General features: G+C 43.2%; 1 long non-coding RNA gene across 1 annotated transcript; it reads right to left on the bottom strand.

Annotated features, from left to right (window-relative positions):
• Positions 1-54,840: 54,840 nt before the first annotated feature.
• On the bottom strand, positions 54,841-141,691 carry LOC123951457. The gene is made up of 3 exons (XR_006820470.1): positions 141,520-141,691; positions 132,196-132,249; positions 54,841-54,917 (listed from the first exon to the last, which is right to left on the bottom strand). It is a non-coding gene; the product is annotated as an uncharacterized LOC123951457 (long non-coding RNA).
• Positions 141,692-144,179: the final 2,488 nt, after the last annotated feature.

Genomic DNA, 144,179 nt, shown 5'->3' with positions numbered 1-144,179 from the left:
ACACCAACAACAAGACAGAAGAAAGAGAAATTAAGGAGTCAATCCCATTTACAATTGTACCCAAAACTATAAGATACCTAGGAATAAACCTAACCAAAGAGGCTAAGAATCTATACGCAGAAAATTATAAAGTACTCATGAAAGAAATTGAGGAAGACACAAAGAAATGGAAAAATGTTCCATGCTCCTGGATTGGAAGAATAAATATTGTGAAAATGTCCATGCTACCTAAAGCAATCTACACATTTAATGCAATCACTATCAAAACACCGTCCATTTTTTTCAAAGAAATGGAACAAATAATCCTCAAATTTATATGGAACCAGAAAAGACCTCGAATAGCCAAAGGAATATTGAAAAAGAAAGGCAAAGTTGGTGGCATCACAATTCCGGACTTCAAGCTCTAGTACAAAGCTGTCATCATCAAGACAGCATGGTACTGGCACAAAAACAGACACATAGATCAGTGGAACAGAATAGAGAGCCCAGAAATCGACCCTCAACTCTATGGTCAACTAATCTTCGACAAAGCAGGAAAGAATGTCCAATGGAAAAAAGACAGCCTCTTCAATAAATGGTGCTGGGCAAATTGGACAGCCACATGCAGAAAAAATGAAATTGGACCACTTCCTTACACCACACACGAAAATAGACTCCAAATGGATGAAGGACCTCAATGTGAGAAAGGAATCCATCAAAATCCTTGAGGAGAATGCAGGCAGCAACCACTTCGACCTCAGCCACAGCAACATCTTCCTAGGAACAACGGCAAAGGCAAGGAAAGCAAGGGCAAAAATGAACTATTGGGATTTCATCAAGATCAAAAGCTTTTGCACAGCAAAGGAAACAGTTAACAAAACCAAAAGACAACTGACAGAATGGGAGAAGATATTTGCAAACGACATATCAGATAAAGGGCTAGTATCCAAAATCTATAAGGAACTTAGCAAACTCAACACCCAAAGAACAAACAATCCAATCAAGAAATGGGCAGAGGACATGAACAGACATTTCTGCAAAGAAGACATCCAGATGGCCAACAGACACATGAAAAAGTGCTCCACGTCACTCGGCATCAGGGAAATACAAATCAAAACCACAATGAGATATCACCTCACACCAGTCAGAATGGCTAAAATTAACAAGTCAGGAAATGACAGATGCTGGAGAGGATGTGGAGAAAGGGGAACCCTCCTCCACTGTTGGTGGGAATGCAAGCTGGTGCAACCACTCTGGAAAACAGCATGGAGGTTCCTCAAAATGTTGAAAATAGAACTACCCTATGACCCAGCAATTGCACTACTGGGTATTTACCCTAAAGATACAAACATAGTGATCCGAAGGGGCACGTGTACCCGAATGTTTATAGCAGCAATGTCTACAATAGCCAAACTATGGAAAGAACCTAGATGTCCATCAACAGATGAATGGATAAAGAAGATGTGATATATATACACAATGGAATACTATGCAGCCATCAAAAGAAATGAAATCTTGCCACTTGCGACGACGTGGATGGAACTAGAGCGTATCATGCTTAGTGAAATAAGTCAATCAGAGAAAGACAACTATCATATGATCTCCCTGATATGAGGACATGGAGAAGCAACATGGGGGGTTAGGGGGATAGGAGAAGAATAAATGAAACAAGATGGGATTGGGAGGGAGACAAACCATAAATGACTCTTAATCTCACAAAAGAAACTGGGGGTTGCTGGGGGGAGGTGGGATTGGGAGAGGGGGAGGGGGCTATGGACATTGGGGAGGGTATGTGCTATCGTGAGTGCTGTGAAGTGTGTAAACCTGGCGATTCACAGACCTGTACCCCTGGAGATAAAAATACATTATATGTTTATTAAAAAAAAAAAATTTGGAAGGGGAGGCGAACCATAAGAGACTATGAACTCTGGAAAACAACCTGAGGGTTTTGAAGGGTCAGGGGTGGGAGGTTGGGGGAACAGGTGGTGGGTAATGGGGAGGGCACGTTTTGCATGGAGCACTGGGTGTTGTGCAAAAACAATGAATACTGTTACGCTGAAAAAAAAAAAAAAAAAAAAAGAAGATTGCCAAATACCGTTCCAGAAAGTTTCTACCAATTTATACTCATCTCAGAAGCATAAGAGTACATTTCCCATACTCTTGACAACATTGAATATAACCAGTGTGAAAAACAGAGTGAAAAACTAAATTAAAACTAAATTAAAAATTAAACTAAATTAAACTAAACTAAATTAAAATGTTTTATTCACATTTCTGTAATGGCTAATGGAAGTGAAGTTTTTTTCATTTTTTATCAGCATTTGCATTTTTTAAAATAAATTACCTGAGGAGGTAAACTCTATCATAGCAAGGAATTGTGTTTGCTTGTTCATTTATGTTTCCAAACACCCACAATAGTGCCTGGCAAAGAATAAGAGCTCAGTCAATATTTGTTGAATTAAGGAAAGTGCCAAACAATTTGCAAGAGTTCTTTATGGAAGGAAATAATATTTAGGATGGGTTTAAAATATTTTTCTGTTTATCATGTCCCTGTCAGTTTTATTTATTGTGTTCTCTGCTATGTAGAAATATTATTAAAATCAAATTAATCAGGGTTCCTGGGTGGCTCAGTTGTTAAGCTTTTGCCTCAGGTCATAATCCCAGTGTCCTGGGATCAAGCCCCACGTCTCCCTGCTTAGAGGGGAGTCTGCTTCTCCCTCTCCCGCTTACCCTGCTTGTGTTCTCTCTCTATCTCTGTCAAGTAAATAAATGAAACCTTTTAAAAAATAAATGAAAGAAATTAAAAAATAAAATCAAATTAATCAATGTTTTCCCTTTTTGTGTCAGGATATTACATACACCAAGACTGTGTGTGTGTGTGTGTGTGTGTGTGTGTGTGTGGTTGCGTGTTTGTACATACTTTCCTATTTTTTTTCTGTCTTTCCAAGATTTTATTTATTTGAGAGAGAGAGAGAGAGACAGAGAGAGAGCAAGCATGAGCTGGTAGAAGGGCAAAGGGAGAGGGAGAAGCCGACTCCCCACTGAGCCTAATGTGGGGATGGATCCCAGGACTCTGGGATCATGACCTGAGCTGCTTAACTGACTGAGCCATGAAGGTGCCCCATATCTTTTTCTGTTTTTAAATCATGTGGACCTTTTTTTACTCTATAGCATATTTGATTTTTCTTAGTTTTTCCAGATAGGTAATTATCTTCTGCAAAAATTATCTTTTCCTCTCCACCAGTATTTATGCCTCTCATTTAATTTTCTTGTCTTATTGTCTTTCTTTAAATTCCAGAAAAATGTTTAATGGTTATAGTAGGCATCCTCATCTTGTTTCCTGACTTGAACGGAAATACTTCTTATTTTTATGCTATTATTTTCAAGATATTAATTTCAGGATGCTTACTTAAGTTAAAAATTTTTTATTTCCCTTTAAGAGGATTTTTTAAAAATCAGGAATGGATTTTAGGTTTTATCAAATATTTTTGACACCAATATATTTGATATTTTGCTATTTGAGCACTAATATTTTTCTTAGTCCGATAATATGATTAATTATATTATTAAAAATCCTAAGATCATATCCTTCTTATTTTTCTAAAATAAACCCACTAGGACATAGAATATTTTAAAAAAAAAACTCCAGTTTTGATTTCCTAATATTTCATACAGGATTATGACATTTATAGAGTTATACATTTAGTCTATAGTTGTCTCTTTTTGAGGTTCTAATATGTCAACTTTGGCATCAGGGTTACACAAGTTTTCTAAAATAAATTGTGAGGCTTTTATTTCCCTCCTTTTTAATAATTTTAATAGCACAGGAACTATGTGTTCCTTAAAAATATGAATGAGGAGGGCCCAAGTGGCTTGGTCAGTTAAGCATCCAACTCTTGGTTTTGGCTCAGGTCATGACCACAGGGTCCTGGGATCAAGTGGAGCCCCATAGTGGTCTCCCAAGCTCAGGGGGAGGTGTGCTCCTCTCCTTCTCCCTCTCTTTTACCCTCTCACTTTGCTTTTCTCCCTGCTTGAGTGCTGTCTTTCTCTCTAAAATTAAGTAAGTCAAATGCTTTAAAAAAGAGAGAAAATACAAATGCACTTGTCAGTAAGTTTTCCTGAATCCAGTGTTTTAAAGGTAGGTCCTCAACAATGTTTTCTTTCCCTTGCTTTTCTTTCTATGTAGACTCTCAACATTTTTTACACAAACTTGACCATTTGTGTTTTTATTTTTTAAAAATGAATTTAATCAGGATTTTGAAATGTATCAACACAAAGATATAGATTGTATTTTCTTAAAAGTTTCCATAATCTCTTTTGAATCTTTGCCCAAACCCACTGCTTGTTATTGATATTTTATATTGGATTTTTTTTATTTAGGGGTTCTCTTTTTTCAGTTTTTGTTTTGATTATACTTGTGAGGAACTTGACAACATAACTGGTCCTATTGAAAGAATGGATTTTGAATGTAGTATCATTTCTCCATTTTTCTAATTAATTAATTTTGCTTTAAACTTTATGCTACCTTCCTCCTGCTTCCCTTATGTATCTCTCCCTTTCTGGACTGAGCTAAATACTTAGGTTATTTTTGTTGTTGTTTTTAAAAATCAACTACTTCAGTGTGTCTGTATTAGTCAGTTTTTGCTAGGTTATGCTGCAGGAACAAATAATCTCCAAATCTCTTTAAACATCTTAGGGTTTATTCTCTTTCACATTACATTTCATTTACATGCTGGCTACAGCTCTAGGCAAGGACTTCTTCATTCTGAGATGCAAGCTGAAGAAACCTCCCATCTGAGACACTTTCCTCGTGGGTCTCCAGAAGGAGGGCAGTGGCTGAGACACACATGGGCTCTTAAAGTTTCTGCTTGGACAGGACATAGGTTACTCTCATTCACATTCTAAGGGCCTAGCAAAGTCAAGTGATAGTGGTGGGGTGGGTAAGGTATCAAATCCTTATGGCAAAGAAGATAGCAAATAACTGTCCTAGACTTTGAAAGATAATACTCTTTATTTTGAGAGAGAGTTAGAGAGAGGACACATGCCCATGAGTAGGGGTGGAGGGAGCAGAGGCAGAGGGAGCAGGTTCCATGCCCAATGGGGAGCCTGATGCGGGGTTCAATCTCACAACCCTGAGATCATGACCTGAATCAAAATTAAGAATCAGACACTCAACCAACTGAACCACGCAGGCATCCCTGAGAGGTAATATTCTTACTGTTATTTTTCTAAGTAGTATGCAACTATGATTTCTGCTTCTTTTCATATTATCTCATAACGGTTTGCTGAGAAAACAAGTCCAGAGAGTCTTGTGACTGCAGAGAACAAAGACATCTGGCCCAGTTAGAGAAGTTAGAGAGAGCTTTCTGGTGGAATGAATGGTGGCTGCTGGCCTGACAGAGAAGAAACTGGGGAGTTTTAGGATTAAAGGCGGTTGAGGGGTTAGGTCGGGGTGGGGGGAAAACTCCTTCAATTATCTGATCAGATACCAGTCTCACAATTTTTACTGTGAATCCAAACTGTGTCTATGCACACTGTTAAAGTATAAACTTCAAAAAGTTAAAAACACAACTTCTGTGCAAATATAAAAGGAATATGTATCAAAGATCTTTTTTGATTCATTAATGGGAAAATCTATAAGATGTTAAGACTATTTCAGTGGAGAATTTGAAGAACAGAGCTATCTATAGACAGTCAAGAATGTCACATAAAGTTGCTAATAGATGCAAAACTGGTTAACCCCTGAAAGAGCAATAAAATGCAATGTTTGGGGCTATCTTTTCTATAGCCCCTGGATGAAATTCATTTGCTTTGCTGTGAACAAGAATCATTTGCATTATTATCAAGTTTTCCATGTATTAACGGCTACCCCTGTGGTTGGAAAGTAGCCTAATCAATAGAAAGCCAGTGAAAAGTGCACACCTTATAGGGGACCTTAGACAGTGGCCCAGCAAGCCACTGAAAAGACACACAGTAGTCTCTTTTGCTGTTTTTCAGGTCTGAACAATTTTTCCTGATAATACCTTTTGGTTGTGAAGAAAAAATATTGATTTCCAACAAAGTCATTAACTCTATTGAATGGATCAAATGTGTGAGCCCACTGCACCGTCTTCAAACATGTATCCCCACCTCCCTGCCTAGACTCAGGTCTGGCCTATATGCTAATAATCTCTACTGTGTGTCCCGGGAAGGTCATTCGGGTTTACTCTTACTATCAAGGGTAACACATTCAGCAAATTCTTAAGCTCTTGTCATCTCCCCAGCAGCCTTTTGTGGTCCTTTTAACGGTCTGCTGGGCTGAGCAGGAAGAGACAGGTTGCTCTGGGCAGTGTTCAACAGCACAGCTCTTTGTCTCTCGTTGTCAGCCAGCCCTGTCACTACATTGTTCTCCAGGCGGCATGCCTTTGATGGACTATCTACCCCTCATGTCTCAACACTCCGGGCAGCATTTGGAGAAACAGCAGCCCTGGTTGTTCCTTCGGCTACAGAATAATCCCATTATAATATGATGTGCTATCAACTCAGTTTCACATATTTGTTGAGAACACCATGAGGGAGTCCCAAAGATGTAAAGGCATGCTCCTGTTCTCAAAGACTATCCCTCTCCAGAGCAGACAAGCCACATGTAAGAACAAACACAAAGGCTAGCTAGGAGAGTCGGCAGGAAGGGCGCAATAAATCAGTACTCCGCTACGTGCGCAGTCGTGGACAAGGATTTCCCTTTTTTTTAACATCATTACTGAGGTATAATTTATTTACCATTACCCATTGTAAGTAAAGGGCTCAATAAAATTATTTTCAGTGAATTTATAGAGCTGTGCAAACCTCATTTCAGTCTAATCTTAGAATATTTCCATCACCCCCCAGATGTTCCCTTATAACCAATCCTCATTCTCACCCCAGCCCCAGACAACCACCGACCTGTTTTCTATTTCTATAGATTTGCTTTTTCTAGAAATTTTATATACATGGAATCATACAATATCTGTTCATTTGAACATGACTTCTTTGACCTGGCATAATGTGTTTGAGCTCCATTCATGTTGTAGCACATATTAACGTGTATTTATGCTTTCTGATTGCCTAATTGTATTGTTTTCTGGATTTCCAGGTTTTGTTCATCCATTCACCAGCCGATGGATACTTGGATGGGCTTATTATGACTCATACTTTTTTGACCATTCACATATAAATCTTTGTGTAGACACAGGTTTCCATTTCTCTCAGGGAGGTTCCTGGGAGTAGATTTTTGAGATTTAAGTATCTGTTTGACTTTTCAAGAAACTGCCAAACTCATCCAAAGTCATGGTAGCAGTTTACACCCCCACCAACACTGCATGAGAGTTCCAATTTCTTCACATCCCATCAATACCTGTTATTATCTGTCTGTTCAAATCTAGCCCTCCCAGTAGTGGGGGGATAGCATCTCATTGTGGTTTATTTGCATTTTCCTAATGGTTGATGATGTTAAGCATATGTTCATGTGCTGAAAATCAAACACATATCTTCTTGGGCAAAATGTCTCTTCAAATCTGGCCTATTTTTAATTGGGTTATTTATCTTCTTACTGTTGAGTTGTAAGAGATGCTTACATACTCTAGATAAAAATTTCATGTCAGATAGATGATATGCAAGTATTTTCTCCCAGTCTGTGGCATGTCTTCTTATTTTCTTAATGGACAAGTTATTTAAGCTACTGGAATCTAACTTCAATTTTTGCATATATTTGTGGGGATAGTAACTACCTATACTCAGGATTGTTGAAAGGATTAAATGAGGTAAAATACATGAAAGATACTTAGCATGGGCTTTGGGACATATTATATTAGGAGACTTGCTGAATGTTTATTGAATAGTTTGAGTATAAAAAAGTGTGTGAAAAGTACCAAATTGCAGGTAAACAATGAGTGCTTCTCTTGTTTGGGGAGGAAAGAACTCAAGCTAGAGCTGAAGGCTACCCAGCTTCACGGTGGGAATAAAACCTTGAGATACGTTGCAGGATGAAAAAAATCTGGACAGAGGAAAGTAGTCCAGGATAGGGAAAGGGCCAACAGAGGCACAGAGACATGAGTAAGCAAAGCTTGTGAGGATGGCAGAAGGGAGACCAATTTACTACAGACTGTGTTCTTCATACAGAGCCAAATATCATTAAGGCCTGGCATTATCAAGTTAGTATGTAAAGTAGGCATTTTGACCAGTTCTCTAACACTCAAGTTAAAAGACAAAAGTGATTCTTCTATTTTGAAAGGGGGAAATCAAAGATCAAAAATATTTTAGCTAATATGAAAATATGCCACCAATCCTGGAGAATACCACATATACATTACTCAGGGTGGGGACACTGTGGTGCCTGAAAAGGCAGGGCAGTGGACAGGGCTCAAGAGAGAGCACCCAGGCCAGCTCTCCTGGCTGGAGACTCCTGGGGGCATGAGCTACCACACCGGCTTGACAAAAAGACTCCTGGGGGCATGAGCTACCACACACGGCTTAAGATCGTGTTGTTGTGGAGTCGGCCACCAAACGCAGATTGGAGAGCCTGCGTCACTAGCCCAGGAAACCCCAGCTGTCATGAAAAGAGGGTAAACCCAAGACGTCAGGAAACAGTAACAGCTGATACCTGTTTGAGATCACCCCACTGGGGACTGGGTCAAGTTTTTACACAAAGTATCTCATTTAAAGTCCCATTATTGTCCCCACTTTATAGGCAAGAAAACCAAGACTCAATGAGATTAAGATACTTGATGGAGCTGGGGACCTATCTTAGGTGATCTTACCCAGGCCCTTGCTCCTAAGCACAGTCCTTGCTGACTGTGTCCTCAGCAGGGCTCACGTCCATGGCAGGAACTGTTGCCTATTTCTCTCAGTATTGTAAGCCAGCACAGGGTCTGGCATATATGCAAGTCCCCAAGAGGTGTGTATGGCAGGGACCAAAATCAAAGTGACCCTTCACATCACAGAACAAAGCTGACCACTGCACACATGAGGCCCTGATGAAGAACCCTCAGGGAACATATCCACAGGGATTGAGGATCAGGCATGAGATGGGCTGCTGCTCCTGTGTGGCTAATAGGAGCTAAACGTCCTGAAGTTTGCAAGTCATCTATCATCATCTACTTTTAAATAGCAATTAGAGCAGTTCCAGGCTCTTCCCTCTGTCAAAATAACTTCATTCTGTCTCACTTTATTTCACTGAACTTTGTGAAGCCAGTCCCATAATTGGTCCGCTGGGTCTTGTGCACGACCCTGCGTCCATCATAGCTGGGGATTCGACGGAGCACCATCACAGCTGCAGCTGCCGGGGACAGGTGGGAAACTGCTCCCCCAACCTGCATCTCCCCACACAGTATGGTGGTTCGGGGACATACAACGTCAGCGTCTTGCTGGCTGCATCATGGGCATGGGACTTAATCTTTCTGGTTTCAATTTCATCCTCTTTAAAATGTAAATAATAACAGTTTCTACCCAAAGAAAACCCGTAGGGCTGCAGGGACATTTAAATAAAATGCAGCCTTTAAAGTCATAAGCATAGGACTTGACATTTAGAAAAGACTCAAAAAAAAAAAATGTTGGTCTTATCATTTGGCTTTCCCAGGTGCTAGTTCCAAAACCCGTATCAGGTGGGAGTGTCTCTTCCCCAAATGTGTCACATCCTTCCTGTGCAATCCCAGGCTGGATACGCAGGACGCCAATAGGGCCGACTTGCAATTCTTATCCTACACCGAGAAAGAATGGATGAACTCTCTGAAGATAAGGCATCCCTAATTCCCTTCCTTCCTCTGTAATTCTCCACCCCCTCTTTTTTTTTTCCCCCTTTCAGACCAGGAGACAAAGAATGAGTGTCCTGGCGTCTTGCCAGATGTAGCAGGAAGTTATGAATGAGGATTGCACAGGACAGTTGACTCTCTACAGAGATAGGCTCCAAATCAATCCTGAAGGCTGGGCAGTAACCACAGGAAACTTGGAGCCATGAGGCCACCACTTAACACTTACATATCTCTGTCTATCCTGGAGTCTTAGGCAAACAATAGTTTAATCCACTAAAGGACTGGGGGAAGTATTGCTAGTCATGGAGTATCTGAGATCAACCTTTGGGAACATAATCTGGAATCAGGGCCTCGGGTGGAACCAGGGTCCCTCTATGAGTCTTTGAGGAATGTCACAGCAAATTTCCAACAACTGGTTAATGTCTACCAATGCTTAGCAAATTAGGCCTGTGTTGAAGTGTCAATGCTCAAGGGACTGATTTATTGAACTACCCTAATTAGGATCTTGTAACACATCAAAGGGGCATTAAAGAAAAAAGTGCTGGCTTCTGAGACTAAGGAGTACACACAGGCATGGTTTGTCTCTTTGCCAGGCTCAACAAATGCCATTCTGATAGTAGGACAGCAGCTATCAATTAAATTGAAAACATTGACCCACCTGCTGGAGCAACCATATTGCAATCTCTTCCCCACTTTCACTTTTCCTTTGCTAGACTTTCACCTCTTTTAGGACCTTATTTGTATCATGATATGAACAAACTACATACGGTAGGGTATGGGGTGGAGGGAAGGATGGGAAAAATAAGTAGATATCGAAAGATATTAAGGAATTATTGTAATAATTTTTAGAGGTGATAGCATACTATGATTATGTTTGAAAGATAGTTCTCTGTATAACTAAATACTGTAATGTGTATATAATAATATGAAATCTGGGATTTGCTTTAAAATATGCTGGTAGGATAGCAAGTAAGAATATGCCTAAAACAAGATTGGCTAGGTGATGGATATATACGGTTTGCTATACTATTCTTCTGACTAATGCTTATGCTTGAAATTTTCCATAATAAAAAGAGAAAGCGCAGTACCAATTGGGGTACCATGTACAGCCCCATGACAACACATTTGCTATATTACTTGGTCCCATGAACAAAGCTCTGGAATTTTTACCACCAAGGAGGAGGCCCAACATGGACACATTAAGCCAGTTAAGTCATTGCAATCTGGGAACATTTAAAAAATTAAAGTAGATCTGATTAATTATTCCAAACTGTTGGATCCCATACCCATGAGGTCTTCTGTGGTTGACATGTTTAACGGGAATTTAAAATTTGATACTGTTGTTTTCTCTGCAATGGCTTTTTAAAAATCAAGTATCATGGAGACCATCTCTTGATACTGTTCTACCAAAGGGAGAAAAAAATGAATAACTGCTGAGTCTCATCTGTGTGTCAAACACTAGGTTTGCTATATCTCATTTATTAAACAGAAGAGTCTGGTAAGGTAGATATTAATATTTCCATTTCAAGATGGGGAACTGAAGTTCAGAGAAGGGGTGGTACATGGCTGAGCCAGGATTTGAACATTGGCCATCTGAATATACATTGCTTCTTTTTTTCCTAATTTTTATTTAAATTCAATTACTCAACACATCATACATCATTAGTTGCCGATGTACAGTTCAGTAATTCATTGGCAGTTCAGTAATTCATTGGTTGCATATAACACTCAGCGCTCATCCCATTACATATTGTTAATCTCCATTCTATATTTTCTTTAGGGATTCAACCCAGACTGATTTTTAGCCATCATTTAGGAATATGACAAAACTTTCTGATTTTAGGTATCAAATACAACCATTCTTTTCTCTCTCTCTCCCCTTTCTTTTTCTCTCCCCCTTCCTTCCTTCCTTCCTTGTATTTACTCATTCATTCATTCACTCATCTTTCAAAGTCTGTCCATAGTTATATGGCAGTCTGGGTTGCTGAGTAGAGGGCTAGGGATGTATGGGGTGGAAAGTAGGACACTGAGACTGGCCTGAGAAGTAGATTCAGGAGTACACAGAAAGCTGAGTCAATGACCAGAGATCAAATGCAGGCCTCACACCAGACAACCATCCAAACAAGAGGCCTCTCTGAAGAGCTGGGCAGGACCAGGTGTGGGACTGCAGGACAGAGCTGAAGCCATCAGCCAGAAGAAGAGAACCACAAGAATGAGAGTTGAGGAGGACTCGGACCTGGTATCCTGAGCCAATCTGCACAGAATCATAGATGCCTCTGGGCTCCTGACCTGCGGGCTTTGGTGATCTGTCTCAGACAAGCCCTGTTGTTCACGGCATCACCACTCACCTTTCTCCCTCTACATCACAATTTTCCTGAAATACACACCTCTCTCTAGGTCATTTGTTGTTTCATTCTCACAGAACTGGACAGATTTAAGTGTTAGGAGAAGCCTTAGACAGTGTGGAATTCAGAGGTTTTAAACTCTTCTGAGGCATCTAGGCAGACACTTCAAATCAACCCATAGATCACAGGCCCAAAAAAGGTGGTCTTCTCTTTTTTTGCCCATTAATGTAAGCATTACCTAGAAGACCTTTGCCTCTGCATGTGTCAGTAGGCTTTCAATTCCATCCAAGTCAACAGTTATCAAATGTCTACCTATGTTTTAAGCCTCTGAGCCCAGCGTGATTAGAATTTTAGACTGAGTCAGAGGACATGGCTAGAAATATTTGCTTCCCTGTCCCCTAAAACATGGACTTCTGAGAATTTGAATATAAGCTATCTCTGAAAGAATGCCTTATGCATGCTGTCCCAAAAGTTCTAAAAGATGAAAACTGTCAAAGCCAATGTTATACACCATGACTTACCTAATGTATCATTGTCGAGGTTGGATGAACCAGACCTTCTGATTCTACTGGAGCAAATTTGGTAAAACAGTAAGACTCCCAAGTCACTCTATGATAAATACCGTCTGTGATTTATTGCATGCATTTGCTATTTTGGAGGACTTCGTACTCAGTAGGTACGCAACTAGAGTAAATACCTTCAGGTTACCCTGTTTTGTAAAGGATGAAAATAACATAGAGATTTGGGTGTTTCTATCAAAAGTCATCTGGGTAGCAAAGCAACTTCATCCAGGGGTGTGACTGTGGTCTGAGATTCTCTGAGGTCAGTCTGCTAGGAGTCCCAATTAAACCAGTAACCAAGGGGCGCCTGGGTGGCTCAGTGGGTTAAAGCCTCTGCCTCCGACTCAGGTCATGATCCCAGGGTCCTGGGATCGAGTCCCGCATCAGGCTCTCTGCTTAGCAGGGAGTCTGCTTCTCCCTCCCTCTCTGCTTGCGTCTCTGTCCACTTGTGATCTTTGTCAAATATATAAATAAAATCTTTAAAAAAATAAATAAACCAGTCACCAAGGAGGAAATAGTTTGATATACACCCCCTAGTAACTTGAGTCTATGTCTGTAGGTGACCAGGAGCTTCAGGGAAAATTGGGGGACCCCAAAGCAGAGTGGAAGCTCTTAACCAGTAAGACTGAGAAGCTACCAAACCCATCCGGCCTCCTTCCCATTGTTTTCTGTCTTCTCATCCGCACTCCATGTAGACAAAATCTTTATGAGAAACTTACCTTCAGTAGTTGATCTCTTGCAAGTGGAACATCTAGAATATTTGGAAAGTTTAGCAGAACAGCCACTGGTGATCAATGTCTTTCCCTAGGGACTCTCCATAGCCACCATAAGTCACTCTGTGAATCAGCCCTTCTGAAGTCGGCAGGCTCTTTGTGAAGGAGAGAGAGCTCTTCTCAGGCATTCGACCCTATGCTCTCAACACACAGTCAGGACTTGCCTAGACAATAGGATCAAAAAAGTCAAGGCCGGATGCACCTGGGTGGCTCAGTGGGTTAAGCCTCTGCCTTCCACTCAGGGCATGATCTCAGGGTCCTGGGATCGAGCCCCGCATCGGGCTCTCTGCTTAGCAGGAAGCCTGTTTCCCCCCCACCCCCGCCTGCCTCTCTGCCTGCTTGTGATCTCTGTCAAATAAATAAATACAAATCTTAAAAAAAAAAAAAAAAAAAAAGTCAAGGCCGATTTTAGCAACAATGCTGAGATCCTATAACCCCATTCCACAGCTTCAAAATGTCACCATCATGGATGTAGAGCGAGTGGCCAATATGTTAACATTCAGGACCCTAAACTCATTTCTATGGGCTTCCTTCCACCCCCTCAGACCTCCCAGAATCATCCTTTCCTTGCCGCATGACAGCAGAAACACAGAGGACACAGTGTGCAGCTACTGTAGGCAGGGTCTCCACCCAACTAACACGCCATCTCCTCTGTCCCTCATCAGTCCCTGGGAAACAAGCAGCAAGATATTGCTCTTCCCATCTTACAGACAAGGAAACTGAGGCACAAAGAGGTAATATTATTTTGCCCAGATTCCTACAGCTAGTAGTTAATAGAGCTGAACCACCTCCTTGGTCTTCTGACACCTGGACCTTTGTTCTTTCCATTACCCATTAAAGCGACAGAAATGCAGGTCCTCACTATAATGTGTTGTTATTCTGCTTTCGTCTTCTGAAAGGGATGCCTACTAACACATGGCCAAGTAGTGGTAATACAAGGCTGTTCTCCCATCAGAAGGTCATCTGCTAATAATGTCCATTCTTTCCCCCAAGTCCCTCTTCACTCTGCCCCCTCTTTCCTCTACTTCCGATCCATCCATCCCCGCCACCAGCCTTGGGCTGCCTTTCCCTGGCAGATGTGGAGTGCTCGCCATCTGCTAGGGCCCTCAGGAGGGGAGCATCCTGGGGGATTCTCACCTCTGGCACATCTGTCAAAGGGAGAGAAATGGGGAAATCATGAGAAAAGGGAAGGTGTGGGAAGATCAGCTATCTTGTCTCTCCGATCCCTGGAAGAGAGAGTGAGATTTCCAGCTTCTACAAACCACCCGGCTGTGCAAGAAGGCCTCTTCTACATACACTTTGCAGGGATGACTTAAGTAAGTCTTGACGACTCCCTTTCCCTGGAGACTAGACTAAAAGTATTGTTTAGAAATCTAATATATGGTTTATTTACTCAATTTGTGCTGAGCTCCACAGTTCCTTCAGGCCAGCCTCACTAGCCCATTACTCTATTAATGCTCCATTACTGAAATTAGTGCTGTAATTGGAGGGGGAAGGGCCGAGGAAGGGGGCACTCCTTAAAGGCACAGGTCTCATTTAATCACATCACAGGCAGAGGCACAGAACTGCAGCGGGGGCCACCTGAACTCCTGGGCCAAAGTGACGCCTTAGCAGCGAGGTGGCAGGAAACGGCCAGCGGCACCTGATCCCCACCAGTGAGCACAAAGCACCTGCACAAAGCCCAGTGCAGGTGGAGGGAGCTCAGGTCGCAGCCCACCCTGGGGTATCTCTGTCAAACATGATGTTTTAGTCCTCATTTCATCCTCACACCAGCAAGTCCCAAACACACTGCGTTGGCCCCCGATCCCACCCCTGCTCCCCCACTCTTAGCAGGTGTTGTGAAGGCCATTTTTCTTAAGCTTCCTTGGCTTCCCGCCTCTTTACTTCAATATGCCTGTGGCCTCTCACTCCTTTTTGCTTCTCCTTGCCCAAACTGAGCCCCCTCCCAAGCACCTCCCACACACCATCCTCTGTACCTCCAGTCTGGGCTGTGCCCACTTCCTCTAAGAACCATTCCTGAAACCTTCCACTCTTTCTCTCCCTTTCTGTGCCTTCTCCCCTCCATTGCTGACTTACCTGTCTTCCACAAAGTAAAATATAATGAGCCACACCTTAAGTATCTGGCCATCACTTCCTCTCATCGATACGTTTCTTGTGAGGGGAGCCCATCTCCTTGTCTCGCAGTACTCACCTTCCACTCACTTCTCCACACTCTGTGATCTGAGTTGTACCCTCTCCCATCTACTAAGATGGCTTTCTTTAAAGGTCACCAGTCCAATCCAAAAGCCATTCCTCAAGTGTCATCCTCCCTGGGACATCTCTGTAGCATCTGGAATTGCCAAACATCCACTTTCTGGAATGAATTTTCCCTCTGGCACCTGTGAATAATGGTTTCTGCAAATTCTTCTGTTCTGACAGAACATTCTCTTCCCACAGCTGTAATACTTGACATTTTTTTTAAAGAGTCACAGGTTGTTTTGAGATATTAATACACATACACACATACACACCCATTCACAGGTCCATAAAGTCTGGAAATGCCAGGTTAACTACTTCTGCTCCTTACTTTCTTTCTTGGTGATCTTGACAATTCCTGTTTTTAAAATTACATATTTGAACAATTCTCAAACCTAAGCCTCCAACCTCAGTGTCTTTACCAATTCCATACTTACATTTTCAGCTGCCTAATAGATACCCAACAGGGACCTCAAACACATCTTCCCTTCATATCCTGCTTTTCTCTTGCCCATCTCTGTGAGTGGCTGGTGCCTTATGCAGACTGGAAAACTTGGGGTCATCATTTCTCTAGTCTGCCATCCTCTTCCTTGAAGCCAGAATGTGGAGACTGCCTGGGTCACACAGAGAAGGGCAACACCCCAGAGGGTGACAGAGCCCTCAAGCTGGGAACCTGAGTCTGGAAACAACCAACCAGAGCACTACTCCCCTGACCACTCGGACCACTCCCCTCACAACTGTTACATAAGGCACAAGTAAGCTTTTACACCCTTTAAGCCACTGCATTTTGAGGAAACTTAGCCTTGACTCTGAATAAACTTATTGCTTCCCCCTCAAAACCGATATCTCACTCACACGGAACCTCTCACCATGTCCAAATATAGCATGCCTATCTGAATCTGTGTTCCAAGATTCAAGTTGATGTCTCTTCCTGGAAGGTTCTTCCTCACCTTCTCCACCAGGTGAGCTCCACTCGTCCTTTGAGACCCAGCTCAAGGGCCATCTGCTCTGTGCAGCCTCCAGTGTGTTGGCCTCCCACCCCCAAGAATTTAGTAGTATATACCTTGTTAAAGCCCTTCTCTTGTTTTTAATAGGAATGCTTTTGTCTAGTAATAACAAAAAATGTAACTCACTGTGGCTCACACTGAAGGAAGTTTATTTCCTTAATAGACAGTCACATGACAGATGGCCCCAGGTTTTCCTTGGTGGTTCAATGTCATCAAAGACCCAACTCCCAGTGTCTCTACTTCGTCATCCACAGTTGTCCAGAGCTCTTCTCCAAGTCACAGCATGGCTTCTCCAATTTTAAGCAGCACATAATTACACAACAGCATTCCAAGAAATAAGAATGAAGAAACAAACGATTTTAACCTTATAATGGCTTTTGTCAGGGATAAATATACTTTTCAGATGTCCAGAAGACTTCCCCTGAAATCTTACTTGCAAGAACAGTCACATATCCATTCCTAGGGCTGGTCCCTTATGAAAAGGGGATCAGAATTGCTCTGATTGATTCAGACCCATCCTAACTGATACACCCCGTGGCAGAGCAGGTTAAATAGGAATACAACTGGTGTTCCATTCACAAGAAAAAAGGGGAGAATGGCTGTTCATTCATGCATGTAGGCAACTAATTATGGCTGCCATGTTACAGTATTATAATTTACCAGTTTATCTGTCTGACTGGGAGTTCCTTAAAGGAAGAGAGACTGTGTTTTACCTCGGAGCCATCTGTGTCTCTCACAAAAAAGGTGTTTAAAGACGGTTTCAAAGGATACATGAAGAAGCCCCAATCTTCAGATTCTTTTCCTGATTTCCCGGATTTAGCATTCTTGTCAGAGCCAAAAGTTGACTTGATGGCCTCTGTCAGAGAAGGAGAAAGCTGAGATTCATCGTCACTTCAAACTTCATGTGAAACTTAAACAACCAACTAACACTCACCATTCCCAAGAAGCCTAGATTATTTTAAGGGTGTTCTGGGGAAATACTATTAGTGTCTCACGTCCCTCTACCCTTATATGCTGCTGTTGAAGCCAGAGACAAAAGTGCTAAAATATAGCTGAAAAGGCTGGTCTCAGGGCATTTCTGGCCAAGTCAAAGTTGGAAGGATAAGAAATCCCACAAGATTGTTCTTGTAAATCTTGAGGCAATGTCTTGGACAGACTCAAGGTTTATGGGGAAGTGGCTGCCCTTCAGGGTACTCTCTGGGTCAGGGGAGAGCTCTGAGTCACACCTTTTCTGGGCAGAGTGACATCCTCTGCTGCCAGGGAGAAGCTTCTGTTAATGATTTTGCAAGCACAGCACTTCTAAGTGCTCTGTGCTGTTCTCTGGTGGGAGCACAGCTCGTAGGACAGTGGAGGGTAGTCATGAGGACCGAATGGCATAAAGTGTGTCGAAAGTGCTACATAAGGTGAGATTTGCAAAATGAGTACCTAGAACAGGGTTGGCCCTGCAGATGTTAATAAGTTTAAGGACTGACTGCTACAGGATAAATAGTCCTTAATATTAATATATTATTTTAATAATCTGTCAAATCTACTTTGTTAGTATTTAATTCGGGATCTTTATACCTCTTGTCTTAGAGTGGAAGACCCACTTTCAAGGTGAGCTCTAATTGAATATCTGGCTTTGGTTTCCTCTTCTGGGGCTTGTGTAATTCTCAATTTGCTGTAACTCTAAAGGCTCAAGATCTGCCACCCATAACCATTTTCACCTTTTCTTCATTTTCCTCCACGTTAAGGAAGTTTCTCAAGTTGCCCTTCCACATTCCTTGTATCATTTTCTGCAAGATCTTCTCTTTGAACTGGGTTTGAATTCTGATACTACTTTTTTAATTTCCCTGCATCCTTATTCTAGCCAACTATTTTTGGCTGATCCTGTTGCACGGCAAGGAGTTCAGCTCCATGGTTCTCCTCTTCTTCTAAAAGAGCAGTGGTCTCCCATATTTTGCAAAACCTTTGCATAGGCCCCTTAGTGATCTTTTCTATTCATTCATCCCTGAGAGGAGAGATTGCTGTCCAAGCCTGGAGTGTCCACAGCCCCTATCCCTGCACATTCTGATGCTGCAGGTGCCTTCCCAAGGTACAGAGCTAAGAACCAGCCACTAGGTCAGTGCGCCTGTAGGCCTCTGTCTTGGGTAAGGCCGCTAGGCTGGTTAGATCTTCCTTGTGCAATGAGAATGTTCTCTAAATAAGATGTGGAACGTGAAAGAGAACATGCCTTCCTTACCCAGAACTGTGTACAGGCCTCTTCCTGACTCGACCCTACTTCTCATGCTTCTGTCCAGGCATCTAAGTGAGCCATGATGAAACGTGCTTCCTCCAGTTCCCCTGTGCTCTGTGGCAAGCATAGCTTTTGAATGGATGCAGGTAAAGATAATCTGAAGGCAGTGGTGTGAGGGGCAGGGGGGCGCTGGGGGATATCCTGGGGAGAGACAGAGGACTCCTGTGGCACCGCCACCACCGAAGGTGCTGGAGGAGAGAAAGCCTGTTTTTCTAATCCTTGTCCCCATTCCTTGATGACACGGGCATCAGTAGAAAGCTCTGAGGTGGTTCTGTCTTCCGTCTTTGGATGTGGGCTGTTTTAATTGGAGGGGGAGCAGGCACTGTCTGTTGGGCAGCTGAACACAGAGGCCTCACTGCTCCCCCTCCCAAGTCCTCCCTTCTCTGAGATGAACATGCTCATTTCCTCAATCTCACCTGCGATTCCTCGGAACTACTTAGTTGTGTCTGTGGACTCAAAGTATGGGGGGACAGGGGTCTCCATTCCTTTAGTGGGAAGAGGAGAACCATAAGCCCCCAAGGTGAAGGTGCTAGGGAGAGATTACCCATCAACTGGTTTGGGGGCACCATCAGAGGGCAAGACAGGACTCCCCAAAGAAGATGGGCCCAAAGTATTCCTTTGGAGCTGGAGCTGCTGCTGTCAGTAAAATGAGACAGTCACTCACATCAGAACACTAGAGAAGAGGCCAATAAAATGAGTTCCAAAGGTGTAGAACGGGGTTAAAGGGAAACCACCGGGCAGGTGTCATCCCAGGAGCTGGTAGCAGTGGGACCAGTCACCATCCCTGGGACCGAAGGGGGAAGGGGAGAGGGTGGGGACTGTGGGCCACAGCGCAGACTCTATTAGTGGTAAAACTCTTCTATTACTTCAGTTAAAAAACATGAACATCGATAAAAAGTCTATAGCTTTATTTTAACCCCCCACTTGTAGAGATTAGTTGGCATCTATTAAATGGCTAAGAACTGCGTTAGCTTTTAACTGAGCATCGAACGAGGAATGAACCCAGTAATCAGGAGGGCTGAAGGGGGAGCATGAAAAGAAGTGCATTCTGAGACCTATTTTAAAGGAGCCCGTGAGCAAGTGCCAAACCCTTCTGCACACGGGATCTCACTGCCCTCCCCCTGCTCCCAGAGGTGGCGATTATGTATCCCTGTTTGGCACAGGTTTGAAGCGCGCCCTGGCTGGGAGGCAGCTGGCGCTGGCCCAGGCATGAATTCGTGCCTCCCCTTCTGGGCCCCACTTCCAGCAGGTCACCCGGGTCTGTGTTGTCACCTTGAAACATTCGAGAGAGTTGTGAGCTCCAGAAGGTGAGACGTGTGGGGCTGGGGGCAGGGAGGGCCAGCCCTGGAGGGTGGCTGGAGAGCTTTTGACAGCCCAGACCAGAGCCCAGGGTCCTATTCCTGACAACATGAGCCCCCAGGCAGGCGCCGAGTGGATAAGAGTGTAGACAGTGAGGCCGGCTGTGATGCTTGCCAGCACCTGCAGATAGCAGGCGAATAATTGGCACATGTTTAAAAAAAAAATTAAAAAGCTATTGGACGGGAGTATTTTCTAACAGCGTCTGGCGGGAGTGCCCGGGAGGAATTTAATCAGCAAGAGTTGTTTAAACGGGGCTTCGCACACAGGTCCTGGCGAGGCTCGTAATGAACTCCGTATCATGTGCCACTCCTGTCTGCTGGGGACATTCAATTTGTTAATTCTGCAGCTGGTGAGAGAGGTCAGATAGGAAAGTGACGATTGTTTTCTGACGTTCCAGCCCCTGCTCACATCTTTCTAATTAATCCTTTTAGGAGCCACGGGTAGATTAAGAAGGAGAAAAGGTGCGGGAAGCAAGCGTGAGAGAAATTGATGGAAAGACAGCGCTGCCCTTCTCTCCCCAAATGGGATGGGATGTTGGGAGCAGGGGAGGGGAAAGAAACAGCACTGCCTGGACTGCTGCCCGCTGCTCTCTTCTCAGATGCTACAAAGAGACGGAACCCACGGGGCCTTCAGATAGTCTCCTACAGTGACTGTGTGTTTGAAACAAGGGTCACAGAAGGAAGGGCCCTTGGTCTCCGTCACTGGGTCCTGGATGGACCACAGCCAGCAGAGACCTCAAAGATATAAGGCTTCATAAGAAGAGTGGACAGCGATAGAGGGTGGGAGTGTGACCTGCAGCTGAAGGCCCACAGTCACTGGAATGTTCTAAGAATGTTTCCTGGGCACCAGGGGACCCAGTTAGGTGTCTCCACACCCATGTCCAGGTTGTTCTTGCTTGCCTGTGCTGAGAAGCTGCTGATGTGTGCTCCTCTTCTGTCTGTCCTTCCAGATCTATTTCCCCTCCTCTCCACCCTGCTCTCTGCCTCAGAAGCAGAGCTCTTCAGACATATCCATGGAGTCCTGGTCCCTGGGGGAGGAGCATGGAGGCTGCCTCAGGGTGGCTGGGCCAGGCTAGGGAGGCCTATGGCTCTCAGCTCCTCTCCTTACAGGCTCTGCACCCTCTCTCCTACCGCTCACAACTGTGCTGCTCCCAGCCCGGGGTCCTGCACTTCCCCTTCCCCTAATCCATATCTCTGTAAATACACATCCCTCAGATTGTCCTAACAGGGTCCTTCCCGCCTCCCCCCTTCCACGGGACATTGACACTAGAACCTGATGGGTAAGCCAAACTTGGGCTTGCATCGACCTCTTTCTCACGTAAGGACAAGAGAGAGTCCCTTCCCTCTCTAAGCCTGGGTTAACATCTGTAAAATGGGAACAGTGATACCAACACACCACGTTGTGAAACAACTTGAATCAAACACCTAATAACTGCTTTTTCAATGACCGTTTTTTGCTTATAAAAATCTCAAGTTTAGGAGAACCACAAAGCAGCAAAGGGTACGAAATAAAAGAACACAAGGAATCGTGACCAAATCCAAGATTTACATACTTCTGCCAGTGTGCCTGAAGCCAGGGGGTGCAATCTGACACAATTCCTCCGTCCTGGTTGAAGGACAGCCTTGCTCAGAGCTGTCCACTCATAGCAGGCTTTAGGCATGGGGCAGGGATGCCCCCTCTCCATCCCCTGGGCTTCTCAAGTCATCAGGGCTTCCACTCACACTGATATGTGCATTCTGCCAATAATTGCTGGGTCACCCCTTTGCGCCAGGCTCTGTGCTAGGTCCTAGGGAATGAAATGTGAATCAGACACAGCACCAGACCTCAAGATGCTCACAACTGAGTGGTCAACAGGTCCTAAATCGTTAACTTTGATTAAATGCCTTCAAGCACAAAAGTGAAAATGATTAATTCTGCTGTGTGTGTGTATGTGTGAAGGGCCTAAGAAGACTCGTGCAGTCCCTTGAGAGATGAGCTTCCCAGAGAACAGAGAAGAGCTCTGCAGGCAAAGGCAACAGCATGTGCAAAGGCTTGGAGGCAGGAGAGTACAACGGGGATTCTTGTTCCACAGTGGCTGGAGGGCCCTCTCAGTCCCAAGAGTAGAGAGATTGCCCTGGAAATGAAGTTCAGCTTGGAAGCAAGGAGGACCTAAAAACCACTCTGCGAGATCTGGCTTTGATTTAAGAGACAGAGGAGAAGTAGCAAAAATTCTTCTTCCTAAGCATTTTGGAAAGAAAACTCTGGCATGAACTCTGTGCATTTTTTGTAACCAACTGCCTTCAGACAGGAAGGCCCTGTTTTGCTGCATAGGCAAGAGATGGATTCACTACGACCACCACCGAGACTTCCCCTTTCCCTGGCTGCCCCCAGCACGATGTGCTGTGCCCAGACTCTTGTACTAAGACAAATCTCTAGGGGCCCCCACAAGCCATCCCCTTGAAGTCCGTCCACCTCCCCTGTGATGGCCATGGGGTGGGAGAGACTCTCACATCACTTATGCAGCTTGTAGGCCAGAGATCACACCCCGAGCTGGGAGTCAACTGAGAACCACCCCCCATCACCCTCTTCCTGGAGATGCAGACTAATCTGCCAGAAGCGTTTACAAATTACAGGAGGAATCATAGACTTTGAGCAGTTTTTGTTTAGACTGTCCTGCAAAAATTCCCTAAGGCAAGGAAATGATAAGGGCCTGACAACTTGCTTGAAATGTGGGAGAAAGAAAAATCCAGAGAGAGCAAACATAAATGAGTATATCCATGAAATGGGCATTTTGAAAGGCCTTCAACACTCCTTTCTAAGTAGAACATTCCACATTCTCGGGCCATGTGTATTGAAACAATTTTCCAAATAATTTGTTCCCCCAAGCGCTTTCAGCAAAAGCATCCAGATACCAGAGATGGCAGGAATATTCAACTTGAAATTTAGAACACATTCATAATAATCATACCTGAAATAGTCACTAACAGACAGTGAAATTCTTCAGGGCAAACTGCTAACTGGAATGGTATTAAATTTCAGAGTTTGATTTTCTTCTCTGAGTTATAGAACTGTGAGCAAATTATTTTAATCCCTTGAGCCCTTTTTCCCCATCAGTAAAATAGGGCTCGCCTTTCGGCATGGTGAAGACATTGTCCATAACAGGACCTGACAGGGAGTAGGCATTAAATAAGTGCTGATTGGAGGGGTGGATGGATGGAAGGACTTATGGACAGCCTGACAGATGGACACCTAGGCGCTTTGATACACGATTTCAATCATGACACTGTTGGAAACTCTGCATTTTGGAACCACATCTAAGCATTCTGTAGCTCTTAGTTAAGTATAACTTCTAAACTAGGATGTAAACTGGGGTCTCTGTCTTGCCTGTGCAGACTATTGCACATAAAAAGACATGTTGAGGGTGGAGAGAGAGGAGGTGGGGGTCAATTACCTCTTTATCAGGTGTAAGGACAGCACATTCTTCCATTCATTAGCACCCACTTGTGCCTGCCAAGAGAAAGCCAATCAGCTTCCATTTGCCTGGGCACAAATAGAAGAGGTGACCCAGAGACAGAAGACTGGGCGCAGCAGTAGAGAGAGCCAAAGAAGAAAGTCGGGATCTGCCGACTGCCAGGAAGAGGCTAGCTCTCCTGGCCTCAGTGATACAAAGATGGGACCCCCACCGGCCCTTGTAGAGTACTCCAAAGAAGCTGGCAAATCAGTCATGTTCTTACTAATCATCATAAAGTTGCTTTGGAAGGCAATGAAGTACTTCCCTGAAGTGGCAGAGAAGCAAATCTACCCAATGTCCTGGTCGGGCAAGCTGTGTGATTGTTTTAAGCAAGGACTCATCATCTCCAGGGCCTGCGGGTAGATGAGTGAAGCAAGAGAAGTAACACAGGGAGGGAACCACTGGCCTAAACACAGAGGCTTCCAGTCTATCACAATTGCCCTTTTTTCAAATAAGTCTGAAATTTGGGTATATATGTGAAATCTCCCAATTTTAAATGTGGACTATGGACTCAAAATTTATCAAGACACTGTGTAGGTCAAATAAAACATGTCCGAAGGTCTTCAGTGTCCCTCAGACTGACAGGTAGTGTCTCAATTGAATCCCAGATCCAGGCATGAGACAAGGGTGGTTTGAGGGGTCAAAGCCAGAATCAATACCAAGAATCACGGTGGAAGATGGCAGGCACCCGGTAAAAAGAATAGCATGATCAGGAGCCAAGTTTGGAATTAGTGATGCCTATGAGAGAGTGGGTGATGAGGTCTTGAGGGGAGGTTTTGTGGGGGATGACTTAATTCTGGCAGATCCTAGCTGGCAAGAAGCTGTGACCACACTACACGTTTCCATTTCCGGTTACTCTTCAGATTCACTGCACTGAGGGCAATGGTAGTAATTATGTTGCAGTTTTATCATTATAAACAATGTAACAATGATCACTTTTATGTATTTACATTTTAATGTTTTTCTTTTTTCTGAGAACACATATTCAGGAGTGAAATTATTATTGCATTTGACTTTTAATGTAAATTGTTTCCAAAAGGGCAGAATTTACTAAATACTTAACATTTTATGTTTATTCACTTCTCAAGCTTCCTTATGTTTCCAGATCTCTTGATTAGTTTGGGGTCATGTGACTAGTTCTGGCCAATGGGTATTGAGCAGAAATGACACACATCCAAGATACTTAAGGGAGGCTATGTTTTCCACACCTCCTTTTCCATCTGTCAGGTGATACTAAAAACCATATACTGAGCTAGTACTATAGACCCCTGAGTCATCAGATGGAGAAGAGCCACAACAACCAGCCACTGGGCTTTGCAGAAGTGAGAAACAAGCTTTTGTGTTAAGCCACTGAGATTTTCTTTTCTTTCTTTCATCTTCTTCTCTTTTCTTTTTTGGAGAGAGAGAGAGAGTGAGAGAGAGAGAGCACAAGCAGGGGGAGGGGCAGAGGAAGAAGCAGGCTATCTGCTGAGCAAGGAGCCTGACACAGGACTCGATCCCAGGACCCCAGGATCATGACCTGAGCTGAAGGCAGACACTTAACTGACTGAGCCACCCAGGCATCCCAAGCCACTGAGATTTTCAAGTTACTTGTTAGAGCACATGCCCTAATCATCCTGATTAATGCATATCACTTTATAATGCCATCAGTAACCAGTATAAATACCATTTCTACTGTGTCTCTAATATTTGGCATCACCATTAAAAACATTTGTTTTAGCTTATTTAAGAGATGAAGTATTATTTCTCACTTTTGTTTAATTTTGCTTTTCTGAGATCATTTGTAAGGTTGAATACATTTCATGTTTATTCACTTGTTATAATTCCTATTCCTATTCAGGGAATTATTAACCATTTCACATCACCAAAGTATGTTGATTTTAATGCTTTATTTTTTAAAGTCTAGATTGAGCCCTTTGTATGATAAATTGTCTTTATCAATAAAATTGACTGAACGTATTTTCCTGTGTGTTTTTTTTCTTTTTATTTTGTTTTTCATTTTAAGGGCAGTTAAAATTGTTTGAGTTAAATCAGTCACACTTTCTACCTGTGAACTTTTTCTATTAATTTTTAAACTTAAAAATTCTTCCTCCATGAAAGGTCTAATCAATATTTAACTCACATTTTTAACTTTTTGTAATATTTGAAAATAAACTCATCTTGAATTTATTTTGGTTTATAATAAAAAATGATGACCTAAATAGTATTTCATTACAAATTCATTACATTATACATTACAATTCATTACAATTGGTTACCCCACACATTTATATGTAATGTTGGTCCTTTCTCCAAATTAATTTATAATGCCTATTTCATCAAATATTTAATGTAAATATAAAAGACTATTTCTCTGTTATTCCATTGTTGTATTTACTCCTGAATCAGTGCCACCAAGTTTAAATTATTATAACTTTACAGTGTGACTTAATGACTAGCACCACCCTCTGCTCTCATGCTCACCTTTTTCAGAATCATCTTTCACATTCCTGGTTGAGCTCTTTTGTCACGTGAGATTTTGAATTATTTTTTATCATATTCCCTGCAAAATATCCTGTATATATACTTCATGGGAATTTTATGTTGGCAGTCTATTCATGGACAAAGATGAAATATTCATGATATTGGACCTCTTAAGAATTTAGTACATCTTTTAAAAAAAAGAATATAGTATGTCTTGCCATTGTGTAAGTCATCTTTTGTACCTCTTTATATCATTTTGTAATTCTGTTTATATAAAGAGAAGTTTAAACACATATATATATTTAAATAATGATATAAATAAAACTATATGCATTTGAAGGAGAGAGAATTTCAATAGTATGGCTGAGCACATTCTGGAGAGAAATGGAGGATCAGCCTCAGATTCCGGCACTTTTCCTGATGCCATCCTTTCAAGGTGCTGGGTGTTATGCTAGGTTTATATTAACTATACAAGATTTTAGCCAAGAGCTCAGTTTGTGGTTTCACTCCCACGTGAAAGGTGGTTCCACCTGAGTTCTCAAGCACCTATGATTAAGTTTATTACACAGTTTGTATTCTTTGTTTATTATGTAGTTTATATTTCTTTTGTTATCATGAGATCTCTCATAATAAGATCTTGTCTCTAGGGACACCTGGGTGGCTCAGTCAGTTAAGTGGTTGCCTTCGGCTCAGGTCATGATCCTGGGGTCCTGGGATTGAGTCCCACATCAGGTTCCTTGCTCAGCAGGGAGTGAGCTTCTCCTTCTCCCTCTGTCCCTCCCCCTGCTTGTGCTCTCTTTCTCAAATAAATAAAATCTTTGTTAAAAAAAAAATAGATCTTGTCTCTTTCTTAATAATCTTTACCTTTTCTTACAAAAGAAAAAGTTGTTCTTTATATAAAACTCACGAACATAGGTTATCAACAAGAAAATTAAATATTAGTAGAAAAATGGCATACTAGGAAGCTCCAGGCTCTCATTCCCCCATAGAAACATTTTTTTTAAAAAAACAACTAGTGAGTAGCTAAAGTAATTTTATACAAGTTCTGGAAAACTATCAAAGGTTGACAGCAATCAAACAAATCTCCAATCAAGAAAATCCATATTCAAAACAGTAGGAAATTTTGTGACATGTTTACCGATCCTTGTCCCTGATTCCTCACCCCTCCACCCCAGTATAGAACAGTCTTGGTCTGTAGCAATCCAGCTCCCACTTCCCTCTCTTGAACCAGAGGGAGCAGAGAAGAACTTATTTGCAATGTTTTAACCTGTTTGGGAGCTTCCTGAAGGACTGATGTCTGTTTGCCTAACTTGCAGCTTACTGAGGAAAAGTGGCATAACTTGCATCTCGGGCTGGCAAAAAGAGCAAAAAGCAGTGGGCATAGTTCATAAAAGTTGCAGGTACCTGAGCAAGAGATTGCAAACAGAGGCATACAATAAAACATTTAATGTCCTAGGGAGAGGCTGAGGTGAAGCTCTTTGGGAAATTAAGATGTTCAAAAATACTCAATTCTCTGTATATAGAGGGGAATTCAGAAAGCCACATACAGGTCCAGATAAGATACATGCTCAGAAAAGATTTATAAAGATCTTAAGCCTTCACCTTGGGTTTATCCTAAGACTCAAAATATGTCCTTCCAGTAAATAGAGGAATTCCCCAGCACACAGCCAATCTGCAAAGACTGGGAGAAGTGACTATTTTATTTTTTTAAGATTTTATTTTTAAGTAATCTCTACACCCAACATAAGGCTCAAACTCACAACCCCGAAATCAAGAGTCACATGCTCTATCAACAAAGCCAGCCAGGCGCCCCAGTAAATATTTTTCAAATACCCAATTTCCAACAAAAAGTAAGTTTAAAAAAGTACACAAAGAAAAAGAAAAATATTTCCCATTCAAATATATCTCCGGAAACCATCCCTGAGGAAACACAGACATCAGACTTCTAGACGAAGACTTTTTAAAAAAATTATCTTTAAGTGTCCTCAAAGAGCTAAAATACAAAGCACCAAGAACCAAAGGAAATTTTAAAAATGATACTTGAATAAAATGGTAATTTCAACAAAGAAATCAACAGCAAAAGGAAAACTGAAAAATACACTCCTAAACAACAAATGGGTCAAGGAAGAAACCATAAGAAAATTGGAAAATACCTTGAGACAAATTAAAATGAAACACCACATGCTAAAACTTATGGAATGCAGTAAAAACTGGAGGGAAATTTCTGCTTGCAAATGCTTACACGAGGAAAGAAGGAAGATCTTAAATCCATAATCTTTCATTCCATAAAGAACTAGAAAAAAAAGAAGAAGGAGAAGAAGAACTAACCCAAAAGTAGCAGAAGAAAAGAAATAGTAAAGATTAGGGCAGTGATAAATAAAATAGAGAATAGAAAAAAGATAGAGAAAATCAACAAAACCAAAATTTGTTATTTTTTTTAAAATATCAATAAAATAGACAAAGCATTAGCTACACTAAGAAAAAAGAGAGAAGACTCAAGTTACTAAAATCAGAATGTCAGAGGGGACATGACTACTGATGTCACAGAAATAAAAAAGACTGTAAGCAAAATATGAACAATTGTATGCTAACAAACTAGATAACCTAGATGAAATGGACAAATCCCTACCAAGAATGAATCACTGAGGGGCGCCTGGGTGGCTCAGTGGTTAAGCCGCTGCCTTCGGCTCAGGTCATGATCTCAGGGTCCTGGGATCCAGCCCCGCATCGGGCTCTCTGCTCAGCAGGGAGCCTGCTTCCTTTCCCTCTCTCTGCCTGCCTCTCTGCCTACTTGTGATCTCTCTCTGTCAAATAAATAAAAAATCTTAAAAAAAAAAAAAAAAAGAATGACTCACTGAAGAAAGTGTTGGCAATCCCACTACTCATGATCATTCTGATATCTACATGCCCAGATGGATGAATGGACAGAAAGGAGCAAAAATGGAACCTTCCCCATGGAACTTTTTATCAGACCTCTCCAATTAGCAACACTTCTTGAACATCTACTGGTTACCATTTACTATCCACAACTGCACTATCCAACATGGTAGCCACTAGTAAAATGTTGCAATTTACATTTAGTTTAAACAAAACTAAAAAAGTCAAACAAAATTAAAAATCCAGTTTGTCAGTATATTAGCTTCCTTTTGCTATAACAAATTACCACAAATTTAGCAGCTTAAAACAATACATGCTTATTATCTTACAGTTCTGGGAGAGAAGCTCAAAATGGGCCACACAGGCCTAAACTCAAGTTATTAGCAGGGCAACATTCTTTCTGGAGGCTCTAAGGAAGAATCGGTTTCCTTTCCTTTTCCAGCTTAGGGAGGCAGCCTCACATTCTTTGGCTCGTGGTCCCTTGCTCCGTCCTCAAAGCTAGCAGTGTAACAGCTTCAGCTCTCTTTCTCTCTGGCTCTGACTGATCTGCCTTCTTCTTGTGAAGACTCCTGGGACTACTTTGGGCCTGTCCAGATAACCCAGGATAATCTTCCCATCTCAAGATCCCTAACTTAATCTACTAAACCCTGTTGCCATGCAATGAAACATAGTCACAGGTTTTGGTGATTAGGATGTGGACATCTTCGGTGGGGGTGTCCAGGGGGCAGACTCTGCCTATCCCACTCCCAAATCTGCAGCAGCCACACATACAGGATGGCACATATCATGGAACATTTCCATCATCCCAGGATACTCTACTGGACAGCACTGATGGAGAGTTAAGAATCTTTAACTAGTTACTTACCTCTTTGTGCTTCGTTTCCGCCCCTGCAGAATGTATAGAGTAACCAGACTCAGTGCAGGGCTATTGTAACGGCAAAGGAATTAACTGTGCTAAGCCTCGTGCAGTACTTACAATGTGCCAGGCACTGCTCCAAGCACTTCACATATTTTACTTCATGTAATCACAACAACCCTATGAAGCAGATGAATGATTATTATTTCCATGTTCTAGATAAGGGAACTGAGACACAAGAGGTCAAGTACCTTGCACGAGACCACGCAGCCAGCGGGAGGCAGCACACTGCTGTGTATCAAATGCTTCCCATTACGTGGAGTTCAACATTGAATCTGCCCGATGACCCTGCAAGGTAAGTCCCACTCCAGACAGGAACGCTGAGACTTGGCAAAATAACTGAATAGGATCCATAACTTGCTGAAGTTCACACACACAGTGTGCATTGTGGTAAGATGCAAACTCATTGCTCTTTCCACCTCACCTCTGGCATACAAAGGCACTAGGACTAAGGGCAAGGACGGTTCCTGTATCTCACAGAAGAAAACAAAAACTGTGCCCTTGCAGGATATAAAAGCCATCCTGGTTTCCCACAGGGGCTGATGGTAAGGCAGTGGTGAGCACTAAGGCCAAGGCCAGGGGGCCCTGCTGCCTACCCATGGGGCTATGAAGAGAGAGCCCCATCGCTCATGTTTCTGAGCCCAGAGTGGGGAGCACAGCTTAGCCTCCTCACCAGGATGACAAAGGACAATGGGAAGAGACCGGAGTTGGAGGGTGAAAATGATTTCAGAGGCTTTAATAAAAACATGGGCTTTGAAGTTAGTAAAGAAAACAAGACCCACGGATTGAATACAGGGCAAGAGCCACACGTTGAATACAGGGCAAGAGTGATGGAGGAGCCCTAATTAAAAAGGAGCTTGGCTGTCTGCTGGAGGCTTCGTGGGCGGCCAGCCCTCCCCCTGGCTCTCCCCCACCATGGCCTCCCCCGACATTCAGGGATATGCTCTCACCATGATGGATGATTCAAATAGGCCGGGAAAGAGAGCTACGCATGAAAGCAGAGCTCAGGCAGTCCACAGGACAAAACCTCCAACTGCCTTGCAAAACACGAGCAATAACGTGTTTTCTCATGAAGAAATCATTTATGTAGCACCTAGCCTGTGCCAAGCCTCTCCTGAGCATTTCCTGGCCCATCCCATCCTATCTTACCCCCTACCTTCTCTCCCCATGATTCTCCTACCCATCCTGAGCTCTGGCCACCCCAAATTCCACTAGGCCCATGTTTTCCCTTATACCTGAAACACCCTCTCCCACCTTGTCTGAAAAACTCCTACCCAGACTTCAAAACCTCAGCCTGAAATGACCTCCTCTGGAGAGCCGTTTCTGAGCCACAAGCCCTCTGTGCCTCACCCTGGCCTCAGATCATCTGGATCTTTCTATTTTTATACTTAGATTGTATTACACAGTATCTACCTGTCCCCACCAGACCAGTAGCTCCTTGACTCAAAGCTGCATCCTGTTCGTCTTTGGAGTGTCAGGGCCGAGAGCAGGGTCTGGCTCTGTGCACTGGTAAGTGAATGGGGGATACAGGGTAAGAGGCAGCCGCGATCCAGTAGAGGAGGCGTGAGACGCATACAAGTAACCACACCACAGGGCACAGTTCACTGAAAACATGAAAGAGCCACCTAGAGAATTATGGGATTGTGGAGGATGAGCCAATTATCCAAGCCTAGAGGATAAGCACAGATTACTCGTGAATGAAGTCACGGAGGTAGAACAGAATTTCCTCAAGCATCTCAGCTTTCTAGTGCCTTGGGGGATGTCAGGATCTCCGTTTGCCCTCAGATAGTACCAGAAGGGAATGGCTTTGACAGCCGGGATGTACATGTCCTTTTGGAAAGTCTGGTCATGTCAGAGTCTGGGGAGGAGGGCAGCCTGGTGCTGGAAGAGAGAGAAGGGACAATCTTCTTTCTCTTCCTGACCGGGCATTGGTTTCTTCTTCCCCATCCTCTCTGTTCAGGTGAGGTAAAGCAATGCAGTGTTAAAAACTAAGCCTCTGGAAACTGAATTCAAAGCCAGCTTCGGTCGCGTATGGCCCATGTCCATATTCTATCTGGGAATCATCTGGAAGTGAGATACAAATGGCTACCTCAAAGATACTGCAGGAATGAACTGGCACAGACACACCATATCAGTTAGGTCTCCGAGGAAGCAGAAACCACTCTAGTTAGAAAGACTGAAAAGAGGGAATTATACAAAGACAAAAGCAGCAGGCGGTCTGGAGACCAGGCCTTGAGGAGTTTCTCTCAGAACACAGAAAACAAGCCCACCAATGATGCAATCAAGAATATGAGGAATCAGGAGCCTCAGCACCAGAACAACCAAGTTTAGACACACTAGCAGCTTCAAGGCTGCAAGTCAACCCATGGCCTTTCTTGATGTGAATTTATCTACACAAAGGTAGGAGTGGCCCAGGTTGAAGTTGGGGCAGGTAACAGTGAGGACCCATAGAACTGTGTGTGAGCCCTGTGGATACGGGTCCTTTAGGTAGGGTCCCAAGTGAGATAAGGGGCCACAAGCAGCTTTGGTGAGTGACTAAGTGTAACTCCAAGTAGGGGAGCAGGGCGATCCTCTCCCACCAGTACAGAACCCAGGGAGGACTCCAGGGCACATGGCTCAGATAGGGCACCTTGAGAGAGCAGCTTTTAGAGCCCAAGGAAACAGGGGCTGTGCACGAACAGCTGTGCCCTTACAAGAGCCACTGCCACAGCGGCAGAGACATGACCCCACTCTCTGTGGCCTTATGGGCAGCTGGCGTCATGGGGGCACATGAAACAGAATGGGAGAGAACACAAACTCTCCTCGGGCACTCCCAAGGTCAATGCCAGATTAAATCTTTGGAGGCCTCTGCTCTGACACTGTCGTGTCATTCTCACCTGTGTAAATTAAGCTAAAGGCAACAGGAAACAATCAGATCCATTCATCCAGTGATACTCATTCTTCCACTGATGACCCATTGGAGGCTTTTATTTAATTTTTTTCCCATTGGAGGCTTTTAATACAACATTAAAATCTCTCCCTACCCTCCTACCCCTACCCCATAAAAATCCGAGAGCAGCAACAACTGGCCGCTCCAAGAACATGCTTGATAGATTCCGAGAATAAACTGGACAAGACGTTGAGCAGGTTTGGAAGACCTGTGCATATCAGGAACAAAGGGCCGAGAAGATTTGGGCTTATTGAAATTATAGAAAATCTACAAAAAACCTTGCTCCCAACTCCCTCAACACTGCTTTTCACAGTCCATTAAGGTCTGGATTCTGGGGACAGCTCTCAGCAAGGAGCCCTGAGGATGAAGACCCTATTCCCTTCAGTGATGTGATACTGGGCGACACCTGAAAAGACAATCTGTAGCGGTAAACCAACCCTTCCTTCCATTCTACCACCTTCCTCCTCTCTTCCCTTTTCCTCTTCTCTTCCTTTCCCTCCTCCCATCCCTCTCTGCCTCCTCCTTCTTTCTTTTTGTTCCTTCCTCTAGTCTTCCTTCCATCATCCATCCATTACTCAAGCCTTTATTATACACCTACTATGTCCCAGAAATGCTGTAGGCCCTGGCCATACAAGCGTGAATAAGACAAAATCTACGTCCTCACCAAGCCTGCATTCTAGTCAGGGAGACATAGCAGAAATAACTCTATGTCTGAATTTATGTTGGGTAGTGATGAATGATGTCAAGTAAAATAAAGCAAGATCAAATGGATGGAGAGGGGCACGGGGAGATTCCTTCAGACGACGGGATCAGGAAAGTCTTCTCCAGGGAGAAGGCACAGCAGGGCAACAAGAGCAAAGGCTCTCAGTCAGGGGACTTCCTGCCATGACTGACAAGCAGAAAGTTGGTCACTATTGCCGGAGCCAAGTGAGGCAGAAGGAATGCGGAATTGGATCCTTGGGACTTCATACACTATGGCAAGAGTTCGGGCTTTTATTGCAAAGGTTATAAAAGCCCTGGGGGTTGTGAGCAGGACAATGAGATGACCTGCCTCTTTTAAAAAAAAAAAAAAATCTATTCCATATACATGTAACATATTTAGAAGGAAGAGCACTGATGCCACTACTTCTTCAACTTCCTGTGAAATGCATCCCAAGGTAAGATGGACTGAGGGACGCCTAGAAGGACAGGTAGATGGACAGATCTGTGATCCAGTCAGCGTAGGAACATGCTCCTGGCTGAAACTAGGGACGGGCATACAGAGGTTCACTGTAAAATTCATTCTTTGTACGTGTGGTGTTTTTCATAATAAAATGTTTAAAAGAGACTCACTCGGGCTGCTGAATGGGGACTATATTGGAGGGAGGGTGAAGGAAGAAGCTGGGAGATGACGGAGGGGCTTCCTGCCAGGCCCTGGCTGTAGGGGGTAAAGCCCCGGACCAGGCTGGTGGCAGGAAAGGAGGGAGAGCACTCCAAATTAACAAGTGGCAGGGGCTGTGTTGGAAAGGGCAGGTAAAGGACAGCTGGGCATCAGGAATGAGCAGAATGAGTTGTGAGCAGGGCTGCAGCTAGTCTCCATTGGAATCCTGCCTCTTCTATTTGCTGTGTGGCCTTGAGCCACTTATCTGGTCTCTCTGAGCCTCTGTTTCCTTGAGAGGAAAATAAGGGGGACTGAATTTGCTGTCCAGTGTCCTTTTCAATAACATGACTCACACAAATTGCCAAAATGCAGGTCAGAAACATAGCAGATGTTTAATAAATATCACTTCTCCTGCAAAGGGGACGTAAAGTGCTCTTGTGTATAACTGGTGACAGAAACAACCACTTGAAACACAAACTCTGCTACTTTGAAACACAGATGAGCAATGTCTACTAGTATCGTACTAATGTATGGAATGAGATCAGAAATTGCCATGCAAAGTATCTTTATAATTTAAAAATCCCAAGAGCTGTGGTACAGGAGACCTTAGGACGAAGTAAAGAAAGTGAGTGAAGTTCCTTTAACGTAAGGAGGTCTGCCACACATTTTCAAGCAGAAAGGGCCAGTATGCAACCTTTCAGTCCAGCTCTCAGTCCATATGAACAAACTTTGCCTCCAATAGCATATCTGACTTCTGACAATGACATAAATAAAAAGTGGAGCGGACTGAAATCCAGAGGTTGCCATCATAGACTCAAACCTTTGTGATCTCCCTACTTTCCTCTACCTTTAAACTTTAAAATTTTGGCTAAACCCCAGAATTTAAAAATGCCAAAATGCTATGGACAAGATATTCTTTTATAAAGGTACTGGAAAGTCCATACAAGATGTCCAGTAAATTGACATTTCTGTGCCAAAACGGCTGAATCAATTGATTACTCCCAGAGAAAACATTCTGTCCGATTCTTTCTCTCCCCCTTCCCCCAAGTCCCCCTGGAATTGCCTCACTCTCCTGGAACCTCTGACTCAGCTGTATAAATAACAGGAAAAATAATTAGAAGTCAGAAGGTCAAATGTTCCAAATGCCCATTGGACAATATGCTCTTTTCCCACCAGGACTAGCTGTCTTGGTTTCCTTATGGGAGCAGTTTTTGTGATTCCAAGTCATTCAGGTAGTGAAAAAATGGTCCAAGAGTGGGGTTTCAGGTCTGGTAGGAATCCTGGTCCTAATTCACACTGGAGGAATGCTGTGGGTCAGTGCTACTCATCTGCTATGGCACCAAATGGCCAGAAAATCCTGGAGTCTTCTGTGGCGATACTAATTGAGATGTTTCCTCTACCTGGCCAGGGCAACTTCATTATTTAGGATGTGTTCAATGACTTCAAAACTCAGTAATCAGAGGAAGACTGTATAACATGCTTTGTCTATATGAAGTCATTTACTCGTCACAATAACCCCATAAAGTAGACACTACTGTCATCCCTCTCTTGGAGATGAAGGAACTGAGACACAGAAAGACAGAAAGACACTAGCCCAAGCTCACACAGCCGACAAGTGAGAGGGCCAGGATTTGGACATGGGCAGTGCAGACTCCTCACCACTATTTTATGAGTTTCCTCAAATCCAATCTAGTCTCCTCTCTCAGTGCTGGGGACCCCATGTTACTGCCATCAGTGTCCCCATAGCCCAGCCTCATGGAATTGTGATACTTTCACTGATATGTCAGGTCGTGTAAAAGCTCATCCTGTGGGTATGTACCTCTCAGACACACAAGTGCTAGACACTCCCCAGAAAAATGTACATATAAAATAACAGATCTAAATCCTGTCATAATCATGGTATAAATACCTAAGGACATGTCTGACAGACTGGGGTTGCCCCATGGAAGGCAGACCATGGTAGGAACCACAAAATCCCTGGAACAGAAATTCACCCCAAAGGACAAAGGAGTCAGACCCTGTGGCCCAAGGCCAAGCCATGAGGCCCCCACATGAGGATTGAATGGGATTCTGGGTACAGATGATGCCAAATCCCATGCTGCCCAAGTCACTTATTTGGCAGGTGTGTGTCCTAGGAACAAAGAGCTAGCTGTGTGTGGAAATTAAAGGAGTGGGACAATGTGGATGGACCTAGAAGGTATTAGGCTAAGTAGAAAAAGTCAGATAAAGAAAAGCAAATACCGTATGATTTCACTTGTAAGTGGGATCTAAAAACAAGAACACAATACAACAACAACACAGGAATAAAAAAACCAAAAGCAGAATCCAACCTATAAAGGCAGAGAATAGGTTGCCCGAGGGAAAGAGGTAGGTGAGGGGGAGGGACAAAACATGTGCAGGGAGTGGGAGATACAGGCTTCCCATTATGAAACGAATAAGTCACAGGAATACAAGGCACAGCATAAGGAATACAGTCAATGGTGCTGTAATAGCGATGTACTGGGACAGATGGTGCTCCACTTGGGGTGGACATGGCATAATGTATAAACTTGTTGAATCCCTGTTGTACACCTGAAACTAATATAACATTGTGCATCAACTACACTCAAATAAAAAAGTAAATAACAAAAGAGAAGTCTCAGGGGCTCCTGGGTGGCTCAGTGGGTTAAAGCCTCTGCCTTCGGCTCAGGTCATGATCCCAGGGTCCTGGGATCAAACCCCACATCGGGCTCTCTGCTCAGCAGGGAGTCTGCTTCCTCCTCTCTCTCTGCCTGCCTCTCTGCCTACTTGTGATCTCTGTCTGTCAAATAAATAAATAAAATCTTAAAAAAAAAAAAGAGAGAGAGAGAGAGAGAGAAGTCTCACTTAGGGCTCAAGCAGCCTTGTTCTGACCCTAGCTGATTTTAACAGCAAGGGCGGGGTTGGAGGCGGTGTTCTCATCTCCAGGACAGCAAGCTGGATTCCAACTGCATCAGCCCCACGGCATAGTGCAGCAGCCCCAAGAGCAGTCAGGTTTCCTTGGCAATGAGACTCGGAGAGGCCCAGTTCCCTCAGCACTGGCGTGCAACCCGCCTTGGGCAGCAGCTGGGACAGCCAGCTAAAGTCCATTTCTGACGGGCACCTCTGTTTTCTGGCACGGCAGCAGGCAATGACCAGAACTGAGTCTCAGAACACGTACAGCATCCCCTGAGGTTACCAAGAAGTAATGGGGGTTAGAGAGGAAAGTCTTCCAAAGACTGGAACGCTTACAGATAAGCTGGGTGAGCCTGTCGCCTCTAAAGGGCCATCTTAGTGCAACCACCTCTGTACACAATGGCTTGTGAAGCCTGAGTAGTCAGGACATGCACCTTCTAAAACTGGAAAATTCTGGCTCTGGTATTCAGTACATGCTGAAAACACAGATGGCAAAAGCATCCATGTCTCTGGATTGTATCACAGGATCGCTTCAACCCCCATTATTGCCTCCATGATAAAACAGAAGAATGGTCTTAAAAGCACTATGAGAAAGAAAGTGCCATGAACACCTTCTAGGTATTCCTGGACACCCAAGTGTTCCTTCTAAGTGTCCCTTCTAGGGATACCTCTAGGCATCCTTCCACATCATGCCCCTAAGCCCACAACATTCTTGGCCCCATTTAATTCTGCCTTTGATTCTTGTTTCTCATCATCCCTCCCTGGATAGCTCCTTATTCTGCACCCAGTGTGTGTACCACAACTGTGGGCAAGAGACTTCTGGTCCTTCCTACAGCCCAGTGGCCCTCCACGTGCCTAGGTCCCCGTCCTGCAGGGAAGGAGAATGGAATACAAAGACTTAGATCTTTATTCAGCATTTTAGAACTAACTTTCTGCACTGACCTTGCAAATGCCAAAGTCTGCCCTCACCCCCCTGACCATGTTATCCCCTGCAACTGGTGGAAAAGCTGCCTGAAGACTCCGGGAGAAGTCTGTGTTGGTTCTAGCTGAATAACAGAGACCAAAATAAGAAAGTGGACTTCTCTTCCTGTGCTGCTCTCCACTTGCCCAAACACTAGCTCACAAGAGGCTCCTTCGAGGACTTGGTTTAACGCGTCTGCTTTACAACAGAGAACACGGAGATTGATAAAGTCCGTCTAGCAGGTTGGAGACAGAGCCACAGGAATCAAGATTCGAGTCTCTTCACCACTCTTAACAGCCACGATTCTTTCTCGTTCACTTCCCCTGGGATTTGGCTATTGGGCTTGAAGCTGGCCCTCAGCAGATAACTAGCTGGAAGGTGGTTTGCTATGACAAAGCCCGCTTGGGGAGGCCAAACCCACAGACCCATGTGGAATCTGCACACCTGGGGATCTGCAGATCTTGTCTCATGTCAGAGCCCTGGGACAGAGCATGGCCACTTTATTCTGGTCCCTCGATGTTTCCGTTTTGCTTTGGCATCAACCATCAGTCTTTCTTTTTCTTTTCTTTTCTTTTTTTTTTTAAGATTTTATTTATTTGAGAGAGATAGAGAGCACAAGCAGGGAGGAGAGGGAGAAGCAGGAAGCCTAACTCGAGACTCAGTCCCAGGACCCTGGGATCATGACCCGAGCCCAAGTCAGATTCTTAACTGAATGAGTCACCCAGGCGCCCCATCAGCCTGTTTCCTTAAGCATTTGTATCTCACACTTCATGAACTCAGGTTCAGTAACAGAGTATCCTAGAATATAGCATTCTGTGATGAGTTACAAACAGGACCTTATCTTTTAAATTTTAATAAACAACATCACAAATTATTAATGCTTTTATCAGATGGAGTAAATTCATATCAGCTTCCGTGATAGTATGATGAATGGTGAATAACTTATAGTCAAATACAGTCTATTACTTCCTAAGCTCCAATAACTAGACAGTAAAATTGGACAGTCAGACCCTAATATCTATAAACATTGAATAACCCAGAGTTGCCAATACTCTTCTATGAGGGGACCATCCTTCCAGGAAACCCAAAGCTACCCATGCTTCAAGAAGGACTCTTCCCATTAAGCAGGAAGACGGAAAGGTGAGATCAGACCCAAATAGATGATTGTCCTTGCTATGCAGAGTGGCCTGTGCAGTTTTCTCCCCATGGAGACCAGAAAACATCTACAAAGGAAACATGAAGCATTGGCATTTTTTATTAATAGTTGTTTTGCCTGTCTAAATCTAATTTTCTGCCCATCCTCTGAAGGCTGAATAAGTATCTTCTTACCTTAACCTCATACCTCCTCCCCAGGGCGGCCAGCAGCTTTCAGGATGCAACTCTCTGGTGAAAGGATGCTTCAGCTCCCTTCGCTGCCAGGCTGCATTAGCACTTCGCATTGGGGAGTTCAGGAAGCCAGCCCCCACAGGGGTGCATGAAAACCCGGTGCCCACACCCCCTCAGCACTGGGGTACAGATGCCAGACAACTTACACAGCAGGCCCTCGGGGACAAGTGTGGTGCTGCTAGTGACTTTGAGAGAGCCAGGCCTTCAACCTGCACCCTCGGAGGGGAGGTCCCAGTAGCTCATGAGAGGGGTCTTCCTGCTGGCTCAGCTCTCCTAGACTTTCCCTTGCAGGCCATGTGATCCGCCCTAATGCAGAACCTTCCAGCATTTGAACTGTGGCTCAGTCACAGTGCTGAACCACATGGCTGAGAGAAAAGATACTGAAAATTTCTGTTGCAAATTATATACATATCTCTCAAGTCTCTGGGTCTAAACTCTGACCACCACCACCACCACCATCATCATCATCATCATCCTGAAAAAGTACGTCATGTGACTGTGCATTAGAGTCTGCACAATAGATCTGACTTTGAACTCTAATTTTTTTTTCCATTACACTAATTTAATTTTCTTTAAAGGACTAAAGGGCTCTGTTAAATCTAGATTAAAAGGAATTCCTATCTCACCATCTGTAATAGCTGTGTTACTTAGCCCATGGTTCATTTTGTACCTTTTTGTGTGTGTTTCCAGACACTTAACTGGTGAAAACGTCTTCTTATTTTCCTATAAAACTGACTAATAATGAAAAATCGGTTTAGATTCTTTTTGGCCAAGATCTTTTGAGTTCTGAGACAATTTTGTTTGTAATTTTGTGATAGGTCAAAAAGCTGGATACTCCCTCCTGATACTTCATTTCAAAACAAAATATATTTCTTCATCTGTAAAAGAGGGGTAATCATACTGACCTCTAACAGAACTTGGGAGAACTCAGTGAGATCATGAACACGTATCACCTCCCAAAGACAGGTACATAAGAGGTTCTCCTGCCTTGACTAGTTCCCATAAAAAGAACATATCCCAGAGACTCCCTCAATTGCTCCTGAATCATGAGGGGATAAAAGAGAAGGCAGAAACTCAAGAGTCCTACCAAAAACTAAGGCTGACAGTGACCGAGCCCTCCTGAATCAAGACACTGGGATATGAATGTTAAGTGTGTATATTAGGTGTCCCCTGGGTACAGATGAAGTAAGGAGACTCCTCCATCACCCGAAGGAACAGAAATCTTCCACAAGGCAAACACATGCCACATGTTTGATATGAAACACAGAGGCCAGCTAGATTTTCCTGTGATTAAGGGTGAGTACATTTGAAAATAGATTACAGGAAATAATTTTTAAAAATTTTGAGATAAGGAAAAGGAAAGATCATACAGAACGCGAAGAGGAAGAACATACCTCTAAAAAGAATCTACTACCTGAGCAAGAGGAAATTTTTCAGTGATGCCTAATGTCCTCAAGTGGATGTCATTGTATCTGCCTGTAAGAAACAGAAACCTAAATGAGGAAGACATGGGCTGAGATAAAAAGACTACGAGATGGGAACTAAACAGAAAGATAATAGAGAAAAGAATGGAAACCCAGAATGCGATGACAGAACTAAAATGCTCGTTGCAGGTGGCAGAGAGTGGAAATGGCACCTGCGGCCGATAGGATCCCTGTGTGAAGGGCAGACCTGAGGAGCTCCCCCAGAGGGGAGGACCAGGGCCAAGAGGTGAAAAGGGAAAAAAAAGATGAGAAATACAGATGACAGTAAATGGATAATCAATGCTATAGATGTCTAAGGTAGAAGAAGAGTACAATGACATTTTTAGTAAGGCAGAGTTTTCGGGGCACTTGGATGGCTCAGTCAGTTAAGCGTCTGCCTTTAGCTCGGGTCATGATCCCAGGGTTCTGGGATTGAGCCCCACATTGGGCTTCCAGCTCAGCGGAGAGGCTCCTTGTCCCTCTGCCTTTCCCCTTGGTTTGTGCTCTCTGTGTGTCTGACAAATAAATAAAATTTTCAAAATAAATGAGTAAAGGGACCCGGATTTTAAAGACTCCCCAGGATAAATAAGAAGCTTGGTTGTTCAGAATGAAGGGTCACCACATTCCAGCCCAACATCAATGAAAATAGCATCACGTCCATATATTTCTGGGAAAATATTTTCATTTCAACAACAATGAAAAAGGTCCTACAAACATGTTAACAAGCAAAAGAATAAAGACCAGGCGGGCCTCAGGTAGCCATACAGTCCTGACAGCCAGAATGTAGTGCTTCCCTACACAGCTCTGAGGAGGGAAAGGTGCTGGCGCAGGAGTGTGAAACCCAAACCAGCTATCTTCCGTGTGAAAGGACAGTCCCGAGCCGTTCCACTTACATGGCTTCCACACATCCCTACCAAGTCCAGTGGTTGAAGACATAGACTCACAAAGAGATTCACTGAATTAGCTTCATTTTCCTCTACGCAGTTGGGGTATCAAACTCAGGCAGCCATTTGGATGAGGTGTTATAGGTCGATTCGGAAAATAAGCATGAACTTGGCCCTGTGAAAGCTCCCTCTTCCCTTCATTAATAGGAATTGTGTTTGTGACTCCACGATCCTTCACTTTGTTCAGAATGTTTATTGAATTCGATGCCTGTGGGTACCAATCTGTTCCGTCACATCTTAACACCACAAACACATTTCACATACTTGGAACACTTTGTCAGGAGAACTGTTGAAATAAATGCCTGAGAGCAGCTTTGTGCAGGATGGCAGATGACCTGAGGCTGGTTGCCTGAGATCTGACGTCACTTTGCATCTTTAAAAGTTGGTTGTTTAAATGGGAACTAATTCTTTGAAGGAAGCTTTTTATTCATCTCCATGTGCTAAGCAATTGACCAAAGTACTGTAGCCAGAGTTGTTTGTCAGCAATTAGAACCCCTATGGAGGAAGGAAGCAGTACTAAGGGCATGCACGAAGGGCCGAAGGTCTGATTCTCAGACATCTGCAGAGGCGGCATCCCAGCTACCAGCGAGAACTAAACATACTCAGTCACAACCATGGAGAAGACCCAGAACAAAGAACTAGTGGGGACAAGGGGTATGTTGATAACAAGAGGAAAGACATAACTCTCTCCCTGAAGCAGCTCACATGATATTACGGAAGTGTGATTACTTTCCTTCTGCGTAGGTTTATTTTTATGTGAAGCTGACTACATATATATAAATACACATACTCAGAGGCAGAAAAGAAAAGTTGGTTGTTTAATTAACTGAATCATTAATCTAATAAATAAAGATCAAGAGCAGATATCTATTAAGTCCCTCTTTATATCATCTTCCTTCTAAAAGCTGTGATTTTCCTGTATTGAGTGTGCTTAAAAATCAAATAGGCAAAATGATCTTGATTATATTTAAAAATTCATAGAAAAAAGGCTGTCAGGCCATATACTAATAAATAATAAATTAAGTGATTGTCCATGGGTGTTAAGATATTAGAAATCTTTCTCTTTTCTTTCATACATTTTCTAAACTGTAATACAATTTGCCTTTACCTTTATAACCGGGTTGGGGGGGAGACAGTCTCTTAATAGCTACTGTGTGCAATTTTGTTTTTGCTATCTGATTCCAACCATCTAAAAATATTATGTAGTTCAAAAGAATTCAAAGTAAGTATACTAATGCATTAACATTGATTGTCTTAGATGATATCAAATGGGTTAAATTCTTTGCCTTCCTTGGTTATTTCTATATTTTCAAATCTTTCACTCATTAGCAGATAAATATTGTTACCAATAACAACAATAAGTCCTAGAAATTTAACATATATGTCTCCCTCCCCTCTCTTGGTTGAGAACATCAAGAGTGAAGATGTGAAGGAGCTGCATTTTACAGGTCCTGTAGAGACCTTGCCTGAGGGGCAGAAAACCTTAGGTTGCCTTCTTCTACCAAGTCTGAGCTGTCACTTATCCAATCCAGGGGCCCCTCACTCTGTGTTCTCCTTTGAGGTCAAGATAGAGTCCTGAGGTCTGTTGACAACCAATCCCACTAAACAACCTGGAAGAATTCATGCAACATGAGAGCCTGCCTCTGAGACTCCGAGAAGGAGCCCCGCTTCGCTCCATGTGGGAGCCTCTCCCCTCTACCAAGGTCACAGGGGCCTATGCTGGTGGCTGCAGTGTGTTTTCCTAAGCTGGGAAAAGCACCTCACAGACAGAAAGGTGAAATGTGAACTAAAAATAGAGTGGGGCTAGCTCAGGCCACAGTGGCTGAAGCGGCAAACAGAGGCAGACACAACAGAAGGGCTGAATGAGCTGAGGACAGATGGGCCCCCAGCAGCCTCTCACATCTGCTCTAAATCAGACCCTGTTTTCCACAGCTCCCACCGCTCTTTGGGACTGATCTCCCCAACACTGACATCTTTCACCCCACATTTTGGAATGTTGCTGGCCTCCCAAGACTGTTCCAATGGCTTCATGCAGAAAATAGAGGCCATCTGCTTCCATGCCTCTTAGTGACCTCAAGGAAAATTCATTCTTACCTGACGAATTTAAGAAGCCCTTCCAGAGCAGAATGTTATCATGGCCAGAAATGTCCAGTGGAGTTCAAGAAAAATGGGTTCCGCCACTGAAGCTCCAAATCGGCTTTTTCTGGCCCAACTGGCTTTTTGACAAAGAAGTCTTATTGGGTTTCCTTCCTTCCTCCCTCTCTTTCTCTTTCTTAAGTAGGCTCCACGCCCAACATGGAGCCCAACATGTGGCCTGAATTCACAACCCCTGAGATCAAGACTTGAACTGAGATTAAGAACTGAGATCAAGAGTTACCCAACCTACTGAGCCATCCAGGCCCCCTGGGCTTTCTTTCTACTCACAACTATAAGCGGCAGATGGAATGCTACCTTGATTGCTCTCTGCCAGAGGCTAATAGCCAACCAGGAACAAGACAGGTGACTTTTTTTTTTTTTTTGAAGATTTTATTTATTTGACAGACAGAGATCACAAGTAGGCAGAACAGCTGGCAGAGAGAGAGAGAGGAGGAAGCAGGCTCCCTGCTGAGCAGAGAGCCCCATGTGGGGCTCAATCCCAGGACCCTGGGATCATGACCTGAGCCGAAGGCAGAGGCTTTAACCCACTGAGCCACCCAGGCGTCCTGACAGGTGACTTTTTTTTTTAAGAGAGATAATTTTTTTTTTTTTTTTTTAGATTTTATTCATTTATTTGACAGACAGATCACAAGTAGGCAGAGAGAGAGGAGGAAGCAGGCTCCCCACCGAGCAGGAAGCCTGATGCGGGGCTCCACCCCAGGACCCTGAGATCATGACCTGAGCCGAAGGCAGAGGCTTTAACCCACCAAGCCACCCAGGCGCCCCCAACAGGTGACTTTTTAAAGCTTTATTGTCTTCATCTGTAAAATGGGCATGTTGCTGTGTACACCGCAAACGCCCTCTCCCTTCTTCCTCTATAAATAGCAAAATGCAATTAATAAAATTTCAAGTTAATTCAGAAGGACCCAATTTATCCTTCCAGTGGCTGCTTTCTCTTCTTAAAAGCCTGCTACAAACTGATATAGATAAGCTATTGATGTATGTTGACAGTCTTAAAAGAACTGCTTTTAGGAATGTCAGTCAGGGCCCTGGCAGCAAAGACAATTCCACTTCAGGGGTTTCCATTGAAGAGGTATGGGCAGGGCAAAGGAATCCCAAATGGATTCTGAGGTAGCCAGGGATAACAATGGCAGGACATCGTAATTAGCCCCGGTCTAGAGGGACAAAGAAGGAAACGTCACTGACAGCTGGTGAGAAGGGGCTTCCCAGACAGGAGTTGAGGGCCACAGCCACAAAACTGTGACAGAGAAGGAGAGTGTGAAAACAAAGACCTCAAATCACTCTTCTCCACTCTCCTGTCTCCCACTGGTGCCTCCCATTGGCCAAACCCAACCAGAAGCCAGAGGGTGAGGGGAACCCAAGGGAGGGTGCTGAGCAAACCAGAGGAGAGTGAAGGGAGGCCTCGAGTTGACTAGAGACAATCAGCTCCATACACATTCCAAGTACACATTATGAACAATTGCCTTGCAGATTGCCAGTCCTCTTTATTCATCTCTTCCCACCTTCAGAAAGCATTTACTGAGCATAACGTATGTTCTCAGCTCAAATTAGGAACCTGGGGTGCAAAGATGAATAGGATACCACCATGCTGGGGTGCAAAGATGAATGGGATACCACCATGCTGCCCATGAGGATCCCACACCCAAGAGGGGAGACCAAACAGTTACCGTGAAGAGGCTCATCCGGTGTCTGCACTGCGTATGATGAGATTAATCAATCTCTAAAGCAGGTACCAAGCATTAGACCATTTAATATCTCTCCTAAAGCCTCCACTTCGATAAGCAGTGAGCAGGATTCAAACTATTTGAACATCTCCCAAGTTCACCGCTGTAACCATCACTCTGTCACATGGGAAAGGTGATGTTAGCAGGTGGCACACGCTGCCCTGGGACCCCGCCCAACCCAAATCCCATCAGCCCAACAGCGGCCAAGACTTTAGCTGTTTGTTCTATACTAAAGTATTTTATTCTATTCTTTTTTAAAGATTTTATTTATTTATTCATGAGAGACAGAGAAAGAAGCAGAGGCAGAGGGAAAAGCAGGACTTGATCCCACAGCCCTGGGATCATGACCTGAGCCAAAGCAGAGGCTTAACCGACTGAGCCACCCAAGCGCCCCTGTATTGAAATATTTTAAAGAAGAAAGCCTACATGCCTCATTAAATTCTACATCATCCCACTATAAATTAAACATTCCCTACTTCCAGTCACACTGGTTTTTAGCCCTGACCAAATGTTAGAACTAACCTCCTAGCCTAATAACCACAGAATACTTCTGAATTCCCTAACACTTCTGGGCCCCTTTGGACAAGGACCTGTGGCCTTAGATTAAGGTCAAAAAACCTAGGAATAGTCCATCCCTCCCTTGCTTCTCATTCCTCCTTGTCTCTGAGTTTGCAACCAGATGCAAAACAGAAGAACTGCTTTTTGAGTAGCTAGGCGTCAACTACAACCCCTAATGTAGTCATTTTGGTGGAAGTGGAATTAGAGCTCAGTGCTCAGGCTCAAGTTCCTTCGTTGGGTTTTCATTCTCTGTCCTCTGACTCTAAGGTGAACAGGCCGCAAAGCAGACCCAGGCTGCCCTCCCCACCAGGTTCCATGGTCTGCAGAGGAAGAAGAATAGAAGCAGAAGTAGCTGGACCTGCCCCAGAGAACCCAAGTGGGCCTGCTATATGACAGCAAGACCTAGGACATGGGGAAGCATGGTGGGGTGCTGGTCTTGAAAGCCACTAAGCCTACCCCATAGTCAGTTGGGGCCCAGAAGGAACTCAGGCCTCCGACAAATCAGATTAACACTCCTCCACGAGAAGATAGAGTTGGTATGGGGGGGGGGCACAGGGGAGAAATCTTGGTGAAATGAAATAGAACTTCTCTCCTTAACACTTCTCTCCAGGGACACCTTGCTTTGGGAATTGTGCTGCTTAAAGGACACATTCAATTTCTTTGGCAGAAAATAAATTAATTAGGAGAAAAGAAAATCCACGATGAGTGCTGGACGGAACATTTTTCCAAGTCACCAAAGATGATGTCAGCTTCTCCATATAGAAATAGAAATGCCTTACCTCCAAATGGTTCTTTATTTTTAATGTTATTTTACTGTGGTGAGAACGCTTGATGTGAGATCTCTTACAGGTTTAAGGGCACAATACAGTACCATCATCTACAGGTACAATGCTGTAAACAGGACTCTAGAACTTACTCTCCCTGCCTCACTGAAACTGCATTACCCTCCATGCTGCCTCCACATAAGCAGAATCTACAGTATTTGTCCTTCTGCAATTGGCCTATTTCATTTAACATGATGTCCTCAGGGCTCATCTCTGTTGTTGAAAATCGCAGGATTCCCTTTGTTTTTATGAAAAGTACTTCCAGGGAGGTGATTTCCCACTGTGCCTCTCACCACCTGCTGTGGGTCAGGAAAGGGCTTCTAAGTTTTGCCACCAGTGGGGAGTTACAGAGAGGGAGGCAAAGACCTGATTTCCAGGCCCTCATCTCTGCTAACCAGATGGTTGACCTCTGATCACCATTTACAGTCTCTGGGCGTCAGTTTCTTCAGTGAAATTAAGTGATTGTATCAAATGCCTCTAAGGTTCTTCCGCCTTGGAATGGTTACAGTTCTGGGTGGATTAGATAATGCAATGAACATGTGTCTAGGGTGTGTGTCTATAGACATCCACACAAGAATGTTTAAATCAACGTGTTTCCTCCCTGAGGTCCTTGCCATTTGGGAAAAGAAGTTTGTTTAATGGTGGTTCCAACACTAAATTCCATGAGAATAAAAGCATTATTTTCAGTGTCTTCCGCTAGTATGCTTTCTGTTTCCCTTTTTTATTTTCTTAGAAAATGCCATAATATAAATGTTAAGATCATTATAGAAAAGGAATCCTTCCTGATGAGCTTGGGATCCTATAGTAATCATATTAAACCAGGCCTTTTATTGCTAGTTAATGAAATTCTTTTAAAATTGAACCAGCTTCAAGTAAACTGATTTGCATTGATTTGGTGATGTATAGAGCTCAAGCCACTCTATGTATAAGCAAATTAAAAGCCTTAAGCCTGTATAGCCAAGCTGCATAGTCCCTGGCTGAAAACTTGATCCCATGGTTCCCTCCAGGGGCACCATGCTCTGGGGTTGGTGTTGCTTAAAGGGACACGGGCAATTTCTTTGGCAGAAAATAAATTAATTAGGGGAAAAGAAAAATCATGTTCTGTGCCGGACTAAACCTTTTCCAAGTCACCAAAGACAATCTTTGTAATGAAAAAATCATCTTGGATGCCTTCTAAGTCTGCACACACTCTGCACACAACAGGGGTGAAGTCTTATATCTCTCCCAAGCTACCCTCACCGAGCCTCCTGCATGGTCCTGGGTGCACTAGGGCCTCAAGAAGGCTGGTCCTCCCATCCATCCCCCTGCCACACTGCAGCCAGGTGCTCCTTTTCTCTGTCACTCCCAAGGGGTCTCTCCTCCTGCCAAATAGAAGGGGGGCCATGTAAAGGGCCTCCCAGGAGCCAGGCTCAGAACCAAGGAGGAGCATTTTTTGGAGTGTTAGAGTATTAGCTCTACCACTTATTAGCCATGTGAATGTAAGGTCTCCATGCCCCCCGTGATTTCATCTGTAAAATGGAGGTAGTGACAGCACCTACCTGATAGAGTTACGGAGAGGATGAGAGCTCTGAGCATTGAGCTAAGTGTCCACAAACGAGCAGGTCAGAGGAACCCCATGGGGGCAGGAGTGAAGGTGAGGCTTCCCCCAGGCTGCCCATGGGGAGTGGCGTGAAGTAGAGCCGGCCAGATGAAGAGGTCACCAAGAGGAGTGTGAAAGAGAAGGCCAGGAGGTAGGCAACTTTATGGAAAGGGTGATGATACTGTGCCAAGAGCTCAGGCAGCCACCAGTGGCTTTCAGAACAAGAGGTGGCATCATTGAGTTTGCATTTTAAGATCTCTAGAACCATAAACATCAGTCCATGAATCAGGCAGGATAAACTAAGCCATGCTTTCATCATAACCAATCCCAAATCAACACAGTACCTTATTTACAAGTCAGCCTGGCTCATGGCCTGGCAGCGGCCTTTAAGCACTGTCTCATAGATGCTGGTGGTTCCCATCTTCTGGCTCTGCCATCTCCAAACACAACTTCCACAATCTCAGTGGCAGGGAGGAGAAGAGAGATAGGGGGGTCTCGCTAGAGTTTTTTTCCCACCTCAGCTTGGAAGTGACTTCCACTCACAGTCAGTTGGATAGAAACCTGTCATGTGAGCCTGCCCACTTGCAAGGGAGGTTGGGAAGAATGGAGAATCCAATGACACTTAGCAAGCATTAAATGTCTCTGTCACGTCCCTCTTCAGGGTCTGCCAGGCAAAGCTTCATATTAACTCGGCATGTTTAAAAAAACCCTCACCTGCTCCCACCAGATGCCCACAGGGCCTCCCTGCTTGGGTTTATGCCCAGCCAATTCTCTTCACTTTAAGCATATTGCCATACATACCCATGTGATAAAGTATTAAGCCGCTAAAATCATTATTTGATGATTGGCTTTATGATATAGGATTAATGCTATAGTATTATGATACATATGTGTGATGATAGTATTATGATCAATATGATTTGTATTCACATCAACACTGAATGGATACTATTTAACTACTACTGTAAAAATCTGTACTTCTAGAAAACACCCCTCTCAATCATAAATGGTTGCACTACACATGGCTAAGTTTTAGAGTAGAATCACTGAACTGGACCTAAAGTTAAACTCGTTAAATCCAATAACTAATAAATTAATCCACTCAATCCCCTTTTTAACACCTCTAATGACAAGCAATTTACTAACTCACATGGCAAAGATGGGATGTTAGACCCTTTGAGAAACTTTTGGAGACCAAACCACTGTTTGGATCAGAAGAAAAGAATGGGAGAGGCCAAATTGCACTCACAGGCTCCACAGGGGCAGGCTGGGGCTGCCCCCTCAGACACTCAGGCCTGTGCTCTTCCTCCTCAGGCCTGTGCTCTTCCTCCTCCTCCGTGTTCACCAGCCCTGTCATCGGGGCATACTCAATGGAAAAGGACAGCATCCATCCTACATGCAACAAGAAGCCTTTGAATTCCTGTCTTTGATCTTAACGAGTCATTTGATTTGTATAGTCTACTCCAAAATACATCCGTTTTCTTTTTATATAAAAATACATTGAATTAATTTAATCGATGAGCTACGAAGAGCCGCCTGTTTATTTATTCTGTGGCTGTTGGTGCCCCTAGCCTACCACTGTGCACTTCCAGAAGTACCCATGACCTACTTCGGGAAGCAAATGTTAATCTAAGAATGAAAATATTCCTGGATTAACCCAACACATAGTACTTTATGCACTCAGTAAATACTACAGTTGGCCTGCCTGGGTCATGTGCCCACCCTCCTGGCTAGAATGAGGGTGAGGTGGAGGGTAGCTACAGTAATGAGCAGCCACCTGCGTTGCTGGACCATGCAACCAGTCCAAATGAAAGGATCCTTGGCAGACAAAATACAATAGTGTCCTTTCCAATAACCCCGAGACATGAAGTGGACTAAAAAGTAACACTCATAATAAAAATCCATTTTACTGGTCTTCAAAGCTCTTTCACTGCCCTGTGATGGGACTAGGACAGAGATGGCACATACAGCCATGCCCCCAATTTTTTGAAGCTTTGAAGTTTTCCCTCTTAGTCCAAGATGAAGGGCAGGGAGGAAGGTAGGCATCCCACAGTCAGCTGACACAATCAGTTGAGACCAATGACTTATCTGAGGGAGCTAATTGCCGAAGCTCCTGAGCCAATCCTCTTCGCAGAAAAAGGGAAAGAAAGATTGCTTGATCTCCATCTCTCCCCAAAAGTGCCGTTACACAGGGGCCTGCCCCTGTCTTTGGTTCCCCCGCTATCCAGCTGTCCCTCTGTAGGGTGTTCGGCCTAACTCCTGAGTGTGCAGATAAAAGGCAGGCAGGGAGGGTAATAGAGAGGGCACGTATTGCATGGAGCACTGGGTGTGGTGCAAAAGCAATGAGTACTGTTACGCTGAAAATAAATAAATTAATTAAAAAAAAAAAAAGGCAGGTAGCAGCTTGGGGCACCGCTGGAGTCTGGGTTTCCAGGCCCAGCCCCACACTTGCCAATAACTATTTGCATTACGGAAGCAAAGCACAAAGCCCTGGGCCTCACTGGAGCTGAGCAGCTGGGTGAGGGCCTTAATGAGCCTCGAGACTCCTGGCTGGCCAGCTGAACCAGTGGCTCAAGGTTAACATCGTCAGAATTCAGGGAGAATACCTTGTTTTGACTGAAAGATCAAAGGAAGGGGCGTTTTTGATCAGAATTGTCCAGACAAATATTTCAGCCTCCAATTTATTCTGATTATGCAGAGCCAGCCTGAGAGGGTCACAGCCAGTTAGAGAGGCGGTCACTCAGCCCAGCCAGGCTGGAGGGACGACAACTCTTGTTTGGGAGTCCTGAGATTGTGGAACATTCTACTAAGCCTGTCTGCAAAGTCAGAGGGGCAGGTGAAACGCTCCTGGCCTGGCTTGCTGAGCACGGTGCCCTGGGATGAGAAAGGAGGAGAGATCTGGAAGGGGCCCCAGGGACTTCCTTCAGGCCCCAGTGGCACTCCCCTGGTTTGCCTCCCAGCCAGTGGGTGGCCAAGTTGGGAGAAGAGTCAGGCTGCCCTCTTCTAACTCTGCCACCTGTGCTTCTCCCCTCTGCTCCCTGCTGGAAACCCTCACAGGGAAACAGGGACCTGCCTACAAACTGTGGGCCCTGGGGAGATGTGCACGAGAAGACTTGGGGCTGCTCCCAAGAAGCTGGGGTGACTCAGCCGAGTCACTGCTGCAGCTCTGAGGGACCCTGAGAATGACTTGAGCAGCCCAAGGAGGAAGGCACAGCCCTCAGAGAAGCAAACACATCAGGAGCAAAGTCTGCACAAAGGAGGCAGATGGAGAATTCTAGAAGCAGATTCTGACAGTGAGCTGAGCCTGTGCTCCTCACAGATCCTCACAGGCGCATAGCCCTGGAATTTTATTCTAATGCAGACATTTGATGGGTGCTTACTGTGTAGCAGGCACCATCTTTCACACAATTCTTTTTTTTGTTTGTTTGTTTAATTGTTTATTTACAGCATAACAGTTCTTTTACCCAGTTCTTGTAACAACCCTGCAAACCTGTCTCTCTGCTTAAAGTAAGGAACCTGAGGCTCACAGAGCTACAATAATTTGCTCAAGGCAAACTAGTCAACATAGCAGAATGCAGGATTAGAACCCAGACCTGAATGTCTTGAAAGCCTTTCCAGAATCAAGTGGCTACCCTGATTTTCTTTTCCTTTTTTTTTTTTTTTTAAGATTTTATTTATTTTTTTGACAGAGAGAGACACAGCGAGAGGGAACACAAGCAGGGGGAGTGGGAGAGAGAAAAGCAGGCTTCCCACCAAGCAGGGAGCCCAGTGCAGGGCTCGATCCCAGGACCCTGAGATCAGGACCAGAGCCAAAGGCAGACCCTTAACAACTGAGACACCCAGGTACCCCTACCCTGATTTTCCTGTATGAACTGTACCTTGGATTAACCATAGAGTGATGTGTTCTAGAAGAGTCTAGTTAATAAATGAAAAAAGAATGACAGATTTAAAATATCACCACTCTGTAATCACTAGTGAAGAAATAATGAAGTTCTTTGTGATAATCATCAAGGACTGAGAAAACCACCAGGCAAAACATCTGAGGGGGAGCTATACGTTGGTTGCATCAACCTAATACCACAAAAGAAGAGACAACCAGTCATATGGTGCCTCCCAAATTACCCCAAATTTAGGAGATCAAAGCAGAGCCCTTTTGTTACTTCAACATTCTATTGGGGTACAGCACGGCTCAGCTGGTCTGCCGAGAGCCTCACATGGCAAAGAAGCAGTGTGTCACTAGGGCTGTGTCCCTTTCTGGAGGCTTGGAGGAAGAACCAAATTATAAGCTATTCAAGTTGTTGGCTGAATCCAGTTTTTGGTGGCTTGAGGATTGACATCCCCATTTCCAAGCTGGCTGTCAGCCAGAGGCCATCCTTAGCTCTTCCAGGCCCCCCTCTCATCCTGGCTCATGACCTCTCCATCTCAGAGCCAGCAGCGACTCACCCCACTATCCTCACACGCAGAGCCTCTTGAAATTCCCTCTCCTCTGCCTCTCTCTTCTGCCAGACACTACTGTTTGCTTTTAAAGGCTAGTAGGACCAATTGGGCCCACCCCAATAATCCAGAATAGTCTTTAGGTCCCTAACCTTAATTACAGCTATAAAGTCCTTTCTGCCCATTCGCAGTTTCCAGGGAGGAGGCTGTGGAAACCTCAGAACTCAAGGGATTATTCTGCCTACTGCAATAAGGAATTAGGGATTTTTCCATAATGGTAATACTGTAGTGATTATGATTTAAAATAAAATAGTCCTTGGGGGCACCTGGGTGGCTCAATGGGTTGGGCCTCTGCCTTCGGCTCCGGTCATGATCTCAGGGTCCTCGGATCGAGTCCCGCATCAGGCTCTCTGCTCAGCAGGAGCCTGCTTCCCTCTCTCTGCCTGCCTCTCTGCCTACTTGTGATCATTCTCTCTGTCAAATAAATAAGTAAATAAATAAATCTATTAAAAAACTATAAAAAATAGTCCTTATCTTTTAGACTTCATTAGGAAATATTCATATATGAAATGTTATAACAGATTTTCTTAAAACAATCCAAGGGGTGTTGGGGAAAGCAGGGGAGGGTGTAGGTAAAGTATATTACCCCCATTTTGATCACTGTTAAACCAAAGTGGCAGGTTCATGAAGATACATTATTTTACCCCTTCTGCTTGCAAACACACATGAAATTTTCCCTAACACAAAAAGGCAGGGGAGCCTCTTCCAGTACACAATGATCCTCAAAATTGGGAAATGGCATGGAACAACAGAAAGCTTATTAAACATGCATATTCCTGAGTCCCTACAGATCCTGGACCAACAGATTTCGAATGGGATCCTGAGGGTTCTAACAGGAGTGGCACTGACCACAACTTAAGAAGTCCTGCACTGTTACGGGAAGTTTAATAAGAAACTTAATAAGAAAATGACCAAATATAACAATTAGGCCAAAAAAATGTTAAAGTGAACCAAAGGATTGACAGATTAGAGCCACTGGAGAAATCTGGAAAGGCTTCCTGAGAGAGGAAGGTACTTGGGATGGATTAGAGCCACTGGAGAAATCCGGGAAGGCTTCCTGAAAGAGGCAGTACTTGGGATAAGAACATGGAAAAAGTGAGAGAGTTTTATTAACAGGAGAACTGAAATTTTCTTTCAAACAATAGAGGCAGGAAAGGATAGGGCATAGCTGGGAGAACCCAGTTTGTGCAACTTGCTTGAAAATGTGAAGGGGAGGTGTAATAAATGAAATAGAAGGTCAGGGTCTTGCTGTGCACAGTTCCAAATGGTAGTGCTTGCATGCAAATCAGCAGGTAAGGGAATTATTGTGTTTGCAAAGAGGAGTGACAGGTTCTGAGTTACACATTTCAACCCAAATCCCCATTTCAGAATAAACCCCACTTACCATCTTTTTTAACCTCAGTCAGAATACTAGATTTGGACATGCTGTAACTCACAACATGTTTGTCAAAACCAAGACTGCCACTCAGAAAACCATGAGCTTCTTACCTTGGGGGGGCTTGTTGTGAGGGTGGCCAAGCTTCAGATGGGCCCTTTCTCCTTTCTGCTTTTCCAAACAAACGGTGCAGAATTATATACTTGCCTCAAAAGAGAAATAACAAAGTGACAAATGTATAACAGATCCTCAGAGCTGCTATTTTAAATCCTACCTGAATAAACTTGTTATTTTTCTGAAGTATTGACTAAGCATGGTGAGATTCAGGCCACTGTTTGGAAAGGTGAAACTGACTTCACATTTTTCCTTGTATATTTTGAAATTCCTGAGGCGTACACAATGGATTTGAGAAGACTGGATCTGTTATCCCTTTGGGAAATGGAGAATGTCAATCACTACCCTTTCTCCTCTTTTAAAGTACCTTTTCTATATCCAAAGAGAACCTTAAAGGCACAGAATATTTCACAGCATTTTTTTCCCTTGTGAACCCAGAGTTTAGCATTAAATAGTTATGTTTGTTAGGAGTAAATACAAGAAGGCAGTGGACACACACACACACATACACACATACTCACCCACACTCAATTTTATACAAATGGAAAGGACCACACATTTTCTACTGAATTTCACTGCATCTAAGACACTATTGATTATAAGACACATCATTACACTATGATGTGCTATTGATTATAAAATGCATCCTAATTTCAGAAATACTAAAATGTCGATCAATGAAATAAAGTATTTTGTTTAATTTCTCCTCTAGAACAGAGCTCAAATTCCACCTTCTATAAATACTGTTATTAATCATCAGCAGCATTCGTAGGAACATGGAGGTCATCACTGGAGCCACAGTAAGTAAGGCCCACCTCCAAATAACCCAACAAGAATTTATTAAGTAAAGAGCACTGAACTTAGTTTTAGGAAGCTTTGGCTCAGACACCAGCCCTGCCATTTAGTATCCGTGTGAGCTTGAGCTAGGCATGAACTTCCTGGGTTTCAGTTTCCTCATCTGTTAAATGGGAGTAATGAGATTTACTGTCTTAATTCAGTCTGTTATCATAGAACACCATACACTGGGTGGCTTACAAAAATTTGTTTTTCACAGTTCTGGAGGCTGTAAGACTGAGATCAGGTCAGATTCTGGTGAGACCCTCTTCCTGGTTGCAGGCTGTCAACTTCTCGTTGTATCTTCATATGGCAGAAAGTGGGCAAGAGAGCTCTGGGCCTCTTTTATAAGGTCACTAATCCCATTCAAAGGGCCCCATCCTCATGGCCTAATGATTTCTCAAAGTTCCCACCTCCTAATACCATCACCTTAGGCTTAGGATTTCAATATATAATTCTGAGGGCCATTTAGTGAATTACATCTACCAATCAAGATTGCTGTAAGAATGAAATTATAAACCACAAAGGGAGCCTGCCTCCCCCTCCCGCTTACCCTGCTTGCGTTTCTCCCCTTCACTGTCTCTCTGTCAATTAAATAAATAAAATCTTTTTAAAAGAAAGAATAACACAACAGTATCCAACCATTTAGAGTGTGAAGTGATGAAGCCAAGGTCAACTTTACTGGGGAAAGGAAAATAAACACCCACTGCTGGGTGCGGCATCAGCCCCAGATGCCTCCTTCCGGTGTGTGGAAGAAGCCTGCATGCTGGGAATCCCACCCTGAAGGAAGGGGTGCAGAGGAAGCTCAGGAGGCTTCTGCTGGGGAAACTTCTGGTTTCATTATTTGCGATGGGGCCATTGTTGCAATGTGTGCTTGCAGAAAGCAGAAAGAACGCAGTCTGGGAAACACTTTTCTCCAGCCTGCCATTTCCCAGACTGTATTTTGCAGGAGAGCAACTCTGCAAGATGCTACTAGAAGTGCCACACAAAACTGATTTGGAAGTTTAGGGAACATTTCACCCCATGCCTGCCATACTTGTGCTCAGCAACCTTGTTGCACAAGGTCAGATGAGGAAAGAAAAATTTCCAGGCTCAATTTAAGAAAACGAAGAAGACACTTTAAGTCATGGAGGGAAAAATCGGCAGCTGTGCCTAAGTATTCTCTCCTTGTCCCCTGCTCCCTAAGGGGAGAAGAGCATTTCATTCTTCTTTATTGGGCCAGGGACTTCCTTGCTCCTGCAGTTTGGTGGTTCCATACACCCAGCATTTGTAGTCCTGCAGGGACCTTCCCCAGAGGAAGTCTCTGTTCAACACTCCACCCTGGGACAGCTACCCAGCCTTGGCTCTAGGTGACCCAGAGGAGGCAGAGCTGGCCAGTATGAGGCCAGGGAGACCTTTCTAGAACAAAGTACATAGCAAGGGAATCAATCTCATTTAGTTCAGTTTCTTGTTCCCAAAAACAGATCACAAAGCCTCGTGACTATCGGTCGCTTGTCTCTCTACTAGACTATAAATTTCTTGAGACTTACCTTGCACCTGGTACACGCTATGTGTGTTTTACGTATCCTTGAAAACAATATATATTCTCTAACTGTTGAGCATGGTTAATATACATCCAGTTTGTTCACTTGGATTTTTTTCTACCTGTTGTATTTGTTTCCATGACAATGGTCTAAAAAATCTTTTTTTTTTAAAGATTTTATTTATTTATTTGTCAGAGAGAGAGAGATAGAGAGAGCAAGCACAGGCAGACAGAGAGGCAGGCAGAGGCAGAGGGAGAAGCAGGCTCCCTGCCAAGCAAAGAGCCCGATGTGGGACTCGATCCCAGGACGCCAGGATCATGACCTGAGCCGAAGGCAGTCGCTTAACCAACTGAGCCACCCAGGCATCCCTAAAAAATCTTTTATAGTGGATTTAATACTTGCTTTCTGTAATTGCGAATTTTTCTTCTGTATGATCTGATACTATGTTATTATAATCATACAGTTGAGCATTGTTTTATCTTCCCAGCAGAATTGTTCCTTTTATCATTATGTAGTGGCCCCACTGTTGTATTATTCCTCTTGTTACCATCCACATTTTCTTTCCTTAGAGAAAATGCTGAAGTGAGTCTTGCTACAATGTCAGGGATTCCAGGGATACCTGTGAGCATTTCTTCTCCTTCAGAACTTGCTAGCAACGTGCGCACTGCCAGGTCACTCACCAGCATCGATCTGACCACCGTGAAAACAGAATAAGTCGCTGTCAGCCAGGTGGCTCCCCGATCTCACCCAGGAGCCTGTTGTGTAGCCCTAATGAAAATGTATTTCACCAGATTCGATGTCAACACAGGCCTGAGGTTGGTGTTCAGCTTTCCTTTGGAAACCAAACCAGGGAAGGGACTTTGGACTCGCTCCTTGATGTGTCCATACCACCCAAGGAGATGTGCTAATTCTTCATGACAGTGACACTGACCGGTGGCCAGGGGAATGATAGGGGACCCGGTGACATACTGTAACAGAGCTCCTATCATGTTCAATCAGTTGAGAGTACCTGGGGTCTGAGAAGCTATACCTCTGGGGCCTTTAGGGAAGTCTCTGGATTTCAGCACCCTTGTGAATGACTCATGGTGCACCCGAGCCAACTGAAGTGTTAAGGATGATTTAGAACAAGCGGGATCTGTTTGTGGTTAGATGAACCTCCTTAAGAGTCTAATTGCCAGCTTTTCTAGGGCTTCAAAACCCACTGAGTTTGGAACAAAGCCAGGCCCAGGCAAAACCATGGCCCTTTCTGATGCCTCTTTTCTGCTTCTGGGTGTGTCTGCCCACAGTCCCTCGGTATGGTATGCCCGTGGGGAGCCCCAAAGTTCCCCCCAGGATTACATGACTAAATGGTAGCCACCTTAGAGTGAGCACAGTGCTAGGAGTTACACACACAGTCTCAAATCTTCAAAAAAGTTCTATATTTTAAAAATAAGGAAATTACATAACTTGCCTCCAAACCCTAGCAATGGTGAGAGAAAAGACGTCGGAATCCCAGACAGAGACAATTCTAACCTTAACTTCCTCCCCTACCATTGCAAGGCACTTATCCAGCTCAGCTCCCTCCCTACCGACTTTTCCTGGGCATGTATGTTTCATCCCCTCTCAGCTGTAAACAAAGTTGCCAAAAGCAGTCCTTCCTAAGGTGTCTTCCCAAACTGACATCAGCATCACCTGGAATTACAAATTCTTGGAGAATCGGAATCAGAAACTTAGAGAATCAGAATCGGAGATGCTGGGGGTAGAGCCCAGCAATCCGTGTTTTAACAAAAATCTTCAGGAAGGCTCGATGCACACTCAGGTGTGAGGACCACCAGGCAAAGGGTTCAAAGCACCACAGGGCCGAGACTACCAATCCATGAAGCAGCTCTCTCTGCCTCATATGGGAAAATGCCTGAGGCACCAGATGACAATTGTCTGGATCTTCTGGGAGTGTTTACAGTTATGTTCCTCAGTATGTTGTCTCCAGATCACACTCCTCCTCCCCTCAAGTTCAGTTCACTGGCTTAGGCAGTGACACGGTGACACAGATCTTTCCACAGTGACACAGTGACACAGATCCTTCCACCAACTTTGTAATTGTTTCTACCAACAACTACAGTTGTCAGCCACTGCTTGGAGCATCTTGTCATATCCGCCCAGTGAGTGAGATGATTTCATTTGCACTGACTTTCTCAGCTGTAAATTATTCAAAACAGTAACAGCAGCAGCAACAACAGTAAAAATCTTGAATGGAGACAAAGGGAAAGGGGGAAAGTGAAGGGGGCTGGGGGAGGCAAGAGAAGGCCGGCTTGTGTAGGAAAATTGTAGGATGGGCTTCCTTTTATTGTGGAAAAAATACCCATAAATTTTACCATCTTAACCATTTTTAAGTGCACAGATCAGTGGCCTTGAATAAATTCACACATTGTGCAACTATCACCACAACCACACATCTCTAAACTTTTTCCTCAATCCAAACTCAAATTCTGTGCCCATTCAACACTAACTCCCATTCCTCCCTCCCCCCTGGTCACTGCTACTCTACTCTTGGTCCTATGACCAAGATACTGCTCTAGACACCTCATGTAAGCAAAATCATACCATATTTCTCCTTTTGTGGCTGGCTTATTTCATATATATGTCATATTATGCATTTCATAATGTCCCCAAGGTGCATCCACGTTGTAGCATCTGTCAGAGTGTTTTACCTTTTTAAAGCTGGGCAATATTTCATGGTGTGAATATACCACATTTTGTTTTCCCATTCGCCCATCAGTGGTCATGTGGGAAGCTTCAACCCTTTGTTTGCTGTGAATAACACTGCTGTGAACATTGGTCTACAAATTCCTATTTGAGTCTCTGCTTTTAATTATTTTGAGTATATACCCAGAAGTGAAATTACTGGATCATATGGTTGGTCATGCTGCGCTTAATTTCTTAAGGGACCATCACATTATTTTCCATAGTGGCTGCACCATTTTACATTCCTACCAGCAATGTACAAGTGTTCCAATTTCTGCACCTCCTCGCCAACGCTTCGAGTATTCTGCTGCTTTTTTTTTTAATAAAAGCCATCCTAATGTGTGTGATATAGAATGGGTTTTTTATGATGTTTCTCTCCACCTTTCACCACCTAAGAGAAAAAAATGGTTGGTAATGCGCCATTGTGTTTCTTAGCTATGTAGACCTGAAGGTACCTAAAAGATTGCCTAGTTCAGTAGCATTCAAACTGTTCTAACAGCAGAACGTTTCTCTTCCTTCCCAAATCAGTCTTATTTGAAACCCTAAAATTAGGGCACCTGGGTGGCTCAGTGGGTTAAGCCTCTGCCTTCAGCTCAGGTCATGATCCTAGGGTTCTGGGATCAAGTCCCGAGTCGGGCTCTCTGCTCAGTGGGGAGCCTACTTCCCCCTCTCTCTCTGCCTGCCTCTCTGCCTACTTGTGATCTCTGTCAAATAAATAAAGGAAATCTTAAAAAAAAAAAAACACCCTAAAATTTAAAAAAACAGATAAAAATAGAGATGCTCTGGTTAATCCAAAGATGGAGACCAAGCCCCATCCCTCAGCCTCTTTTTGTAGCTCCACACCCTTTGTCAGAGCCCTGGGACCCGGGAGAACTCATCTTGAAAATCAGCACCAGTAATAGGAGCAGGAGCTAAAACTGAGGTCTCTGTCTCTGTCCCTCACTGGACTACGTGCTCTGTCAGAGCAAGACACTGTTTGTCTGGGCCAGCTCTTTATCATTAGCAACTAGCAAAGTGCTTGCTACCTCTAAACGCTCTATAAGTCTGTGCATTAGTCTATAAGTCTAAATGCTCTATAAGTCTGTCTGGCTGATTGGATGAATGAATGAGACCAAGAATTTAACGAGGGTCTAATGCCGAAGTAGAAGCAAAGACCAAAGAATGCTGGGTCTCATGCAGGGATCTCTCCATACAAGTGGTTCTCAAACTTGGATCTGGATCAGAATCAGTTGGAAGCCATGTGAAAACATGTATTTCTAAACACCCCCTCCACTTGGCATCTAGATTCTATGTTCATAAGTCTGGGGTAGGGACTGAGAATTTGCATTTCTAATAAGTTCAAGCTGATGCCAGGACTTTGGGGGTAGCCACAGTGGGACAAGAAGAAACTGGGGACACTGAGAAGGGGCAGGAGCTATCTGTGTGGCCCTGCAAGAACCTGAGACCTGTGTGGCTCTATCTTCCTATTTTTTTAAGATACAAATTTTTGTATGAAATCTCCAAATCTTCTAATGAAAACTCAATTTATTTTTAAACTGTGCAGGTCAAACAGAACATTCTGAGAGCTGAATGAGCATTCCAAAGTCACCAGTTTGCCATCTTTAGTCTAAGAGAAGAGCTCAAAGCAAATATTTAATAATTCCCACAAAAGAAAACCCCATGCAACTAAAGGCAAAACGCATGAAAAAGATCCTAGGGGTGAGGACCAAGATGGTTTCGGGAAGAAATCTCCCGGAGAGGGGCTCTTTGGTTGAGAACTGGGTAAGTTATCAGCATGCCCTGTCTACATTAATCAAGTTTGCCAGATAATTCCTCACCTCCCTACTTCACGGAGCCTGCTGAATACTCATTTTCACAGTTGCATCCTAAATTTAGCTCTGACTCCTGATAACTCAGACCAGGCTTCAGGTCTATTCTCTGACCTGGCTAACATCCAAGGCTCCAGCACCCTAGGGAAGTTTAGAAGAGATGACCTGAGTTGTGTTGCCTCAAGACTGGACCTTCAGGCCCAATGCTTCAGAGCCCCAGGCAGAATGGGAGCAGCCGTCTCTTGCTTGTGACTGGTGAGGAGGCAAGAACTAGCTCCAGGAACTACACAGACATTCTAGAGCATCTGTTACGTCCTTGGTCCATACCCTTAGTTCAAATTTAGTTCTCCATCAGTTATTCTTATTTTAGGAGAGAGGTAATCAGAGCCCAAAGAGGTTAAATAACTTGCCCAAAGGCCAAACAGGCAGAAAGCGGTAATACTGGAATTTTCCCCTGGGTCTCCTGATTCACTTTTCTTCCCTCTATATCTTAATGGATTATGGAAGGTAAATCAGTCCAAATGAACTCCTTATGAAAATGCTCTCAGCAGTTCCCTGCTATAGTGTATTAAAAACAAAACAAAATACAAAGGAAAGACATTCAAGACCGGCAGGTTTAAATCTTGGCTCTGCCACTGGCTACGATGCAAACTCAAGCAAGTGTCCCTGCCCCTCAGATCATCGGTCTTCACATCTGTGACATGGAGGTTCTACCCACTCAAGAGATGCCATTTAGGATACAGTAGTTCTGCCTGAAAGGAATCTAGATAAAGCAACCAGAAATGGGACTTTCTCTTCCCGATTCTTGGGAGAACTGGGCAGCTTCCACAATATGTGTTGGGCAACACACACACACACACACACACACACACTCACACACACCCTGCCATAGCACCTGGCTGCCTGGCACAGTTGCCGAAGAAGAGAGCCTTGGCTGTGCCCTTCTCCCATCCCAGAAAAGTGAAGAGGCCCCAACTTCTTGCCCCACCCTTTGAAACATTGTAGATGCCACTTCCAAAAGCACATTCCAACAGAACACAGCTCTGCCGAGTATCAGTAGGTCCTGAGTTCATACAATCTCAAGCTAAGCAATGTTAAACTGATTTTTTTTTTTTCCTGCAGGACATTTCGGGCCTTTTAAAATATGAAGATGCTTTACAGAGACTCTGAAGAAAACAGTAAACAGCCTTACCCAAAGTTAACTACATTTACCTTATTTTTTCACTGAGACTCTTGCTGAATTCATGTCTTGAAAAATACGTGTTGGGAAATACTGATCTGACACTCAGGACCGGGTCTGGTCCACTGCCATCACCAGCCTGCAGTGAAGACTGCAGCTCTGCTGAGACTAGCCAGGGCTGCCCACCAGGGGACTTTTCCAATGCCCTCTCATTTAAGTGTCTAATGGCTTTCTTTTCTGTACAAGCAGCATCCACTAACATACAGGCCCATGAGGTTTGGATTTACATTTCAAAGCACCTTGCTCAAGTTCCAATTGCATTCTGTCCAGAGCTTAAAAGAATTGTGGCCAGTTCCATGTAGGAGACAATAGGGAGGTAGAGCCACCTACAGGAGACTTATGTTATTGCACAAGGAGAAGGCCTAAGAGCTTGCGGAGGACTGGAGGATACAATACAGCCCCTATTAGAAATTGCACTCTACCCTCTCTTTACTTAAAATGCAGGTTTAACAATGAGAGCAGTTTTCACAGGTGGACCTTTTATCTTTATTTGCTAGGGGTGGATGGAGAGACATGATTTTGACCATGATTTATGTTGTGACAAAATGTGTGTGTTGGGGAGGCAGGGATTTGAAGTAGTTGTTTCCTCTGCAGGGCTGAATATTCATTAAAGTAGTCACAAAAGTGAACACAGGTTCAATGTCTCCATATCGACCACACTTTGATTTAACCGTAAGATCGTTTTTAACTTGATGACAGGACATTCACACAAAAAGTTTGAGGGCTCTTCATTATAGCAACTAAACTAAACCAAATGAGGTTTATTTCTATAGATTTCCTAGAAGGAATCTTTAGTATTTTGAAAAATAAGCTTCCCCCCCTCCAAAAAAATTAAGGCAACAAAATTTATGTCATAAAAACTATGTCTAATGTACTACATTTTGCGATAAAAGCAAAATGGGAAGTATGTTCATGCACTTAGTAACAGATGTGAACAGATGTGTTCAGGATGACGAGAAAGCTCTTATCAGACTTTTCAGAGCAGGCAAGGGAGGAGAGCCATGTGCTGGGACAGATGATTCCCAGCTTCTCTTACGTGCAGTGAATGGGGATCATGCCTCCATTCAATATCCAACAGTGTTCCCTGAGGTCTGCTACATATCAGACACGATTGTGGAGGGGTGAGGTGGATAGCCTGGTAAAGATGATAGACATAGTCTCTTATGATACCTGTTCCCACCAACCAAGAGGACTGAGAGCAACATTTCCAAGTAGGAAGAATCTCAAAAATCATCCTATAAGAAATTCTACTTAAGAGATATTTCCAGATTTAAAGTAGATTTTGCCAACAAGGAGTGAAAAGGGGCTTCATTGACATTTTGTTAGGCAGGATAATTATACCCAAAGTAGGTATCAATTTGTCTTTTCCAACAATTCAGTGGAAGCTGGGATCAATGTCCTTACGAATACTTTCCATCTCAGAATCTTTACGGGGAAACTTTGGCCTACTTCTATAAGAACATTTTATCTAAGCAATCTGTCCATTTAAGACAAGCTTCAATTACCTAAGTGATTGATAGTTTATAATTAAATAAGCTAATGAAATCAACTTTATAATCAGAAAATCCAAATAGTAAGAACACCCAAGTGATGCTTGTCATTTTGAATGCTGTTGGTCCACTCTCTACCATGCTTTTCTTTCTTTCTCCTTTCACATTTTTTTTTGTTTCCACAGCATATATTTTTCTTTATAAGTTATCTTCAATCTTTTAAGGAATAAATAAGTTTTAATAGTAAAACCTACATGGAAAAGAGTACTTTATATTATTTTTAACTAGGATTATCTAGCTGAATAATCTACATAAAAACCTTGAATGCCAGCATTCCCAAGAGACCAGATAAACAGTAACTTAGATATAATCAAACAAAACCTGGGAAGAACACTCAAATCCCAACACTTCAAAACACCACGTGCTCCTACAGTTGTGAGAAGGCAACATGGTCCTTAATAATAAAAACCATAAAACCCACAAGATGTGTTTCTGTCTATAAAACAAGATAATTGCTGAGGACAAGAGACTTTCTGGAGAAAAATACTTTCAGGTATAAATATTTCATGTCATTTATAAATGGGAAATCAGACTAGTAGCTAGTTTGGGGCTAGGGGAAGAAACTGGGAAGAAACATAAGGAAAACTTCTGGAAATTCCAGGGTATCTCCATCTGGGTGAAAGTTACACAAGTGATTACTTACATTAAAATTATTAAGTTGTGGGTGCCTGCGTAGCTCAGTGGGTTAAAACCTCTGCCTTTGGCTCAGGTTCATGATCCCAGGGTCCTGGGATCAAGCCCCACATCCGGCTCTCTGCTCAGCGGGGAGCTTGCTTCCCCCTCTCTCTGTCTCTGCCTGCCTCTCTGCCTACTTGTGATCTCTGTCTGTCAAATAAATAAATAAAATCTTTTAAAAAAATTATCAGGCTGTACACTTAACATTGGTGTACTTGACATACTTTCCTATGTTATACTTTGAGATACCACATTACACCAGTTAAAATGGCAAAAATTAACAAGGCAGGAAACAATGTTGGAGAAGATGTGGAGAAAGGGGAATCCTCTTACACTGTTGGTGGGAATGCCAGTTGGTGCAGCCACTTTGGAAAACAGTCTGGAAGTTCCTCAGAAAGTTAATAATAGAGCTACCCTATGACCCAGCAATTGCACTACTGGATATTTACCCCAAAGATACAGATGTAGTGAAAGAAAGGAGCACATGTACCCCAATGTTCATAGCAACAATGTCCACAATAGCCAAACAGTGGAAGGAGCTGAGATGCCCTTCAACAGATGAATGGATAAAGAAGATGTGGTCCATATACACAATAGAACATTACTCAGCCATCAGAAAGAATGAATACCCACCATTTGCATCGACATGGACGGGACTGGAGGAGATTATGCTGAGTGAAGTAAGTCAAGCAGAGAAAGACAATTATCATGGTTTCACTTATATGTGGAACATAAGGAATAACATGGAGGATATTAGGAGAAGGAAAGGAAAAATGAAGGGGGAAAATCAGAGGGGTAGATGAACCATGAGAGACAATGGACTCCGGGAAACAAACTGAGGGTTTGCGAGGGGAAGGAGGTGGAGGGATGGGTTGCTCTGGTGATGGGTATTAAGGAGCCATGAGCACCGGATCTCAATGAACACTGGGTGTTATCCACAAACAATGAATCATGGTGAGTAACATAACACAATAAAAAAATAAATAAAATAAACTAATAGTAATTAAATTACTAAATAAAATAAAATAATAGTAATTAAACTTAACTGTTACACCTTAATTGAGTTAAACATGCTTTACTACGTTTATACCTTTGTACGTATTCAATTAAGGCATATGTGTACAAGATTTTTATTTCAGAAATCTTGTTGACTCTTAAGATAAACCAAAGTGAAATTCTAAAGGGATTAAATTCTATTTACTACCCTCTACTTATACCTCTTTTGCCAAGTAAGGAAATGAGTATATATTTTTTTCAAAGAGTCCACCTAGAATAAGGATTTAAACCAAAATGTGTCCTCTTTAGAAAGAATCAGCACATCTTACCCCAAAATGAGAGGTCCTGGGTCTCCCTGGCTTCCTCCCACACAGGCAAGGACTCTGCTCTCAGATGGGCCCATCAAACTGGACACTAAACCCTCAGAGCTCTGAGAAGTGCCCTTGAGAAGCAGGTGTCCTGACAGTTGAGGAACCCCTCCTTACTCAGAGTGGTTTGGACATGGGAGGCCCTGCAGGGGGCCAGGGAGTTGGGAGGGAGAGGAAAGCCGCTTCCCCGGGGCTCATCAAGAGGTGTGGCTGGCTGTGTGTCCTTTTGCTCTGTCCTGCCCTCCCTACACCATCCCAACAATGAACAGTCTGACTCCCTGTGGATTTATGGGAGAAAACATGTATTTCCTAAAATGTTGTAAGCATTCAATAGAAGAATATCAAAGCCCAGGGATGCAGCCTCCCAGTGATTCTTACCAAGAGAGGCTTCCACTCAAGTCAAACAAACCAGCACTGGCAGAGCACACACACAATGCCATGCTGGGCAGAGCCCCAGAGGGACAAAGACCCACAGGAACATGAATTCTGGGTACCGTCCAGTGTGGAGGGCAGGCAGGCAAAGGAATCATCGCCTGCCACGCTGGTTATGTGATGAACAGGTACAAAGTGCTAACAGAGGTATAAGGTTGGGGACACTTAACTTTGTCCAGGAGTTAGAGAGGTTCTAGAGAGGAAATCATTTACAACAGTTTTTTTCTTTCTTTTTTTTTTTAATATTTACTTCTTTATTTGAGGCAGGGGGACACAGCAGGTGTGGGGGTAGAGGCAGAGGGAGTGGGAGAGAGAGAGAGAAAGAATCTCCAATGGACCCCTGCCAGGACCCCCACCCCCGAGCACAGAGCCCAAGCACAGGGATCCATCCCATGACATTGAGATCATGACCTGAGCCAAAATCAACAGTCAGCTGCTTAACTGACTGAGCCACCCAGGCACCCCCAACTGTTTCTTGATAAGACCTACAGGCTGTAGGAAATACTGACATATTCTAACATAAGATATGATGAGGGAAGTAAAAAAGGTCCCCTGGGAGTCCCACTATCCAGGACAGTCATTATTAGTGTCTTGCTTCCAGATATCTCTGCCCAGCCATTGTTAATCCATCATTGATCGCTTGCCTGGCATTCTGCTAAGTGTTTTTCACCATCTCATTTTATCCTCACAACAAATCTGTACAGCAAGTAGAATTAGAAAGAGAGGTCTTAATATGGAGATTGTTTTCCAGGCAAGGAGATAGAAGGATTTAAGGAAGGTAATGACTTGCCCAGGCTGCCCAAGTTGGTCAGTGTTAGGACTTACCCCCTGGTCTGTATGACTACAGAGCCCAGACTCCTAACCTCCAGCCTGGGGTCCAGGGTGACCTGGAGGGTGAAGGTGGAGAGAAGCAGGGTTGTGAGCGGTAGGAAGTGAAGCTGGGTGGGGAAAACGCTGAGTGCTTTGCTGAGAAGCTTGGACGTCAGCCTCAATGTAATGAGTGTCTTCTAGGATTCTTAAGCATGAAAGTGACAATATCCATTTTGTGTTCTAGAAAGATCCTGCTGGCAGCTACGTGATGTGAGGGCATCACCTGCAGCAGTGTGAGTGGTTGCAAGGAGACCCTCAACCAGAAGTGCAGGCTTGAGGAAGAAGAAACAAGAAACCCACCTGGGTGGAATCACTCTACTTTCAGACTGAGGGAAAGGATGCGAGCGACAAAGAAGAAAGAACTCGGGAGGACTCTAATCCAGGGCCTTCATGCTTCAGTGACTGAGGATACACTGTTCATGATGACCCTTTCCTTTGCTGAGCACTGTGCTAGATACCACAACACAAAGCTGAACTAAATGACGATGACTTGGGGACAATAGTAATTAGCACTTTGAATGGCTCCATGACAGGACCACCTTACGCTAGATTCTACCTGATGGAGAAAACTGGGGTGTTAAGGCCCCATGTGTACTTTTCAGCCTTTCTTGGTAGTGAGGCCACAGGGTTGGACTAAGGATGGTTTTTAATCCTTTACAAAAATACCTAGATGCTGTGATGAACTGTGGGAGGAGGAAGAAAGAATCTTTTCTTTACATTTCCTTAGTGTCATCAAGTGAACTCTGAGTTTTCATGCCCCAGACCTTGGTGCCATGCAGGGACCCATTCAATCAATTTCTCTTAAAGGGTTATTATTTTAAACTCCTCTAGACCTGAGCTCTTTGTGTTATAGGGGAAAAAAATCTTAGACATACCTTTGGCAGAATTCAGTGGTGGTATTAATGGAATTAAATCTAACTGAATAAGATGTAATAAATGGTGATATTTTATAGAGGGTGACTTAGCCCCACTGGAGTGGAGCTTCCCTAACTGGAGTGGCTTTCAGTTTGTGGATATCTCCTGGCATCACTGATCTATGCAGTGGGAATTCTGAACCACAAACTCAGGTGAGCAAGAAGGCTGCTTGCTTTACTTCTTACCACTTCCCTTAATTTGACTCGCAGCCCATTCTGATGGGTTGGGAGAACAGTGTACATCAGTCTCTCTGGGCATTTCTCATTCCCTCTCCTTGCTCTCCACACTGGGCACATGGCACGGAAATAGTGGGACAAGGTTCCCATGGATTCCCTGACCACTGTCCACAAGGCTTGTGCCGTCCCACAGGCAGCCTGGTCCATGTGGCATTTGGGTGTGGGACCTTCTGAGGCTGCCTTTGTCCCTGTCTGCCTTGACCTAAGGCCAAAAACTAAAAGTACCCACACACAAAAGTGGCCTACAGAGATAGAGCATGCTTTTCTTTCCTTTTGACTACACACTGATTTTTTTAAATTAGGACTTTTCACATTCTTAAAAACTTAAACTACCAGTTTCTCTTAAGACCTGCAAGATGGAAGAACGCTGTCCCCTTATGTTCTCTGGCACTCATCAGTTGGGACTTAGTGGCCCATGCCCCCTTCAGAGAGGACTGACTCTAGCCCATCCTGTTCATAAGGCACCCAGCCATTGCCCCCATATCACTACCCCGCACGTTTGGTTTTCTCATAAGAGAGAAATGGCTTTTTGTATTTGTTGTAGACTGCGTTCTCCTGAGGCCAAAAGGAACACAGATTCACATGGAAGAAGCAGGAAGTGTGCTTGGGATCGGCACCTGCGAAAGGAGCGAGAAAGCTCGGCCACCCTGCAATCTCTACGGTGGCCTCGGCCAACCTTACAGGGAGCTCTGATACTGTGATGGCCTCTTTCTTGTGGGGACAGGAGCCAGGCTTTCTGCATTTGCAGCCACCAGGCTTTGGATGTGGCTGCCCCTGGAGAGGAGCGTGACCTTGGCCCAGTGGATCTTTTCAGCTGAGGACAGTTCCTTGCAGCTGGGGAATTGGTCCCTCAGTCTGAGGAGGGATCTGGATGGTGTGTGATGGTATCAACTGTAGCATCCATCATAGGGCTCTGGGGGTGGGGCAGGATTCACAGGCCAAAGGGTTGGTGCAGCACCCTGACGCACTTCTACTACTTTCCAGGTCCCTGTGGACATGTGAGGCAAGCACTCCTCTCTGGGGGTTCTGCCAGAGGCTCAGGAGAGCTGCCCGAGGAGCCAGCGACTTTCGCTCGTGTTCCTCCTTCCTCTCTTGGTCTGCCCCTGGCCCACCACCCCTGAAGCCTCAGGAACCTTTTCCAGTCTGGCAAAATCTGTCTACTACTCTGTTTCTTCCCCTCATCACTACCTCTCAGCCCCTCTGCAACACCTCTAAGGTCCCGAAACAGAGGCTTTTAGAACGCAAAGGTAAAAAAGAACTGCTGGTTATTTCTGCCTCCCTCCCTTCCACAAATCTCCCTGAGACAATGAACACAGAGACAGCTACTTGTTGGACTAGGAGGAAAAGAAATGAGAAACTACAGAGAAATACGAAAAGCATAAGCAGATGCTGCTGGCTCTCTACTCACCCAGACTTGGGCCAGGACTCAGACCAGGCAGCTATGCTCATATGGGAGGCCACTGCACTCAACAGAACGGTCTCCAGCAGGCGCTCCCTGGCCAGAGTCCAGCAGCGGGAATAGAATTTATCCCCTCTGAGAGGTAGTTTTCCTCCTCTTCACTGCTCCCCACCATGGCCCTGTCCATCCTCGGGCCCCAGCCCATGTTGCTATTTTCTCCACTAGGCCTTCCTAGCATCACATTATAAATAGGGATAATTCAGAGGCTTTTTCTGCCAGGAGTCATGGGAATGCCAACTGGGGCAGCCGCCATGGAAAACAGCATGGAGCGTCCCCAAAACATGAAAAATAGAAATGATGCAGAAATTTCACTTCTGGTGATTTATCAAAAGAAAATGAAAACATGAACTTGAAAAGATATATATCCCTCTGTATTCATTTACATGCATGTCATTTAGAACAGCCAAGACAGGGGAGCAACCTAAGTGTCCGTCAACAGGGGAGCAGATGAGGAAAATGCGGTGTGTACGCATATATGTGCACACATGTATTAGGATATCATTCAACCACAAAAGAAGAAGGAAATTCTGCCATGTGGGACAACATGGATAGACCTTGAGGGCATTAAAGCTAAGTGAAGTAAGTCCGACAAAGAAAGACAAACACCGTATGATTTCACTTATATGTAGACTCTAAAAAAAGAAAACAAACAAAAATAAACAAAAAACTGAACTCACAGATACAGACAAAAGATTGGTGATGGCTAAGGCAGGGGGTAGGGGTAGACAAAATGGATGAAGGCAGTTTGACCAAATGTACAGATTTCCAGTGCTAAGTCCTAGGGGTGTAATGAAGGGCATAGTGACTGTAGTTACTAAAAATGTGTTGCATATCTGAAAGTTGCTAAGAAAGTAGATGTTAAAATTCTTATCAAAGGAAAAGAAAAAAAAATGTGTGTTGTACACCTGAAATTAATAGAATGTTATATGTCAATTATATCTCAATAAAAAAATAATTAAAAATAAAAGAATGCCAAGTCAGCTGAGAACATCTGGCTAGTTCACCAACTTGTGGCCCTGTGGTACAGCTTTATCACACTAAGTTGCTACCAGAGGTTGGTCACTCCTTCCCATTCTTTTTTTTTTTTTTTAAGATTTACTGATTTATTTATTTGAGAGATAATAGAGGGGAGGGGAGGAGGTAGAGAGAGAATCTCCAGCAGACTCCCCGCTAAGCACAGAACCTGACATGGGGCTCAATCCCACGACCCCTGAGATCATGACCTGAGCTGAAATCAAGAGTCAGACACTCAATCAACGGAGCCACCCAGGCGCTCCCTCTCCTTCCCATTCTTAAGCCACTTCCTGATGTGCAAGCCTGTCTGGCTAGTTGACAGTTCTCTTTATCTACCCTAGAATATTTACACAGAGGAAATACATGCCTGTAATTTATAGAAGGATATGTATTATATAAAATTAACAGTGGTGGCTGGTAGCCAAATCAGGAAATATATGTCCACATTTTTCAGCCACATCTAGACTATTCTGTGGAGATGATGGTTAGTGATCAGCTTGGTGTGGGGGGAGAGGAGTGCCCTTCCATAAGCTGGATTCTGCAGGCTGTTGTCTGAGTCAGAAACTCTTTGCAGAGGACCCCGACTTGGAGTTCTTATGACATTTTCATGGAATAGTTTGTGTGAAATGAGCAAAAGCTCAAGAATATGCCAATCCTGGAGAATGGACATGAGGAAGGGGAAGAAGAGCACTGACGCAGTTGGGGTAGGGAAGGCCTTCCAGCAAGCAACCCCAGCCCCAGGGATCTAAGGCACCTGGGATTCAGATACGACAGACACAGGACACTTAAGGACGGCGGACAGGTAGTAGGACCACATTTGCTCTTTTCCAGACTCCAAGAACAAAGATATGCTCCCTGCCTTCAGGAAGCTCTACCAGAATAAGGAACACAGACAACAAGTGCCAATTCCAACAGACTGGACCACAAAGGTGGAAGAGAGATAGACTGTGTTTGCGAGATGCAGGGTGGGATTACAGGATGGTTTTCAGAGAAGGCATCATGTGCCATGAGCTTTGGAGGATGAAAATGATTTCACCAAGCAGAGGGCATTTCTTCATGGCTAGGGGCAGAGGGTAACAATGTGCCAAGGACCACTTTCAGAACCATCTCCCCCATACTGGACAGAAGAAGGACTGTAAAGTGGTGGATTGTGGAGGAGTGTCCTTAACAGGATTCTTAATTCTCCACTCTTCCCTAATAAAATAAAAACAGAGACCAGCTCTGGAAAAGAATGTGCAAACCCAATTTCCACGTGTCTTTGATGTTCTGATGGAGATTGTACCTGCCAGTTTCCCTTAGAAAATGAAGGCATGGACAGCTCATGAGGAAGGCAAAATTGCATTGACTTAGTCAATTTCCATTTCCCTTCAACTTACCAAACTTATATTAACGGTTATTGGGTGAGCCAATTACTTTGCTCCCTGAATCAATTACCCATGTCACATTGTTCATGATGAGGGTTGGAAAGTCCATTCCAGAAACACAATTTGAGGACCTACTATTTGTCAGGCGTCGTCAGAAAGCAGGAGGATCCAAGATGAAGAGTGTACTCATCAAAGAACGAAAGTTGCAAGGAAGAGTCACGCACAGACCACCTTCCATGATAGAAATGTGCTGCATAAATAATAAAAACATGAATGTACAGGAGTTGCCCTACTACATGTACAGTGAGCAGAGCCCAGAATTCCTAAATGGGGCACACAATAGGCATCATGGGGAAGCAGTGCGTGCCCCTCCACTCCCCCTCCAGGGAAACTCCTCAGAACTCTGCCCTCTGCACAAGTTGGACTGTGACCACAATAATTGGTTTGGGCTATCCACTGTAAAATGCTTTCAGTGCTACTCTACATTTGAAAGGTTTCATTAAAAAAAAAAATGTGAGAGTGAAGAATGTTCTTCTAAACCAGTGCCTCTCTGGTTTTCATATGCGTAAACAGAACACTGAAAGAACACTGATTCTGATTTGGGGGTAAGGATGGGACAGCATTTCCACCCAGCTTTCAGGTGACCCTGCTGCTGCTGATCCAGGAACTACAGTTTGAGCAGCAAGGCTTTATGAAGCCTAAAACATAACATCACGGAGGTGTGGGCATGTTTCAACAGGTCAGCTCAACTCAGTATAGTATGTGCACGAGAAGGGATGGCCTGAAGTGGTGAGAAAAGGTGACGCGCCCTTTCCAGGGGACCTGGAGAGCAGAGGGATCTGGGACTTGAAATACACGCTCTTTGCACAAGGAAAGGAGAGATAGAGGCAAACCAAGAAACAGACTCTCACCTACAGAGAACAAACTGACGGGTATGTAACCAGAGCGGAGGTGGGCAGGGAATGGCTGAAACAAATGATGGGGATGAAAGAGGGCACTCGTCACGTTGAGCACCAGGTGACATACGGAAGTGCTGAATCACTATACTGTACACTTGAAACTGATATTGCACTGTATGTTAACTGGAATTTAAATAAAATCTTTTTAAAAATACACACTACCTCAAAAAGGAAAGTGATTCCAGCCAGGATCTCAATGCTGGCTGTTCATCAGAATCACTGGGTTATGTTTATTTTTTTTTAAAGATTTTATTTATTTATTTGAGAGAGAACGAGTGAGAGAGGGCATGAGAGAGGAGAAGGTCAGAGGGAGAAGCAGACTCTCCATGGAGCTGGGAGCCCGATGCGGGACTCAATCCTGGAAGTCCGGAATCATGACCTGAGCCAAAGGCAGTCCCTCAACCAACTAAGCCACCCAGGCACCCCCACTGGGTTATGTTTAAAACTATGATACCTGGACCTGCCCTCAGAGATTATAAATGAACAGACCTGCAGTACCTATGCATTGATTTTTTTTTTCCAGCTTTCCAGAGAACTCAAGTGTGCATCACCGAATGTGATCATCAGTGCCCTCTGTAGGGTGGTATCACCCATGGGTTTGGAGCTGGTGAGCTGAGAAGTAGGTAGCTCTCACGGTGGACGTTCCCTCAATTCTGACTGTGAAGACTACAGTACAGGAGGACCCTGAGATACTGCATTTTCCTAGCAGGGAGACTGGGCTGTGCCAAGCCACCCTCAGTCACATCATGAATTATGGAGCAGTGATTCCTTCCACCATTAGCTTCAGAGGGCTGGCAAAGAACTTGGAAACCATGAAGCACTAGATAGCAGGCATGGTTCTGTGGTTCTGTGACCTCCCCACCACCAAGTCACCAGAGATAGAACACACCATAGGAATGGGGAGAAAGTTCTGTGTCTCCTAAACCAGGGTTCTCTCCCTCCAGCCTAGAGGGGACTCCATTTTGCCCCTCACATAGAGACCTTGGCAGACACTCTCCCAGGGAAGAAACTATCCTGCCAATGCCCTAGCTCATTGGAGCACAGAGAGAAGAGAAGACAAGACCACGAGTTTGTATGATTTGCTCATCTAGATCACACCTGCCTAGGAGCACTCACAAACTTGTCTTATCTGTCCTTCCCAGCCAGGGTCTTGAATGGTGGGTCTGGACATGCCCCCAGATATACCTAGCTGAAACCTCAAGGAGACTCTCTAGTGTAAAGGTCAAGAGCACAAGGAGCTGGGGTTTCCATCTCTCAGCAGGGAAACCCACTCTGCCCACCCAAGACTGAGAACCCACCCAGTTAGGGCTCTCCTCCAATTTCTGCCTCTAGTTGCACAGCAGCTTTATTTCATTTGGCCCATCAAGGACTCATCTGGTCCAAATCCATGTTCTGTTGCAGACAGCAGACTCCATTAAAAGATCAAGATGAATTATCGGTTATTTGCAGCTCTGAAACCCACCAGGCTGAAAATCAGCTATCTCCCTTTGAATAAACTCACAGAGTTCAGTTTCAACATTTCAGGAACACTGGTCTGGGCTTTTGACTGACCTGCCATATTACCACCTGTGTACTAATGGGGTTTGGCAAACAGAACAAACTTCTAGCCAATAGCCACTGGCCCTCAGTGGGCACATGGCCCAAACCCACAGCTAAAATCAGGGAAGCAACAATATCCAGGGCAAGAAAGTCCCCCTTATTGTCAACCCAAGCACAACTTTTAGCAAATAAGGCCACAGCAACATCTTATATAAAACCCAAATCGTGAAGAAAGAAACCTGTCTCCAGAAGTCTCTCAGAACTTTACAGGGCAATAAAAGCAAGTCTAATGGGATGGCACCTTCCCGCCACACCCCCAAGGAGAGTGGGAATTGAAGGGGTGGGTGAGTGAGTAAGAGAATGAGTGATATCTATTAATCACTGCTCTAGCCGCAGCACTGAGAAGGCCCTTTCATAGATGTTATCTCAGGAAATAAAGTAGATGTCCTAATTCCCCAAATAAGGTGCAGGGAGGCTAAACAGCCTGCTCAAAGTCACAAAGTGGCAGGGATGAAGAGTGCAGGGCCGTTGAGAAGTGTGGGACGGGCTAAGGGCTCCCCATGGGGGTGGGGGGCACATCAGAAGCGTGCAAAGTTTGGGGGTTCGAGGGGAGCCACATGAGCGCAGGTCAGGACCAGGGGGCATGGGTGGGAGCACAGGGGAGTGTCAAGAAGTGGGGAGAGGGGGTCGTGGGGGAGTGTAGTGTATCCAGTGGTGGGAGGTGTTTGGGGAGTGTGGTGGGGTAGGGAGCGTGGGGTGGGGGCTGGGAGTGCATCGGGATGTGTGGAACCGTGTCACAGCAGACGGAAGGCACACATCGTCCACATTTCCCCACTAAGGGCCGCCCCACTGCAGTACAGACTCAGGCTGGCTTGTACTTGTAGTGTGAGGAGTATCCAAGGGCAGATCAGCTAGACACTGACGCCATCTAGTGTTAGAAGCGTTTTAATGACCACTTTCCCCAAACTTGCAAAACTTGCAAAACTGAAAGTGATGAACTTTCAGAGGCAGTCTGGAACCCTGGAGCTCAAAGGAGATTTGCCCGAAGGCAGGCCAGACGTGGGCCAAGAACTGGATCTCCTAGGGTCCACCCAGAGACACCTGGTTTTCGTCTGTGGGGGAGGAGGGAGACTGCAACACAGAACACAGCCACCTTCACCAGCAAGGTGTGCGCAGGTGGACTGCTGGGCTCCCTCCCTTGGTCACCCGCCGCGCTTACCTCCTCCCTCACTAAAAATTTACCCATGGGTTGCTTGAAAATGTTTAAAAGAACTCCTTGAAAAGTTCTTTTTTTTTTAAAGATATTATTTATTTATTTGACAGACAGAGATCTCAAGTAGATGGAGAGGCAGGCAGAGAGAGAGAGAGGAGGAAGCAGACTCCCCCACTGAGCAGAGAGTCCGACATGGGGCTCGATCCCAGGACCCTGAGATCATGACCTGAGCAGAAGGCAGAGGTTTAACCCACTGAGCCATCCAGGTGCCCCGAAAAGTTCTTTTTTTAAATAGAATTTAAAAGAAAATAAAAATCCCTACAACCTCACCACTGACAAACCCCAACTGTAATTGACAAAATAATGTTTCAGCAATAAGATTGCGCCTGTGAACTGACAAAAGTAGAATGTCTGCAAATCGTGCACACTTCCTGAAGTCCTAATCCCACCCCCTTTATCTCTTGTTCTGGGGAGATGATGGAGAAACAAGTGTGTAAGGGTGCTATTATTATACAGATATCTGTACTTGTGCCCACTTACAAAGCAAGTAAATAACCCATAAGCTTTGGTCCTTTAGCACTAAGGACAGATTGCTCACGGCCCAGCTCATGGCTGAGTGTGTGGCCTAGAGGTGCCCAGCTCTGTGTCCTGTGGCTCTGTCCTATAACAGAGAGTTTCAAGTAACAGGCTCTGGGGACTTGTGTTAGAAGCAGTGGTCTGACACTTACTTTCTTAGGAAAGTGAACTGTGATTCCACTTGGTTGACATACCACTCCTTCTAGGGAAGAGACAGCTTGAACTCAGGGAACGAAGCAAGGCTTTGCCACTATGAGCCACTGTTGGGGCTGGAGACTGGGGCACTCTCTCCCCAGGCCTGCCTCCTGGGCTAACCCTCTGTCTTCCTGGATCCTACCTCACCAGGGCTCCTGTTCGCCCATAGCATCCTGTAATAACATTCAGTCAAAAGAGAACCCTCCATTTAGACCATTGTGTGGCTTTCAGTTTACCTTGGGATAGAAAGTGAAGTCATCCACAAGGTCCTGCCTGGCCTGGCCCTTACCCACCTCCCAGCTCTTCGCACACACCACACCCCGCCTTGCTCTCTGCTCTCCAGCTTCACCCACCTTCTGCCTTCTCTCAGGCCCTGGTTCTTGCCTCTCCAGAGTCACTGCACATTCCTCACCATCTGCCTGGAAGGTTCTTCCTTGAGGAAGCCCTCTCTGACCTCCTTGACTGGCCAGATCTCCGTGTCAGAGGTTTTTTGGATACCTTTGTGGTGCATGTTCTAATTTGACCCATGTCTCTCTTACTGGCAAGACAGAAAGCTCCGTGTTGGATTTTGTTCATCTTATACCCCACAGGGGCTATGGCATTCCATAATATTAATGGTGAAAACAACAACCATTAGCCACCTACTTGAGCTGGGCACTGCAGAAATGCTTTTACCTCTTCATCTCAGAACAACTCCATGAGGCACACTAGCCTCACGACACAGATAAAGATAATGAGGCTTAGGAGGGTAAGCAAGTCACATCACAGGTGTTAAGTAGAGAAGCTGGGATTTGAACCCAGGGACTTTTGATTGTAAAGTCCATACTCAACTACTACTCTATATACCTGACAATTATAGCTTGCTGGCGCTCTCTCTCTCACACACACACACACACCCATACACCACGCTTCTGCCATCTCTTCGCCATCTTTGTTCCATCCCCACCCACTCTGCACAACGCATTCACTGACCCAGAGCAGGGATTCAATAAATGCCACTTGTTGAAATCTGGCTTGGCAATCTGAAGCCAACGTTCCTTCTGCAAAGGCACAGTCAAGTGCAGGATTGCCACTGAAAATCATTTAAGGGACACATTCAGTCAGTCAGCATCAGTCAGATCCCCCATCCCAGGCATTTCCTCATGATCAGGTATTAGATGAAGACTGGATGACCAAAAACATTATTTGCCAAATAATGTACTGGTGAACAATATTCCTTAAGATGTCAGTAAGCACAAAAACTGGATTCTATCAGCCAAGTGGGGAAGGCGTGCATTGAACAGAGTTCCTCAGGCTCCCTGGTGGTAAAATTTCATAGCCTTTCATGAGCTAATGTGTACTGACAGTCCCCAAAAGCAGTTGGGGTAGATACTTTTTCTTCAAACAACTCTGGTGCCCAGAACCTTCTTTTCAGGGAGCCTACACTGGCTAGAGTTCCAGGGAAATGCTTTGAGTGTCCACTAACCTATGGTACAATTCTCCTCTTCACTTTGTCGGTGAAGCTACGGAGGCTCTGACATCTTCAGTGCCACACTGGTGTCTTGTACTTGGCAGTGGCCAATCTAATAAATACTCAGGATTCAGTAATGCTTAGCTACAGGGACTCTATCACTTTCCAGCTTTAAAGTCTGGTATATTTCAGCCAGAAACTCACATGGCAACTGCTTCTCTTGCCTCTGTTCTTGGTAGTGGCTCTCAAATTTCTTGGTTTACATATGATCCCCATTAGGTGCAAAAGTCCCATGGCTTCCTCTCCCAGGTACCTTAGCCATCAACACTTCAGTGGAAGGTAATGAGAGCAGGGAGTCTGCTTAAATGAAGCATGGGGGAGGAAACACTAAGATAATGTCTATTTTTAAAAGGAAATAATAGAACAGATCTGCCAAATGACCGTGGTAGAAAGAAGCCTCTCTCCTGGTTGACAAAGGGTCTCAAAGACTCCTCTGACCTTGGGCCCACTGAGGGAAGAATTCAAGCAAGACTGACAGCACCGTCCATTCATTCAACACACATTTCGTTAGGGGATGAGTATTTCTACATTGCTAACATTCACACCCCACCTTTCTCTCTTTCAATAGATAATTTTAAGAACCTATGTGCAAGGAGCTGGTGAGTTGATTGTTTTCCATACCTGACTTTTGAGAGCTATGAAAGAATTCAATACAATTTGGAGAATAAAGAGAACTTCCAGCCAAGAAATAAGACTATTTCTAAGGAGGGCCTGTGAATTGTTTGGAGCTCAGGATGTACCTTCTGGAGGAAATCTCAGGCTGCTGCTGCTGCTGCTGGCAATAATAACAATAATAATAATGATAGATATTGGAAATAGTCATTGAGTGTTTATTATGTTTCTGGCTCTTTACGAAGCACTTAGTACTCATTTCTCACTCCAGCCCTGCAATACTGCTGTGAGTTCTACAATGGTCATCTCTGTTTTCTAGGGGGAGAAACTGAGGCTTGCGGAGATGCAGTAACTTATTTTGGGTCCATATTTGGTAAGTGGCGGAACAGGGACTGCAGCCCAGCCCCAGCCCAGAGCCACACCAGCAAAAGGCTGTGCAACTGCAAGGCTGTGTTGACATATGGCAGAAATCTGCACAGTCATAATTGCAGCATCTGTTCCAAGGAAATAATAGCATTTCGTAAAGGCCTCTTTTTTATAGTGAACATTAAGGATTTAAGAAAAGAAGCCGTGGTTCAAGAAATTGGTTTTCTACCAAAGATTTCTTAGCACATTGTTTGCATTTCCCAATTCCTGATCCCTACCACCCTAGGCAGCTTTCATTCCGGTGCTTCATGGTCTATCTCAGGAAATGAGAGAACAAGCCAGATACAAGCCGACAGGCCAAAGGAGTGCAGGGCAACTCTGCTCTCCACACTCACAGCCAGGTTCCTGCAGCCATAATGAGAGGAAAGGACATCACCTCTGTCTGCACGGCCTGAGCAAACCAGGGGACAAACCAACCAGTTAATGGATTCAAACTAACTGATAACCAAATGGTCAATCCAAATTTTTCAAAGAACACTGCAACAGAAAAATAAACAGGAAACATGAAAGGCAATCCACAAAAAAGTAAACACAAATGGCCATAATCTAGGAATTACTGAGATACCAATAACAATGAAGTACACTGGGCCATTACATTTACAACATTTGGATTGGTTTGGTTTTGTTTTTTAAACATGGCAGTATTTCTGAGAATCCATGGGGAAAGGCACTCCCATTTTCTGCCGGTGAATGGTGCTACAATTATTCTGTGCAGCAACTGGAAATGTGCACCAAACACCCCTAGAAAGTGCATATCCTTTGCTTAGCAACTCCACTTCAAGGATTCTATCCTGAGGAAATAAACAGGGATGTACCATAAGATCAGCTACAAGCAATGTGTCCTGTATGACCCCATTTTTTGTAAAAAAACAAAACAAAAATGTGTATATATGTATATATACAAAGAATTTATAAACATATACACACACATCTTTAAGACTATGTCTAGGAGAATATAAACCAAATTATAAATTATGGTTACAACTAGATTGCAAAATAAGGACCGGTTTTATATGCCCTATTTTTGTATTCTATGAATATGTATTAATACTGTAATATTTTAGGTGGTATTATATATATATATTTTTAGATTGTATGTGTGTATAGATATAGATACAGATATAGATATAATATAGATACAGATATATAATTCAAGCCAATGAACCTACTCTGCATTTTTTGCAGGGCCAGGGGGTGGGGGTGATTTGTCTGGACCAGTGGTTTCCAGAATAGCTCATGTGCACGCCAGGGCATACAGAAGATGTTACACTGAGATATAGGGAGAAAATATGAGAGCTTCTATTTATATTTTATTTTTCATCAAAAAATAAGAAAGAGGTTAAGTGTTAGGAACACTTAATGACCTAGCTGACATTGGTCCCTTACTGGGTCCACAGGTGAGCCCGGAGTGAGTGACAGGTGACCTGAGGAGTCCCAAAGGAGATGGGGTTCCCCGGGACTAGGCCTCACCTACCTCCTCGCTTGCCTTCAGTGCCTCATTCTGGGCCTCAGTTGACGCGTGCCCAGGGACATTGATTCACGACTCTGGTATTCAGATTCAATGAAACCGGCCTTCAGGAAATAGACAAGTAGCTTTAAAAGAGTCCTGCCAAGAAACGGCAGATTGCAGACGATAATGACGATATTGCAAGCACAGCAAACGGCAAGAGAAAGCTCGCCGTGACACTTGTGCGCCCCGTGACAGCAAGTCCTGGGCCACATTATTAGATAAAAGTAATGACAATCTAAACAGATCTGACAAGAAGTCAGCCAGAAAGAGCCAGAGCATCCTTGGGAGGTGGAGGTGATGTTTTAACGACGACAAGGATAAGGGAGACAAGAAACCGAGTCCCAGCTTGGAGGACTGTGGATATTGTGTGAAAAAGTGAGGTGCACAACAGGGAGCGATCATCATCAACCGCGGTAAAATGGGAGGGAGATACTATCTGTATTGGTCGGTCTGTGTGTTGAAAAACGACCCTGGAAGGGTAAACCAGACACAAACAGTAGCCGCAACCTGTTTCGAAGAGCGAGACCTGAGGAGACTGGCAGGGAGGGGAGGAGACATTTCAGGCTTTTACTTAACAAGTTTTGAAGTTTGTACCATATGAATGTGTTACTTCCTCCCCAAAGGTAAAATATTTTAATTCCTTTTTTCCTTAGGCCCTTCCCAAACATTTCTTAATATTCTACAAAATGCCTTCTACTCTTAGAGTCTGCCCTACTAGTTTATGAGAGCTAGTTTAAAAGCTGTGAGAGCTGGTTAGATTTGCCTCGTTCCTAATACTTGCTGATTTACCCCCAGAAAATTTCTGAATGTGGCAAAGGAAAGAAAGGGAGGGAGAAGGGGAGGAAGGGAGAGGAGAGATGGTCTAAACGGGTGCCACCTGTCTTCAATCCAGGGAGACACCAACCTGTTCCCCCAGAACCTGTTCCATCCCCTCCCCATTCCCCCCACCATCTGTGACAAACTTTTGCCTCTATTTGGCAGAAATTGTGCCACTGCCTTCTGAATGGCACACAGGTCACTGGGTTAGAAATACTACCCTTACACAACAGAGCTCATCCCAACCCTCCTGGGAATATCTGATTGACTGAATAGGCAAGCCACAGCCATCCACTTGGACGACGGTTTTAACACTGCCCTAGGAAGTGGTTTAAAAAGAAAACATACTGAGACTAGAACTCTTACAAAATCCCCAGGCAACTTCTGGTTTCAGGTCCAGCACTTAAGGAGCTTGAAAGCCTTATCATCACTTGCCAAAGCAGGATCCAACCTCTACAAAGTAGCCCCTCACCTCCGAAGGATTTCCAAGGTTGTCAGGAAATTCTGAAGAGCTCAACAAGTCCAGAACCAACAGAACTTGGGTCAGGTGTTCTAAAAGTTACAAATTAAAACTCAAAAAGAGATTCTCAATACCACCATCCTCTTTTTCCTTCTAAGGGAATATTGTGACTTTCTTTCTTTTTTTTTTTTTTTTAATGTACACCTCAATCTCTTTTCCATGTCTATTTTGCCATTTTTATTGTGGCTGACAGTGTTCTTTAAAAGGTATATTTAAATACCTTAAATATCCCAAGGTATATTTAAAAGTCTTTCCAAGAATGGCTTTTACAAGGACCCACCTTTCCTGTGGATTCCAAAGCAGTTCCTGGAAGGAAGAAAATCCCCCAGGTTGACCTGTTAAGAACTGAGTGTACTTGACATCACTAGTCATCAAGGAAATCAAATAAAACCCACAATGAGATACCACGTCATAACCACTAGGATGGTCATAATCAAATATATGGACAGTAACATGTTGCTGAGGATGTGGAGAAACTGGAAACCCTGTACATTGCAGGTGGGAATGAAAAATGGTGCAGCCACTGTGGAAAACAGTTTGATATCTCCTCAAAGAGCTACATATAAAATTATCATATGTGCAATTCTACTCCTAGGTAGATATCCAAAAGAACAGAAAACAGATATTCAAGGAAAAACTTCTACTTAGAAGTTCAGTCATCACTATTCACAATGACCAAAAGGTAGAAATTGCCCAGATGTTTGTCGAAAGATGGATGGATAAACAAAGTGTTGTATGGCCATGTGGTCGAATATTATTCAGCCATGAAAAGGTATAAAGTGCTCAGACATGCAGCAACACAGATGAACTCTGAAAGCAGTAAGTGAAAGAAACAATACACAAAAAGACTCATATTTTATGATTCCATGCTTATGAAATACAATAGGTGAATCCAAAAAGATCAGTGGCTATACGAGATGGGGAACATGGGCAAGTGGGGAATGACTGCTTGATGGGTATGGGGTTTCTCTTTGAGGTGATGAAGTTTTGGAACTATCTAGTGGTGACAGTTGCACAACTCTGGAAATATACTAAATGCCATGGAATTGTAGACTTTAACATGGTTAATTTTATATTACATGATTATTTTGATGAAAAAATCCTAAGGGGTGTTGGTCCCCATCCTATGGCTTGTGGTCTCTCATTTCCTCTCCATGTAGATCACGGGTAAACGACAAATCAAGCCGCAAAAGCTTATGCCTGTGCTCTTATTTCCACATCAGTTCTCACTTGTGCCCAGGAGCAAGGCTGGCCAGTTACTCTGCCCTACCAAACTTCACCCCCTTCCTATTCTAGTACTTCACAGACACTGCTGATGATTCTGCTAGGTAATACTAATTTCACTGAGCACCTCCTATTTCCAGAGTCACTAAGCTAAGCACTTAGCATGTATTAGCTCATGTAATCCTCCCAACAAGGCCATAAAGTGGGATCATCATTGTCCCCATTGTACACTTGACGGAACAGGGGAGGACTTTCCCCAGGCACCTGGGTAGTGGCAAAACTGGGCTAGGAAGTCAGATGGCAATGTTTCCAAAGTCATGATATAAATCCATTCTCTGAGATGTGAATGCTGTTCCCTCAAAAATAAAGTGGGAATTTCTATTAGTATAATAAAGGCTCTGAAAATAATCCTTCAGGAAAGAAATTTTGAATGTGTTTTCCCCAATGTTTTCCCAAAATAGTAACTACAGAGCTCATTCTCCCTCTCTCTTTCCCCTCTTGCTCCTCCTCCCTCTCTTCATTCTCTCTTATTCAGAGAACTTCTCTTAACATCCTAGGGGGCATTCATGTTTCTGGGACCAGAGAGTGGAAAATGCTGCATCGAAAGGGTGAATGGTCAAGACAGAGAGGCCTCTCCAGCAAAATAATGTCAAAGAAAACCCCAGTCATGACACTGACTATAACAGCAAGGCAGACTTGATTGGAGACCACTGAGCTGGGTATAGGGACCACAGCAATGGCTTCTGAAGAACAGGAGAGAGATTGGGTTCAACTCCAAACATGATAAGGAAAAGCGAGAACATATGGCCAAGGAGCCAGTTGGGGGTGAGTTGGGTAGAAACTTACTAAGAGGAGACATCCCGGGTCAAGGGGGTCCTGGCTAAACCTGGACCTAGCAGGATTCTTGCTGAAGGCAGGCAGGGGTTATCAGACATCACCCGGAGCACAGTGGAGGAGAAGGAACCGGACCAGGTATTGAGGGTGGAGAGTCTGGCTAAGCCCACTTAGCAGGATTCTTGCTAAAACTGGATGAAGCAAGATGGACCCAGAAGCCCAAAAGTCAAGTCCTCATTGGGAAGAGGGCTCAGAGGAGCCTGGCTGAAGTTTGATCAAGGAGAGATTCTGTCAACAAGCCAGCCGCTGAAGCCCTGTGCCAGACTCTGAAAAAAATAACAGGGGGAAATGCAGAAAGACAGACTAGGAGGCTATAGAGCAGCAGGACGAACCAAGGAAGATGTTGTAATCAGGGCCTCCCTTAGGGATTCTCAGCCCTGAAACACATGGAAATCCCCTGTAGAACGTAAAAACAAGCAATGAAACCACCTCTGCCCGCCCTCCGAGGCTCTGAGTCCGGAGAGAGCTCAGGCATCTGCGCACGTGGCAGTCTCCCCAGGTTGAGTCTAGAGCGCAGGTGGGGTGGCGGCTTACTGTGCCAGGCTGGGTCTCCCTCCCAATGAGGGTCAGAGAAGTCCCCCCAGGAAGATACCCTTGTAGGCTGCAGTTTTCTTGAAGAAAAGCTGTCCTTGTCAGCTCTGACCTCAAGAAGCTAAGACCCTGACAAGGGCCAAGACGAGGAAGGAAGGAGGAAGCAGCATCTCTCCCATCTTCACTGGAGCCAGGGCCATTAAGCAGAAACGGCTTCCTCTCCCCCGGAATTTCCATGCTCACCATCAAAAGCCCGAAACGGATGAGTGATTACAGTTCTTTATAATCAAGCCATTTCTTAAGGCCTCCCTTTCATTGATTTCCTAAATAAATGGATTTTGGGGGGATGGATTTATTGCCAGTCAATCCTGTCAGCCCTCCATATCATAAATGTGTATTTACTTTTACAAAGTACTTCCTGTATTCTGGTTTGGGGATGTGGCTTGAGATATGTGCATCCTGGAGACGTTAAGAAATGCCATTTTATTTTGTTGTTTGCCTTCAGGCTTTCTGGCTGCCCATTTCACTGGTATCTTTGCCTTTACATTAATGGTTTTCAAAGGGTGCCCCAGGACCATCACCACCAGCAGCAGCAGGGAGCATGTGAGAAATGCAGTTTCCTGGGCTTCAACCTGGTTTTCTGAATCAGAAACCGTGGAGCGTGGAGCAGCAATCTGTATTTTGACAAGGCCTTCAGGCCATTCAGAGGCACAGTAAGACTGCTTTCAATTATTGTGCTTACTACCCCAAAAGCTCACACTTTGCAGGAAACAGTCTGTGTCTTTAAGCTCATCCCTTAGATTTCTAGGCTTCAGTTTAATCAAACATGCAGGGGATCTACTGAGCACCCACACAGGCTGGACTCAGAAAACTTACAACACCCCGATAACGCTTGACTTCATTTTAAGATGGAAAACCGAGGCCTAGAGAGTCAAACCACGGTGAAGGTCTCAGCTGGGGAGGTTCAGAGCTGGGTCTCAAACTCATCTACCTGCAGCCAAAGCCGCAACACCCCCGGAGCCCCTCCCAGCCTCCAGCTCCAGAGTATCCTAGTTTCCAAGGCAGGCCTATCTACAGGAAGATGGCCAACTGCAGATGCTCCAGTTCTTTAAAACAACTGATCCCAGCTGAATGGAGGGGAAGTAGGGTGGTCAGCAGCAGCTGAATCTGTTCAGAGGAAAGATATACAACAAACCCCCTTCTGTTCTCTGTTAAACAGCAAGCACCCTTTCCCCTGAAAAGACACTTTCATGCCTTTAATTTGCTTCCTGATCACACAATTATCTGCAGAGTCCAGGAATAAGTATAGAGAACAAGGCAAATGTCCCCGACCAATGGTGACAAGGGCCTGCCCTCGGTGAGCCCTTGGCCCAGCATGCCAAGTTCATGTCATCATCATGCTAGCCTGTAAGTTAGGGAACTGAGACTTTGAGTGAGATCAGGTCTTTGTGGTGCACAAGAATGGTGAACCCTGAGGGGCCTGACGGGCAGGGGCGAAGGCACATTCATAGCTTGCAAAGAAAGAATGGGGTTCCAAGTAGCAAGTACAGGTACCTAGGCCTTTGCCCCGCTCTGACCCACGGATTTCCCGGCGGTGGGACTGTGAAAATAGAACAGTTTCTGAAGGCTTCGGAAAGGAGAAAGGTGCTCAAGTAGTTCTGGTTTGCAGAAGAGGACTTGCCCTAACCCACTCCCCGGCTGGCCCCAGAGCCCTGAACTACAAATATGCTAACAGAAGTCACCTACCCTCAGGGTGCAACACAGGCACCTGTCCTTCCTTCTGGGCAGAAGACCCTTTCTCTCCAGCAGGCCTACACACCCAGCAACCTGAGCCCCACCTCTCCCACCACCCCAGCCTCTGGGGTTCAAAGCCCAGGCTGCCTTGGTCTCCCAGAGCAGAGGAAGCCCAAAAAGATCACAGAGCCATCTCTGGGGAGAGAGGGGGTGGGCAGTGAGATCTGAAGGGCACACGCTTTTGGAGGACCAGCACACAACCCATCTTTGACAGATTTTGTTCTACTTTTGGGGTGGCAGTTATGGAGTACCCCTGAAGATGTCATGTTTAATGGAAGCAAATTTGGTCTTTGCTGCTTCATTCCATGAGACACATAATACAATTTTAGGGGTGTGGAAGTGTATGCATTACGATCAGAATCACAAACCAGCCCAGATCTTGAATGGATGCCAGGAGACCAGCCCCCATCCAGGAGGGCAGGGAGATTGTAGGGAGAAGCACTGGGGTTCAGTCTTCGGCTTTCATTATGGGATAGATTCCTCGGGGTCCACTGTGTGACTGGCACTGCCGGACCCCCTCCTTCACTTGCACCTTAGTGCATTCTAATCAGAACTGGAAAGCAAAGACCAGGAGCCTGTTCGAGGACATCTATGGAAGGGAAGGTTCGGTGGATCTGGTGACTTGTCCTGGTGGTCTACCAACTCAAACCTCATGGTGGAGAAGAGGCTGCCGGACCACTACCACAGTAGCAGAAGGGATCTGGGGGATGGCACGTGGTGAGGATTCCTGGGTCCGGCCAGAGTTTTAGATCTGGCCCTGGGTGGAGTGACACAAGTGTCCTTTTACTTCACCAAAGTTCACTCAGCTGTATATTTATGTTTTATGCAGTGGAATGTTTGCCATATTTCATAATTTTTTTGAAACACGGCTTTAAAAAAAAAAGCCATCCTGAGCATTTCCACTTTAATCACAATATTGCTGCCAAGGCCTCCTGAAAGCGATGCCGTGCATGAGTCAGGAAATGTCTGTGAAAGGGAAATGTCACTCTTTGGGCACCGTAAGACAGAGGAATTTGATTTCATTTTGTGGGAAGTGGCTGATGGGAGATTTACCCCTTCTAGAGTACAGGAGCCCACGTCTCCAGGTCCAGAGGGATGCGGAGCCACAGACAGCCTGGAGGAGGGGCCTCAGGGCACCCGGCTGGGAGGCCAGGCTGTTGAGTGTTGGCACTGGGCTGAGATGCAGGGCGGCCATGTTGGCAGCTGCTGAAAGAAGGAGCCGCCAGGGGCCCCCACAGGATCCCGCCTCCCTGATCTCTGCTACCATCGCTGCAGATTATGTGAGGTAAAATGTGTTTTTATAAAGCCGCTCCCAACTTTTCATTAGCTTGCTTTTTTCTTAACGAGAAAACTAATCAGGAGGAACCACAAGAAAGCCCCAGCTGGATCTGAGCTCTTTCCAGTGTGGCCAAATGTGGCTGAACTCAGACCAAATAAAGATGTTTACTGACAGCCTAATAAACAAATGGGCCCCTTTGGATGTAACCTTGATGAATGGAGCATCCAGGTGTTTTCAATAATGGCAATAAGCACTACAACTCAAAGTATTTCTGATTCAAGTATAATGCATTATTAGGCCATTAGAGGCTGAGCACGGAGGACCATTTGGACACAGCCCTATCAATAATGCTGCTTCCCAGCCTGCATTTAGGCCCAGGGAATTAGTCATCCTGATATTCTATTTAATAAAAACCTCAAGAAGAAGCATCAAAAATCACATTACATTTTAACAGGGTTACAGCAGCCCAGGAGAACCACAAGTTTAATTTTCATAAGAGCATTCATTCCTCAATTATGTCAGACATGAAAATGTAAATGGCAAATTTAATGCTAACAATATCCCTCAAAGCACATTGGCAGGTAAAGGCACAATTATGTTGAGTAGATGCTGGCTGCATATCAAGCAGCCCCCAAAGTGAGACTTGGGGTGCAGAGAGGAGGAGGGATTCAGGCTACTTAGCTGGAAGAGCTCCAGCCCCTTGGGTGGGGGAGGGGAGGGAACACTTACAAGTCTTAGGGACATGGGCTCCCTTGCACCCACTCATGGCATTTCTACTGGGTGCCAAAAGTCCAGTTCATTCAATGGCAGCAGTCAAAAGATGCCAATGAAGGCATTCCAGGGCCTAAAGTGAACAGAACTCCCAGGGGATGACCAGGAATTGCATGGAGTATTTGAGATGGGCATCTGTATTTTCAACAAAAGTCCATGTTAGAGATTCCACTTCCTTCAGAAGACTAGACCACTTCTCTGGCCAAGAGTGTGATACTAAGAGAGGACTATTATTTCTACTTTTAATGGAAGCCACTGACATCAGCCGTCAAAGAATTTCACTGCCTTTTTCCATAAAGAAAATTGCCTCTGCAAGATGTCCATGATATACTGATAAATTTTAAAAAAGGAATAATCTATAGCAAGAAAACACCAGATATGAATTGTAGAGGTATATGCATAGGAAATCATCTGGAAGATTATACACCAAATTAAAGGTATCTAATGAGCATGCATTACTTTTGTAAGCAAAAATAATAATATCAAAGATTTGTTTAAGATACTCAATTAGAGAATGTCCATTCATGGATAGAGCCATCTCTCCAGTGACAAGCAGTTATACAATTTCTTCTGAGTTTCTCTGTGTCTGTAATTAAATCACAATCATAAACCATGGGAGCAGAAAGAAGGCTCAGATGCAATCTGGTCTTACCCTTCCCCTCTCTTGGAGAAAGCTGAGTCCCAGAGAGTTTCATTCATTCCATAAGGATTTGCCAAGAGTCCAAAATGTGCCAGGCAGGACTCGAGGCTCTGGGCTTGCCTCCAGGGCTTGATCCAAACCTCAATCTGAAGATCTTGGAGCAGATACACCACCAATAACTGGATCCCATGGAACCTGATACATGACAGCAAATTTTACCATTCTTTCCCTTTGGGGAATTTTCTTGGACGTTTGCCTTTCTAAAGACCTACTCAAATGTTTTTATGTCAAGTAATGAATCACTGTTAGAAATATTCTTTGTTTTTTTCACATGAGAGAGATTTTATAAAGATACTTTTAAAAAAAATTTTCAGACTGTATTATTTTGTGTGTGAAAGGCCCAACAAGGAAAATGTAAGAAGGCACAAACTTTAACTGGATGCCAACAAACTTTGAATGGCCCAGGTAAGAAGAAATGAGGGTCCACGCTAGGGTTGTAGCTGAAAAGCATGATGCAACGGAACAAATGAAAGAGATAGTTAGGAGGTAAAACCTTCAGAATGTATCAACTGAGTGGATGTGGGGATGAGAGGGGGAAGAATCAAGGATAAATGTGGGAAGATACAGCTTTAGAAGCTAGGGAATGGTGATGTCTCCAATACCTAGGAAAAACAAGAGAGTCGTTTGGTTAGGGAGGGGTAGGGAATTAATTTATCTTTAGGCAGATTGAGTTTGAGAAACCTTTGGTACATCTGAGGGAAAATTCTGATGGATACGGAGTCTGGAGTTGCAGAGAAAATTCTACTTGGAGACACAGATTTGTAATATGACTTCATCATAGGACAGTGGTGAATACTGTGGTAGTGAATGAGTTTTTGGCCTAGGCAGAAAGTGAATGAGAAGAGAAAGTAGTTACCATTGTCTAGTAAGGAACAAAAATGTTAAAGCCTTAGGCAAAATAAGAAGAACTGATACAGGTGACAGGAAAGGAATAGAGAAGTAGTAAAACACCAGGACAGTGATAAATTACAAACACAACAGAGCAGATTCTGGGGAAACGCTGATGAGTCCTGCTTCTCTAGCCAGGGGAGGTCTCCTAGACAATACGTGGTATGAGAAATGGGAGAGGTGTCAAATTTCATAAAAGGTAATGGAGCCCCATGTCCAAAGGCCATGCAGATCACAAGAAGCCAGCAACCAAAGATGGGGAGAGTTCTTAGCATTATGGAGTAGGCATGGCTCTTTGGGCTTCCTCACTTAGAATTTGACAAGACTCACCAAATCATAGAAAAATCACCATATCATGGGAAATTTTATTGATGCCTGATTTCTGGCTGAACCCCAGGGAAGCTGAGGCAAAGCATGCAAAGCCCCAGCTCTCAGACATTTTGAACTAGGCTTAATTTTTTAAAAATTTTTCCAAAACACTCTTCTCCCATGACAACACATCACGACCGACTCCCAATTCTCAGCTCCTCCCCAACACTTAACAACCCACACCCTATGACAGGGGTAGAGGAAACCTTGTCAGGAGAAATGGAAGACATTCGCCTGCTACAGAGACCTTCACCTGCCTTGGCCACGTCCACCTTCTGTCAGCAGTGAGTATCTGCCACATGCTGAGTATCTTGATTCTTGGGTCCTTTCTCTATGCCCAGCAGCAAAAGAACAGAGGAGATTAAAATCACCTAGATCCTACCTGTCAGCCGGGAAGAATATTCTAAGATAAAGAATCATACGTTGTCTCCATGTGGTGAACCAGAAGACAACACAGGCAGGACGGACCAAGAATCTGACTCATGCCAGTAAACCAGTGGGGATGTTTTTACTAGACATTTGACTCTGGGATCTTGTCACGTAAGCACCTCCCACTTCCTCCTGGAGCCATCATGACCATATATGACTGCTGAAGAGCATGGTGAGAGAAGAGAGGGGTTAAGAATGAGGATATGACACAGTATAATAGCCAAGTTCAAGGATGGCAAACCCTTGGTATTGGGCTGGGAGGGTAACTTCGTTCCCTCTCGCTTCATGTTTCCACATGAGGGCCATGACTGACTCTCTTGGCCACTCCTTGCCCCTGTGGAAGAGGAGTGAACTACCAGACTGTCTAACTGGAAGCAAACACTTGTCTGAAGATGCACCTGCGTCCCCAAAAGCCTGTAGAAATCCCCATTAACAGAAGGCATTGCTGCTTTTGTGGGTTCCCAACAGAAACATGTGGAGAAACAGATTGCGCTGGCGGCAATTTTGGTGAAACAGCTGGAAGGGCTCCACTTTGCACAAAATAAATCTGCAACATAATGTAAGTCATGACATGCACCAAGAATGAGCTTCTACTGGCAAATACACCAATGTGGCTGGGACACTGGTTTTGCCCAGAAGAGACTGACAGAAACAACAAATGAACACATATTAACCAAATGAGAATTGGAACACCCAAGGAGAGAAAGAGAATATGTATTCAGGCCTTCCTGTGTGCTGAGCCCTGCATTTTATATACGTTATAACCATCTCATCTGTATGCTAATTCCCTTGGACAGTTAGGGAAACAGCATCAGAGAGACTGGGCAACTTGCCTGAGATCACACATAAAAAGAGGCAAAGGCAGCACTTGGAGACCTCAGGCCAGTCTAATTCCAAAGCCCCTGGTCTGTCCACTCACGTGTATGGCCAAGTGGTAAGCAATGTGTTTTCCTCATTTTCTCTTTGCTTAATGTTTCAGTCCTATGCAAGAGCAGAAAGCCCATTGTCTAGGCATAGCAGAGCAGAAGTTTGAGTTTGAACTTGGGCTTCAGAAAAGTCCTAGGATCTGGTAAGGGACTTAGCTGTTGCTGCAAGGGAGGTGGCAGGACCACAAACTTTGAGGAAGACAGGCCCAAGTTCGAATCCTAGCTCTGCCACTTCTTAATTAAGTGACATTACACGAGATCCTTTAACCTCCGAGCCTCAGTTTCCTCATCTGGAGAATGAGGTTGATGATAGATGCCTCAGAGAATTGTCATTAAGTGTTTAAAGTATATTTAAAGTTAAAAGTAGGGCGCCTGAGTGCTCAGTCAGTTAAGCATCTGCCCTCGGCTCAGGTCATGATCCCAGGTCCTAGGATCGAGCCTCACATCAGGCTCCCATGCTTAGTAGGGAGTCTACGTCTGCCTCTGTCCCTTCCCTGCTCATGTTCTCTTTCTCCCCCTCTCTCTCACTCTCTCTCGTGCACACATGAGCGCAAAAATAACTACATAAAAAATCTTTATAAAATAATAATAATGTTGGGGCACCTGGGTGGCTCAGTGGGTTTAAGCCTCTGCCTTTGGCTCAGGTCATGATCCCAGGGTCCTGGGATCAAACCCCACATTGGGCTCTCTGCTCAGCAGGGAGCCTGCTTTCCTTCCTCTCTCTGCCTGCCTGTATGCCTACTTGTAATCTCTGTCAAATAAATAAATAAGATCTTAAAAAAAAAAGTTAAAAGTATACTTACATGCTATCATACACCTGCATGCTCCAGTGTACCTGCACACTGTAGTATACCTGTAAGCTATCGCACACCTGCACACTCTAGCACACCTCTATGCTACACAGTATATAGTATATAGTATATAGTGTATAGTATATAGTATATAGTGTATAGTATATGGTGTATAGTGTATAATGTATAGTGTATAGTGTATAATGTATAATGTATAGTATATAGTATATAGCACATAGTATATAGTGTATGGTATATAGTGTATAGTATAGTCTGCCCTCAACAATGTTAGTTCCCTTTCTCAATGTGAGCAAATGATAGGCATTGATCACAATGACAGAGACGGCATCGCGAAAGCAGTAGTTAAAAGACAACACCAAATAAAACTATTCGGAAGAACTAAAGGCAAGCTTTCTCCATGGAGGCTCACACCCTGGTGAGAATCAGATACTCAACTACTCAGGAAAAATATACAGAGCCCAAACCTCATTGGAAGTACCAAGCATTGTAGACCACCTTCTGGGACGATCTCCAGTGATCCCTGTCTCCCAGTGTTCACACCCTTGTGTAATTCTCTCCCAAGTGTAGACTAAACCTGGTACTTGCTTACAACAAATAGAATACAGTAAAAGTAATACAATGTCATTTGTGAGATTAGGTTACAAAAGGCTGTACCTTCCCTCTTGGTGGCTTGCTCAACTGTTCACCCTCCACCCCCCACTTAGGTAAAGCCATCTGCCATGTTGTGCTGCCCTCTAGAGAGGCCACTGTGGGAGAAACTGAGGGTAGCTGTCAGCTGAGGGGGAGACATCTTGATTGGAACCTCACTGGAGATTCCAAGCTGGAAGACCCAGGCAAGCCATGCCCAGGTTTCTGACTCACAGAAACTGTGACATGATAAACATGTGTTATTTAAACTAAGTTTTGGAGTAATTTGTCACACAGCACTAGATAGCTAAAGCACCAAGTAGTCTATCCCTGCACAATCTTTCATTTGAGTAAACATAGTCCAGAAGCCACAAATAATTAAAATCAATCCCAAGCTTAGGACACCTGGCTGGGTCAGTTGGGAGAGCATAGGACTCTTGATCTCCAGGTCATGAGTTGAAGCCCCATGTTGGGTGTGGAGATTACTTTCAATAATAATAATAATAATAATAATAATAATAATAAAGCAAATCCTCATTAAAAAGAAATCACTCCCAAGCTTCACTGCCACTTTGTGAAGAAAGTCTAAGCAAATACCACCTTCTAGCCGCTGCCACGGCACAAAGCCTCCGCCACTGCTTCGCACCAGTTATGTCTCCCAGCCAGTGGCTGCTCCACAGCTTCTCTCTCCTCACACCTCTTTCTCAACTGGCTGCCGGAACTCACCACCAAAAATGGGCCCTCACAGCCCTTCTCTGGACTTCTACTGTTCCCCTCTTCAATATCTATCCCTTCTCCTCTTTGGTAAGTATACCAGACCACATCAGACCAAAATCACTAGTGATTCTCCTTCAGTTTCGCCTCTTCTGGCCAGAACAGAGCAAGTGACAACAGCATTTGCCTTAGAGAACAGGGTGCTGGGAAGACAGTGAACCCACACTCAGGGAGAGGATTTGACCCTGTCGCCCGCCCCTGTGATGGGCTTGGGCTGTTCCATAAACAAGCACAAACCCCACAGCTTGTGGGCTTCGGCTTAAAAAAAGAGTAGCAGGTCTCAGAGAGGTAGCACAGGCCAGGGGATAAGTTGGGGGTGTGTCAGCCACCACTTCTAGACAAATGCAGCCTTCTGGAATGAAATTTTCTTTTAAGAAAATTTTACAGTTTCTCTTTCCGTTTGTGATTCTATTTGGAAAGGGAAGATTACAGATATTTTTGAGCTAGAGATGTCTTACATCCTCATGAATTAGGTTAGAGTTTTATCCCACAAGCCACATTATTAGAAATAAGAATGTCTTCAAAATAAGAAAAAAATAATAATCATCATAAAAAGAAGAATATCTTGGGCAGGAAGAATGCCAAGTTCCACCAATCCTGAATTTCTCAAGGCCTTGCTAACTAGCCGGTGTCTGGTTGAAAATTTGCTACAGCCTCGTTTGGGGCATTCAGATAATTCTGAGTATACCCTGATAGGCTGGGCAGAGTCATTATCTCCCCTAAGTAGATCCAGTTCCAAGGGCAGGAAATTAAATAGCTTATTTTAGCCAAGAAGACTGCGGTAAATTAGCTAACTCCATTACCTTCATTGCAGTGCTTATCTTCCCCTAAAGGACAGCCTCGGGGCAGCACAAGAAACTCTTAACCACTGAGAGCTGGAGTGGCTTGCGCTGCCTGAAGGCTGAGCCTCACAGTATCTGCAGAGAGAGAGAACAGTGCCATTTGACGCCCCAAATGCCACCACTTTGGGTTCAAACAAGAACGTCTCAGGTTATTTTCAACAAGACAGTGAGCTCTGTGAAGATTAGGATGGTATCCTTTATTTCTGAATATATTGTAAGGTGCTCTGCTTTTAGCTAAACCAGAATTTTTTATTGTCTAAAATGGGGTAATACATGCACACATTCAGAGCTGCAGAGAAAATGACCAGTTGTACACATGATTTTCAAACAGTTTCTGACATGTATTAGCTACTCTCTGTTAATGAATGGGGAAGAGAGTATCACAAGAAGGGATAATGGAAATAAAATCAACCAGAAAAACATATCTTCATTATTATGTATGCTATTTGGCACCATTTTCAATAGACAGCATCAAAATCTATAACAGAGAAAGACAGTATTTTTACTATCTGCAAACTTAATACAGTGCAAGTAAATGATTTGTATATTTAACTATTAACAATTTATTACCATGACCATTCTATGGGTGAGAAAACTGAATATTTCAGAGATTAAGTAATTTGCTGAAGCTATTCACAAATCTATAATAAGGTTCTTAAAATAGCAATAGTATCTTTTGAGTATATACTATTTACCAAACACTTTACATACGTGAGCTCTTTTAATATTTTTGGCAACCTCATTATTATACTAAAGACCATTACCCTACTTAACAGGGTAGGAAACAGAGGCCCACAGAACTGTCAACAATCAGTAAGTGGCAGAGTCCACATGCTTCCTCCTGACAATATACCCTGTTGATTATGTAACCAAAAATCCTCAACAAAGTTCTAGCAAACCAAAATGAAAGGATTGTACACTTGGATCAAGTAGGATTTATCCTTGGAGTGCAAAGATGTTTCAAACATAAGCAAATTAACAAATATGATAAACCACATTAATAGCATAAAGGATAAAAGTCATATGGCCCTCCCAGTTGATGCAAAGAAAGCATTTGACAAACTGTGACATCATTTTAAGATGAAAGTTCTCAATAAAATGGGTATAGAATGAAAATACCTCAACATACTGAAGACCGCATATGACAAACCCGCAGCTAACATACCCAGTGGTGAAAAGCTGAGAGTTTTTCCTTGTAAATTAGAATAAGACCGGGATGCTGCTCTTACCATTCTTATTCAACAACAACAAAAAAGAGAGAGAGAAGGAACAGTCACCCTGAACTGACACTCCCAAGACCAGGTGTTCTGAGGCTGTGTATTTGCAGCTGAACTTCCTCTTCCCCTTAAACCACCCTGTCATTGTGATGAGCAGTAGCCTGGAGTCAGTCAGTTATCAGCGACAGAAGATTCTCTGTAACAACACCTGAAGCCAACCACAACACCGAGAAACAATTCCAGGTGACAGACACAACAAAGGAGGAATGAAGGAAGAAAAAAGGACTCAGTAGATAAAATCTCTTTTCAAGTCAGTGAATCAAAAAAAAAAATCAGTTACAGTTCTTGTCCCTTCCCAATTAAATGTGTGTGTGTGTGTGTGTGTGTGAGAGAGAGAAAGAGAGAGACAATTCTTAGAAATAGAATAGCACTTGTTAGAGGTAAGAGAAAGATGGGTTATCTTCCTCAGATGACAGAAGGCTTGCAATAAGAAACAGCATTCCACTAACATAACATTATAAAAATAAATAAATAAATAAAAGTACATACTCAACCATTAAACTTTTAGCAAGTTGAAAAAAAAGAAATAGCATTGCACAGGCACAATTAAAGTACATTTTTAAAAATAATTTAATTTTTTAAAGATTTTAAAAATGTATTTATTTTAGAGAGACCATGTAGGCATGAGATGGGGGAGGGGCAGAGGGGGAGAGGGGTAAGGAGAGGTACAAGCAGACTCCACACTGAGCAGGGAGCATGATGCAGAGCTTGATCTCATGACCCTGAGACCATGACCTGAGCCGAAACCAAGAGTTGGACGCTCAATGTACTGAGCCACTCAGGCACCACTAAAATGATATAATTTTAAGATTGGATTTTACATAGTTTTCCAGAGAAATATCTTATCTGGGCTAAGTGAGAACATTTCTGCCAGCTGATAGATATTGCTTAATATAGTTCAGCCTGGTCACTCCTGATGGGACAGTATATTGTCCCTATCAAGGAGTTCTGGCAATAGGGGTATGACCTGAAGCTAAAGTAAAGACTGATCAAAAACCTGGAATCCAGAGGAAAAATACCAATCAGTAAGATGCTTTGGATGACTACTGTTTCCAAGTTGTATCGATTACATGATATGTGACCGAAAGTACGATGGTTCTGAGAGCTCAGACCAAAGCTTTGAAGGGCATAGCAGAAACAGTTCAGTCTGAGGGGTGTCAAAGCGCAGGGAGGGAGAGTAAGAACTCTAGCAATGGTTGAGCCCTGCCTTAAACTTGATACTGAGTGCTGGTTTTCATGCTTATGCTTTAACTGCCCACTGGGCACTTACTTCAATCTGTGGTTTCTCCAATCTGCCATATCTTTGGCCTCCCCAGGAATAGCCATCTCAAGGAAACTGAGATAACGCAATGGCAATTAAACAGCTGGGAGGAAAAGAGTTCTTGCCATCATGGGATAAAGACCCCCAAAGACACCGGTTTGGTTGCTAAAAAACATGCAGCTCAGTTCAAGCTTAATGTGGGGAAAAAAAAAACACAGTATCAGAATGCTAGAAAGGTCAAGATCTTTCCACAGTGGGAGCTGCTATGGTTGGCCAGCCAAATGTTAGCTCCAATTCAGTAACAAGAGATAAGGAAGGGACAGTGCAAACCCATAAATCTCTCTGCCATGCAGCCTTTTATCTGAACATGTTTAAAAAAAAAAAAAATCGAGACAGGAAATATATAACCCTAAAGCATTAGCCTGATATATTTATTAGCTATAACTAGGTTTTCCAAACATGTAACATAAGTTAATTGAGACTTCAACGGAAGCCTTAAATTGCTAGCCTCTTCTACCCATTTAAAACTTAGAAAATCACAGTGTTCCTGATGAGAATCAAGAGAGCTGTACTGTTTGAAGAAATAGGCCCAGGAACCACTCGCCACTAGATGTCTACCTGTAGACTGCAACAGCTGATCCCTGCTTTGGTACCATCTTGCAAATGGTGAGTCAAGTAAATATGACTAGTCCATGCTAAGGCACTAAATGTGCAAGTTCTCATTATTCAGTGCCCAAAAAAGGCCCAAGATGGCCAATCCTGTCTACCAGTTCAGATCTCTCCTCTAAAGAGCTTCTTTTAACTTAAGAAACTTCAAATACTCACTACACAACCACATATACATTAGACTAGATGTCTATCCATCTTTTTAATCTATGTTATTAAAGGTTAATGTAAGCTTAAATACATACACTTAAAAGTTCAAATACCATATAATCTGACATGGTTCTAGAATTATCTACCAGTCCTTCTCCCTAGGGAGTTTCGTCAGGCACGATTAGGCTAGACTGGTGCTCAACCGATGCCTCCTGGAGGACATCTGACTATGTTTGGATACATTTTTGATTGTCACAACTTGAGGTGACGTGCTACAGGCATATGTGGGTAGAGGCAGAAATGCTTCTAAAAACCCTAAAATGCCCAAGACAACCCCTCAAAACAAATTAGCCAGCCGACTTGTAGAGAATTCGGATACTGATCGTCTTTCCTTCATCATCCTGGTTCCACTTCTATGAGCCTGGCCCACCCATGCCTCACAGTTCTACCACCAGTAAATGCAAATGATCAGTTCTGAAATGATAGCAATTTCCCCAAATCTCCACCTGTCAGATTCTTCATTGCAAACTTCTGAGTCCACTCTACCTCATTTAAACAGAAAACGAGGGGCGCCTGGGTGGCTCAGTGGGTTAAAGCCTCTGCCTTCAGCTTAGGTCATGATCCCAGGGTCCTGGGATCAAGCCCTGCATCGGGCTCTCTGCTCAGCAGGGAGTCTGCTTCTCTTTCTCTCTCTGCCCACTTGTGATCTCTATCAAATAAATAAATAAAATCTTAAAAAAAAAAAAAACAGAAAAATCTTGAAAATCTATTCAAGACTATCAAGCAACTTGCAGAATTTCCGAGGTGGGGCAGGGGAAAGAGAATCCATTTGGGGGGCTAGGCACCTGGAGCAATGTGCATCCCACCATGCACCAAAACACCACACACACACACCGGAAGAGCCTCTGCCATCCCTGCACCAAAAACTCGAGTCCAGCTAGGGCCAGCTTTCTCTCGTGGCTTACTTCTGCACTCAAGGTTCATACAGATGGCCCTAGTTGGCAGAGAGAGAGAGTAAAAAAACACCTCCCATGCTTGATGACAGGATGGAAAATATGGAAAAGTAGCTTGATTTGTGGATTCATAAGACAACAACCAATTCTTAAAAAGCATAGTGGGCAGCATTGTTGTAAGGCTGAAAGCCAAAGGAATTTGTGGTCCCCTACTATAATTAAAATATAGTTTCATTAGAAAACACCACATTTAACTAATTATGTATAAAACACATATTAAATAGTGTCTTTGAACAGAAACCCATGGAAAACAAAGTTATGGATTGATGTGTGACCAGAGGCATGCGGGAGCCCCACCGTATATTTATTTCCTCTAGGAGCAATGACTCCATATTTGCTAATTCTGTATTCATGCTAATTCAATATGCAGGACATAACTACTGCAAATAATGAGAGAACTGACTGCATCTTGGAAGGCACTTCTCAGAATCAACATCACGCAGAAGTATAAATTCCTGATCGTATACACTTGCCTGAGGGCACATTTGAAAGGCTTACTGAGTGGCTGGTGGGAGGTTCCCTGCAAGGAAAGAGAGGCAGATCAAAAGAAAGGACAAATGGGAGGAAAAGACAAATGCCTCCTACTTCCCCGTAAGATTACAGTTTTGCCAAAGATCCAACAACTCAGCAGCTCCTGGAGTGAAAACCCAGTGAAATTAAAATGATTTGCCAAACACCAAATAGCTCAGTGACCATGGCGCTCCTACATGGAGTATGGTTCTGTCTTTTCTGCACTTGCCCCACAGTTACGAAAAGATTTCCTCATGAAAACGTGGCCAACAACACAATATACAGTCATGCCTATGGGTATGCCAGCCATGTCAGGACCGCCCATTGGCAGCTAGCTACCAGCCAAAAGTCCTGGAAAGGATTAGCACCACACAACATGATTCAACCTGTGGATATCTTGTTATTCAATTAATTAATTTAGAGAGAGAGTGTGCAAGCGGGGTGGGGGCAGAGGGAGAGAGAGAAAATCTCAAGCAGAGATTCTCAGCACAGAGCCCAATGCAGGGCTCGAACTCACAAACCCGAGATCATGACCTGAGCCAAAATCAAGAGCCAGATGCTTAACCAACTGAGCCACCCAGGGGCCCCTAGCCTAAGGATATTTTAGAAAATAGCCAGGCTGACTGGTTATTCTAGGGCTCAAAAGCATTACAGAGTCACTCAACAAAGAATGACATTTCTCAATCCCAGAGAATACATCAGAAAGTATATGTCTGGTAATATTAACATCAACAAAAATATAACAGCAATATTTATTGAGTACTTCCTCTGTGGCAAGCATTGGATTCAATGTTTAACTTGTTACAAATTGAGAGTTTAGTGTACATCAAAGTCACGCCAACTAGGGCATCATTTTGAAGAAATGGTTTTTGTGGACATGGAAGTTTCTTTCATACTGATGTAAATTTAGGCAGCTGTCATTTCTGAAACTCTCCCTCAGAGACGTGTGTCCTGGCAGTAGATGATACTGAGAACTTAACAATGATTGTATTACATTATATTTATTCATGGAAGACTATTTCGGAAGCCCCCAGTGTGAGAAAGGGAGCAGGCTGGGTGCCAAGCACACTGAGTACAACAGGGCCTCTGCCTGCAGGAATTACAGCTGGCAGAGGACAGGAGTCATGAACTGAAGTAACTGAAAAGGAAGCAAATAGGACTGTAAGAAGCGACCTGTGGTTGTGTCTCCAGAGAGGTTCAGAGAATGGAGCAAATTCTCCTGCATAGGAGACACTGGGAAGGCTCTTGGAGGAGAGGGTGCTTATACCGTCAGTAAAGAAAGAGCAGTGGGGTTGGGGTGGAAGAAAGGGGGTGGGTTCAGAGGCAGGCAAAAGCTAGAGAGAGTCAGTCTCTGGAGAGCACCATGCAACAAGTGTAAAACGGTATCCAGCATTCATCATGTCCCAGGCGCCATGATAGAGCTCGGATCCAAAGATGGTTCAGCTAAGGCTCCAGTCTTTGAGGGGGGGGCTCCTGCGCTAGAGCAGTGCTTCTCCAAGTGCAGCCTTTGATGAGATAAGGAGCACTCACTGGAATGAAAAGCAACCCGCTGATTCTTTTATTAAGTCTGGTTGGGAACAAGTGAGCTGATACGGGCACAGACGTGATTTCCATGTTGGCCCAAGGTCACTCCATCGCAGGCCTGCCGCTGATGTCCCATACTCAGAGATGTACTTCTCTAGAGCAATAGCCTCCAAAATGGGGCACCTGAAAGCAGACATACGGGAGCACAGAAAGAAAATACTGAAAGTCCTTCCTATACAGGGCCATGATCTCTTAGTTATAATCTTTGGGGCCAGATGTGTCTTGCACTTTTTGGGGGGTCCCAGAAAGGCAAATGTGCACCCACTGTGTATTGTATGACATACCCTATCGGAGGTAGGGCAACACCAATTAATCAGACACATGAACATTTCTACAGCAAAATTTGTGACTGATTCTCAAACAGCATAAATACTGATCCCAAATAATCTTTTATCAGTGCAGGTCAGGCTTTGCTGATGTTGGGAGAAAATTTTCTCCACATTTCCTGTCATTTCTACACAGTCTGGTTCCTTTGAGCAAAGACATTGACAAGCTCTGCTCCGAAATGACTGAATAACAAACATGCCTTAGAAGCTGGAAAGAGTGAGCATATATGATAAAGATAGGGAATATCTCCCTCCTTGAAGACATTCCAGGATTATAAAGCTTAAAGATGCCTCCTTCCTCAAAGAGGTTCCCAGGGGAGTAAAGATAATTTCTTGTCTTCCTCAGAGGCATCCAAAAATAGCAGCCGCCATCATTACTCCACCCCAATGCCCCTTCCCCTGGACCTTGGGCTCAGCAAAGTTAATCCAGCAAGGTCACACAACCAACAAGCGGTGGAACTGGGTTGGAACATAGTTCTAAAGGGTTCTGTGGGGACACCTGGGTGGCTCAGTTGGTTAAGCGGCTGCCTTCGGCTCAGGTCATGATCCCGGCGTCCTGGGATCGAGTCCCACATCGGGCTCCTTGTTTGGCAGGGAGCCTGCTTTGCCCTCTGCCTCTGCCTGTGCTTGCTCTCTCTCTCTCTCTAATAAATAAATAAAATCTTTAAAAAAAAAAAATAAATAAATAAAGGGTTCTGTGGGATGCCCAGATCTGCTCTTACCCACTGACCTCGGATGAGGGTGTGCCAAGAGCACTAGGAAAGCACTAGGTTAAGCCTTATTTAAGGTCTATCTCTTAACTTCTCTGTTTCCTTACTTGTAGAATGGGGCTAATACTTTCCTATCTCTGAAAACTGTGAGGATGTGGTAAGATGACTAAGAGATGGTACGGGCTCAGATATTCTGGAAATTAAAGGTCAATGTAAAGTGTAAGGGATTATAATTTATGTTTCTGAAATCATTATGGTCCTAAAATACACAAAATGGAAATGAGTAAAGTGACATAAGAGTCTTGCCACTGACTCCCACTGCAGCTGGGAGAGGCCCAGCACAACACCCAAGAGCCCAGCCTTGGTGAGGGGACAGGCCTTGTCTGACAAGACCTCCAGAGCATGACCAAGCAATGAGGGCAAGGGAGCTTTGGCCCTTCAGAAACAGAATCATCCTGTTTTCCATTTCTTTCATTCCAGAAATAACAAGGCCTTCTCAGTGGGGAACTGCTATGTTTTGATTTTACCCAGAAGTTATCCAAGGGAAAGAGCAGTTCCAGAGCCCCTCTGAGCAGGAATGAGGATCATGCACTCAATTCCTACTTAGCCAAACACTCTCCCTTGGCTAATCTGACAGAGTTTAGAAAGGGTAAATATTTTTTGGAGGATTAAGCAAGTGATTTTGTTTTCTAAATACATGCTGACATATGGTCTGGATAGAAGAAATACAGATTCAAATTAGGTCTAAGGAATAGGAACTCACATTTGAGCCCCAAGTGTTTATCAGACACAGAGCTGGGCATGTGCACAGTCTTCTCACTCTTCATAGCAGCCCATGAAAGAATGACTGTCACCCTCATTTTATTACAGATGAGGGAGGAGAAGCTTGGAGAGGCTAACTGGTCTACCACAGACACAGGTGGCAAGTAACAGAACTGGGGTCTCAACCCAGCTTGCCTGTCTACAACACCCATGCTGTTTCCAGCACACCCTGCTCAGCTAAGTTATTTCTGACCCCCCTTCATTGCCAGCTGACCAGAGAACAGACACTGTCACACCAGCATCTTTTCATCTTTCCAAAACCGTACCTATTTTCCCTTGGCAGATGAGAAAAGGAGCTCTTTGAGACAATAAAATGGTGCCATTGGCTTTTCCATTTTACCCTAGAATATTAATAGACAGTACCTTTAGAAGTTGACAGAGATGGCCTGCTTTCTGTGGTTTCATTTAGCACTCAATTGCTAGGTTTGACCTGCATGCGTGATGTTGCCAAAAGGTGGAGAACAAGTCAGCCAGTTACAAGAGGCGGTGCACCTGAGACTGGGTCCAGTCCCAGCAAATGTCACAGCTTCTGAAAAGAAGCTGGGCTCTTCTGACAATAGCAACAGCTTACTGGCCTCTGCTCCTGTAACCCTAGAAGCAACAGAGTATCTCCTGCTCATGGTCACACACTTCTGTTTATTGACACCCTTCTCCCAATTTTCCTTGCTATGACTTATATTGTAACCCAGCCCTGGAAGTTCTGGGTCCAGTTTAGACTTGAAATGGAAGGGGAGATTTGAAAAAGTTCAGGAAGAAAGCATTAAACATTGTTAAAGAGTTTAAAAATCAAAGAGATTTTGGAAGAAAGATATGGGGAAAGGGGGAAAGAAACAGAGAGAGAGAGAAAAAGAGGTGGGAAAGAGAGAGGTAAGAAAGGAGGGAGAAAATAGTCACTTTGCCTAGAGAAGGGGGCTATGGTGGAAATAAAGTCAACTCTTTATTTTGGAGTGCATTGCTTTTGTTGCAGAAAATCCACGGAGAGATCATCTTTGTTATATCATTGGGCATCCACTATACAGTAGGCACTGGTCTAGCTCTCTACCCACTTTATCTGGAATGGGGTGCTTCTCCCAGCACACCCATATTACATACCCACTGATGCCTTTAGAGAGAAAACAGGAATGCAAATAAGGAAGAAGAGGAGGGAAAGGAGGATGGGGGATAGGGCAGGGGAAGGAGGAGAAAGAAACTATTGTGGACATGCATGTCCCAGCACTATGCCTGGCATGTTGCAGGCATCCCAGCATTTCTTCTCAAATCCCTCTGCAAACTGCAACACAGGCATGAATAGTGCCATCTGACAGATGAGGAAACTACAGTTCACATTACGGTCACATGGATAATCAGCGAGATCTCACTGAACCATTACACTAATTTGAGTCAGAGCTGATGAGTAGACCAAAAATTCTTCTAGGAGAAAGAGAGGAATAAATTTTCTTTGTTCCTAAAATAATCATGTCATTATGGTAAAAAAAAATTTATTAGATTATTGGGATACTTGCCTTCCTTCTAAACTTCATGTTCATATTCTGTAGAGACAGTCCTATGTTTTAATTCCAGTACCACATGGGACAGTTAAATCCAAAGTTGTATTACCAAGCCTAGTCACTTTATATCTACTAATATTTTTTGCAGATTTTGTTGAAGCATAACAAACTTGAATCATATACTTATCAAAGGAAGCTGCAACCAACCCTCAAGGCCAACAAGGCCTTGACCATGGTTACATGGTTTGGAGGGTGAACATCAAAAGCCTTCTTGTGGGAGGGTCTAAGGTCAAAACGAAGTCCATGCTGGGGGTCAGAGAAGCCCAGGAACCAAAGTCTAGAGCCAAAAGAAGGAAAAGAAGCAGAGAAATAGGAAAATGAAGAACTGGCTGGAGGTGGCCTCAGATGAAAAGACTGAAGATAAGTCTGCTCCTTGTGACATGTGTTTTACCTGTTCCAAGTGCACAGTGGATGAATAAATCAGAACTATGTAAAGGAGCCCATCCCTGACACACTCTAGCCTGTTGAAGCTCAGATTTTTCATCACATATCACTGAATTTACCATAAATTAGAATTTACCGTTCTGGTTCCTATCCAGATCTCAGTGCTATGTCTGCTATATGGTCAGCTCTCTATAAATATTTGCTGAAGTATATGAATCAACAAATTTTTAATATACCCAGAGAGTGAAGTTTCTAGATTCACAAACCTGGACCCCACCTGAGGAGAGACCCACCTGAGTCACCAGTGGGCAGCTCACAATGATTCCTCTGCCTCTTTTTGAACCGTCAAGACCCCCAGTTTGAACAACATAGCTTTCCCCTAACCAGGAAGAAGTTTCTCTGCATCAACACAAGAAATCCGGGCTCATCTCTCAGAAAAACATGAAACCCTATAACCTCCACTTGTCCCCCAGACAGTCATTATGTAGTGGCTCCTTGTTTTCATAGTAATGGGTTATCAGCCTTTCCTAAATGCTTGATTACCTGCTCTGAACTCTCACAGTGCAAGTATACGTGGAACGTAATACTCAAAGCTAATGCCCAGGTCTGACTTCTTTCCACTTAAGATAATAAGAAACACTGGTAGAAAGAGGAGACTTCATACAATGCAAGAAAAACACAAATATCACCAAAAATACATCCCTTTCACACTGCTTGCCTGGGTCAGCCTGCATTCCAAAGGCCTTGGCTTGTCGCACCTGGAAATAATTCACAGGTTAGTACGGTGCATGATTATGTAATAGTACTCAAATATATTCAACGAATGGTGGGTTTTACTATTAACTCACTTCAAAACAGCATTATGAAATATTTGTTATCTCCATTTTATAGATGAGGAAACCAAAGCTGGGAGAATAAAGCTACTAAAAAGCTCTATCTGGGGGCACCTGGGTGGCTCAGTGGGTTAAGCCGCTGCCTTCGGCTCAGGTCATGATCTCTGGGATCGAGTCCCGCATCGGGTTCTCTGCTCAGCAGGGAGCCTGCTTCCCTCTCTCTCTCTCTCTCTCTCTCTCTGCCTGCCTCTCTGTCTACTTGTGATCTCTCTCTGTCAAATAAATTAAAAAAAAAAAATCTTTAAAAAAAAAAAAAAAAAAGCTCTATCTGTTGCTGCCTAATATAAATAACCCCAGAACTTAGCTTAAAACAATAGACATCTACTATCACACACAGTCTCTCTGGGTCAGGAGCTGGGAGACAGGTGGGATGAGTGCTTCCGGCTTTGGATTTCAGTCAAGCTGGGACTACGGTCTTCGGAATGCCTGACTGGGGCATGGCCGGTAGGCTGGTGTTGACTGGGGGTGGGAGTCCTCAGGTCTTCCCTAAGCTGGTCCCTCAGCGGGCTGCTCAAGTGTCCTTATGACGTGGTGGCCAGCTTTCCTCAGAATGAGCAATCCAAAATTTTATACGCTTGGCTGTCCATCGTATCACTTCGACTACATTCCATTTGTTAGGAACAACTCACTAAGACCAGTCATATTTAATAGAGGGGGAAATAGACTCCACTCTTTTAGGACAAGTGTGTCTAACAATTTGCAAAATATTTTAAAACCACTACAGGAGTGGAACTGGAATTCTCATTTATCCCTTTTCCACTTTACACCTCCAGCTCTGTCTTTGATACCCAAGGTAAGAAAAAGGTAGCATAAATATTTCCATAGTTCACCTCCATTCCTGTAGTGGACATCATAAGCAGCCCGGTATGCATTCTGCTGAAGCTAGACTTGGCCTCAGACTCTCTCTCACTGTGCTTGAGGAAATCAGCACCAGTCATGTGGAGTTGGTACACAAGTAGAAACCTATTCTTGTCACTGCCTATTGCATAGCTGTGTAGAAAAGCCTCTCAGGGATGGTAGGTTTTGGCTATCTTAGATTCCCTAAGATACGGATTACCTCTTGAACCCTCTGTAAAACAGGATTTATAATAATAAACCCCTCTCACAAAAGTTGTCTAAGAAGGATAAGTCTTTAGAAAGCCTCATTTGTCCTGTTTTAGAAGATGCTCCACACTCGAAAACCCCATTATAAGCATGCACCCCACACTCCAGTGATGCCATTTATCCTCTAATGACAGAAGAACAGGGCTGTATCTAACACCAACAATTTTCTTTACTTGGTACAGGGGCCCTCACTCATGGGTGTACACTGGAGGCACCAGTACTGGGGACAGACTCCAACCCCAGGGATTCTGATATCTTTGAGCTGGGATGTAGCCTGAAGCCTGGAGCCTTTTCAGAGCTCCCCACATGATTCTAATGTTCAGCCATGTCAGGACAATTGACTTAGCATTTGTTTTCATGGTCAAATAAGTAATCCAGCAGCTATGCCTGCATTAAAACATGCCATGTTGGGACGCCTGGGTGGCTCAGTTGGTTGAGCAGCTGCCTTTGGCTCGGGTCATGTGGGATCGAGTCCCGCATCCGGCTCCTTGCTCAGTGGAGAGCCTGCTTCTCCCTCCGCCTCTGCCTACCACGCTGTCTGCCTGTGCTCACCCACTCTCTCTCTAACAAATAAGAAAATAAAATCTTTTTTTAAAAAGTGCCATGTTGGGGCGCCTGGGTGGCTCAGTGGGTTAAAGCCTCTGCCTTCGGCTCAGGTCATGATCCCAGGATCCTGGGATCGAGCCCCACATCGGGCTCTCTGTTCCGCGGGGAGCCTGCTTCCTCCTCTCTCTCTGCCTGCCTCTCTGCCTAGTTGTGATTTCTCTCTGTCGAATAAATAAAATATTAAAAAAAAAAAGTGCCATGTTGTCACTGGTTAAATGAACATATTAATAGAATTTAGAGAGTGATTAATCCCCAGGGAATATTCAAAATTTGCTCCTTTGTTTCAAAATGCCAATCTCATTTTGACTGTAGCTTGCCTTCTTCCTGTAGTTTTTCCCATCTTTATTAAACGGATCAACTTCCCTGATTCAATAAAAATCAAATTACTTTGCACATGTATGTGGCTTTAACACGCATTTTCATAACAACCTCCCAAACCCCCTTTCTTTCACACAACATTCATTCCCTCTATAATCCATCCCAGCTTCATAAAAATAGAAGATCATCTCGTAGCCAGTATAAAATTCTGTTGATCTGGGGCACCTGGGTGGCTCTGTCGGTTAAGCATCTGCCTTTAGTCAGCTTGTGATCCCAGGGTCCTAGGATCGAGTCCCATGTCAGGCTCCCTGCTCTGAGTAGAGCCTGCTTCTCCCTTTGCCTCTGCCTCTCTTTCTCTTTGTCTTTCATGAATAAATAAATAAAATTTTTAAAATAAAAAAATAAAAATAAAATTCTGCTGATCTGGAATTTAATGATAGTTTTTAGTAAAATATTTAGTAAATACTTTTCCCTTCCCACATAGTCAACTCTCACAGCTTACTTACATAATCTAAAAAATAAAGAGGGAGATTAGATAATCTAAAAAATCTAAAAATTTTCTTTCAATTATCACATCTATCTTAAGAGGGACATATTTTTAACTGAGACATTTTGGTCTTTACATCTTAGTCAAGACAAGGATAGACCATCACAGGGCACCTGGGTGACTCAGTGGGTTAATCCTCTGTCTTCGGTCCTGGGATCAAGTCCCGCATTGGACTCTCTGCTCAGCGGAGAGCTTGCTCCCCCCTCCCCACCCCCCGCTTGCCTTCTGCCTACTTGTGATTTCTCTTTCTCTCTCCGTCAAATAAATAAATAAAATCTTAAAAAAAGAAAGGATAGACCATCACAAGACACTGAAGGCTTCGGGAGACAAAGGGATGGCTACAGTTCCCTCAACACAGTTCCTAAACTTTATTTCTCATTAAAATAATTTTTTAAATTTTTTTGCTTAAATTCAATTAGCCAACATATAGTACATCATTAGTTTCAGATGTAGTGTTCAGTAACTTATCAGTTGTGTATAAAATCACTTTTCGAAATCCTCATGACCAGTTGCACCTCAGATATTTAAATTAGAACCACCACGGGGTGGAAGTCAGGCATTTGTAAAATTTGTAAAATTCGTAAAATATTTCTAGGTGGTTTCTAGATATAGTTTGAAAAATTTGCCTTAAAACTTTATTGCTAAATCTGTATGGATCTGTGAATACAATAAATTTTCTACATAGTCAAACTATTTCAAGGAAAAAAATACCTACTCAGATAGGAAATATCTGCATATACAAGTTCATAACAAGCTAGACTGTTACACAGTTAAGAACTTGAGGAGCACATGATTCTTCACTTACCAAGATTAAAAATTAAAGCAGAACATATTATCTCAATAAAGTATTACCCTTTGGATTTGGAAGTTAAGCAAAAACGTAGTTTATCAGTGTGTTCTTTGTTCTCCATTTGCTATAGCTGACTGACTTGTCTAGTTATGTCATATTTGTCTCAAAAACAAAGACTAAATTAAAACTGATATCAAGAATCAGGTAGTTTCATAAAATTTATTTATTTATTTATTTGACAGATTGAGAGTGAGAGAGGAAACACAAGCAGGGGAGTGGGAGAGGGAGAAGCAGGCTTCCCGCTGAGCAGGGAGCCGGATGCAGGGCTTAACGATCCCAGAATCCCAGGATCATGACCTGAGTCAAAGGCAGACGCTTAACCAACTGAGCCAACTAGGTGCCCAAGAATCAGGCTTTTAATCACAAAAATAGTTTATCTTTCTATTGCAAGGAATAACCACTTACTAGCTTAACTCACAAAACTTAGCATCCATACCACTCTTTCATTTCTTAATCACATATTGCAGCCTGTAACTTCAATTATGTAACTGATTTATATCATTACTACTTGTTCAGGATTTTTCTTTTCAGTGTGTGCCTTACAAGAATTGTAAGAGAAGAGAAGACATCATATACATCAACTAATAGTTACTAAGCATGTGCTATGCGTCTGAAGATATATTAGCCCATCAAAACTTTTGTGCTCCCTTTGGCTGTGTTATTCAATTTGCCGTTTACAATCAGTAATAAAATCAGCTTAGTGGCCTGATCCCCTTTTTGTTAAGGACACAGTGTAAAACAGAAGAAACTAGAAAAGAATGGCAGCATGCCCCCCCACATTTTTTTAAGATTTTTTTTTTTATTTGACAGACAGAGATCACAAGTAGGCAGACAGGCAGGTAGAGAGAGAGGGAGGGGGAAGCAGGCTTCCTGCTGAGCAGAGAGCCCGATGCGGGGCTCAACCCAGGACCCTGGGATCATGACCTGAGCTGAAGGCAGAGGCTTTAACCCACTGAGCCACCCAGGCGCCCCACGCTCCCCACATTTTTTTTCCATTTTATTTATTTTTTCAGCGTAACAGTATTCATTGTTTTTGCACAACACCCAGTGCTCCATGCAAAACGTGCCCTCCCTATTACTCACCACCTGTTCCCCCAACCTCCCACCCCTGACCTTTCAAAACCCTCAGGTTGTTTTTCAGAGTCCATAGTCTCTTATGGTTCACCTCCCCTTCCAATTTTTTTTTTTAATAAACATATAATGTATTTTTATCTCCAGGGGTACAGGTCTGTGAATCGCCAGGTTTACACACTTCACAGCACTCACGATAGCACATACCCTCCCCAATGTCCATAGCCCCCTCCCCCTCTCCCAATCCACCTCCCCCCAGCAACCCCCAGTTTCTTTTGTGAGATTAAGAGTCATTTATGGTTTGTCTCCCTCCCAATCCCATCTTGTTTCATTTATTCTTCTCCTATCCCCTTAACCCCCCATGTTGCTTCTCCATGTCCTCATATCAGGGAGATCATATGATAGTTGTCTTTCTCCGATTGACTTATTTCACTAAGCATGATACGCTCTAGTCCCATCCACGTCGTCGCAAATGGCAAGATTTCATTTCTTTTGATGGCTGCATAGTATTCCATTGTGTATATATATCACATCTTCTTTATCCATTCATCTGTTGATGGACATCTAGGTTCTTTCCATAGTTTGGCTATTGTAGACATTGCTGCTATAAACATTCGGGTACACGTGCCCCTTCGGATCACTATGTTTGTATCTTTAGGGTAAATACCCAGTAGTGCAATTGCTGGGTCATAGGGTAGTTCTATTTTCAACATTTTGAGGAACCTCCATGCTGTTTTCCAGAGTGGTTGCACCAGCTTGCATTCCCACCAACAATGTAGGAGGGTTCCCCTTTCTCCGCATCCTCGCCAGCATCTGTCATTTCCTGACTTGTTGATTTTAGCCATTCTGACTGGTGTGAGGTGATATCTCATTGTGGTTTTGATTTGTATTTCCCTGATGCCGAGTGACATGGAGCACTTTTTCATATGTCTGTTGGCCATCTGGATGTCTTCTTTGCAGAAATGTCTGTTCATGTCCTCTGCCCATTTCTTGATTGGATTGTTTGTTCTTTGGGTGTTAGTTTGCTAAGTTCCTTATAGATTTTGGATACTAGCCCTTTATCTGATATGTCGTTTGCAAATATCTTCTCCCATTCTGTCAGTTGTCTTTTGGTTTTGTTAACTGTTTCCTTTGCTGTGCAAAAGCTTTTGATCTTGATGAAATCCCAAGAGTTCATTTTTGCCCTTGCTTCCCTTGCCTTTGCCGTTGTTCCTAGGAAGATGTTGCTGTGGCTGAGGTCGAAGAGGTTGCTGCCTGCATTCTCCTCAAGGATTTGGATGGATTCCTTTCTCACATTGAGGTCCTTCATCCATTTGGAGTCTATTTTCGTGTGTGGTGTAAGGAAGTGGTCCAATTTCATTTTTCTGCATGTGGCTGTCCAATTTTCCCAGCACCATTTATTGAAGAGGCTGTCTTTTTTCCATTGGACATTCTTTCCTACTTTGTCGAAGATGAGTTGACCATAGAGTTGAGGGTCCATTTCTGGGCTCTCTATTCTGTTCCACTGATCTATGTGTCTGTTTTTGTGCCAGTACCATGCTGTCTTGATGATGACAGCTTTGTAATAGAGCTTGAAGTCCGGAATTGTGATGCCACCAACTTTGGCTTTGTTCTTCAATATTCCTTTGGCTATTCGAGGTCTTTTCTGGTTCCATATAAATTTGAGGATTATTTGTTCCATTTCTTTGAAAAAAATGGATGGTATTTTGATAGGGATTGCATTAAATGTGTAGATTGCTTTAGGTAGCATGGACATTTTCACAATATTTATTCTTTCAATCCAGGAGCATGGAACATTTTTCCATTTCTTTGTGTCTTCCTCAATTTCTTTCATGAGTACTTTATAATTTTCTGTGTATAGATTCTTAGCCTCTTTGGTTAGGTTTATTCCTAGGTATCTTATAGTTTTGGGTACAGTTGTAAATGGGATTGACTCCTTAATTTCTCTTTCTTCTGTCTTGGTGTTGGTGTACAGAAATGCAACTGATTTCTGTGCACTGATTTTATATCCTGACACTTTACTGAATTCCTGTACAAGTTCTAGCAGTTTTGGAGTGGAGTCTTTTGGGTTTTCCACATATAGTATCATATCATCTGCAAAGAGTGATAGTTTGACTTCTTCTTTACCAATTTGGATGCCTTTAATTTCTTTTTGTTGTCTGATTGCTGAGGCTAGGACTTCTAGTACTATGTTGAATAGCAGTGGTGATAATGGACATCCCTGCCGTGTTCCTGACCTTAGCGGAAAAGCTTTCAGTTTTTCTCCATTGAGAATGATATTTGCGGTGGGTTTTCATAGATGGCTTTGATAATATTGAGGTATGTGCCCTCTATCCCTACACTTTGAAGAGTTTTGATCAGGAAGGGATGCTGTACTTTGTCAAATGCTTTTTCAGCATCTATTGAGAGTATCATATGGTTCTTGTTCTTTCTTTTATTAATGTGTTCTATCACATTGATTGATTTGCGGATGTTGAACCAACCCTGCAGCCCTGGAATAAATCCCACTTGATCGTGGTGAATAATCCTTTTAATGTACTGTTGAATCCTATTGGCTAGCATTTTGGTGAGAATTTTTGCATCTGTGTTCATCAAGGATATTGGTCTGTAGTTCTCTTTTTTGGTGGGATCCTTGTCTGGTTTTGGGATCAAGGTGATGCTGGCCTCATAAAATGAGTTTGGAAGTTTTCCTTCCGTTTCTATTTTTTGGAACAGTTTCAGGAGAATAGGAATGAGTTCTTCTTTAAATGCTTGGTAGAATTCCCCTGGGAAGCCGTCTGGCCCTGGGCTTTTGTTTGTTTGGAGATTTTGGATGACTGTTTCAATCTCCTTACTGGTTATGGGCCTGTTCAGGTTTTCTATTTCTTCCTGGTTCAGTTGTGGTAGTTTATATGTCTCTAGGAATACATCCATTTCTTCCAGATTGTCAGATTTGTTGGCGTAGAGTTGCTCATACTATGTTCTTATAATTGTCTGTATTTCTTTGGTGTTAGTTATGATCTCTCCTCTTTCATTCATGATTTTATTTATTTGGGTCCTTTCTCTTTTCTTTTTGATGAGTCTGGCCAGGGGTTTATCAATCTTATTGATTCTTTCAAAGAACCAGCTCCTAGTTTCATTGATTTTTTCTATTGTTTTTTTGGTTTCTATTTCATTGATTTCTGCTCTGATCTTTATGATTTCTCTTCTCCTGCTGGGTTTAGGGTTTCTTTCTTGTTCTTTCTCCAGCTCCTTTACGTGTAGGGTTAGGCTGTGTACTTGAGACCTTTCTTGTTTCTTGAGAAAGGCTTGTACCGCTATATATTTTCCTCTCGGGACTGCCTTTGCTGTGTCCCACAGATTTTGAACTGTTGTGTTTTCATTATCATTTGTTTCCATGAATTTTTTCAATTCTTCTTTAATTTCCTGGTTGACCCATTCATTCTTTAGAAGGATGCTGTTTAGTCTCCATGTATTTGGGTTCTTTCCAGCTTTCTTCTTGTGATTGAGTTCTAGCTTCAGAGCATTGTGGTCTGAAAATATGCAGGGAATGATCCTAATCTTTTGATATTGGTTGAGACCTGATTTGTGACCCAGGATGTGATCTATTCTGGAGAAGGTTCCATGTGCACAAGAGAAGAATGTGTATTCTGTTGCTTTAGGATGAAATGTTCTGAATATATCTGTGATGTCCATCTGGTCCAGTGTGTCATTTAAGGCCTTTATTTCCTTGTTGATCTTTTGCTTGGATGATCTGTCCATTTCAGTGAGGGGAGTGTTCAAGTCCCCTACTATTATTGTATTATTATTGATGTGTTTCTTTGATTTTCTTATTAATTGGTTGATATAGTTGGCTGCTCCCACGTTAGGGGCATAGATATTTAAAATTGTTAGATCTTCTTGTTGGACAGACCCTTTGAGTAGGATATAGTGTCCTTCCTCATCTCTTATTATAGTCTTTGGCTTAAAATCTAATGGATCTGATATAAGGATTGCCACCCCAGCTTTCTTCTGATGTCCATTAGCATGGTAAATTGTTTTCCACCCCCTCACTTTAAATCTGGAGGTGTCTTCGCGTCTAAGATGAGTTTCTTGTAGGCAACATATTGATGGGTTTTGTTTTTTTATCCATTCTGATACCCTGTGTCTTTTGATTGGGGCATTTAGCCCATTAACATTCAGGGTAACTATTGAGAGATATGAATTTAGTGCCATTATTAGTCTGTAAGGTGACTGTTACTGTATATTGTCTCTGTACCTTTCTGATCTACTACTTTTAGGCTCTCTCTTTGCTTAGAGGACCCCTTTCAATATTTCCTGTAGAGCTGGTTTGGTGTTTGCAAATTCTTTCAGTTTTTGTTTGTCCTGGAAGCTTTTGATCTCTCCTTCTATTTTCAATGATAGCCTAGCTGGATAGAGTATTCTTGGCTGCATGTTTTTCTCATTTAGTGCTCTGAATATATCATGCCAGCTCTTCCTGGCCTGCCAGGTCTCTGTGGATACGTCTGCTGCCAATCTAATATTTTTACCATTGTATGTTACAGACTTCTTTTCTCGGGCTGCTTTCAGGATTTTCTCTTTGTCACTAAGACTTGTAAATTTTACTATTAGGTGACGGGGTGTGGACCTATTCTTGTTGACTTTGAGGGGGGTTCTCTGCATCTCCTGGATTTTGATGCTTGTTCCCTTTGCCATATTAGGGAAATTCTCTCCAATAATTCTCTCCAATAGACCTTCTGCTCCCCTCTCTGTTTCTTCTTCTTCTGGAATCCCAATTATTCTAATGTTGTTTCGTCTTATGGTGTCACTTATCTCTCGAATTCTCCCCTCATGGTCCAGTAGCTGTTTGTCCCTCTTTTGTTCGGCTTCTTTATTCTCTGTCATTTGGTCTTCTATATCACTAATTCTTTCTTCTGCCTCATTTATCATAGCAGTGAGAGACTCTATTTTTGATTGCACCTCATTAATAGCTTTTTTGATTTCAACTTGGTTAGATTTTAGTTCTTTAATTTCTCCAGAAAGGGCTTTAATATCTCCAGAGAGGGTTTCTCTAATATCTTCCATGCCTTTTTCGAGCCCAGCTAGAATGTTCAGAATCGTCATTCTGAACTCTTGATCTGACATATTACCAATGTCTGTGTTGATTAGGTCCCTAGCCTTCGGTACTGTCTCTTGCTCTTTTGTTTGTGGTGATTTTTTCCGCCTTGTCATTTTGTCCAGATAAGAGGATATGAAGGAGCAAATAAACTACTAAAAGGGTGGCAAAGACCCCAGAAAAATGCGCTGTAACCAAATGAGAAGAGACCCCAAATTACGGGGGGGAGAAAGGGGATAAAAAGAGGTTCAGAAAAAAAAAAAGAAAAAAATTTAAAAAATAAAACAAAGAAAAAATATAAAAAAGAAAGAAAAAATATATATATATTTATATAAGCTAGTCAAAAAACGTTAAAAAAGAAAAGGGTAAAAGTTTTTTAAAAATTTAACAGAAGAAGAAAAAAGAAAAAAGAAAAAAAATTGAAAAAAGAAAAAAAAAATTGAAGTAGCCGCAAGACTAAAGAATCATGGGGAGAAAGCCATGAGTTCTGTGCTTTACTTTCTCCTCCTCTGGAATTGCGCTTCTGTCTTAGGAATTGAACCTACTTTCCTTGATAGATGAACTTCGTCCTGGCTGGATATTTTGTTGATCTTCTGGGGGAGGGGCCTGTTGTAGTGACTCTCAAGTGTCTTTGCTGGAGGCGGGATGTACCGCCCTTACTGTTGGCCGGACTAAGTAATCGGCTCGGGTTCGCTTTTGGGAGCTTCTGTTCCTGAACGCTTTCCGTAGAGTTCCGGAGGACGGGAATGAAAATGGCGGCCTCCTAGTCTCCGGCCCGGAGGAGCCGAGAGCCTGGGGCCCCACTCCTCAGTGCGCCCCTAGAGGACAGCACCCAATCACTCCCGTATCCCCAGCCTCTAGCCGCGCTCCGAGCTCACCCAGCCCGCGACCAGTTCAAGGTAACCCCGAGCTGAGAGTTCAGTCCGAGGCTCTGTCTCTGCAGCCGGCTTCTCCATTCTAATACCTGCGAGCTCTGCGACACTCCGACACCCCCGATCCTTCTGTGACCCTGCGGGACCTGGGGCCACGCTGACCCTGCGTGGGCTTCACCCTGGTTTAGCCTCTGGAGCAATGTCCCTCAGTGGAACAGACTTTTAAAAGTCCTGATTTTGTGCTCCGTTGCTCTGCCGTTTGCCGGGAGCCGGCCCCTCCCCCCGCGGTCTATCTTCCTGTAGTTTTAGATTCACTTCTCCGCCAGTCCTACCTTTCAGAAAGTGGTTGATTTTCTGTTTCTAGAGTTGCTGTTCTTCTTCTCTTCGATCTCCCGTTGGATTTGTAGGTGTTTGCAATGTTTAGATAAGCTATCGAGCTGATCTCCTGCTACCTGATGTAGTCTCAGCCTGCTACTTCTCCGCCATCTTGACTCCTCCCCCACGCTCCCCACATTTTAAGGGTAAGTTCAGTTAAGTGAAACTGTGTTTCAAAGTGTGTGTGTGTGTGTGTGTGTGTGTGTGTATACAGGGTGGTGGAGCCTTGGAAAATCAAACAAAAATATATGATGATGATTAATATCGTAAACTAATTTTTTAAATGTACGTTAATTTTTTGCAAGACTAAAACTCACACACAATCTGTGATACTCAGGTACTTTATAACACACTAATAGCCACAAACTGTCCACCACACCTATATCCCTATGATCCTGATTGTGATTAATGTGGTCATTCATTCCTGCTGTTATGCATATAGTATATACAACCCATTTATGGTTTGGACTAACTGAAATGAGGGGAATATGGCCACATGCAATGTCTGCAGGAAATTACAATGTGGTTCAGTAAAAATGAAGGATTGCATTTCACTACAATGCACACACACTGTTTGAATGCTGACAATACACATATAAAATGATTCAACTAATCAATATTTGGGTACCTACCATATGCTAAACACATGAAAAGTAAATATGATTGTTTTATACTATGGAATTATAATAAAGTTCCACCTGAATTAGTGGTAAGTGAAAGAAGGCTACTAGTTGCTATATGGATAGAAAATGGTGAAATGCAGAGCAGACATTAAGGTAATTTCAACAAATTTTAAAATACTGAAAACTCAGAATGTCACAAAATGTAAGAAACCATTGAAGACAAAAATTTCATAAGCCACAAACATACGTGACTCACATCAAAACAACAGACTTCAGATGAGGTTATCTGGGTAAGCATTGCATGAATATGTATTGATGGATAAAACTTATAGACATATATAATCTGTGTCTGCATCGATTATGTTTCATTCTCAAAATGTTTACAATTGGTAGGTAATATTTGGCATACTTGCTTACTTATCAAGTCATTACAACATTTTTTCATATACTTTCCAAATCAGTCTTCACATGAGCTATAAGAAAACAACCTGTGTGCTCCATGGTTTAAATTGTAGTGTGGATGTTCATTGGCCTTCCTTTAGGTAAGAGGGAATAATTGGACAACGATCTTCTCTCACTGCAAAGGGAAGAATACAGTCTTTGCAGAATGTTTCCCATCCTTTATCCTCCTCTCTGCAAAGGAACATTTGCCAAGGCCTTAGACAGTGTGATAAGCAGGAATGCTGTAATCAGAAATGGGCTCCACAACACCAAAAAATAGCTTTCTTTTGGAGGAATATCATCTTGAGTTGAAAGATCTAATGAAGGGTTAGGAGAAAGATTTGATAATCACTGTCTAGGCTAGTTGAATTCTTCCTAGAATAACCAACTTTGCTTTAGAGTTTTTTTCCCTCAAAGGACAGGAGCTTTTATTCTTGCCCAGTATAATCATGGTCTTCCAGCTTTTATCTCCAGTCTAGGGAAAAGTAAGATACTGAGATACCAAGTACACATTGGGTTATTTTATCAGTATTTGCTCATGATTCTTGTTCTCAGTTTCTCCTAGAGTTTTTATTGCTTGTAAATACTATTTTTCTGTTATGATTATAATCATTATAGAAACTTTCAACAGTATTTTGTGATTATAGTTCAACTCAAGATCAAAGTAAACTATAATCCACATTCAGCATGTCCGTTCAGTGTCCATGAGAAAAGGCCACAGGCTGGAAACCAAGGGATCTGAGTTCTAGCTCAGCTCTGTCATGCTACTGTATGATACCAAGCAAGTCTCTGGCCTCTCTGGACCTGAATTGTTTCATCTACAAAATAAAGAGCTTAGGGGCACCTGGGTGGCTCAGTGGGTTAAAGCCTCTGCCTCTGCATCATGATCTCAGGGTCCTGGGATGGAACCCCACATCGGGCTCTCTGCTCAGCAGGGAGCCTGCTTCCCTTCCTATCTCTCGGCCTGCCTCTCTGCCTACTTGTGATCTCTGTCTGTCAGGTAAATAAATAAAATCTTTAAAAAAAAGAAAGCTTAGAGGAGATGTTTTCTCCTCCTTGAGATGTTTAAACCTCTTTCAGTGCTAAAAATTATACAGTTTGGGCTTAACTCTATCACCTGCAAGACCTCTGCACTAGACTTTGTGCATTGGTTATTCACATGCTATCCGCAGCCCCCTTTTCTCTTGCTTTCCTCAGTCACAGGCTGGAAAGCTAGTGTTCTGGATTCCCAGACTCCCTTGCATTTAGATGGGATGGCCATGTAGCAAGTTTTGGCCAATGATGTTAGTTGAAGCCTCTAGTAGGAAATTCCAGAATAGCTTTTTGAAAAGAAAAAGCTCAGTTATAATATCCCTTCATGAATATCCTTTCATCCCTCTTCTAACCTTCCTGCTTGGATGTGGCTTGTGACCCTGGAGCCACGCATGTGACCATGAGGCACAAACACGAAGACTAAGGCCATAAGCTAATGTTAGCAAAATGTGAAAGGAACCTAATTTGCGAATGCATCCCCAAAGTATCATCCCAGACCCAGGTGGTCTACACTACACTCTTGTTGCTTGAAACAAACAGATCCTTACCCAATTAAAGCACTAATTGGGCTTTCTATGCACTGCAAATGAATGTAACTATAATAAACCTTAAAAATCTTTCCAAATAGTAATGACTGCAGAACATACTTCTGTACACTTTAGAATCCTCCTTCTTGAAATCAGTGTCCACTTTGAGATCACTTCCCTTACCTTACTTAGAGCTCATCTAACTCCCCCTCAGCATTCAAGACCCTGCTCATGCCCCTTGTCCTGTAGAAGTGCTCTCAGACTCTACCAAGTAGAGCCAATCACAGCTTCTTCTGTGCCACCACTGTACCTGGCACTCTCCTCTGTCTTTGCCCCATCTCATTGTACTGGTATTTCCTTGGTCTAGCATTCCTCCTTACCAAATCACGAAGTCTCCAGGGGGCAATCAGCATTTCTTTTTTTTCTTCTTTTTTTTTTTAATATTTTTTATTCATTTGACAGAGAGAAACCACAACTAGGCAGAGAGGCAGGCAGAGAGAGAGGAGGAAGCAGGCTCCCCGCCAAGCAGAGAGCGTGATGCGGGGCTCAATCCCAGGACCCCGGGATCATGACCTGAGCCGAAGGCAGAGGCTTTAACCCACTGAGCCACCCAGGCAGTCAGCATTTCTTACACAGCTTTGTTCACACCAAGGATAGCTTTGAACCTGATATACATAGATGTTCAATAAATGGCAGTTTAACTATTTAATTTTGAACAAGTGCATTAATTTATTTATATTATTATCATTTGCCAAACTCCTTGTTGTGTGGAAATGGTTGGAGACAACTGGACTTCACATGGATTGTTCTACATAGAGAATGGATATCCTACCTGGACTGGATAAGTGACTCTACCATTCTCTTCTACGTGCATTATAAACTTACTTTAAAGAGGAGTTTCTTGGGGCACCTGGGTGGCTCAGTGGGTTAAAGCCTCTGCCTTCGGCTCAGGTCATGATCTCAGGGTCCTGGGATCGAGCCCCGCATCGGGCTCTCTGCTTGGCGGGGAGCCTGCTTTCCCCTCTCTCTCTCTCTCTGCCTGCCTCTCGGCCTACTTGTGATCTCTGTCTGTCAAATAAATAAATAAAATCACAAATAAATAAATAAAGGAGTTTCTTTTTTTATTATTATTATGTTAGTCACAATACAGTGCATCATTAGTTTTTGATATAGTGTTTCATGATTCATTGTTTACGTGTAAGTAACCCAGTGCTCCATGCAATACCTGCCCTCCTTAATACCCATCACCAGGCCAACACATCCCCCCGCCCCTGTCCCCTGTAAGCTCCTCAGTTTGTTTCTCAGAATCCACAGTCTGTCATGGTTCATCTCCCCCTCCGATTCCCCCCTCTTCAATTTTCCCTTCCTTCTTCTTAAGTCCCCCATGTTATTTCTTATGTTCCTCAAGTAAGTGGAACCATATGAGAATTGACTCTCTCTGCTTGACTTATTTTACTCAGCATAATCTCCTCCAGTCCCATCCATGTTGATGTAAATGGTGGGTATTCATCCTTTCTGATGGCTGAGTAATAGCCCATTGTATATATGGACCACATCTTCTTTATCCATTCATCTGTTAAAGGGGATCTCAGCTCTTTCCACAGTTTGGCTTTTGTGAACATTGCTATGAACATTGGATACATATGGCCCTTCTTTTCACTACATCTGTATCTTTGGGGTAAACACCCTGTAGTGCAATTGCTGGGTCACAGGGTAGTTCTATTTTTAACCTTTTGAGGAACCTCCAGACTGTTTTCCAAAGTGGCTGCACCAACTGGCATTCCCACCGACAATGTAAGAGGGTTCCCCTTTCTCCACATCCTCTCCAACTTTGTTGTTTCTTGCCTTGTTAATTTTTGCCATTCTAACTGGTATAAGGTGGTATCTCAATGTGGTTTTGATTTGAATTTCCCTGGTGGCTAATGTTGATGAACATTTTTTCATGTGTCTGTTAGCCATTTGTATGTCTTCATTGGAGAAGTGTCTGTTCATGTCTTCTGCCCATTTTTTGACTTGATTATCTGTTTTTTGGGTGTTGAGTTTGAGAAGTTCTTTGTAGATCTTGGATAGTAGCCCTTTGTCTGTACTGTCATTTGTGAATATCTTCTCCCATTCCGTGGGTTGCCTCTTTGTTTTGTTGACTGTTTCCTTTGCTGTGCAGAAGTTTTTATCTTGATGGAGTCTCAAAAGTTCATTTTCACTTTTGTTTCCATGTCTTGAAAGAAGCTGCTGTGGCCAATGTCGAAGAGGTTACTGCCTATGTTCTCCTCTAGGATTTTGATGCATTCTTGTCTCACATTGAATTCTTTCATCCATTTTGAGTTTATCTTTGTGTATAGTGTAAGAGGATGGTTGAGTTTCATTCTTCTGTATATAGTTGTCCAAATGAGTTTCTTTCTAGCACCAAATCTATGTCTAACTCAGTCAATCACCCACATTTTTAAAAAAAAAAAAATATTTTATTTATTTATTTGAGAGAGAGAGAGACAGTGAGAGAGAGCATGAGAGGGGAGAAGGTCAGAGGGAGCAGACTCCCCATGGAGCAGGGAGCCCGACGAGGGACTAGATCCCAGCACTCTGGGATCATGACCTGAGCTGAAGGCAGTGGCTTAACCAGTTGAGCCACCCAGGTGCCAAATCTCTCACCTTTTTTGATGCAGCAATAAGACTGATCCTAAATTTTATTTATTAACTTAAGAGAAACAAAAGATATTATTAAGGTCCTGAAACTTATGGGAATGAAAAATGGGGAGTTTATAACAAACAACAAGTAAATATTTATAATATTACATTTACAATGCCTGGGAGGCATGCATTATGCCTTTCCTGGGACAGCATTATAACAAATGGAAGAGATGGCAAGATATTCATTCTTTCTGATCTATTGATCTGCTTGGCATAGCACAGGGAAGACATTCAGAACTACAGATTGTGTGTGTTTTTAAGGCAAGGAGCACCCTAAAAAGGTCAAAAAAGTAATTGGGATGTAATAGGATTGTGTGAGATTACATTAAAGCCTACAGTTATTCTGTTTATTACATTTTGCTATGAACCACTAAAATGTCTATCTATCTAAGCAAATGGAAGCTGATTCAGTTATGCTTACGAATGCTCAGATAATTAATATTTTAGTGGACCTCATTCACTAAAGCTATGGATAAAACATGTTTTCTTATGAGGAGTGGTTTGTCTAGTGAAAAGCACCATGACTGAGAAAAGCATTCTGAAACTTTAGTAATTCACACACCGAATTCACAATTTGGGCCAGAGTCTTTGCTGTATTATCATACAACTAGTGTATCTGTTGTTTTACTTTGAGAAATTCATTCTTTTTCCTTTTTTACTTAAGTAAATTTATTTTAAAAGGAACTGCACACATTTAAGTAAATATGTGCATGCACACACACACACACACACACACACACACACACACACATCATTCAAAGCTCCCCAGCCTTGGATAATGTGTGTGTGTATATATATGCATATGTATATATACACACACATATATATATACTTACATATCTATTAGAGATACTATTATCTGAAAGCTCCGAGCCTGGAAGCCTGATCCTTCTTCACTCAAAAGTGAAATAAGAACACCATAGAGAGTATATGTTAACTAACTAGAATTTAAATAAAAACTTGAAACATAAAAAAATAATTAAAATAAAAAAGAACACGGTAAAAAGGTGATGGCGTTCAGTATGGGACTAACCTTAGACTTCTCCACTGACATATTAATAAAAATAATTGAAAAGTGAATAACTGGGGCATCTGGGTGGCTCAGTGGGTTAAAGCCTCTGCCTTCAGCTCAGGTGATGATCCCAGGGTCCTGGGGTCGAGCCCCACATCGGGCTCTCTGCTCGGCGGGGAGCCTGCTTCTCCCTCTCTCTCTGCCTGCCTCTCTGCCTACTTGTGATTTCTCTCTCTGTTAAATAAATAAATTTTTTTTTAAAAAGCGAATAATTTTCTGTGGAAATGTAACTTAGTATGGTATCCCCATGCCACATAAAGTCTGTTTAAATACCATCAGATACACACACACTACAGCCTGGCAAGTAGGAGCGTAGTAGAAAGAACACCGGTTTTGAAGTCAGAGAGACCTAGATACAAACTCCAGCCCCACCAATTCCCATGTAACTTGGACAACTTCCCTTATCTCTCTGTGCTCCACTTCCCTCATCTGCAAAATGGGCGTAACAAAGTACCACAATGGCATATAGTCGGAGAACAGAATGTCATAATTTGCAAAAGCATGCTGATGTATGAAGACAACTATAGTTTAAGTCAATAAAGAGTTCACATGTAATGTCTGTTAGAAAAAAATTTCAAACCTCAACAAAGTAAAAGAATACAGTGAACACTCATGTACCAATTTCTTATATTCAATAATGTTAGTTCTGCCATTTTGCCCTTCTCTTCTCTCTCTCTCTCTCAAACTATGTGAGTGTGTGTGTGTGTGTGTGTGTGTGTGTGTGTCTCTTTAGAAATTCATGGATGGAATAGAAAAGGGCTTTTTTGAGGTAACAATAAATTTTGCAAAACTTTGTCCTTAATCTTTCTAGCCTTATAAATCCAACTACTGACTCAGCTCTCCACTGGTTGTCTCATAAGCAGCCCAAATGTAACAGAAACCTTGACTCATCATTTCCTACCCCAGACCTGCTCCACCTCTGTCTTCCTCACCCTAGGAAATGATACCACTAACCACTCAGTTGTTCAGCATGAAAATCTTGGAATCAACCTTGATTCCCCTCTAACCAGGGACACTTTGCAAAAAAAAAAAAAGATGTAGGGGCAACAACCCAGAACAGGAGGGACCCTGATCGCATGGGGGTTATGAGTATGGATGCCCTGAGTTCACTGTTAGGTAGATAGCTCATGAGCTTTGTGAATGTGGGCAAGATACTAACTACTCCAATATTCAGGTTTCTCCTATGAAATATCAAGATCACAACAGTATCTACGACTCCAAAGTTGCTGTAAGAATTAATAACCTCAGAGCGACAGCTGTCCAAGGTTAGCTCACCCAGGGCACTACAGAGTAAGCCTATTTCTGGTTCACAGTCTCCTCCTTGCAGTAATGGTAGAAAGGTAGAGTGAAAGCTACATGATTATCCACCTACAATAAGCTGAGCAGCATCAGCAGGGGTACAAGACCCATTGCCCCAGAAGCTCCTTCTGTAATTACATTTGGGTTTACATACTTTTACCAAACCAAACCATTTTCTTTGTTTATTTTCTCTTCTAACTGTTTACATTTCCAATCACAGCCCCTCTGGGGGTGGGATGCCTGGTGCCACTCCTTCCACGCTCACATTAGGCTTCAACACCCACCTCTCTGTGTCATATAGCCACTATGATATGGACCCTAGTTTAGGATCCTTTCCTGCCTTACTTGAAGCCTATGATGCCTCCTCAGTGGATATGACTTAATAGTTTGCTTATTAAAATGAATGTATTCAAATGATAAATCCAAAATTATAATGATTTCTGGCTTACTATCAACCATGCAATAAATAAGTTTTCTAATTTGATTAAGTGTCAGAAGCAGATATATTATCATTTAAGGACCAAGTTCTGTGCTATTTCACTCACTGACGAAATAATCATCTAAATATATACAAATGATAGGAAAAATGTTCAAGATAAACCCAATATAATATATGTATTGTTCTAAAATATACCAATAGGTTAACTATATTTTAAAGCTATAGTTAAATATTTATATTTATCATTTATTTTTATATTTATATATCTGTATATATCTAGTCATGAAAGATTATTAGCAAATCCTTCACTGTAAATTATTACATGAATAATTTATAAAATGAGTAAAAGTAGAAGTAGGATTTTGTTATTCAATAAAGTCTGTGCCCCTTACAATATTACTTTCATGTACACATTATCCCTACTCTGAAAACTTAAGAAAACTAGCTAAGTTTACTAGCTAAGGGGGAATTTATGCTAAGGGAAATGCCTCTTACTTTGCCAGCATGAATACGATTGGAGAAATGGAACAGTCTATGATTAGACCTAAAAAAAGAAGAAACATGACCTGGATCTCTGGAGAAGACCCACCTGGACTCTGGGGCATGTTTTCTTGGCCTGGGATTAGTCATCTGGCCCTGACTTTACAACTTATTACAAAAACTAATGTTGTTCTTTCATAATTGCCTATATCCCACTTGACCGGCACATTCTGTACTGTCAAAAATGCACAAACATTGTCAGATCAGATTATTCAACGATGAATCCTTCAATAAAAGGAGCAAGGAGTACTAACTTGTCCAAGTACAAATAATGTTTTCTGGACAACCTCCTGATAAACAGAATCTCAGTAATGGTGAAAATCTCAGTATTGTGGATTACTATCCTGTGGCCTCGTTTTATCCGAACCTTGACCAGAATGAGAGTTAGACAAATAAATCTCTGAAAGCCAACAGCCGCCCTAACAGCAAGACCATGAGGTCCTACCGAAGATAAACAATTTCACAGAACACCAGCATCAGATGAGGTCACTCTGGGATCATGTCAGTGAGATAAAAGTGAGACTCCTTTGAAATTATTTCTGAGCACAGAAAAGAACAAGGATATTGGGAAAACCATGAAAATAATCAAATGTCTCCTTCTCTCAGCTAACATGAGTGACCACGGCCTTTTTACCAATTTCATCTTTGGCTCCACTCCACTTCTCCCACCTCCTAGATAAAAAGGATTAAGTTATCCAAGCATAGATTTAATTTGACTTCCTTACAGTATCCAATCTGGAAGAGTACTCTGCTTCTTTGAACACTCCACGAAATCACTTAACACAGGCTCCGATCCCGAGTTGTTTTCTGGTGTTCTCTGTTTGCAGCAAGTCACACAGGCAAATCTGTTCCCCCACAGATATGGTCTTAGGAACACTCCAGACAGTGTTAACACCAAGAGCTACACTGAGTCATTTGACCCAAAAATGATCCAATGACAGGGGAAACAGAAGAAATCGGAAAAAGAAATTGCAATTATCACTCACGAGATGTGTGTCAGGAGGAATTTTCACATGTTTGCCTTTGTTTCACACACCAACTCCATGATTTTTTTCCTTCCCTCACAGCCTCTTAGCAATCCACAAGCAGGCTTCCTCAACCCCCCTCACAGCGCATCCCCAACGTGACCACGCCTCATCACCTCCACTGCACACACCAAGCCCAGCCTCCCTCAGCCACCACCTGCCCTGTTGCCCTCCGTACCTCAGGTGTGGCCTCCAGGCCCCTCCCATGGCCCATTTGTCTCACTGTAGCCAGAAGGCACTTTACAGATAGGAAATATATATGTATACGTCATACTGAGTTTACGAAAAAGTGCTCAATGTCAACAAGCACTTCAATGTTTTCGAATTAAAGTAACATGATGCTCAATGATGCTCAATGTAGTAGTTGGCACAAAAGCACTACAAAAGACTGCTCTGTGAATATTTATTGTGTGCATGAAGAACAATTCTTCATCCAACAACTGGCAAAGATTTAAAAATAGAAATTCACAGTATTGGCAAGGGCTCACCTTATTCCATGCACTTCTGGAGAGATTGTGCATTTATCAGAACATTTGTCTCAAAAGCCTGAAATGTCCATACAATTTGAGGAAGCACTTTCATATTTAAACTTGTGATTTAAGGATTTAATTCAGGATGTGCACAAAGCTCCATGTTCATTCAATAGTCCAGGCATTTTCTTCTTTTTTTTTTTTTAAGATGTATTTGTTTATTTTAGAGAGAGAGGAAGAGAGAGAAAGTGCAAATTGGGGGAGGAACAGAGGGAGAAAATCTCAAGCAAGCTCCACACTGAGCGTGGAACCCAATGCAGGGGTCGATCTCATAACCCACGAGATCATGACCTGAGCTGAAATCAAGAGTCAGTCACATAATCAGTTGAGCCACCCAGGTACCCCAGTAGTAGTCCTGACATTTTAACTAGCTGTTTAACCTTACATGTTCAAGAATGGATTTTTTTTTAGGTTATAAAAATTCATCATGAAATAAAAAGATACTCTTCTGTTGTTGAACCGTGTCTTCATCCCCTACTGCTATGGATACCATAACTGTTTACCCCAAACTTGTGGCTTAAAACAACATAAATTTATTTTCTAAATAAATGGGGGAGGGAAATCAGAAATGGATCTCATTGGGCTAAAATCAAGACATCAGCAGGGCTGTGCTCTGTCTGGACACTCTAGAAGGAAATCCATTTCCTTATCTTTTCTGTCTTCTACAAGCCTCCTACATGTAAGATGCCTACATTTCTATAGTTCTTGACTCATGGCCTCTTCCCCAACTTCAAAGCCAGTGGCCCATTAATTTCAAATCTGTGACTCTGACCTCCTCTTCTGCCTCCCTCTTCCACTTCGAAGGACCCTTATAATTGCATCAAGCTCACTTCCATAACCCAGAATAATATCCCAATTTTAAGGTCAGATGATTGGCAACTTAGTTCTTCCTGCAACCTTAATTCTCCCTTGCTATGTAATATAACATAGTCAGACATTCTGGGAATTCAGCTATGGAAATTTTTGGAGAGCCACTATTCTGCCTACCATGGGGGGGTAAGAAAATTTTGATCTCAATTCTAAGAAAATGATGACCCTCCCAACTTAGAAAGCTGGTTTTCAAACTTCAAAAGAAGGCTGGAGTTTGCAGCCTCGGCTGCAGAAAATGAGAAAGACTTCTCAGCACACTCCAAATACCTTTGATGAGGACTGTAGTCCTGCTGGTTGGGAATCAGCATTGTTCTCATTGTTTCAAATCCAAATATTCAGGCAAATAAGGTGGCCTGACCAGAGCCCTGGTGGGTATTTGATCCTCAGACCCTAGGTGCAGTCTCCTTGAATCTACTGGAGGGGAGGAAGGCCAGAACTTGCGTTCTTAGGCCATCTGAGAGTCAAAATTGGGAAAACAAAGTTCAAACACAAAACCCATGCAGCAAAGGTAGGGCTGACACTGTGAGACCAAGCCACTAGCAGAAACCAAGTGTAAGTGGGATAAAACTGGAATTAAGCATCCAAAAATTGAGCCCATTCAGCTAACACACCTACTGTGTGCCTATTTGCCAACTGCTCTCATTGTGTTCAGACAAGTCAGCCTGGCTTAAAGGTATAACTTTGATTGACATCATTTTTCTCAGAGGAGAAATTAAAATTTTCCTTTTTCTCCTACAGATTGAAAAAGCTCAGTAGTTAGAAGATGAACCTTTGGCCTCATGCCTAATAGTAATTTGAATGTGGAAGTGGCATTTGGAGCCACTGGCTGGGGTCTCCTTTCCCAGCACCTCTGCAGGTGACTCACTTACAGTGCATACAAGCAGAAGGGACACGAGATGGAAACCAGCATCTAATGCACACCACTCACACATTTCCTAAGAACCCATATTGCACTGATTTTCCCCTTCCATCCAGGTTTATCTTATACATTTTCTTTCCAGCAATAATGGAATGTCATTGGTGAAGGAAACAATGCATGAAACCTCTAGCTTATTCCTCTGTGGTTCAGAGAAAAGAGATTTAGTGTTCACACCTCTGACTAATAGGCTTCCTTGATTTGAACGAGTAAAGGAGAAAAAAAAAACTATAGCTAACTTCATTCTGAAACATGGAAGGTGGGAAGGATTGTATGGGATATAGATAAAGGAAGAAAGGCAGATCAACTAATTCTATTTTTCCCAACAAAGGATCAAGAAAACAAGTGCCCAAAACTTTACCATAAACCACTGGGTGCCAGACTCCTAAAATTCTTAGGACTCTTGAAGCATTACTAATAAGCTAAAAGAAACCAGGTCAGTGTAGAACAGTCTTGAGACTCCATCACAAACTCTGGTCTCCCTTTCTATACCCTCTGATATGACTGGTTGGTAGCAAATTGTCTCCATTTGACTGCAAACGAAGCTCACAGAAGAAACATTTCTTTTGGCCCCAGACTCTGCTTCATCCGGTGCTTATGATTCACTCAGGGCCAGGCCCTGGGGCCCACCTCAGGGGTGAGACTTCTCTTCACCCCACATGAAGGAAGCAGTGTTGAAAGCAAAGTATTTGATTTCAAGAGAGGAAGGCCTGTTCTCAAGGCCTAAACATTTAACTATAAAATGTGTAAACGGTGCCATGGAATTCTGGTTGTGGTATGTGTCAAGCTAAGAAGGCAACATGCCATCTTGCCACTCTGTGTTACACAGAGGTACAGAGAGGCTGAGATAGATAAACACATACAGAACATAGTTCATTGTGATATTCAAATAAGAAAGCCACTCAGAGAACTTCTCTGCTGCTGAAAAATTAAAGCTACCCTTGTATAAAAGCCATAGACAGTTTGGCTTGATATCATCATCAGTTAAGCTGCAGTTATGATAATTTGTCACTGGAAATGTATAAAGATAAGGGAATATCTTGTTTTTCACTTGATAGGTTTCTGAAAATGTGGAATGTATTTTGTAAGTGACGTCATACTGGGCATACCACTATTTAAAAACTTTAAAAACTTTTAAAACTTTCTTCTATAGCACTTACTACCTTCTAGTAAGTACTTTTTGCATTTACTGTTTATTGATTCTCTCCCTCCTATTGCAACATGCAGATCTTTGCCTATGGTGGCTGCTGCCACTGCTGTGATGGTTGGCCCAGGACCCAGTGAAAACCTCAGCCCCAGGACTTCCTACTCCACACCTAGATCTCTTTCTTAACCACTCCACTTTGCAAGCGTAGGGTGCTAACACTAACACTTCATTATCCTAAAGGAATTATAGGGTGATTTAGTACCCAAACAGGCAGAAGGCATCCCTTTTATCAACCCTTCCATGCAATTACCATCCCAGGTTAACATGATGTTCCCACACAAACGTGCCCTGATTTACTATTTCAACCTCAACATTTTTCAACAACTAATACTTACTGAGCACCTACTATGTGCAAGGTACTGTGCTGGGTCCTTAGGGTATAAACAGACAAAGCAGACAAAAACTCTTGAATTAATTCAACTAATATTTCTTAAGTACCCACTGAAGTTGATCCTGTATGCAATGCCTCTCTATAAATTTACCTTATATGTCTAACTCCATGCTTACAATCAATCCCACATTAAAATCTCAACGTGACACTAATTTCTGATGCTTGCCTTTAAGATGAGCAGACAATAGGGCTTATAATAGTCCAGATCTCTAGGGTTTTTGTGAAAATATCTTACTTCACACTTACTGTAAATGAACAGGTGCTCACCTCCCATATGGCCTTGGGGAAAGAATCACTGAGTGTAAATATCACAGGCTGTACAAATCTCGTTGTCACTTCAAGGAGACTCCTCATACTCAAGTAACCAAAAAGCTAAATTGAATTATTATGGAATTCTGGAATAAATCTCCTAATCCTCTCAGAAATCTCTGTCAGTCTGTTTCCATCTTAGCATACTGGTCCACGATCCACCCAAGCAGAAACTCTTGCCCAGGCAAACCATTGGACGTTTTTAGTTAGAGTGTAATTTATGTGCCATGTCGTAATAACTATCTCGAAAATATTATGAAAAGTCAATATAATGAAAAGCTTTCCCTTGTCTCATTCTTGAAATTCTTCTCCAGCTTAACCCAATTGCATGAATCACTTAGAGGCCTTTAAACAAAATGAAATCCTAATGATGTCTCTGCCATGAATAATTAATTGTTCATGTACAATCTTCTCAACAAAATCCATTCTCATTAGATTAGAGGTTTCCTCAAGATGCGTGAGTTCATTATGGACATTTTTACCTCCTTCTTCTATCTTTCTTTCTTTGTCCATCTTATCTGTGTCTGTGATCTGAGATTCCATCACCCTGGCAGCCTTCCAAAGAAGAAGAGTTGGAAGGCATTTAAAGAACTTTGAGAAGTGGTCAAATGTCTACTGTTTTAGAACATAGTGGCTTAACTGAGACAGTAAACAACAGATAGTGAAGAACTAATCTCACTATGGTAAGGAAGGGTAGTTTGCTCTTTCGGTGGGAAACAAGGGGGGTAGGATAGGTATGCTTAGCCATCTTCTTAGGAACTCACTTTTTCATCCATGAGTCTTCTGTCTTCATGAGAAAATCTTGATGGTCAAAAAGCCTTGGGGAAAAAGAAAGGTAATAAAGTCTTGTAATTTCTTTTCAGATGATAGAATGCAAGGTCATAGACACAATGGGAGAAACTTTAGTGGTCATCTCCCACTTACTTGACAAAGAGCTGAATGTAGCCATCTGTTAACAGTTCTAGCCACTGGACCATAATGAAACTAGTCCCTATCTCCTTCACAACCCTTCCCTTCCATACTTCCCTCTTCCAGGCTTACACACAAGTGGGTTCAATTCTTCCAGCTGTATTGCTGAACTGAATCAGATTTATTAAATCTGTGTTTGAATTTTTCTAACTACTCTAGAAGAAGAAAAGGATCCCATCTCCAACTTCAAACACATACTATTTCTATTTTCCTTCTAAACATAAGATATACACATTGGATGATGCCTAAATTATCATTGTTGTTCACAGCAATGCTCTAAAGAACACCTAGGCATAAAGTGGACTTGGCAGATACTAGGCACAGAGCTTTTTTTTTTTTTTCACAGTTTTTTAATACAACTACATTCATCCAATAGACAACATTTTGTATTCTGTCCTTTTTTGTCTAGCATATCATATGCATTTTTAAGTTTACACATAGGCTTTACAACCACCATTTAGAAAAGCTGAGTGACATTCCTTCAGGAGGACACATTCTCTACTTTAACAAACCATGCTCTTTTTCCATTTTTCATGATTACTAATAATACTGCAATGAGAGACATCTTTCTGCATAAAACTTTTTCAATATTTAGTATTATTTCTATAGCTTCAATTCTTAGACGTGTAACTACTGAATTAAAGGATAATATTTAGCTTGTTGAGATATGTTGTGAAAAACTTTCCCAAAACACTCCTCCATATACTCTTACATATTCTATTCAAATTAACAGGATCAATTAATTTGCAATTCAAAGTGGTCAACAATGTACAGAAGAAGGTGACTTTAAATGTTTATTGTGAAAGGTATTTTACATGCAGAAAAATATGTAACATACATGGAGTTTAAAGAATAACAACAAAATTAGCACTCATGTATCCATCACCCAGTTTAAGAAAGACATTATGAATACCTTAGAAGCCCCCTTCGTATATTGTTACACCTACAGATCTCATCATCTCAATAGATTAAAATTCATATACAGACACATACATTTATATTCCATTTATATCCTAAGGAACTCTCCTTGACATAATTTTGGGGCATTTCTGTCTTACAATTTTGCCATCTTGAACCTTTTTTTCTGCCTCTAGTCAAGTATGACAAAGAAGAGAGATGGCATGGGGGTGTCTGGGTGGCTCAGTGGGCTAAGGCTCTGCCTTCAGCTGAGGTCATGATCTCAGGGTCCTGGGATAGAGCCCCACGTCAGGCTCTCTGCTCAGCAGGGAGCCACTTTTAACTGCCTTTCTCAAGAAGTGACACATCTCTTTCTTTGTGAGAACTGCCTCATGGCCTCAGCTTCACGGTAAAGAAGGTTGGCAGATGTGGCCTCTGTTTATACCCAAATGATGCTGCCCATCACACACAACCTCCGCAATAGCTCTCTTCCCCAAGTGATAACCCCTTCTTGACTTTCCTGTTAATCACTCCCTTGCTTTTCTTTATACTTAAAAACAAATTGCCTAGGAAGCACAAACCTAATTGTGTGAAAGAAGCACCCAAAATCATATTCATTCTAGACAGTCTATTGTTGACTGACTTCTCGGATGCATTCCTTCAGTCATCATTTTTTTTAAATTACTGCCTTCTACATGCAAAATCTAGAGGGAAAGATGCAATTCATTTTCATGATATCACATACTACTTGGCTCCATCAGTCCATCAGCAAACTTCCCTCATGAGAAAATTCTAACTGTAATCAAGAAAGTAAATATCTCCCAAGAGCTCCTAGGAGAAATGGCTAATTCGAGGGCTGGGGCAGGACATTTACAACATGAGCCTAGAGTACCTTGTTACGCCAGGAAGAAAGGGAAAAAAGAAAAATCCCAGTTTGAAAGAAAAATCCCTGTGATGGGAATATGTCAAATGGACATAGGAGCCAACTAAAAGCACTCATGATGGCCAAAGCTGGAACAATTTGAGCAGCAAAATAAAGTAGCATTGGATTAAAATGCAAAGTATAAAATATGTTAAGATCCATGAACCCAACGGACATAAATAAATGACTGGAAATAAATGGGAGAGAAGAGACAAATCTTGCATGTAGAAGAATTCTAATTTAGGTAGTATACTCCATCTGCAAAGTGGTAGAACAGAGGTCCCTAAGACTTAAGTGTGAGCTATACATGGTGACTTCCTTACAAAGAGCAGAGTATGGAAAGGGAATAATTTTACAGTGAAGAAATCTGACAAACACTACCTCAACCAGGTGATCACAGTCAACGTCAAGAGTGATAAGTCATGTTGATGGAATGTACTCCTGATATGATGTGAAGAGAAGGGCAATTTACTTCTATGATCATCCCCCAAAACACTTATGACTCTATCTAGTGAGAAAAACATCAGACAAATCCCAAAGGAGGGCCATCCTATAAAATACCTAACCATTTCCTCTCCACCTGTTAAAGTCATCAAAAACAAGTGAAGTCTGAGAAACTGTCAGAGCCTACTTTAAGTAGACAAGACAACTAAATGTAATGTGATATCCTAGAGAGGATTCTGGAATAGAAAAGGGACATTAGGTAAATATTAAGGAAATCTGACTAAAGTATGGATTTTAGTGAATAACTACATATCAATATTGGACTGTTAATTGCAATAACTGTACCCTACTAGAGTCAGCTGTTAATAATGGGGGAAACTGGGTACAGGGGACATGGGAACTCTCTGCACTATCTTTGCAATTTTTTCTGTAAATCTAAAACTGTTCCAAAATTAAACATTCATCTTTTTCAAGTTAAAGAAGCTAAAGGAAAAGATCAAAGAAGTATCAAGCAATTGCAGCCACTTTTATCTATATGCTTGAGTTTTAGACAGTAATAATTAAATCCTTGTAATAAGAGCTGAAGGCCGAAGAAAAATGTCTTCCAAGGGAACCATGGGTATATGGCATGAGGCAGAGGGTGTTATCTCACTACCAAAAACTGTGGTCTTATTGGTGAGTTTTCTGTGAATATGTCCAAAATAGAGGTTGTCAAAAATTTAAATGACCCTCACGTGAAAAATAAAGGTCTGATTCAACCACCAGCAGTCAGCTCTGCACACAAGAAGATAGTGAGAGCAATGCTTAGCTCCTTCCAGAACCACTTGCCTCTCTGGCGCCCCCCTCCAGTACCCCTGAGGCACCTGCACAAGCCGTTATTATTCTCTGCATTTTTCTGTATGCTTGAAACATTCCATAATAATATTAAGGTCATATTTTTCTAGAATTTTTGCCTATTGAACCTTCAATTTTGAAATAATTCCAGGAACAATTTGCAAAAGTAGTACACCCTTCCCCCAGTGTTCCTAAATGTTAACATTTTACATAGCCATAGTACAATGATCAAAACCAAGATGCTAACTTGGAAGGAATACTATTAATTAATCTACAAACTATCTTCAAATGTCACCAACTGCCCCACTAATGCCCCTTTTCTGGTCCAGGATCACACATTGCATTTAGCTGCCACATCTCCAATCTGGGGCTGTTCCTCTGTCTTTGTCTTTCATATCCTTAGCCCTTTTGAGGAGAGTAAAACAGTTAAAACCACGGAGTCTATGGCAATCTCCCCAAAACAGTTTCATTGAAGGCAGTTCTTCAGATCGTTGCCAGCACATCAGGGAGGAGCTGTGATATGGGTTCTTACCTGAAAGGTTGCAGTCACCTCAAGCGAATCCCCAGGAGTAAGAGAAGGATAAGGAAGTGGCTGAGGAGGGGCAGGACTGTCCTGCACCCAGTTTTAACGCTAAGGTCTCCTGAGCTTCTACCACAGTGTCAAGCTCCTAGAAGCCCAGAAAGCTCACCTCATGTGCAGGAACTTCAGAGGTAGGGGGGCCCCACTGTGGGTAAGTGTGTGCCCAAGTCCCGTCAGCAGGGCTTGTGGAGGAGTTCAGCCCAACACTGACAGAAGACCAGGCGGTTAGTACCACGCGTCTTGGAGCTGACTGGGGGCCACGGTCTCCAGCCTTCCCCACATTTAGCAGAAAAGACCAGACTATCATGTCCAAGAGAGGTGCTCCTCTCTTGCATGCTTTCTCATGCCATGTGACATAGCACCCTGCCCTACAGTGCCCCTGAGCTCTAAATAACCTTCCTCTAGGACTCCCAGCAATAGAGACACGCAGTGGTACATCACCATCTAGTGCTGAAATAAGGAAGTGCAACAATGCTCTTCCCTGCCTCCCCAGTTGCTGTTATCGGAGGCAGAAGACTAGTTATTCCACAGAGATTGACAACCTTAAAGAAACAACATGCCAAGATCTAATCAGTTGACTAATTTCATAGTATGACAAGTCAGTGTGGTTTATTGGACAGAGAGACTTTGCAGTCAGAATGACCAGGAGAGGATCCCTTCTCTGTTCATGTTCAATGCAGCTTGTTCAGCCTTTGAATGTCACTGACACTTATTTTCCTCACATTTAAAATGAGGGTAATATAATTACATTTAAGGCTGTTGTAACATACCTTAATGAGGCCTGGGTTCATAGTAGGCCCCCAATAAATATGCATTTCCCTCTCATGCTCCTCTCTATGCCCTTGTGTGCAATTTCATTGAGATTGAAGTCATTGAAAAGAGACAGTTCATGAGAGGTATGATAACATTTATCCAAAAAGCCAGACACGCTGTAAAATCCAGAAGCCAGGCCACATAGTGCTTAGAGCAGAGACTGTGACAGGGGACTGCCTTGTTTTGAATACCAGCCCTGTCAGTTGCTGGCTTTTCCATCTATGAAACAGAAACAGTAATAAACATACCTACCTCCTAGGGTTGTTGTGAAATTTAAATAAAAGAATACTTGCAAGGCACCTAGAAGAGTCAACATTTGATGAGTGTGATCTAATTAATAGTATTTCTTAATGTTGCTGACCCAAAAATGCAGGGCTGGGAGTGCTAGCATTTATTTGATTTATAAAAAGAAAATGTTACACCTTTTTTGTCCTTTTGAATGCTACTACTCTATCCCTTGTTTTCCCCTAAAACACACACACACACACACACACACCCCTGCACTCTATCTCCAAACAGTTACTTTGAGTCTGGTGCTTCTTGACTGTTAGCTTCCTGGGCCAGACGAAGATGCAGCGGGGCCTGGGCAGCCTATCTGGGCTTCATAAACAGCTCAAACCCCCAGAGAGTTGAACCTTCCTTGTAAAGTGAATCTTCTCTCCCTATGAAATACCCCTCTTAAAAAAAAAAAAAAAGAAATACCCCTCTTACTCCAGTAATGCTTCTTACCTTAAAGTCTGCTTTGGATACTAAATACACCAGCTTCCTGTTGATTCATAATTGCATGGGAAGGCATTTTCAAACACTCTTTTACTTTCAACCTTCCCATATCCTTATACTTCACACTTGTTGTTTTTAAGTCTCGTAGAATTGGGTTTTGTTCTTTATCCAGGTTGGCAATATTGACTTTAAATTGTTAACATTTAGTCCATTTACGCATGATGTAAATATTGACGCATTCACATTTAAATCTACTTTACTGTTTGCTCCGCTTGTCCCCATCTGTGCTTTGCGCCTCTTTTCTCTTTTCTTGCCTTTTTTCCAATTTTTAAAATGTCATATTCTCCTTCCATTATCTGTTTGGTTTACATTTTAGTTCTTCTTTTAGTAAATACCATAGAAATCAAAATACGCACCTTGCTTTATTATTTCCTAATATAAATTAGTGTCTTCAACATTTCCATTTCCAAGACAATTTAAGAACCTCAGGATATTCAATACCATTTACTTCCCATCAGACGTATGGGCTACTTTTGTAGTTCATTATATATATAAGACCCCACAGATCATGAAATTACAATTTTATGGCATTATCTTTTTAGATTTATACACACATTCACCTTTCCACTGCTTTTTTTATTCCTTTCTGCTCCTCGGAGTGATCTGTGGCTATTCTCCTTATGCTGAAACACCCATCAGTGTTTTCTTTTGGTACTTCCAGATGGTAACAAAGTCTACCTTCATTTGCCTGAAAATGTCTTTTGAAGGATATTTTTGTTGCAAATAGTCTCCCACGTTGGCTGCTGTTTTCTTTCAGCTCTTGGAAAATACCACCTATTAGGCTTACTTACTGTTGCTTCTTTGAAAGTTTTTCTCTGGCTACTTTTAAATTTGTCCTTTTGTCAGCACTTTTACTAGGAAGTAATTGGTGTAATTTTCTTTGTATGCTCTGCTCACCACGGTGTAGCTACCATCTGTCCCCATGACACTATTACAATACCATTGACTATATTCCCTATGCTGTACCTTTTATCCTTATGATTTATTCATTCTATAGCTGTAAGACTGTATCTCCCACTCCCCTTCACTCATTTTGCCCATGCCTCTACCCACCTCCACTTTGGTAACCATCAATCTATTCTCTGTATTAAAAGTTCCAATTCTGCTTTTTGATTGCTTGTTCATGTTTTTTAATATTCCAAATATAAATGAAATCATATATCTTTCTCAATCTGATTTATTTCACTTAGCATAATAGCTTCTAAGAGCATTCATGTCACAAATGGCAAGATCTCATCCTTTTAATGGCTGCATAATAGTCCTCTGTGTGTGTGGGTGTGTGTGTGTGTGTGTGTGTGTGTGTGTGTGTGTTCATCCTTTTGTCGATCAGTAGACACTTAGGTTGCTTCTGTATCTTTGCTATTATAAATAATGTTGCAATAAACATAGGGGTAAAAAGATAAACACATCTTTTCAAATTAGTGTTTCTATTCTCTTTGGATAAATACTCAATAGTGTTTGAGTAATTTTTTGTTTTTAATTTTTTGAGGAGGCTCCATGCAGTCTCCCACAGTGTCTGCACCAGTGTGCATTCTCACCAGCAGTATATCGGGGTTCCTTTCTCCCCACATCCTCACCAACACTGTCTTCTGCTTTTTATTTTAGCCACTCTGGCAGGTATAAGGTGATAGCTCCATGGGATTTTGATTTGCATTTCCCCGATGACTTATGTTGAACATTTATTCACGTGTCTGTTGGCCATCTGGATGTCTTCTTTGAAAATACGTCTATTCAAGTCCCCCGTCCATTTTTTAATTGGATTTTTTTTTTAGTGTTGCATTATATGAGTTCTTTATATATTTAGGATATTAATGCCTTATAAGATATATCATTTGCAAATATCTTCTCCCATTCAGTAGATTGTCTTCCATTTTACGGACGGTTTCCTTACATAAGTTAGGGAAACTTTCAGCTATTATTCCTTCAAATAAGTTTTCTGCCCTTTTCTTTCTTCTCTTTCTGGGACCGCTATAATGTGAATGTTTGTTCACTTGATGTTGTCTAAGAGATCCCTTAACCCATCCTCATGTTTTTTATTCTTTTTTTGTTGTTTAGCTTGGGTGCTTTTCATTACCCTGTCTTCCAAATTGCTAATCCATTCTTTTACATCTGCCAATTGTTGTTGATTCCCTCTGGCATATTTTTTATTTCTGGCGTATTTTGTAGTCTTCAATTCTGATTCTTTTTTATGTTTTCTATCTCTTTACTGAAAGTCTCACTGAGTCCTTCTACTCCTCTCTGCAGCCCAGTGAGTATCTTTACAATCATTACTTTAAATTCTTTAGCAGGCATATTGTTTATCTCCATTTCATTTAGTTCTTTTTCTGAGGTTGTGTCTTATTCTTTCTTTTGCAGCATATTCTTATGTCTCCCCATTTTGCTTGGCTTTCTTTGCTTATTTCTGTGGATTACACAGAAGAGCTACTCCTCCTAAACCTGAAAGAATGGTCTTGTGTGTGGTCATCTCCTGAGTAGACTGTGTGTCCCATGTGAATGTGCTGACTGGCTGGAGCTATGGGTGGCATGGGCTAGGGGTCCCACGGCTCTCCATGCAGCAGGTGCCCTGATAGGGCAACTAAGGCTAAAGTGAGTGCTCAGGGTATTCTGAGGCTCTACACACAGAAAGCACCTTAGCACAATAGCTGAAGCTGAAGTGGGTGTCATCTGGGGTGCCCTGGCAGGCTGGCTGAGCCAAGGCACAGGTCAGGAAGTCCTGGGCCTTTGTACACAGAGGGTACAGGGAAAACTGCTAAAGCTGAAGTGGGTGCAAGCCAGGGGCTATGAGGCACTCTCTGCAGAGGTACCCTGCTGGGGCAGCTAGGGCTGAAGCAGTGTGTAGGCTGGGAGGTCCCTGGACTTCTGCACGGGGGGTGTCCTGGCAGGACAGCTGAATCTAAAGTGGGTACAAGCCAGGGGAATCCAGAGCTCTTTGCACAGAGGGCACTTCGGCAAGATAGCTCTAGCTGAAATGAATGTAAACTGGGGTATTCTAAGGACTCGTCACACAAAGGGTGCACTGGAGGGGTGACTGGAGCCAAGGCAGGGTCCAGGCCAGAGGGTCCTGAGTGCTTCGCTCAGGGGAAGCCCTCACGGGACAGCTAAAGCTAGGGTGGGCAGCGGTCCCCGGGCTCTGTGCAAAATGCGCCCTAGCAAGACAGGTGAAACTGAAGTGGTTGCAAGGGGGTTGTTCCGGGGCTCTCCACACTGAAGGCAGCCTCGTGGGACAGCTGAGGCTGAACCGGGTGCAAGCCACGGTGTCCCAGGATGCTCAGCTCAGGGCCTGATGACTGGACCCAAGGCCAGTGCAGGTGAGAGGAGATACCCCCACAGGGGGTGTCCTGGAAAGGGCGCTGGGGGGCTTCTGGGCAGGGCAGCTAGATGTGAAGGAGAGGTCAGCAGGAATGTTCTTGAGAGCTCTGGGCAGGGGTTGCTCTAGGAAGCCGTCTGAAGCCGAGGTGGTGTGGGGCTGGAGCGTTCCAACATCAGCCAAGGCTACGGCTGTAGTGAGCACTAATCACGGGTATTCCCGGCTGCAGCGCCCCGAGGCCACCCTAGAGGGCGGCTGGGGACCCAGGGCTCGCGAGGCGGCAGGCGGGTTAGGGCGTTCAGCCTGTGCTTTCAGAGTGGAGGGGGAACATGGACCGGCGGACAGCCACTCCCACCCCAGAGCCGTCCAGCAGCTCCGGGCCTAATGGCCGAGTCCTAGAACTGACTTTTCTGTGCCAGTCGCTCTCTTAAACTCCGGCTTTTCCCCCGTGTCCGAGGACAGAGGGGTCTGCTCCCAGTCCGTCCGCACTCGCGCTCCCCGTGGCCGTTCGTGGCGCCGGCGGCTTGGGGTTCTCGCCTTACCTTGTCTCGGTCTCTCTTGCTGTTCTCCTGCCTTCCGTCTGTTGTTGTGCCAGAGCTGTTCAGTGGGCCCTCAGTTCTGCTCGATAAATCCGTGAAATTCTGGCGCCTCGGCTGGAGCGTTCGGCGAGTTCCGGCTCTTCCGACGCCGCCATTTTGGGCCGGAACCTTTCATTCCCTGAAGCTTTTAATCCCAGCTCTCCTTAAGGTGTCAGATAATGCTAGATAACCTGAATTTTCTGAGGGTCTGTGTCTGTCCAGTTTCTCATGTTAGTCAAATCCTATGTTTCTGTGTTCTTAGTTACCTTTTATTAATGAACACAGTTCAAAAAAAAAAACTGTAGAGAAATTTGAGAAACTACATGTTATCTTCCGCCGGGGCTTATTTTTGCTTCTGGCTGTTACTAGGTTTGGTGCAAGTTGCCTCATTGTGTGAGGCGTGGAGGTGGTTTGAGACTGGGCTTTGGTTCCTGTGAGAACAGGCCCATTTCCAGTTTGTGTACTGGAGGGGGAGGTAGCCCTTTTTGGGTGCCAGTAGAAATCCTGAGGTGCTCGAAATCACTTCCACTCAGTGCATCCGGGACTCTAGTTTTTGTTACCGATGAGTCTCCCAAAAATCTTTGTGCCGCTTCCCAGCCACTACACTTGACTGAACAAGGCTTTCAGGTAGGAAAAAGTGGCACCAAATGTAGGTCACACCTGTCTGGAACACCGGCCTTTGCTTTCTTGGTAGCTCTCTGGTGTCTTATTAGACACATATGTTCTGACTTTTCTAGTTTTCTCAGCAGAAGGGTCGGTGCAAAACAAGCTCATCACGGATTGCTGGAAGCTCAACTCTCCACATGCCTTACCTGAAGAATTAAAGAGTTCAAGTTCTGAAGTAAAATAAACAAGTTCAAATCTTGACTGTGTCACTTACCAGCTATGGGACCTTAGGTGAGCTATTTAACTTCTTTGTGTCTTAGTGTCCTCATCTGGAAAAACAGAAGTAACAATAGCCCTACCTTGAGTTTTTTTTTTTTGTTTGGTTGGTTGGGTTTTTTTTTAAGATTTTATTTTTTTATTTATTTGACACAGAGAGATCACAAGCCAGTAGAGAGGCAGGCAGAGAGAGGGGGAAGCAGACTCCCTGCTGAACAGAGAGCCCGATGCAGTGCTTGATTCCAGGACCCTGGGATCATGACCTGAGCCAAAGGCAGAGCCTTTAAACCACTGAGCTACGCAGGCGCCCCTACCTTGAGTTGTTTTAAGGAATTTTTTTTTTTTTTTTAAGATGCAGGTAGAGCACAGAGCCAGGGATATAACAAATATTCAAATGTTATTCAAATATTAGTGATAACTGTTTTCAAAGTACTATAATAATTTACATAAGTTAACACAAAACACCAGCCTCTCTCCTATGCACCCTCTGTGAGGGGTGGTAACTTGAAACATCCAACACAGATTTGTTTCCAACTTTCCTATGGCTTAGGAAGTAGGATGCATGAAATTAGTCCTTCTAGACTATAGCCTCCAGGGTGTATCCAAGTGTAATGAGAGAAAGTAACCATCAAGGTTTGCTCTGGAAAAGGGAGACAGATCTTTTGCTGTCCTCCCCATATTAGGGCTGAGCCCTCGTTGTGCTGGGAAAAGCTTTCTGCTTGCTGTGACTCCTGGACACAGAGAAGCTCCAGGTGCTAAGTAACAAGAACCCTAACTAATTATTCTGGGTTCTCTTTGTACAAAAAAGCCTGTACTTCAAAGCTTCCATCGTATTTTAATAAGAGGCTTACGCTGCTTCACACATTTCAAGAAGCATCATTTAAATGCCTTAAATGTTTTTATTTTTATTTTTTTTAAAGATTTTATTTATTTATTTGACAGAGAAAGATCACAAGCAGACAGAGAGGCAGGCAGAGAGAGAGAGAGAGAGGGAAGCAGGCTCCCTGCTGAGCAGAGAGCCCGATGCGGGACTCCATCCCAGGACCCCGAGATCATGACCTGAGCCGAAGGCAGCGGCTTAACCCACTGAGCCACCCAGGTGCCCCTCTTAAATGTTTTTAAATGCTACTGTATTGTACACTTAAAAATCTTAATAGTCTAGATCTCATGTTCAATGTTCTTCTGTGTAAAAAATTTCAAAAAAAATGTTTAGGGGCGCCTGGGTGGCTCAGTGGGTTGGGCCGCTGCCTTCGGCTTAGGTCATGATCTCAGGGTCCTGGGATCGAGTCCCACATCGGGCTCTCTGCTCAGCGGAGAGCCTGCTTCCCTTCCTCTCTCTCTGCCTGCCTCTATTGTGATTTCTCTCTGTCAAATAAATAAATAAAATCTTAAAAAAAAATGTTTAAAGTACTTTTAATTCTTGAAGTATTGAAACATCCAAACTATATTTATGTAAGATAGAAAATACCAGAAGCATGTTTTGTACTCACCATGTGGCCAATTTATTTCACTTTCCCAGGTTACAGTTACAGCATTATGATACCACATGGAGAGGTGAGTTCAGCCACACTGGGACTCCCAGGAAAAACTCTGTCATTAAGAACGCTACATTCCTGGGGCTCCTGGGTGGCTCAGTGGGTTAAAGCCTCTGTCTTCGGCTCAGGTCGTGATCACAGGGTTCTGGGATTGAGCCCCACATCGGGCTCTCTGCCTGGCGGGGGGCCTGCTTCCTCCTCTCTCTC

Source organism: Meles meles, chromosome 10, assembly GCF_922984935.1.
Source record: "Meles meles chromosome 10, mMelMel3.1 paternal haplotype, whole genome shotgun sequence".
Taxonomy (NCBI): Eukaryota; Metazoa; Chordata; class Mammalia; order Carnivora; family Mustelidae; genus Meles; species Meles meles.
This window is presented reverse-complemented; position numbering and strand designations above follow the sequence as displayed.